This window comes from Azolla caroliniana, unplaced genomic scaffold (assembly GCF_043228905.1).
Source record: "Azolla caroliniana isolate FFs.n. ecotype wild unplaced genomic scaffold, voAzoCaro1.0.p SCAF_7, whole genome shotgun sequence".
NCBI classification, from domain to species: domain Eukaryota; kingdom Viridiplantae; phylum Streptophyta; class Polypodiopsida; order Salviniales; family Salviniaceae; genus Azolla; species Azolla caroliniana.
The window spans coordinates 9,671,912-9,816,090 of NW_028230442.1; the positions used below are offsets into that span (position 1 = coordinate 9,671,912).

At 40.5% G+C, this 144,179-nt stretch overlaps 46 non-coding genes across 46 annotated transcripts; all 46 read left to right on the top strand.

Moving 5' to 3' along the window:
- The first annotated feature begins 15,287 nt into the window (after positions 1-15,287).
- TRNAE-UUC (transfer RNA glutamic acid (anticodon UUC)) lies at positions 15,288-15,360 on the top strand. The gene has a single exon. It is a non-coding gene; the product is annotated as a tRNA-Glu (tRNA).
- Positions 15,361-21,850: 6,490 nt separating this feature from the next.
- On the top strand, positions 21,851-21,923 carry TRNAE-UUC (transfer RNA glutamic acid (anticodon UUC)). The gene has a single exon. It is a non-coding gene; the product is annotated as a tRNA-Glu (tRNA).
- A 1,743-nt stretch (positions 21,924-23,666) lies between these two features.
- On the top strand, positions 23,667-23,739 carry TRNAE-UUC (transfer RNA glutamic acid (anticodon UUC)). Its single transcript has one exon. It is a non-coding gene; the product is annotated as a tRNA-Glu (tRNA).
- Positions 23,740-24,282: 543 nt separating this feature from the next.
- TRNAE-UUC (transfer RNA glutamic acid (anticodon UUC)) lies at positions 24,283-24,355 on the top strand. Its single transcript has one exon. It is a non-coding gene; the product is annotated as a tRNA-Glu (tRNA).
- A 445-nt stretch (positions 24,356-24,800) lies between these two features.
- Positions 24,801-24,873, top strand: TRNAE-UUC (transfer RNA glutamic acid (anticodon UUC)). Its single transcript has one exon. It is a non-coding gene; the product is annotated as a tRNA-Glu (tRNA).
- Positions 24,874-25,416: 543 nt separating this feature from the next.
- Positions 25,417-25,489, top strand: TRNAE-UUC (transfer RNA glutamic acid (anticodon UUC)). Its single transcript has one exon. It is a non-coding gene; the product is annotated as a tRNA-Glu (tRNA).
- A 963-nt stretch (positions 25,490-26,452) lies between these two features.
- TRNAE-UUC (transfer RNA glutamic acid (anticodon UUC)) lies at positions 26,453-26,525 on the top strand. The gene has a single exon. It is a non-coding gene; the product is annotated as a tRNA-Glu (tRNA).
- A 2,437-nt stretch (positions 26,526-28,962) lies between these two features.
- On the top strand, positions 28,963-29,035 carry TRNAE-UUC (transfer RNA glutamic acid (anticodon UUC)). Its single transcript has one exon. It is a non-coding gene; the product is annotated as a tRNA-Glu (tRNA).
- A 542-nt stretch (positions 29,036-29,577) lies between these two features.
- Positions 29,578-29,650, top strand: TRNAE-UUC (transfer RNA glutamic acid (anticodon UUC)). The gene has a single exon. It is a non-coding gene; the product is annotated as a tRNA-Glu (tRNA).
- Positions 29,651-30,423: 773 nt separating this feature from the next.
- TRNAE-UUC (transfer RNA glutamic acid (anticodon UUC)) lies at positions 30,424-30,496 on the top strand. The gene has a single exon. It is a non-coding gene; the product is annotated as a tRNA-Glu (tRNA).
- Positions 30,497-31,321: 825 nt separating this feature from the next.
- TRNAK-UUU (transfer RNA lysine (anticodon UUU)) lies at positions 31,322-31,394 on the top strand. Its single transcript has one exon. It is a non-coding gene; the product is annotated as a tRNA-Lys (tRNA).
- A 1,713-nt stretch (positions 31,395-33,107) lies between these two features.
- Positions 33,108-33,180, top strand: TRNAE-UUC (transfer RNA glutamic acid (anticodon UUC)). The gene has a single exon. It is a non-coding gene; the product is annotated as a tRNA-Glu (tRNA).
- A 445-nt stretch (positions 33,181-33,625) lies between these two features.
- Positions 33,626-33,698, top strand: TRNAE-UUC (transfer RNA glutamic acid (anticodon UUC)). The gene has a single exon. It is a non-coding gene; the product is annotated as a tRNA-Glu (tRNA).
- Positions 33,699-34,674: 976 nt separating this feature from the next.
- On the top strand, positions 34,675-34,747 carry TRNAE-UUC (transfer RNA glutamic acid (anticodon UUC)). The gene has a single exon. It is a non-coding gene; the product is annotated as a tRNA-Glu (tRNA).
- A 445-nt stretch (positions 34,748-35,192) lies between these two features.
- On the top strand, positions 35,193-35,265 carry TRNAE-UUC (transfer RNA glutamic acid (anticodon UUC)). Its single transcript has one exon. It is a non-coding gene; the product is annotated as a tRNA-Glu (tRNA).
- A 360-nt stretch (positions 35,266-35,625) lies between these two features.
- Positions 35,626-35,698, top strand: TRNAE-UUC (transfer RNA glutamic acid (anticodon UUC)). Its single transcript has one exon. It is a non-coding gene; the product is annotated as a tRNA-Glu (tRNA).
- Positions 35,699-36,984: 1,286 nt separating this feature from the next.
- Positions 36,985-37,057, top strand: TRNAE-UUC (transfer RNA glutamic acid (anticodon UUC)). Its single transcript has one exon. It is a non-coding gene; the product is annotated as a tRNA-Glu (tRNA).
- Positions 37,058-37,502: 445 nt separating this feature from the next.
- On the top strand, positions 37,503-37,575 carry TRNAE-UUC (transfer RNA glutamic acid (anticodon UUC)). Its single transcript has one exon. It is a non-coding gene; the product is annotated as a tRNA-Glu (tRNA).
- A 360-nt stretch (positions 37,576-37,935) lies between these two features.
- On the top strand, positions 37,936-38,008 carry TRNAE-UUC (transfer RNA glutamic acid (anticodon UUC)). Its single transcript has one exon. It is a non-coding gene; the product is annotated as a tRNA-Glu (tRNA).
- Positions 38,009-38,217: 209 nt separating this feature from the next.
- Positions 38,218-38,290, top strand: TRNAE-UUC (transfer RNA glutamic acid (anticodon UUC)). The gene has a single exon. It is a non-coding gene; the product is annotated as a tRNA-Glu (tRNA).
- A 1,522-nt stretch (positions 38,291-39,812) lies between these two features.
- Positions 39,813-39,885, top strand: TRNAE-UUC (transfer RNA glutamic acid (anticodon UUC)). The gene has a single exon. It is a non-coding gene; the product is annotated as a tRNA-Glu (tRNA).
- Positions 39,886-44,686: 4,801 nt separating this feature from the next.
- Positions 44,687-44,759, top strand: TRNAE-UUC (transfer RNA glutamic acid (anticodon UUC)). Its single transcript has one exon. It is a non-coding gene; the product is annotated as a tRNA-Glu (tRNA).
- Positions 44,760-49,692: 4,933 nt separating this feature from the next.
- Positions 49,693-49,765, top strand: TRNAE-UUC (transfer RNA glutamic acid (anticodon UUC)). Its single transcript has one exon. It is a non-coding gene; the product is annotated as a tRNA-Glu (tRNA).
- A 1,309-nt stretch (positions 49,766-51,074) lies between these two features.
- On the top strand, positions 51,075-51,147 carry TRNAE-UUC (transfer RNA glutamic acid (anticodon UUC)). The gene has a single exon. It is a non-coding gene; the product is annotated as a tRNA-Glu (tRNA).
- A 1,060-nt stretch (positions 51,148-52,207) lies between these two features.
- On the top strand, positions 52,208-52,280 carry TRNAE-UUC (transfer RNA glutamic acid (anticodon UUC)). Its single transcript has one exon. It is a non-coding gene; the product is annotated as a tRNA-Glu (tRNA).
- A 360-nt stretch (positions 52,281-52,640) lies between these two features.
- On the top strand, positions 52,641-52,713 carry TRNAE-UUC (transfer RNA glutamic acid (anticodon UUC)). Its single transcript has one exon. It is a non-coding gene; the product is annotated as a tRNA-Glu (tRNA).
- A 209-nt stretch (positions 52,714-52,922) lies between these two features.
- Positions 52,923-52,995, top strand: TRNAE-UUC (transfer RNA glutamic acid (anticodon UUC)). The gene has a single exon. It is a non-coding gene; the product is annotated as a tRNA-Glu (tRNA).
- Positions 52,996-53,999: 1,004 nt separating this feature from the next.
- Positions 54,000-54,072, top strand: TRNAE-UUC (transfer RNA glutamic acid (anticodon UUC)). Its single transcript has one exon. It is a non-coding gene; the product is annotated as a tRNA-Glu (tRNA).
- Positions 54,073-54,517: 445 nt separating this feature from the next.
- Positions 54,518-54,590, top strand: TRNAE-UUC (transfer RNA glutamic acid (anticodon UUC)). The gene has a single exon. It is a non-coding gene; the product is annotated as a tRNA-Glu (tRNA).
- A 669-nt stretch (positions 54,591-55,259) lies between these two features.
- Positions 55,260-55,332, top strand: TRNAE-UUC (transfer RNA glutamic acid (anticodon UUC)). The gene has a single exon. It is a non-coding gene; the product is annotated as a tRNA-Glu (tRNA).
- Positions 55,333-55,720: 388 nt separating this feature from the next.
- On the top strand, positions 55,721-55,793 carry TRNAE-UUC (transfer RNA glutamic acid (anticodon UUC)). The gene has a single exon. It is a non-coding gene; the product is annotated as a tRNA-Glu (tRNA).
- A 388-nt stretch (positions 55,794-56,181) lies between these two features.
- On the top strand, positions 56,182-56,254 carry TRNAE-UUC (transfer RNA glutamic acid (anticodon UUC)). The gene has a single exon. It is a non-coding gene; the product is annotated as a tRNA-Glu (tRNA).
- Positions 56,255-56,923: 669 nt separating this feature from the next.
- TRNAE-UUC (transfer RNA glutamic acid (anticodon UUC)) lies at positions 56,924-56,996 on the top strand. Its single transcript has one exon. It is a non-coding gene; the product is annotated as a tRNA-Glu (tRNA).
- Positions 56,997-57,205: 209 nt separating this feature from the next.
- On the top strand, positions 57,206-57,278 carry TRNAE-UUC (transfer RNA glutamic acid (anticodon UUC)). Its single transcript has one exon. It is a non-coding gene; the product is annotated as a tRNA-Glu (tRNA).
- Positions 57,279-58,489: 1,211 nt separating this feature from the next.
- Positions 58,490-58,562, top strand: TRNAE-UUC (transfer RNA glutamic acid (anticodon UUC)). The gene has a single exon. It is a non-coding gene; the product is annotated as a tRNA-Glu (tRNA).
- A 360-nt stretch (positions 58,563-58,922) lies between these two features.
- TRNAE-UUC (transfer RNA glutamic acid (anticodon UUC)) lies at positions 58,923-58,995 on the top strand. Its single transcript has one exon. It is a non-coding gene; the product is annotated as a tRNA-Glu (tRNA).
- Positions 58,996-59,205: 210 nt separating this feature from the next.
- Positions 59,206-59,278, top strand: TRNAE-UUC (transfer RNA glutamic acid (anticodon UUC)). The gene has a single exon. It is a non-coding gene; the product is annotated as a tRNA-Glu (tRNA).
- A 13,724-nt stretch (positions 59,279-73,002) lies between these two features.
- TRNAE-UUC (transfer RNA glutamic acid (anticodon UUC)) lies at positions 73,003-73,075 on the top strand. The gene has a single exon. It is a non-coding gene; the product is annotated as a tRNA-Glu (tRNA).
- A 1,030-nt stretch (positions 73,076-74,105) lies between these two features.
- On the top strand, positions 74,106-74,178 carry TRNAE-UUC (transfer RNA glutamic acid (anticodon UUC)). The gene has a single exon. It is a non-coding gene; the product is annotated as a tRNA-Glu (tRNA).
- Positions 74,179-75,657: 1,479 nt separating this feature from the next.
- TRNAE-UUC (transfer RNA glutamic acid (anticodon UUC)) lies at positions 75,658-75,730 on the top strand. Its single transcript has one exon. It is a non-coding gene; the product is annotated as a tRNA-Glu (tRNA).
- Positions 75,731-76,608: 878 nt separating this feature from the next.
- On the top strand, positions 76,609-76,681 carry TRNAE-UUC (transfer RNA glutamic acid (anticodon UUC)). The gene has a single exon. It is a non-coding gene; the product is annotated as a tRNA-Glu (tRNA).
- Positions 76,682-76,890: 209 nt separating this feature from the next.
- On the top strand, positions 76,891-76,963 carry TRNAE-UUC (transfer RNA glutamic acid (anticodon UUC)). Its single transcript has one exon. It is a non-coding gene; the product is annotated as a tRNA-Glu (tRNA).
- A 2,368-nt stretch (positions 76,964-79,331) lies between these two features.
- TRNAE-UUC (transfer RNA glutamic acid (anticodon UUC)) lies at positions 79,332-79,404 on the top strand. Its single transcript has one exon. It is a non-coding gene; the product is annotated as a tRNA-Glu (tRNA).
- Positions 79,405-79,791: 387 nt separating this feature from the next.
- TRNAE-UUC (transfer RNA glutamic acid (anticodon UUC)) lies at positions 79,792-79,864 on the top strand. The gene has a single exon. It is a non-coding gene; the product is annotated as a tRNA-Glu (tRNA).
- A 317-nt stretch (positions 79,865-80,181) lies between these two features.
- Positions 80,182-80,254, top strand: TRNAE-UUC (transfer RNA glutamic acid (anticodon UUC)). Its single transcript has one exon. It is a non-coding gene; the product is annotated as a tRNA-Glu (tRNA).
- A 35,673-nt stretch (positions 80,255-115,927) lies between these two features.
- Positions 115,928-116,000, top strand: TRNAE-UUC (transfer RNA glutamic acid (anticodon UUC)). Its single transcript has one exon. It is a non-coding gene; the product is annotated as a tRNA-Glu (tRNA).
- Positions 116,001-144,179: the final 28,179 nt, after the last annotated feature.

Consider the following 144,179-nt stretch of genomic DNA (forward strand, 5'->3'; position numbering starts at 1 on the left):
GTGACAACCATAGCACCTTTCGAGCTCTGTCTCGGATTATGTGCATTCCTAGGATTTGCTTTGCCGGTCCAAGGTCTTTCATGGCAAATGATTTGCCAAGAACTTTCTTCTAGCTTCCAATCTTCCTTGTGTCTTGACCGACTATCAACATATCATCAACATATAGCAAGAGAATCAAGAAATCTCCTTCCTCGTACCTTTTGATGAACACACAGTGATCAGCCTGTGTTTTCTGGAACCGATGTTCCATCATGAAGGACTCGAATTTCTTGTACCATTGGCGTGGAGCTTGTTTCAGTCTGTACAAGCTTTTCCTCAGTTGACACACCGGATTCTCTTTCCCTTTCTCCTCAAAGCCTTTGGGTTGCTGCATGTAGATTTCTTCTTCTAGCTCCCCGTGCAGAAATGTGGTTTTGACACCCAACTGTTCGATCTCCAGGTCCATGCTGGCCGCTATGCTCAGAATAGTTCGTATGGATGTCATCTTCATGACTGGTGTGAATATTTCGTCAAAGTCGAAGCCCTTCCTTTGTTGGAAACCCTTCACCACTATGCAGGTTTTATACCTGGGCTCGCTGTCGACTTCTCTAGTCTTCACCTTGTAGACCCACTTATTCCTGAGTGCTCTCTTACCTTTTGACAGCTCTACTAGGTCATAGGTGTAATTCGCGTGCAAGGATTCCATCTCCTCTTGCATCGCGCTCGGCCATTTTTCTTTGCTCTCGTCGGCAATGGCTTCTTCATAGCACTCCGGTTCACCGTCATCAGTCAAGAGGATGTATTGACTGGAATATGTAATCGGTGCCTTCCTTTCTCTGAGTGGTTACCTTCGTCCACTCGTTGTTGGCTCTTTTCTGGATGTCTTTGCCAACTCTTCTCTTTGCTCGGGATTCTGTTCATCAATCGGCATCTCTAGGTTGGACAACTCCAACTCATATTCCTCAATTGATTTTAGCAGGTCTGCCGACTCAGACTCATAGTCTTTCAGTTTTTCTGAGTCGACTGACTCGGATTCGGCTCTGTCGGCCAACTGTCTCCTTACAGCTGTCGGTGACGACTCACTTGGCCTTAAGTCGATGGTAGTCAAGGTTGACTGGGGAGTCGGTTTCAACTTCTGTTGCTTCTAGTCTTCAATTGTCTTGTCTTCTAGAAAGACTACATCCTGACTTCTCACTACCTTCTTGTCGAGTAAGTCCTAGAACCTGTAGCCGAACTCATCTTCCGAGTATCCCATGAATATGCATGCTTTCGACTTGCTGTCGAGCTTTGACCTCTGATCTTTTGGTACATGCATATACGCCAAACATCCAAACACCCTCAGGTGTTGGTAGGAGACATCCTTCCCTGTCCACACCCTTTGTGGGACATCAACCTTTAATTGCACTGAGGGAGACCTGTTGATCAGATAAAAAATTGTGTGCAACGCCTTAGCCCAATAGGATTTCGACAGTTTCGCATGAGAGAGCATGCTCCTGACTCTCTCCATGATCGTTCGATTCATCCTGTCTGCAAGCCCGTTCAACTTTGGGGTCTTTGGTACGGTGTATTCAATTCGAATACCTTGGCTCTTGAAGTATTCTTCGAATTGCCCTCTGTACTCTCCACCGTTGTCGGTTCGAACAACCATCAGTTTCCGACCTGACTCTCTTTCGGTTCTTGCCTGGAACTCCTTGAAAACCAACAATACTTTCTCCTTCGTCTTTAGGACAAAGGCCCATGTCTTTTGACTATGGTCATCAATGAATGTCACGAAGTACTGTCCACCTCGATGCGATGGAGCATCCACATAGCACACATCCGTGTGTACTAATTCCAGTGCAACTTCTCTTCTCCTCGGTGGTCTCAAGTCGAATGCCGTCCTGTTCTGCTTTCCGGCTAAGTAGTCAACACACTTCTCCAGGTGCACTCCCTTCACTTCTGGTAGAAGTTTTTGGTCTGCTAACAGGTGCATTCCCTTCTCAGTCATGTGGCCTAGCCTTCTATGCCATATCTCCCCTGCAGAGTCGGCTGCCATGTTTACTTCCGATTTGCACAGTCGGGCATGCATCATGTACAATGTGCCTTCTTTCTGTGCTCGGGCCACTATAAGATTTCCTCGGCAGAACTTCCACTTGCCATTCCGAAAGCTACCACTGTAGCCTTCGTCATCAAGCCTTCCAGTCAATATCAGATTCAATCTGATATCGGGGACGTGTCGAACATCCTTCAATGTTAGTCGACACCCTGTCGATGTCGTTAAGCACACACTTCCGACTCCGGTTATATTGCACTGTCCACTATCACCCATCTTTACATAGCCATGATATCCGGCTATGTAAGTCGAGAAGTACTCTCTTGACGGAGTAATGTGAAAGGATGCGCCAGAGTCGATCACCCAAGTGCACTCTTTGTTTGCAAGATTTGCAGTTGTCTACTCACAGATGAACATAAGTTCCTCATTGCTCGTAGCAATGGCCAAAGTGTTCTTTTCATCCGGAATTTTCCGGGGTTCGACATTATTTCTGACAGACTTATCTTTCTTCATGTGTCGGCAGTCCTTCTGGAAGTGTCCAAGTTTTCCGCAATAGAAGCACACAGGCTTACCTCTGGACTTCAATCTAGTGTGGGATTTGTCCATTCATTGCGGACTTCTTCTTCGCCGGTCCCTTCCTCTATCCATGTGTTGAGTCAGATTCAACTCCGTTTGGGATAAGACTCCTTTGTCTTTCCTCCTTGCCTCCTCGTTTAGGAGGCTTGTCTTCACCGTTTGTAAAGACAAGTTCTCTTCTTGACAAGAGGTGCTGAGAGTAAACACCAAGTTCTCCCAGCTTTTCGGTAGTGTGCACATCAGCAGGATGGCCTGCATTGCATCATCCAGGGGAAACTTGGTCGCAACAAGTTGATTTACATACCCCATAAACGTGCTGATGTGTTCGATGATACTCTCACCATCCCTATATTTCAGCCGTATGATCTTTCTCATCAACGAGGTTCTATTTAGCACGCTCTTCCTCTCATAAAGACCTGATAGCTTCTGCCACATCTCGTGGGCATTCGTGTCATTCGCTACATGTTGAAGGACACTTACATCGATACATTGTCGGATTGTGGCTACCGCCTTCCTATTCAGAAGCTTCTAGTCCGATTCCAATACTCCCCTGGGTATTTCTGCTCTATCGATTGGCTCGTACAAGTCTTTGACTATGAGAAGGTCCTCCATCTTGATCTTCCAATCTGCATAGTTCTGTGAGTTGAGAACTATCATACCTGGGAAACCGCTCACACCTCCTTTCATGCTTGCACCTCAAGATCTGATACCAGTTTGTTGAGAAATCGATGCGGAATAGATCACAATAAATGAACTACGTGCTGAAATACGAATTAAAGAAATATGCCAAGAAAAAAAAGACAAGATTAACAATGGTGCATAGAGATTTACGTGGAAACCCTAAAACAGGGAAAAACCACGGATGAACATAATCTTCACTATACAAAGTGGATATACAACACCGAGAGGAATACAACACTCTGTCGAGTGTATCAGCCACACAAGACTCTTCAAGTCTGTTGTTACTCACACAGCTATGGCGCGGCTCACACACACACTCTCTCTCTTTTCTCTCTCCTGCACACTACTATGTTCGTCTCATTGACACACAAACCAAAAGTTTGCCGTAGTTTCATATATACTTATGCAACTTTCTGGCTATTTACATCCCTAGCCCACATGGGGCACACATGTACACGATTCCGATTTCAGCATCGGGCCCCATCCGGAGATACCTGTTTCCTAACATCATCATTATTGTTACCATAATAATAATAGTTGAATTCTCAAACAGTCGACTCACTGTTCTCGACTCTTCGATTGTCGGCTTTCCAAATAGTTGGCTCTTCCTTCCACTGGAGGGACATATTCCCAACACTTAGTATGAAGTGTGAGGAAGGTGCTTTATATATAGTCACCCTCTCTCTTCATTAACTAACTACAACAACCACTCTCTCTCTTGGGGAATGTGAAGATTCATAGTCATGGGGAATATGTAACTCATTAGTTATGTGTCATAGAATATGGTTCTATGACACATAGTTAATGTGTAGAGGGTAGTGGTGTGTCTCTTGACCTTTGATTCTCAAAAGGTGTGTGCACACGTTGTGCTATGTTGAGCTTGATTCTCAACACGCCCCCTGAAGCTCAACTCGGGTCGGTTCCTTTTGATTGATGTCCACTTCGGCTGGTATCCGGTTCGGACGATCTCCGGTGTCCGCTTCGGCTCGTACCCGGTTCGGACAATATCCAGTTCTCGCTTGTACTCCCCCTCAAGCTTGGCAAGTCAGGGATCGTCAATCCAAGGTCTGACATGAATTGCCGAAGCTTGTCGGCTCCAAAGGCTTTGGTGAAGATGTCGACCGTTTGAAGATTCGTGTTGATGTGTTGAAGGTCGACATCTCCGGCCTGTAAGCTCTCTCGAATGAAGTGATAGTGCACTTCGATGTGCTTTGTGCGCACGTGGAACACCGGGTTCCAAGCCAGATATATATTGCTCATGTTGTCGCAGTAAATGGGAGTGAGATCCTTGATGGGGACGCCCAGATCCTTCAAAATCCTCTTGAGCCATACGGTTTCACATGCAGCTATGGCTGCACCCCTGTATTCGGCCTCTGTACTCGAAAGTGTGACAGTAGGCTGCTTCGTACTACTCCAAGATATTGCTTCGCTATTGTGAAAATACGACGAGGATACGTGAACTTGAGGCAGGACCTCGGGGCCTCCAACCAGAGGATATCAAATTCGTATGTTTATATTAAAGAATTAATAGAAATGAGAAAGATTGACAAATTTCATTAACAAAGGGGAAGAAAGATTACAATCTATCCCAAGATTGGGATTACAAAAGTTTAAGCTTACGGAGATTAATAGAATAATAGATTAGAAGAAACGAAGATATGGATTCAATAGGAAAATTAGGATTTTCTTCTCTAAGATAATTAGGCTTAGCGTTTTTTTCCCCAAGGAATGGGAGAGAGAAGAAGAGAATGGGCCCCCAAAAAGAAGAAGAAGAAACTAGAGAAAAGAAAGTGGTATATATATCAAGTTCCTTCTTGATCATCGCCTCCCATGTTCCTTTGCATGTGTCCCCTTTTTGTTGCATGGACTCCATTTTTAGTTGTTTGGCCTTTATTTTTAGCTGCATGGCCTCACTGCAGGCATCGTGGTTGCCAAAAACTGTGTTATTCCTTAGGCTGGACAACCCCCAACACAGGGTGTCCCTTGGAACACTTCAGCAAAGGGTGGTACGGGGAGATATGGATAAACCGTGGTATCCAATGGGTCATAAACGGTTACTATACGACACTGGTAATGATTGTAGCACACACATAAGATTAATTATATTAAGCACAGGACGGTGACCAAATAGATACTAAACACTATGTAAAATAGCAACACTTCTATTAATTATCCATCCTTGATTACATTCTTCCCGGGTCCTTTTATAGGTCTCCGATTGAGTTACAAACTAGTGACAACTAGCAACGGGCAACGATCCAACCGGATTTGAATTAGCATACCAATTCTAGGTCCGTTTGTCCGCTTCTCAAAATCACATAATACTCCGCTTCTCAAAATAACATAATTAAATCCTTATTAATTTCAACTCCCTATTCCTAATTAAACACCCCTTTCACATTCTGGACTCTAACTGCCCTTTGTCCTTGTTGGCCAACATCTATAACATAAAGCTTAACATATTAGCCGATTGAACTCAATTTCACTCGTATCAAAAGTACAAGGTATATTGTTTAATTAAAGTAACGACATTTCTCGATACTCGGCTTTCACCCGAGCGACTCAGGTTCAAGTCCCAACAATGGAAACATCAAGTCTAGTTCAGGTTGCATCTTATACAAAAAGAGTCTCATAATTGACAAATACAAGACATAAAACCTTGTGGTGACATAATCTACATGTCGTGGGTTACAATGGTTGCCTCCAATTCAAAATATCTATACGTATCAAATTTGAAAGGATAATACGTGTTGAAAAACCCAAAGCGTCTCATGTGACTTGCGCATTCAAAATTACGTCTTATGTGACTTGCGTCTAATTAAATCTTGTTGGTTAGAATTATTCACTCTATTCCTAATCATTGACGAATCTTTTAATTTGATAAAAAAATCGTCTTCTATAACATAAAGCTGAACATATATTAGCCGATTGAACTCAATTTCACTCGTATCGAATGTCCGAGGTCTATTGTTTAATTAAAGTAACCACATTTCTCGACAATTCATTCCAAGGGATAAAATCACATTTCACTTAAAAGGAAACATACTTGATGCTCTCCTTTAGTAAACGATGAACCATGAAGGAAACACTAGGATACCATGTATCATCTTCTGTTTCCGCAATTGATGGTTAATTGAGATTTTATTTTATTTTAGAGAAACATCCTTCCACTTTGTCAACTCCATACTCCAGTGTATTCTAGTTGGTTAGGATACTCGGCTTTCACCCGAGTGACCTGGGTTCAAGTCTCGACAATGGAAACATCAAGTCTAGTTCAAGTTGCATATTATATGACAAAAGTTTATTAATTAACAAATTCAAGACATTAAACCTTGTGATGACAGAATCTACATGTAGTGGGTTACAATGGTTGCCTCCAATTCAAAATATCCATATGTATTGACTTTGAAGGTATAATACGTGTCGACAAACCTAAAGCGTGTCATGTGACTGGCGCATTAAAAATTATGTCTTACCGGAAATATCTCATTAAGGCTTGTATGTTATAGTGGGTTAGAATTATTCATTCTGTTCGCAATCGGGGAGGAATCATTAAATTTCACTTTGTTCATACTTAAAGTAATGACATTTCTGGACAATTCATTCAGGGGATAAAATCACATTTCACTTAAAAGGAAATTCATTCAAGGGGATAAAATCACATTTCAATTAAAAGGAAACATACTTGATGCTCTCGTTTAATAAACGAAGAACCACGAAGGCAATACTATGATATCATGTGTCACTTGCGTTCCCGCAATTTATGGTTCATTGAGATTTCATTTTATTTTATAGAAACATCCTTCAACTTTATCAACTCCATACTCCATTGTAGTCTAGTTTGTTAGGATACTGGGCTTTCACCCAAGTGACCCGGGTTCAAGGTTTAATAATGGGAACATCCAGTCTAGTTCAAGTTGCATACATCTTATACGAAAAAAGTCTCATAATTGAGACATACAAGACATAAAACTTGTGGTGACATAATCTACATATAGTGGGTGACAATGGTTGCCTCCAATTCAAAATATCCATACGTATCGAATTTGAAAGGATAATACGTGAAAAACCTAAAGCGTCTCATGTGACATGTGCATTGAAAATTAAGTCTTGCCATAAATATCTTAATAAATCTTGGCGGTTAGAATTATTCACTCTATTCCTAATCATTGAGGAATCTTTTAATTTGATAAAAAAATCGTCTTCTCTAACATAAAGCTTAACATATTAGCTGATTGAACTCAATTTCACTCGTATTGAAAGTACGGGGTATATTGTTTCATTAAAGTAAGGACATTTCTTGACTATTCATTCAAGGGGATAAAATTACATTTCACTTAATAGGAAACATACTTGATGCTCTCCTTTAGTAAACGAAGAACCACGAAGGCAACACTAGGATATCATGTGTCATCTTACGTTTCCGCAATTTATGGTTAATTGAGATTTTATTTTATTTTAGAGAAACATCCTTCAACTTTGTCAACTCCATACTCCATTGTAGTCTAGCTAGGTAGGATACTCGGCTTTCATCCGAGCGACCCGGGTTCATGTCCCGGCAATGGAAACATCAAGTGTAGTTCAGGTTGCATGTTCTACGAAAAATGTCTCATAATTGACAAATACAAGACACAAAACCTTGTGGTGATATAATATACATGTAGTCGGTTACAATGGTAGCCACCAATTCCCAATTCTCAATTGTATTCAAGGGGATAAAATCACATTTCATTTAAAAGGAAACATACTTGATGCTCTCCTTTAGTAAACGAAGAACCACGAAGGCAACAGTAGGATATCATGTGTCATCTTGCGTTTCTGCAATTCATGGTTAATTGAGATTTTATTTTATTTTAGAGAAACATCCTTTAACTTTACAACTCTATACTCCATTGTAGTCTAGCTGGTAAGGATACTTGGATTTCACGTGAGCGACCCGTGTTCAAGTCCTGGCAATGGAAATATCAAGTCTAGTTTAAGTTGCATCTTATAAGGAAAAAGTTTCTTAATTGACAAATACAAGACATAAAACCTTGTGGTGACATATTCTGCATGTAGTGGGTTAGAATGGTTGCCTCCAATTGAAAATATCCATACGTATCGAATTTGAAAGCATAATAGGTGTTGGAAAACCTGAATCGTCTCATGTTACTTGCGTATTCAAAATTTGGTCTTACCATAAATATCGAATTAAATCTTGTCGGTTAACATTATTCACTCTATTCCTAATCATTGAGGAATCTTTTAATTTGATAAAAAATTCGTCTTCTATAATATAAAGCTTAACATATTAGTTGATTAAACTCAATTTCACCTGTAACGAAAGTATGAGGTATATTGTTTAAATAAAGTAACAACATTTCTCGACAATTCATTCAAGGGGATAAAATCACATTTTACTAGGATATCATGTGTCATCTTGCGTTTTTCGCAGTTTATGGTTAATTGAGATTTTATTTTATTTTAGAGAAACATCCTTTAACTTTGTCAACTCCATTCTCCATTGTAGTCTAGTTGGTTAGGATACTCGACTTTCACTCGAGCGATCCGGGTTCAAGGCTCAGCAATGGGAACATCAAGTCGAGTTCAGGTTGCATACATCTTATACGAAAAAAGACTCATAATTGAGAGATACAAGACAGAAAACCTTGTGGTGACATAATCTACATGTAGTGGGTGACAATGGTTGCCTCCAATTGAAAATATCCATATGTATCGAATATGAAAGGATAATACGTGTTGAAAAACCTAAAGCGTCTCATGTGACATGCACATTCAAAATTAAGTCTTGCCATAAATATCTAATTAAATCTTGGCGGTTAGAATTATTCACTCTATTCCTAATCATTGAGGAATCTTTTAATTTGATAAAAGAAATCGTCTTCTACAACATAAAGCTTAACATATTAGCTGATTGATCTCAATTTCACTCGTATCGAAAGTACGTGGTATATTGTTTAATTAAAGTAACAACATTTCTTGACAATTCATTCAAGGGGATAAAATCACATACTTGATGCTCTCCTTTAGTAAACGAAGAACCACGAAGGCAACACTAGGATATCATGTGTCAGCATGCGTTTCCGCAGTTTATGCTTAATTGAGATTTTATCCTTCAACTTTGTCAACTCCATACTCCATTGTAGTGTAGTTGGTTTGGATGCTCACCTTTCACCCGAGTGACCCGAGTTCAAGTCCCGGCAATGGAAACATCAAGTCTAGTTCAAGTTGCATACATGTTATACGAAAAAAGTCTCATAATTGACAAATACAAGACATAAAACCTTGTGGTGACATAATCTACATGTAGTGGGTTACAATGGATGCGTCCAATTCAAAATATCCATTCGTATTGTATTGGATCCTACACTTGGTAGCCGAACTCATCATTGCCGTATCCGAGGAATATGCATGGTTGGGTCTTTGGATCCAACTTTCCTCTCCGGTCCTTAGGAACAGGCACGTACGCGAGACACCCGAACACCTTCAACTACCAGTAGGACACTTCCTTACCGGTCCACACCTTTTGCGGTGTGTCTCTATCCAAGGGCATTGAGGGTGATCTGTTTATCACATACGTCGCTGTCGACATCTCCTCAGCCCAAAATGTCTTGGGTAGTTTAGCATGTGCTAGCATATTCCGGACCCTCTCCATTATGGTCCGGTTCATCCTCTCGGCTAGCCCGTTTAGTTCCAGCGTCTTCGGTATGATAAATTCGAGTCGGATTCCCTTCGATCGGTAGTACTCCTCAAACTGCCCCCGGTATTCCCCTCCATTATCTGCTCGAACCGCCTTCAGGTTCCGTCTGGTTTCTCTTTTCACTCTTGTGTGGAGCCCCTTGAAGATGGATAACACCTGATCCTTCATCTTCAACGGTGTGGCCCACAGCCCCATGCTGTGGTCATCTATGAACGTCACGAAGTACTGCGCTCCGGCATGGGACTTCGTGTCCACTTGACACACATCGGTATGCACCAACTCCAATGGTGCATTACATCTCATCGGTGGCCTTGATTGGAAGGAGGTCCGGTTTTGCTTACCGGCTAGGGAGTCGGTGCACCTCTCAAGATGCATGTTCTTCACCAGAATAAGGTTGTCATCGGCAAGCCTCTTCATCCCCTTCACGCTCATGTGACACGGTCTCTTGTGCCACAACTCACCGGCAGTGTTGGAAGCCACGTTCACTTCTTCTGGGCATAACCGAGCATTCATCAGGTACAACGTGTTGACCTTTCGGGCCCGAGCCACTATCAGCCTCCCTTTGCTGAATTTCATGACTCCGTTCCGGATGCTACCAGTGTAGCCTTCATCATCTGGCCAACCGGCTGATATCAGGTTCAATGTCAGACATCCTTCAACAGTAGCTTGCATCCACACATCTCCTATGCCAACAATTCGGCATGTACTTTCATTCCCCATCTGAACACAGCCGTGATCACCGGCTGTGTAGGATGAGAAGCATTTCCGGTTTGGGGTAAGGTGGAACGACTCTCCGGAATCGACAACCCACGTTGTCTCGTCGCCGGAAAGGTTCAACTCACTCTCCTCGGTGATGACCATCAACTCTTTTTCACTTGCCGCGATTGCTGTCGTTCCCTTCCGGTCTGGTCCCCTCTAGTCTTTACCGTTCCGGTCCGGTGTCCACTTTGAATTGGTACCGTGGGTTTCCTTGTCTTTTCGGAAGTGCTGACAGTTCTTCTGGAAGTGTCCCAGCTTGCCGCAATAGAAGCAAGTAGGCCTCCCCCTTGACTTTGACCTTGTCCTCGACTTTTCCCGGTTCTGGGGACTACGGTTCCTTTGTCTTCCGCGTTCCGATTCCGTAAGGAGCGCTTTGGATTCGAAGCTCATATCCTTGTCTCTCCGATGTGCCTCCTCATCTAGCAAGCTCAACTTCACTCTTGCTAGGGATAACCGTTTCCCTTCCGGCCCGGTGTTGCCCAAAGTGACAACCAACGTCTCCCAGCTATCTGGGAGGGAACTGAGCAGGAGTAGTGCTAGTACCTCATCGGCGAGAGGTACTTCCAATGATGTTGCTTGGTGGATCGGCCCTTGGAAAGCATTCATGTGCTCCGCCATGCTAGAGCCATCTTGGTACCGGAGTCTTACTAGCTTTCGAAATACCGAAACTTGATTAAGAACATTTTTGTTCTGAAACATAATGCTGATCTTATCCTAGAGCTAATGAGCCTTTCTCTCTTCATTGAAGTTGTTGTATAGGCTCATGTCGATGAAGCACCATATGTACGCCGTTGTCTTCATGTGCATCACCTCCCATATTGTGGCATCAATCTTGTCCGGTCTCTTGTCCCCGAACTGAACCGGCAACCAAAGATCTTTAACCACGAGCATGTCCCTCATCTTCGACTTCCACACTGAGTAGTTGGAGGCGGCGAGCTTGAACATGCCTCCCAATGAATCGTCCATTTTTCTTTTCTGTGTCGTTTTGCTTTGATACAAATTTGACGAGAAATTTGCGGAATAATCTTCGGCCACAACCGAAGCTTAGATCACTTGATAACAATCAAACACAGAAGAAATGGGAAGTGGAGATAAGTACACAAACAGAAAGAGACTGCATAGGATGTTAACGTGGAAAACCCTGAGAGGGAAAAAACCACGGGAGTCCACAGACTCCAAACTATCACAATATCAAAATACAACAGAGAGCACAGAGGCAATGACCTCTTTCTCTCAATCTTCGCCTGGCGGCGGTTACAGCAGAGACACAATCTTTGTATATTGTTGTCACTCTCTCTCTTACGCACTGTACAGAAGTTACACCAATAACTCTATCATAATACACATTGAGTTTGCCCTAGGTCATATTTATACTAATATGACTTTCGGGCTATTCAAAAATATAGCCCTAGTGGGCTCTCCGGAACATATTTACATATATGTCCCTTTCATCCGATGACAGGTTCTCACCGGGCCTGTAACATCCGCTTCTCACCGGGTCTTCCTTGCCGGGTACTCGTCATCCGGTTCTTGCCAGGTCTTCCGTTGTCGGGTACTCCACATCCAATTCTCACCAGGTCTACAACACCCGGTTCTCACCGGGTCTTCCTTGCCGGGTACTCGTCATCCGGTTCTCACCGGGTTTTCCGTTACCGGGTACTCCACATCCGGTTCTTACCATAAACATCTAATTAAATCTTGTCGTTTAGAATTATTTAATCTATTCCTAATCATTGAGGAATCTTGCGTTTCTTCAATTTATGGTGAATTGAGATTTTATTTTATTTTCGAGAAACGTCCTTCAACTTTATCAGCTTCATACTCCATTGTACTCTAGTTGGTTAGGATACTCGGCTTTCACCCGAGCGACCCGTGTTCAAGTCTCGACAATGGAAATATAAGGTCTAGTTCAGGTTGCTTCTTATACAAGAAAAGTCTCATAATTGACAAATAAAAGACATCAAACCTTGTGGTGACATATTTTGCATATAGTGGGTTACAATGGTTGCCTCCTATTCAAAATATCCATACGTATCAAATTTGAAAACATAATACGTGTTGAAAAACCTCAACCGTCTCATGTTACTTACACATTCAAAAGTTGGTCTTACCATAAATATCTAATTAAATCTTGTCGGTTAGAATTATTCACTCTACTCCTAATCATTGAGGAATCTTCTAATTTGATAAAGAAATCATCTTCTATAACATAAAGCTTAATATATTAGCATATTGAACGCAATTTCACTCGTATCAAAAGTACGAGGTATATTGTTTAATTAAAGTAACAACATTTCTCGACAATTCATTCAAGGGGATAAAATCAAATTTCACAAAGGAAACATACTTGATGCTCTCCTTTAGTAAACGAAGAACCACGAAGGCAAAACTAGGATGTAATGTGTCATCTTCCGTTTCCACAATTTCTAGTTAACTGAGATTTTATTTGATTTTACAGAAAAATCCTTCAACTTTGTCAATTCCATATTCCATTGTAGTCTAGCTAGGTAGGATACTCGGCTTTCAACCGAGCGACCCGGGTTCATGTCCCCGCAATGGAAACATCAAGTGTAGTTCAGGTTGCATGACCTACGAAAAATGTCTCATAATTGACAAATACAAGACATAAAACCTTGTGGTGATATAATATACATGTAGTTGGTTACAATGGTAGCCACCAATTCCCAATTCTCAATTGTATTCAAGGGGATAAAATCACATTTCACTTAAAAGGAAACATACTTGATGTTCTCCTTTCGTAAACGAAGAACCACGAAGGCAACAGTAGGATATCATGTGTCATTTTGTGTTTCCGCAATTTATGGTTAATTGAGATTTTATTTTATTTTAGAGAAATATCCTTCAACTTTGTCAACTCAATACTCCATTGTAGTCTAGCTGGTAAGGATAGTCGGGTTTCACCCGAGCGAGCCGTGTTCAAGTCCCGGCAATGGAAATACCAAGTCTAGTTCAAGTTGGATACATCTTATACAAAAAAAGTCTCATAATTGACAAATACAAGACATAAAACCTTGTATTCACATACACAATCTACATGTAGTGGGTTACAATGGTTGCCTTCAATTCTAAATATCGCTACGTATCGAATTTGAAAGGATAATACGTGTTGAAAAACCTAAAGCGTCGCATGTGACTTGCGCATTCAAAATTAAGTTTTACAATAAATATCTAACTAAATCTTGGCGGTTAGAATTATTCACTCTGTTCCTAATCATTGCGAAGTCTTGCATTTCTACAATTTATGATTAATTGAGATTTTATTTTATTTTAGAGAAACATCCTTCAACTTTGTCAACTCCATACTCCACTGTAGTCTAGTTGGTTAGGAAACTCAACTTTCACCCGAGCAAACCGGGTTCAAGGCCCGGTAATGGAAACATCAAATCTAGTTCAAGGTGCATACATCTTATATGAAAAAAGTCTCATAATCATTCAGGAATCTTTTAGTTTTATAAAAATATCGTCTTCTATAACATAAAGCTTTACATATTAGCCGATTGAACTCAATTTCCCTCGTATCATAAGTAGGAGGTATATTGTTTAATTAAAGTAACGACATTTTCCGATAATTCATTCAAGGGGATAAAATCACATTTCATTTAAAACGAAACATGCTTGATCATCTCCTTTAGTAAACGAAGAACCACGAAGGCAACACTAGGATATCATGTGTCATGTTGCGTTTCCGCAATTTATGGTTAATAAAAATTTTATTTTATTTTAGAGAAACATCCTTCCGTTTATCAACTCCATGCTCCATTGTAGTCTAGTTCGTTAGGATACTCGGCGTTCACCCGAACGAACCGGGTTCATATCCGGGCAATGGAAATATCAAGTGTAGTTCAAGCTGCAATTTATTGTTAATTGACATTTTATTTTATTTTCGAGAAACATCCTTCAACTTTATCAACTCCATACTCCATTGTAGTCTAGTTGGTTAGGATACTAGTCTTTCACCCGAGTGACCCGGGTGCAAGTCCCGACAATGGAAACATCAAGTCTAGTTCAGGTTGCATCCTGTATGAAAAAAGTCGCATAATTGACAAATACAAGACATAAAACCTTGTCGTGACATAATCTACATGTAGTGGGTTACAATGGTTGCCTCCAATTCAAAATACGTGTTGACAAACCTAAAGCGTATCATGTGACTTGCGCATTCAGAATTAAGTCTTACCATAAATATCTACTAAAATCTTGGCGGTTTGAATTATTCACTCTATTCCTAATCATTGAGGAATCTTGCATGTAGTGGGTTACAATGGTTGCCTCCAGTTCAAAATATCCATACGTATCGAATTTGAAAGGATTATACGTGTTGAAAAACCTAAAGCTTCTCATGTGACTAGTGCATTCAAAATTAAGTCTTAGCATAAATATCTAATTAAATCTTGCCAGAAATATCTAATTAAATCTTGCATGTTAGAATTGTTCACTCTATTCCTAATCATTGAGGAATCCTGCGTTTCAACAATTTATGGTTAATTGAGATTTTATTTTATTTTATAGAAAGAGTCTTCCACTCTATCAACTTAGTACTCCATTGTAGTCTAGTTGGTTAGGATACTTGGCTTTCACCCAAGCGACCCGGGTTCAAGTCCCGGCAATGGAAACATCAAGTGTAGTTCAGTTGCATCTTCTACAAAAAAAGTGTCATAATTAACAAATACAAGACATAAAACCTTGTGGTAACATAATCTACATGTAGTGGGTTACAATGGTTTCCTACAATTCAAAATATTCATACGTATCGAATTTGAAAGGATAATACATGTTGAAAAGCCTAAAGTGTCTCATGTGACTAGTGCATTCAAAATTAAGTCTTAGCATCAATATCTAATTAAATCTTGCCATAAATATTTAATTAAATTTTGCCTATTAGAATTATTCACTCTATTCCTAATCATTGTGGAATCTTGCGTTTCAACAATTTATGGTTAGTTGAGATTTTATTTTATTTTAAAGAAAGATGCTTCAACTATATTAACTCTATACTCCATTGTAGTCTAGGTTGGTAGGATACTCGGCTTTCACCCCAGCAACCCGGGTTCAAGTACCGGCCATGGAAACAGCAAGTCTAGTTCAGGTTGCGTCTTGTAAAATAAAATTCTCATAATTAATAATTACAAGACATATAACCTTGTGGTGACATAATTTACATGTTGTGGGTTACAATGGTTGGCTCCAATTAGAAATATCCATACGTATCGAATTTGAAAGGATAATACGTGTTGGAAAACGTAAAACGTCTCATGTGACTTGCGCATTCAAAATTAAGTCTTACCATAAATATTTTATTAAATGTTGATTCTTGGAACTATTAACTATATTCCTAATCATTGAGGAATGTTGCGTTTCTACAATTTATGGTTAATTAAGATTTTATTTTATTTTAGAGAAACATCCTTCAACTCTATCAACTCCGTACTCCATTCTAGTCTAGTTGCTTAGGATAGTTGGCTTTCACCCGATCGACCCGGGTTCAAGTCCCGACAATCGAAACATCAAGTCTAGTTCAAGTTGCATCTTGCACAAAAAAGTCTCATAATTGATAAATACAAGGCATAAAACCTTGTGGTGACTTAATCTACATGTAGTGGGTTACCATGGTTGCCTGCAATTCAAAATATCCATACGTATCGAATTCGAAAGGATAATACGTGTTGAAAAACCTAAAGCGTCTCATATGACTTGACCATTCTAAATTAAGTCTTACAATAAATATCTAATTAAATCTTGGCTGTTAGAATTATTCACTCTATTCCTAATCATTGAGGAATCTTGCGTTTCTGCAATTTATCATTAATTGAGATTTTATTATATTTTAGAGAAATATCCTTTAATATTATTTTAGAGAGACAACAAGTCTAGGTCAAGTTCTATCTTGTACGAAAAAGTCTCATAATTAACAAATACAAGACATAAAACCTTGTGGTGACATCATCTACATGTAGTGGGTTACAATGGTTGCCCCCAATTCGAAATATCCATACGTATCGAATTGGAAAGGATAATACGTGTTGAAAAACCTGAAGTGTCTCATGTGACTTGCGTAGTCAAAATTAAGTCTTAGCATAAATATGTAATTAAATCTTGCATGTTAGAATTATTCACTCTATTCCTAATGATTTAGAAATCTTGCGTTTCTGCAATTTATGGTTAATTGAGATCTTATTTTATTTTAGAGAAAGATACTTCAACTCTATCAACTCTGTAGTCCATTGTAGTCTAGTTGATTAGGATAATCGGCTTTCACTCGAGCGGCGCGGGTTCAAGTCCTGGCAATCGAAACATCAAGTCTAGTGCAAGTTGGATCTTGTACGAAAAAGTCTCATAATTGACAAATACAAGGCATAAAACTTGGTAGTGATATATTCTACATGTAGTGGGTTACAATGGTTGCCTCCAATTCAAAATATCCATTTCGAATTTGGAAGGATAATACTTGTTAAAAAACCTAAAGCGTCTCATGTGACTTGTGCATTTAAAATTAAGTCTTAGCATAAGTATTTAATTAAATCTTGCATGTTAGAATTATTCACTCTATTCCTAATCATTGGGGAATCTTTCGTTTCCGCAATTTATGGTTAATTGAGATTTTATTTTATTTTAGAGAAAGATCCTTCAACTCTATTAACTCCGTACTCCATTGTAGTCTAGTTGGTTAGGATATTCGGCTTTCACCCGAGCGACCCGGGTTCAAGTCCCGACAATGGAAACAATAAGTCTAGTTCGGGTTGCATCTTGTAAAAAAAAAGTCTCATAATCTACAAATACACGACATAAACCCTTGTGGGGACATAATCTACATGTAGTGGGTTATAATGGTTGCCTAGAATTCAAAATATCCATACGTATCGAATTCGAAAGGATAATACGTGTTGAAAAACCTAAAGCCTCTCATGTGACTAGTGCATTCAAAATTAAGTCTTAGCCTAAATATCTAATTAAATCTTGCATGTTAGAATTATTCACTCTATTCCTAATGATTGAGGAATCTTGCGTTTCTGCAATTTATGGTTAATTGAAATTTTATTTTATTTTAGAGAAAGACCCTTTAACTCTATCAAGTCCGTACTCCATTGTAATCTAGTTGGTTTGGATACAGGGCTTTCACCCGAGCGACCCGGGTTCAAATCTTGGGAATGGGAACAACAAGTCTAGTTCAGGTTGTATACATCTTACAAAAAAAAATCTCATAATTAATAAATACAAGACATAAAACCTTTTGGTGACATAATCTACATGTAGTGGGTTACAGTGGTTGGCTCCAATTCGAAATATCCATACGTATCGAATTGGAAAGGATAATACATGTTGAAAAACCTCAAGCATCTCATGTGACTTGCGCATTCAAAATTAAGTCTTCGCATAAATATGTAGTTAAGTCTACTTCAGGTTTGATACATGTTAGACGAAAAAACTCTCATAATTAAAAGAGACAAGACATAAAACCTTGTGGTGACATAATCTACATGTAGTGGGTTGCAACGGTTGCCTCCAACTCAAGATATCCGTACGTATCGAATTTGAAAGGATAATACGTGTTCAAAAATCTAAAGCGTCTGATGTGACTTGCGCATTCAAAACTAAGTCTTAGCATAAATATCTAATTAAATCTTGCCTCTTAGAATGATTCTCTCTATTCCTAATCATTAAGGAATCTTGCGTTTCTGCAATTTAGGGTTAATCGACATTTTATTTTACTTTAGAGAAAGATCCTTCAACTCTATCAACTTTGTACTCCATTGTAGTGTAGTTGGTTAGGATACTCGACTTTCACTTGAGCGACCTGAGTTCAAGTCCTGGCAATGGAAACAACAAGTGTAGTTCAGGCTGCATCTTGTAAAACAAAAGTCTCATAATTAACAAATACAAGACATAAACCCTTTTGGAGACATAATGTACATGTAGTGGGTTACAATGGTTGGCCTAGAATTCGAAATATCCATACATATCGATTTTGAAAGGATATTACGTGTTGGAAAACCTAACGTCTGATGTGACTAGTGCACTAAAAATTAAGTCGTAGCATAAATATCTAATTAAATCTTGCCAGAAATTTCTAATTAAATCTTGCATGTTAGAATTATTCACTATATTCCTAATCATTGAGGAATTTTGCGTTTTAGCAATTTATGGTTAATTGAGATTTTATTTTATTTCAGAGAAAGAGCCTTCAACTCTCTCAACTTTGTACTCGATTGTAGTCTAGTTGGTTAGGATACTCGGCTTTCACCGGAGCAACCCGGGTTCAAGTGCCGGCAATGGAAACGTCAGTCTAGTTCAGGTTGCATCTTCTACGGAAAACGTATCATAATTAGGAAATACAAGACATAAAACGTTGTTGTGATATAATTTACATGAAGTGGCTTACAATGGTTTCCTCCAATTTCAAATATCCATGCGTATCGTATTGGAAAGGATAATACGTGTTGAAAAATCTAAAGCGTTTCATGTGACTAGTGCATCCAAAATTAAGTCTTAGCATAAATATCTAATTAAATCTTGCCATAAATATCTAATTAAATCTTGCATGTTAGAATTATTCACTCTATTCCTAATGATTGAGGAATCTTGCGTTTCTGCAATTTATGGTTAATTGAGATTTTATTGTATTTTAGAGAAAGAGCTTTCAAATCTATCAACTCCGTACTCCATTGTAGTCTAGTTTGTTAGGATACACGGCTTTTAGCCGAGCGACCCCGGTTCAAGTCCTGGGAATGGGAACAGCAAGTCTAGTTCAGGTTGGATACATCTTGTAAAAAAAAAGTCTCATAATTAACAAATACAAGACATAAAACGTTGTGGTGACATAATCTACATGTAGTGGGTTACAATGGTTGCCTCCAATTCGAAATATCCATACGTATCGAATCGGAAAGGATAATACGTGTTAAAAAACCTCAAGCGTCTCATGTGACATGCGCATTAGAAATTACGTCTTAGCATAAATATGTAATTAAATCTTGCCTGTTAGAATGATTCACTATTTTCATAATCATTGAGGAATCTTGCGTTTCTGCAATTTATGGTTAATGGAAATTTATTTCATTTTAGAGAAAGATTCTTCAACTTTATCAACTCCATACTCCATTGTAGTTTAGTTGGTTAGGATACTCGACTTTCATCCAAGCGACCCGAGTTCAAGTCCCAGCAATGCAAACAACAAGTCTAATTTAGGTTGGATACATCTTAGACGAAAAATGTCTCATAATTAACAAAGACAAGACATAAAACCTTGTAGTGACATAATCGACATGTAGTGGGTTAAAATGGTTGCCTCCAATTCAAAATATCCATACGTATCGAATTTGAAAGGATAATACGTGTTGAAAAACCTAAAACGTCTCATGTGACGAGTGTATTCAAAATTATGTCTTACCATAAATATCTAATTAAATCTTGCCTGTTAGACTTATTGAGTCTATTCCTAATCATTGAGGAGTCTTGCATTTTTGAAATTTATGGTTAATTGAGATTTTATTTTATTTTAGAGAAAGATGCTTCAACTATATCAATTCCGTACTCCATTGTAGTCTGGTTGGTTAGGATACTCAGCTTTCACTCGAGCGACCCGGGTTCAAGTCCCGGTAATGGAAACATCAAGTGTAGTTCAGGCTGCTTCTTCTACAAAAAAAGTCTCATAATTAAAATATACAAGACGTAAAACCTTGTGGTGACATAATCTACATGTAGTGGATTACAATGGTTGCCTATAATTCAAACTATCTATTAAATCTCGCGTTTCTGCAATTCATGGTTAATGGAAATTTTATTTTATTTTAGAGTAAGATCCTTCAACTCTATTAACGCCGTACTCCATTATAGTTTAGTTGGTTAGGATACCTGCCTTGTAAAAAAAAAGTCTCATAATTAACAAATACAACACATAGACCCTTGTGGAGACATAATCTACATTTAGTGGGTTACAATGGTTGCCTACAATTCAAAATATTCATACGTATCGAATTTGAAAGGATAACACGTGTTGAAAAACCTAAAGCGTCTCATGTGACGAGTGCATTCAAAATTAAGTCTTAGTATAAATATCTAATTAAATCTTCCCATAAATATTTAAGTAAATCTTGCCTGTTAGAATTATTGAGTCTATTCCAAATCATTGAGGAGTCTTGTGTTTTTGAAATTTATGGGTAATTGAGATTTTCTCTTATTTTAGAAAAATATGCTTCAACTTGATCAACTTCGTATTCCATGGTAGTCTAGTTGGGCAGGATACTCGGCTTTCAACCGAGCAACCCAAGTTCAAGTATCGGCAGTGGAAACAACATGTCTAGTTCAGGTTGCATCTTGTAAAAAATAAGTCTCATAATTAATAAATACAAGACATAAAACCTTCTGTTGACATAATCTACATGTAGTGGGTTACAATGGTTGGCTCCAATTCGAAATATCCATACGCGTATCGAATTTGAAAGGATAATACGTGTTGGAAAAGTAATGCGTCTCATGTGACTTGCGAATTCAAAATTACGTCTTTGCATAAATCTCTAATTAAATCTTGCTTGTTGGAATTATTAACTATATTCCTAATCATTAACGAATATTGCGTTTCTGCAATTTATGGTTAATTGAGATCTTATTTTATTTTAAAGAATCATCCTTCAACTCTATCAACTCCGTACTCCGTTGTAATCTTGTTGGTTAGATACTCGTCTTTCACCTGAGCAACCCGTGTTCAAGTCCCGGTAATGGAAACAACAAGTCTAGTTTAGGCTGCATCTTGTAAAAAAAAAGTCTCATAACTAACAAATACAAGACATAGACCCTTGTAGAGACATAATCTACATTTAGTGGGTTATAATGGTTTCCTACAATTCAAAATATCCATACGTATCGAATTTGAAAGGACAATACGTGTTGAAAAACCTAAAGTGTCTCATGTGACTAGTGCATTCAAAATTAAGTCTTAGCATAAATATCTAATTAAATCTTGCCAGAAATTTCTAATTAATTCTTGCATGTTAAAATTATTCACTCTATTCCTAACCATTGAGGAATCTTTCGTTTCTGCAATTTATGGTTAATTGAGATTTTATTTTATTTTAGAGAAAGAGCTTTCAACTCTATCAACTGTATACTCCATTGTAGTCTAGTTGGTTAGGATACTCGGCTTTCACCCGAGCGACCCGGGTTCAAGTCTCGGCAATGGAAACAACAAGTCTAGTTCAGGTTGGACACAACTTAGACGAAAAAAGTCTCATAATTAACAAATACAATACATAAAACCTTGTGGTGACATAATCTACATGTAGTGGGTTACAACGGTTGCATCGAATTCAAAATATCCATACGTATCAAATTTGAAAGGATAATACGTGTTGAAAAACCTAAAACGTCTGATATCACTTGCGAAACCGAAAGCGTCTCATGTGACTTGCGCATTCAAATTTAAGTCTTAGCATAGATATCTAATTAAATCTTGCCTGTCAAAGTTATTCACTCTATTCCTAATCATTGAGGAATCTTGCGTTTCTGCGATTTATTATTGTAAAGAAGCGATGGTGATGAGAAAGAACCTTTGACTCTATCAACTTTGTACTCCATTGTAGTCTAGTTGGTTAGGATAATCGGCTTTCTCCCGAGCGACCCAGGTTCAAGTCCCGGCAATGGAAACAACAAGTCTAGTACAGGTGGGAGACATCTTAGACGAAAAAAGTCTCATAATTAACAAATACAAGACATAAAACCTTGTGGTGACATAATCTACATGTAGTGGGTTACAATGGTTGCCTCGAATTCAAAATATCCATACGTATCGAATCTGAAAGGATAATACGTGTTGAAAAACCTAAAACGTCTCATATGACTTGCGAAACCGAAAGCGTGACATGAGACTTGCTCATTCAAAATTAAGTCTTAGCATAAATATCTAATTAAATCTTTCCTGTTAGAAATATTCACTGTACTCCTAATAGTTGAGGAATCTTGCGTTTCTGTGTTTTATGGTTGTAAAGAATCAATGGTTATGAGAAAGAGCCTTCAACTCTATCAACTCTGCACTCCATTGTAGTCTAATTGGTTAGGATACTCGGCTTTCACCTAAGGGACCCGGGTTCAAGTCCCGGCAATGGAAACAACAAGTCTAGTACAGGTGGGAGACATCTTAGACGAAAAAAATCTCATAATTAACAAATAAAAGACATAAAACCTTGTGGTGATACAATCTACATGTAGTGGGTTAGAACGGTTGCCTCGAATTCGAAATATCGATACGTATCGAATTTGAAAGGATAATACATGTTGAAAAACATAAAACGTCTTATATGACTTGCTAGACCTAAAGCGTCTTTTGTGGCTTACGCATTCAAAATTATGTCTTAGCATACATATCTAATTAAATGTTGCCTGGTAGAATTATTCACTCTATTCCTAATCAGTGGGGAATCTTGCGTTTCTGCGATTTATGGTTGTAAAGAATCGATGGTAATGAGAAAGAGCCTTCAAGTCTATCAACTTCGTACTCCATTGTAGTCTAGTTGGTTAGGATACTTGGCTTTCACCCGAGCCACCCGGGTTCAAGTCCCCGCAATGAAAATATCAAGTCTAGTTCAGGTTGGAGACATCTTAGACGAGAAAAGTCTCATAATTAACAAATACAAGACATAAAACCTTGTGGTGACATAATCTACATGTAGTGGATTACAACGGATGCCTCGAATTCAAAATATCCATACGTATCGAATTTGAAAGGATAATACGTGTTGAAAAAGCTAAAACATTTCACGTGCCTTGCGCATTCAAAATTATGTCTTAGCATACATATCTAATTAAATGTTGCCTGGTAGAATTATTCACTCTATTCCTAATCAGTGGGGAATCTTGCGTTTCCGCGATTTATGGTTGTAAAGAATCGATGGTAATGAGAAAGAGCCTTCAAGATTATCAACTTCGTACTCCATTGTAGTCTAGTTGGTTAGGATACTCGGCTTTCACCCGAGCGACCCGGGTTCAAGTCCCGGCAATGGAAATATCAAGTCTAGTTTGGGTTGTAGACATCTTAGACGAAAAATCTCTCATAATTAACAAATACAACACATAAAACTTTGTGGTGACATAATCTACATGTGGATAGGATAGTCGGCTTTCACCCGAGCGACTCGGGTTCAAGTCTTCCCAATGGAAACAACAAGTGTAGTTCAGGTTGGAGACATCTTAGACGAAAAAAGTCTCATAATTAACAAATACAAGACATAAAACCTTGTGATGATATAATCTACATGGAGTGGGTTACAACGGATGCCTCGAATTCAAAATATCCATACGTATCGAATTTGAAAGTATAATATGTGTTGGAAAACCTAAAAAGTTTCATATTACTTACGAAACTTAAAGCGTCTCATGTTACTTGGGCACTTAAAATTAAGTCTTACCATAGACATCTAATTAAATATTGCCTGTTATAATTATTCAGTCTATTCCTAGTCATTGTGGAATCTTGCGTTTCTGCGATTTATGGTTGTAAAGAATCGATGGTGATGAGAAAGTGCCTTCAACTCTATCAATTCCGTACTCCATTGTAGTCTAGTTGGTTAGGATACTCGGCTTTCACCCGAGCAACCCGGGTTCAAGTCCCGGCAATGGAAACAACAAGTCTAGTTCAGGTTGGAGACATCTTAGACGAGAAAAGTCTCGTAATTAACAAATACAAGACATAAAACCTTGTGGTGACATAATCTACATGTAGCGGGTTACAACTGTTGCATCGAATTCAAAATATCCATACGGATCGAATTTAAAAGGATAATATGTGTTGAAAAACCGAAAAAGTCTTATATTACTTGCGAAACCTAAATCGTGTCATTTTACTTGTGCACTTAAAATTAAGTCTTTGCATAGACATCTAATTAAATCTTGTCATGTTACTTGCGCACTTAAAATTAAGTCTTAGCATAGACATCTAATTAAATCTTGCCTGTTAGAATTATTCACTCTAGTCCTAATCATTAAGGAATCTTGCGTTTCTGCGATTTATGGTTGTAAAGAATCGATGGTGATGAGAAAGTGCCTTCAACTCTATCAATTCCGTACTCCATTGTAGTCTAGTTGGTTAGGATACTCGGCTTTCACCCGAGCGACCCGGGTTCAAGTCCCGGCAATGGAAATATCAAGTCTAGTTTGGGTTGTAGACATCTTAGACGAAAAATCTCTCATAATTAACAAATACAACACATAAAACCTTGTGGTGACATAATCTACATGTGGATAGGATAGTCGGCTTTCACCCGAGCGACTCGGGTTCAAGTCTTCCCACTGGAAACAACAAGTGTAGTTCAGGTTGGAGACATCTTAGACGAAAAAAGTCTCATAATTAACAAATACAAGACATAAAACCTTGTGATGATATAATCTACATGGAGTGGGTTACAACGGATGCCTCGAATTCAAAATATCCATACGTATCGAATTTGAAAGTATAATATGTGTTGGAAAACCTAAAAAGTTTCATATTACTTACGAAACTTAAAGCGTCTCATGTTACTTGGGCACTTAAAATTAAGTCTTACCATAGACATCTAATTAAATATTGCCTGTTATAATTATTCAGTCTATTCCTAGTCATTGTGGAATCTTGCGTTTCTGCGATTTATGGTTGTAAAGAATCGATGGTGATGAGAAAGTGCCTTCAACTCTATCAATTCCGTACTCCATTGTAGTCTAGTTGGTTAGGATACTCGGCTTTCACCCGAGCGACCCGGGTTCAAGTCCCGGCAATGGAAACAACAAGTCTAGTTCAGGTTGGAGACATCTTAGACGAGAAAAGTCTCCTAATTAACAAATACAAGACATAAAACCTTGTGGTGACATAATCTACATGTAGCGGGTTACAACTGTTGCATCGAATTCAAAATATCCATACGGATCGAATTTAAAAGGATAATATGTGTTGAAAAACCGAAAAAGTCTTATATTACTTGCGAAACCAAAATCGTGTCATTTTACTTGTGCACTTAAAATTAAGTCTTTGCATAGACATCTAATTAAATCTTGTCATGTTACTTGCGCACTTAAAATTAAGTCTTAGCATAGACATCTAATTAAATCTTGCCTGTTAGAATTATTCACTCTAGTCCTAATCATTAAGGAATCTTGCGTTTCTGCGATTTATGGTTGTAAAGAATCGATGGTGATGAGAAAGTGCCTTCAACTCTATCAATTCCGTACTCCATTGTAGTCTAGTTGGTTAGGATACTCGGTTTTCACCCGAGCGACCCAGGTTCAAGTCCCGGCAATGGAAACAACAAGTCTAGTTTAGGTTGGAGACATCTTAGACGAGAAAAGTCTCATAATTAACAAATACAAGACATAAAACCTTGTGGTGACATAATCTACATGTAGCGGGTTACAACTGTTGCATCGAATTCAAAATATCCATACGTATCGAATTTAAAAGGATAATATGTGTTGAAAAACCGAAAAAGTCTTATATTACTTGCGAAACCTAAATCGTGTCATTTTACTTGTGCACTTAAAATTAAGTCTTTGCATAGACATCTAATTAAATCTTGTCATGTTACTTGCGCACTTAAAATTAATTCTTAGCATAGACATCTAATTAAATCTTGCCTGTTAGAATTATTCACTCTAGTCCTAATCATTAAGGAATCTTGCATTTTTGCGTTTTATGATTATAAAGAATCGATGGTGATGAGAAAGAGCTTTCAACTCTATTAATTCCGTACTCCATTGTAGTCTAGTTGGTTAGGATACTCGGCTTTCACCTGAGCGACCCGGGTTCAAGTCCCGGCAATGGAAATATCAAGTCTAGTTCAGGTGGGAGACATCTTAGACGAAAAAAGTCTCATAATTAACAAATACAAGACATAAAACCTTGTGGTGATATAATCTATATGTAGTGGGTTACAACGGTTGCCTCGAATTGGAAATATCGATACGTATCGAATTTGAAAGGATAATACCTGTTGAAAAACATGAAACGTCTTATATGACTTGCTAGACCGAAAGCGTCTCATGTTACTTGCGCACTTAAAATTAAGTCTTACCATAGACATCTAATTAAATATTGCCTGTTAGAATTATTCACTCTATTCCTTATCATTGAGGAATCTTGCGTTTTTGCGATTTATGATTATAAAGAATCCATGGTGATGAGAAACAGCCTTAACCCGACCTTTGAGAATCTATGTTCAGACGTTGTACAATGTTCAGCGTGATTCTCAACATGCCCCCTCAAGCTCAACTCGGGTAGTCTCCTTTCGGTTGATGTCCGCTTCGGCTCGTACCCGGTTCGTACAGTTTCTGATTTTTGATTGTATTCCCCTTAAAATTGACAAGTCACAGATTGTCAATCCAAGGTCAGACATGAATTGCCGAAGCTTGTCGGCTCCTAAGGCTTTCGTGAATATGTCGGCCGTTCGAAGATTGTGTTAATTATCAAATTAAATCTTGCCATAAATATCTAAATAAATATTGCATGTTTGATTTATTCACGCTATTCCTAATCATTGAGGAATCTTGCGTTTCTACAATTTATGGTTAATTAAGATTTTATTTTATTTTAGAGAAAGAGCATTCAACTTTATCAACTCCGTACTTCATTGTAGTCTAGTTGGTTAGGATACTAGGCTTTCACCCGAGCAACCCAGGTTCAAGTCCCGACAATGGAAACAACAAGTCTAGTTCAGGTTGGAGACATCTTTGACAGAAAAAGTCTGATAATTAACAAATACAATACATAAAACCTTGTGGTGACATAATCTACATGTAGTGGGTTACAACGGTTGCCTCGAATTCAAAATATCCATACGTATCGAATTTGAAAGGATAATACGTGTTGAAAAACCTAAAACATCTGATATGACTTGCGAAACCGAAAGCGTCTCATGTGACTTGCGCATTCAAATTTAAGTCTTAGCATAGATAACTAATTAAATCTTGCCTGTTACAGTTATTCATTCTATTCCAAATCATTGAGGAATCTCGCGTTTCTGCGATTTATTATTGTAAAGAAGCGATAGTGATGAGAAAGAACCTTTGACTCTATCAACTTTTTACTCCATTGTAGACTTGTTGGTTACGATACTCGGCTTTCACCCGAGCAACCCGGGTTCAAGTCCCGGCAATGGAAACAACAAGTCTAGTACAGGTGGGAGACATCTTAGACGAAAAAAGTCTCATAATTAACAAATAGAAAACATAAAACCTTGTGGTGATATAATCTACATGTAGTGGGTTACAACGGTTGCCTCGAATTCGAAATATCGATACATATCGAATTTGAAAGGATAATACCTGTTGAAAAACATAAAACGTCTTATATGACTTCCTAGACCTAAAGCGTCTTTTGTGGCTTGCGCATTCAAAATTATGTCTTAGCATACATATCTAATTAAATGTTACCTGGTAGAATTATTCACTCTATTCCTAATCATTAAGGAATCTTGCATTTTTGCGATTTATGATTATAAAGAATCGATGGTGATGAGAAAGAGCTTTCAATTCTATCAATTCCGTACTCGATTGTAGTCTAGTTGGTTAGGATACTCGGCTTTCACCCGAGCGACCCGGGTTCAAGTCCCGACAATGGAAATATCAAGTCTAGTTCAGGTTGCAGACATCTTAGACGAAAAAAGTTTCATAATTAACAAATCCAAGACATAAAACCTTGTGGTGACATAATCTACATGTAGTGGATTACAACGGATGCCTCGAATTCGAAATATCCATACGTATCGAATTTGAAAGGATAATACATGTTTAAAAAACTAAAACATCTCACGTGACTTGCTCATTCAAAATTAAGTCTTAGCATAGATATCTAATTAAATCTTGCCGGTTAGAATTATTCACTCTATTCCTAATCATTGAGGAATATTTCGTTTTTGCAATTTATGATTGTAAAGAATCGATGGTGATGAGAAACAGCCTTCGACTCTATCAATTCCGAACTCCATTGTAGTCTAGTGGGTTAGGATACTCGGCTTTCACCAAAGTGACCCGGGTTCAAGTCCCGACAATGGAAACAACAAGTCTAGTTCAGGTTGCACACATCTTAAACGAAATAAGTCTCATAATTAACAAATACAAGACATAAAAGCTTGATGTGCATAATCTACATGTTACTCGGTTACAACGGTTGCCTAATCATTGAGGAATCTTGCGTTTCTGCGATTTATTATTGTAAAGAATCGATGGTGATGAGAAAGTGCCTTCAACTCTATCAATTCCGTACTCCATTGTAGTCTAGTTGGTTAGGATACTCGGCTTTCACCCGAGCGACCCGGGTTCAAGTCTCGGCAATGGAAATATCAAGTCTACTTTAGGTTTGAGACATCTTAGACGAAAAATCTCTCATAATTAACAAATACAACACATAAAACCTTGTGCTGACATAATCTACATGTGGATAGGATAGTCGGCTTTCACCCGAGCGACCCGGGTTCAAGTGTTCGCAATGGAAACAACAAGTCTAGTTCAGGTTGGAGACATCTTAGACAAAAAAAGTCTCAGAATTAACAAATACAAGACATAAAACCTTGTGGTGACATAATCTACCTGGCGTGGGTTGCAACGGATGCCTCGAATTCAAATATCTATTCGTATCGAATTTGAAAGTATAATATGTGTTGAAAAACCTAAAAAGTCTCATATTACTTACGAAACCTAAAGCGTCTCATGTTACTTGTGCACTTAAAATTAAGTCTTACCATAGACATCTAATTAAATCTTGCCTGTTAGAATTATTCACTCTATTCCTAATCATTGTGGAATCTTGCGTTTCTGCGATTTATGGTTGTAAAGAATCGATGGTGATGAGAAAGAGCCTTCAACTCTATCAACTCTGTACTCCATTGTAGTCTAGTTGGTTAGGATACTCGGCTTTCACCCGGGCGACCCGGGTTCAAGTCCCGGCAATGGAAACAACAAGTCTAGTTCAGGTTGGACACATCTTAAATGAAATAAGTCTCATAATTAACAAATACAAGACATAAAAGCTTGTTCTGCATAATCTACATGTACTCGGTTACAACGGTTGGCTAATCATTGAGGAATCTTGCGTTTCTGCGATTTATTATTGTATAGAAGCGATGGTGATGAGAAAGAACCTTTGACTCTATCAACTTTGTACTCCATTGTAGTCTAATTGGTTAGGATACTCAGCTTTCACCCGAGCGTCCCGGGTTCAAGTCCCGGCAATGGAAACAACAAGTCTAGTACATGTGGGAGACATCTTAGACTGAGAAAAAAGGTCTCATAATTAACAAATACAAGACATAAAACCTTGTGGTGATATAATCTACATGTAGTGGGTTACAACGGTTGCCTCGAATTCGAAATATCGATACGGATCGAATTTGAAAGGATAATACCCGTTGAAAAAATAAAACGTCTTATATGACTTGCTAGACCTAAAGCGTCTTTGTCGATTGCGCATTCAAAATTATGTCTTAGCATACATATCTAATTAAATGTTGCCTGGTAGAATTATTCACTCTATGACTTGCTAGACCTAAAGCGTCTTTGTCGATTGCGCATTCAAAATTATGTCTTAGCATACATATCTAATTAAATGTTGCCTGGTAGAATTATTCACTCTATTCCTAATTAGTGGGGAATCTTGCGTTTCTGCGATTTATGGTTGTAAAGAATCGATGGTAATGAGAAAAAGCCTTCAAGATTATCAACTTCGTACTCCATTGTAGTCTAGTTGGTTAGGATACTCAGCTTTCACCCGAGCGACCCGGGTTCAAGTCCCGGCAATGGAAATATCAAGTCTAGTTCAGGTTGGAGACATCTTAGACGAATAATCTCGCATAATTAACAAATACAACATATAAAACCTTGTGGTGACATAATGTACATGTGGATAGGATAGTCGGCTTTCACCTGAGCGACCCGGGTTCAAGTCTTCGCAATGGACACAACAAGTCTAGTTCAGGTTGGAGACATCTTACACGAAAAAAGTCTCATAATTAACAAATACAAGACATAAAACCTTGTGGTGACATAATCTACATGGAGTGGGTTACAACGGATGCCTCGAATTCAAAATATCCATATGTATCGAATTTGAAAGTATAATATGTGTTGAAAAAATTAAAAAATCTCATATTACTTATGAAACCTAAAGCGTCTCATGTTACTTGTGCACTTAAAATTAAGTCTTACCATAGACATCTAATTAAATATTGCCTGTTAGAATTATTCATTCTATTCCGAATCATTGTGGAATCTTGATTCTCTGCGATTTATGGTTGTAAAGAATCGAGTGTGATGAGGAAGAGCCTTCAACTCTTTCAACTCCGTACTCCATTGTAGTCTAGTTGTTTAGGATACTCGGTTTTCACCCGAGCGACCCGGGTTCAAGCCCCGGCAATGGAAACAACAAGTCTAGTTCAGGTTTGAGACATCTTAAATGAACTAAGTCTCATAATTAACATATACAAGACATAAAAGATTGTTGTGCATAATCTACATTTACTCGGTTACAACGTTTGCCTAATCATTGAGGAATCTTACGTTTCTGCGATTTATTATTGTAAAGAAGCGATGGTGATGAGAAAGAACCTTTGACTCTATCAACTTTGTACTCCATTGTAGTCTAGTTGGTTAGGATACTCGGCTTTTACCCGAGCGACCCAGGTTCAAGTCCCGGCAATGGAAACAACAAGTCTAGTACAGGTGGGAGACATCTTAGACGGAAAAAGTCTCATAATTAACAAATACAAGTTATAAAACCTTGTGGTGATATAATCTACATGTACTGGGTTACAACGGTTGCCTCGAATTCGAAATATCGATACGTATCGAATTTGAAAGGATAATACCTGTTGAAAAACATAAAACGTCTTATATGACTTGCTAGACCTAAAGCGTCTTTTCTGGCTTGCGCATTCAAAATTATGTCCTAGCATACATATCTAATTAAATGTTGCTTGGTAGAATTATTCACTCTATTCCTAATCAGTGGGGAATCTTGCGTTTCTGCGATTTATGGTTGTAAAGAACGACGGTAATGAGAAAGAGCCTTCAAGATTATCAACTTCGTACTGCATTGTAGTCTAGCTGGTTAGGATACTCGGCTTTCACCCGAGCGACCCGGGTTCAAGTCCCGGCAATGGAAATATCATGTCTAGTTTAGTTTGGAGACATCTTAGACGAAAAATCTCTCATAATTAACAAATACAACACATAAAACCTTGTGGTGACATAATCTACATGTGGATAGGATTGTCGGCTTTCACCCGAGCGACTCGGGTTCAAGTCTTCGCAATGGAAACAACAAGTCTAGTTCAGGTTGGAGACAGGTAAGACGAAAAAAGTCTCATAATTAACAAATACAAGACATAAAACCTTGTGGTGACACAATCTACATGGAGTGGGTTACAACGGATGCCTCGAATTCAAAATATCCATACGTATCGAATTTGAAAGTATAATATGTGTTGAAAAACCTAAAAAGTTTCATATTACTTACGAAACCTAAAGCGTCTCATGTTACTTGGGCACTTAAAATTAAGTCTTACCATAGACATCTAATTAAATATTGCCTGTTAGAATTATTCAGTCTATTCCTAGTCATTGTGGAATCTTGCGTTTCTGCGATTTATGGTTGTAAAGAATCGATGGTGATGAGAAAGTGCCTTCAACTCTATCAATTCCGTACTCCTAATTAGTGGGGAATCTTGCGTTTCTGCGGTTTATGGTTGTAAAGAATCGATGGTAATGAGATAGAGCCTTCAAGATTATCAACTTCGTACTCCATTGTAGTCTAGCTGGTTAGGATAGTCGGCTTTCACCCGAGCGTGCCGGGTTCAAGTCCCGGCAATGGAAATATCAAGTCTAGTTTAGGTTGGAGACATCTTAGACAAAAAATCTCTCATAATTAACAAATAGAACACGTAAAACCTTGTGGTGACATAATCTACATGTGGATAGGATAGTCGGCTTTCACCCGAGCGACCTGTGTTCAAGTCTTCGCAATGGAAATATCAAGTCTAGTTCAGGTTGGAGACATCTTAGACGAAAAATCTCTCATAATTAACAAATACAAGACATAAAACCTTGTGGTGACATAATCTACATGGAGTGGGTTACAACGGATGCCTCGAATTCAAAATGTCCATACGTATCGAATTTGAAAGTATAATATGTGTTGAAAAACCTAAAAAGTTTCATATTACTTACGAAACCTAAAGCGTCTCATGTTACTTGGGCACTTAAAATTAAGTCTTACCATACACATCTAATTAAATATTTCCTGTTAGAATTATTCACTCTATTCCTAGTCATTGTGGAATCTTGCGTTTCTGCGATTTATGGTTGTAAAGAATCGATGGTGATGAGAAAGTGCCTTCAACTCTATCAATTCCGTACTCCATTGTAGTCTAGGTGGTTAGGATACTCGGCTTTCACCCGAGCGACCCGGGTTCAAGTCCCGGCAATGGAAACAACAAGTCTAGTTCAGGATGGAGACATCTTAGACGGGAAAAGTCTCATAATTAACAAATACAAGACATAAAACCTTGTGGTGACATAATCTACATGTAGCGGGTTACAACTGTTGCATCGAATTCAAAATATCCATACGTATCGAATTCGAAAGGATAATACGTGTTGAAAAACCGAAAAAGTCTTATATTACTTGCGAAACCTAAATCGTGTCATGTTACTTGCGCACTTAAAATTAAGTCTTAGTATAGACATCTAATTAAATCTTGTCATGTTACTTGCGCACTTACAATTAAGTCTTAGCATAGACATCTAATTAAATCTTGGCTGTTAGAATTATTCACTATTGTCCTAGTCATTAAGGAATCTTGCATTTTTGCGATTTACGATTCTAAAGAATCGATGGTGATGAGAAAGAGCTTTCAATTCTATTAATTCCGTACTCCATTGTAGTCTAGTTGGTTAGGATACTCGGCTTTCACCTGAGCGACCCGGGTTCAAGTCCCGGCAATGGAAATATCAAGTCTAGTTCAGGTTGCAGACATCTTAGACGAAAAAAGTCTCATAATTAACAAATCCAAGACATAAAACCTTGTGGTGACATAATCTACATGTAGTGGATTACAACGGATGCCTCGAATTCAAAATATCCATACGTATCGAATTTGGAAGGATAATACGTGTTGAAAAAGCTAAAACATCTCACGTGCCTTGCGCATTCAAAATTATGTCTTAGCATACAGATCTAATTAAATGTTGCCTGGTAGAATTATTCACTCTATTCCTAATCAGTGGGGAATCTTGCGTTTCCGCGATATATGGTTGTAAAGAATCGATGGTAATGAGAAAGAGCCTTCAAGATTATCAACTTCGTACTCCATTGTAGACTAGTTGGTTAGGATACTCGGCTTTCACCCGAGCGACCCAGGTTCAAGTCCCGGCAATGGAAATATCAAGTCTAGTTTAGGTTGGAGACATCTTAGACGAAAAATCTCTCATAATTAACAAATACAACACATAAAACCTTGTGGTGACATAATCTACATGTGGATAGGATAGTCGGTTTTCACCCGAGCGACTCGGGTTCAAGTCTTCGCAACGGAAACAACAAGTCTAGTTCAGGTTGGAGACATCTTAAACGAAAAAAGTCTCATAATTAACAAATACAAGACATAAAACCTTGTGGTGACATAATCTACATGGAGTGGGTTACAACGGATGCCTCGAATTCAAAATATCCATACGTATCGAATTTGAATGTATAATATGTGTTGAAAAACCTAAAGAGTGTCATATTACTTACAAAACCTAAAGCGTCTCATGCTACTTGTGCACTTAAAATTAAGTCTTACCATAGACATCTAATTAAATATTGCCTGTTAGAATTATTCACTCTATTCCTAGTCATTGTGGAATCTTGCGTTTCTGCGATTTATGGTTGTAAAGAATCGATGGTGATGAGAAAGTGCCTTCAACTCTATCAATTCCGTACTCCATTGTAGTCTAGTTGGTTAGGATACTCGGCTTTCACCCGAGCGACCCGGGTTCAAGTCCCGGCAATGGAAACAACAAGTCAAGTTCAGGTTGGAGACATCTTAGACGAGAAAAGTTTCATAATTAACAAATACAAGACATAAAACCTTGTGGTGACATAATCTACATGTAGCGGGTTACAACTGTTGCATCGAATTCAAAATATCCATACGTATCGAATTTGAAAGGATAATACGTGTTGAAAAACCGAAAAAGTCTTATATTACTTGCGAAACCTAAATCGTGTCATGTTACTTGCACACTTAAAATTAAGTCTTAGCATAGACATCTAATTAAATCTTGTCATGTTACTTGCGCACTTAAAATTAAGTCTTAGCATAGACATCTAATTAAATCTTGGCTGTTAGAATTATTCACTCTAGTCCTAATCATTAAGGAATCTTGCATTTTTGCGATTTATGATTCTAAAGAATCGATGGTGATGAGAAAGAGCTTTCAACTCTATTAATTCCGTACTCCATTGTAGTCTAGTTGGTTAGGATACTCGGCTTTCACCTGAGCGACCCGGGTTCAAGTCCCGGCAATGGAAATATCAAGTCTAGTTCAGGGTGCAGACATCTTAGACGAAAAAAGCCTCATAATTAAAAAATCCAAGACATAAAACCTTGTGGTGACATAATCTACATGTAGTGGATTACAACGGATGCCTCGAATTAAAAATATCCATACGTATCGAATTTGAAAGGATAATACGTGTTGAAAAAGCTAAAACATCTCACGTGCCTTGCGCATTCAAAATTATGTCTTAGCATGCATATCTAATTAAATGTTGCCTGGTAGAATTATTCACTCTATTCCTAATCAGTGGTGAATCTTGCGTTTCCGCGATTTATGGTTGTAAAGAATCGATGGTAATGAGAAAGAGCCTTCAAGATTATCAACTTCGTACTCCATTGTAGTCTAGTTGGTTAGGATACTCGGCTTTCACCCGAGCGACCCGGGTTCAAGTCCCGGCAATGGAAATAACAAGTCTAGTTCAGGTTGGACACATCTTAAACGAAATAAGCCTCATAATTAACAAAGACAAGACATAAAAGCTTGTTGTGCATAATCTACATGTACTCGGTTACAACGGTTGCCTAATCATTGAGGAATCTTGCGTTTCTGCGATTTGTTATAGTAAAGAAGCGATGGTGATGAGAAAGAACCTTTGACTCTATGAACTTTGTACTCCATTGTAGTCTAGTTGGTTAGGATACTCGGCTTTCACACGAGCGACCCGGGTTCAAGTCCCGGCAATGGAAACAACAAGTCTAGTACTGGTGGGAGACATCTTAGACGTAAAAAGTCTCATAATTAACAAATACAAGACATAAAACCTTGTGGTGATATAATCTACATGTAGTGGGTTACAACGGTTGCCTCGAATTCGAAATATCGATACGTATCGAATTTGAAAGGATAATACCCGTTGAAAAACATAAAACGTCTTATATGACTTGCTAGACCTAAAGCGTCTTTTGTGGCTTGCGCATTCAAAATTATGTCTTAGCATACATATCTAATTAAATGTTGCCTGGTAGAATTATTCACTCTATTCCTAATTAGTGGGGAATCTTGCGTTTCTGCGATTTATGGTTGTAAAGAATCGATGGTAATGAGAAAGAGCCTTCAAGATTATCAACTTCGTACTCCATTGTAGTCTAGTTGGTTAGGATAGTCGGCTTTCACCCGAGCGACCCGGGTTCAAGTCCCGGCAATAAAAATATCAAGTCTAGTTTAGGTTGGAGACATCTTAGACGAAAAATCTCTCATAATTAACAAATACAACACATAAAACCTTGTGGTGACATAATCTACATGTGGATAGGATAGTCGGCTTTCACCCGAGCGACTCGGGTTCAAGTCTTCGCAATGGAAACAACAAGTCTAGTTCAGGTTGGAGACATCTTAGACGAAAAAAGTCTCATAATTAACAAATACAAGACATAAAACCTTGTGGTGACATAATCTACATGGAGTGGGTTACAACGGATGCCTTGAATTCAAAATATCCATACGTATCGAATTTGAAAGTATAATATGTGTTGAAAAACCTAAAGAGTTTCATATTACTTACGAAACCTAAAGCGTCTCATGTTACTTGGGCACTTAAAATTAAGTCTTACCATAGACATCTAATTAAATATTGCCTGTTAGAATTATTCACTCTATTCCTAGTCATTGTGGAATCTTGCGTTTCTGCGATTTATGGTTGTAAAGAATCGATGGTGATGAGAAAGTGCCTTCAACTCTATCAATTCCGTACTCCATTGTAGTCTAGTTGGTTAGGATACTCGGCTTTCACCCGAGCGACCCGGGTTCAAGTCCCGGCAATGGAAACAACAAGTCTAGTTCAGGTTGGAGACATCTTAGACGAGAAAAGTCTCATAATTAACAAATACAAGACATAAAACCTTGTGGTGACATAATGTACATGTAGCGGGTTACAACTGTTGCTTCAAATTCAAAATATCCATACGTATCGAATTTGAAAGGATAATACGTGTTGAAAAACCGAAAAAGTCTTATATTACTTGCGAAACCTAAATCGTGTCATGTTACTTGCGCACTTAAAATTAAGTCTTAGCATAGACATCTAATTAAATCTTTTCATGTTACTTGCGCACTTAAAATTAAGTCTTAGCATAGATATCTAAATAAATCTTGCCTGTTAGAATTATTCACTCTAGTCCTAATCATTAAGGAATCTTGCATTTTTGCGATTTATGATTATAAAGAATCGATGGTGATGAGAAAGAGCTTTCAACTCTATTAATTCCGTACTCCATTGTAGTCTAGTTGGTTAGGATACTCGGCTTTCACCTGAGCGACCCGGGTTCAAGTCCCGGCAATGGAAATATCAAGTCTAGTTCAGGGTGCAGACATCTTAGACGAAAAAAGCCTCATAATTAACAAATCCAAGACATAAAACCTTGTGGTGACATAATCTACATGTAGTGGATTACAACGGATGCCTCGAATTCAAAATATCCATACGTATCGAATTTGAAAGGATAATACGTGTTGAAAAAGCTAAAACATCTCACGTGCCTTGCGCATTCAAAATTATGTCTTAGCATACATATCTAATTAAATGTTGCCTGGTAGAATTATTCACTCTATTCCTAATCAGTGGGGAATCTTGCGTTTCCGCGATTTATGGTTGTAAAGAATCGATGGTAATGAGAAAGAGCCTTCAAGATTATCAACTTCGTACTCCATTGTAGTCTAGTTGGTTAGGATACTCGGCTTTCACCCGAGCGACCCGGGTTCAAGTCCCGGCAATGGAAACAACAAGTCTAGTTCAGGTTGGACACATCTTAAACGAAATAAGTCTCATAATTAACAACGACAAGACATAAAAGCTTGTTGTGCATAATCTACATGTACTCGGTTACAACGGTTGCCTAATCATTGAGGAATCTTGCGTTTCTGCGATTTGTTATAGTAAAGAAGCGATGGTGATGAGAAAGAACCTTTGACTCTATGAACTTTGTACTCCATTGTAGTCTAGTTGGTTAGGATACTCGGCTTTCACCCGAGCGACCCGGGTTCAAGTCCCGGCAATGGAAACAACAAGTCTAGTACAGGTGGGAGACATCTTAGACGTAAAAAGTCTCATAATTAACAAATACAAGACATAAAACCTTGTGGTGATATAATCTACATGTAGTGGGTTACAACGGTTGCCTCGAATTCGAAATATCGATACGTATCGAATTTGAAAGGATAATACCCGTTGAAAAACATTAAACGTCTTATATGACTTGCTAGACCTAAAGCGTCTTTTGTGGCTTGCGCATTCAAAATTATTTCTTAGCATACATATCTAATTAAATGTTGCCTGGTAGATTTATTCACTCTATTCCTAATTAGTGGGGAATCTTGCGTTTCTGCGATTTATGGTTGTAAAGAATCGATGGTAATGAGATAGAGCCTTCAAGATTATCAACTTCGTACTCCATTGTAGTCTAGTTGGTTAGGATAGTCGGCTTTCACCCGAGCGTGCCGGGTTCAAGTCCCGGCAATGGAAATATCAAGTCTAGTTTAGGTTGGAGACATCTTAGACGAAAAATCTCTCATAATTAACAAATACAACACATAAAACCTTGTGGTGACATAATCTACATGTGGATAGGATAGTCGGCTTTCACCCGAGCGACCCGGGTTCAAGTCTTCGCAATGGAAATATCAAGTCTAGTTCAGGTTGGAGACATCTTAGATGAAAAATCTCTCATAATTAACAAATACAAGACATAAAACCTTGTGGTGACATAATCTACATGGAGTGGGTTACAACGGATGCCTCGAATTCAAAATGTCCATACGTATCGAATTTGAAAGTATAATATGTGTTGAAAAACCTAAAAAGTCTCATATTACTTACGAAACCTAAAACGTCTCATGTTACTTGGGCACTTAAAATTAAGTCTTTCCATAGACATCTAATTAAATATTCCCTGTTAGAATTATTCACTCTATTCCTAATCATTGTGGAATCTTGCGTTTCTGCGATTTATGGTTGTAAAGAATCGATGGTGATGAGAAAGAGCCTTCAACTCTATCAACTCCGTACTCCATTGTAGTCTAGTTGGTTAGGATACTCGGCTTTCACCCGAGCGACCCGGGTTCAAGTCCCGATAATGGAAACAACAAGTCTAGTACAGGTTGGTGACATCTTAGACGAGAAAAGTCTCAGAATTAACAAATACAAGACATAAAACCTTGTGGTGACATAATCTACATGTAGTGGGTTACAACTGTTGCATCGAATTCAAAATATCCATACATATCGAATTTGAAAGGATAATACGTGTTGAGAAACCGAAAAAGACTCATATTACTTGCGAAACCTAAAGCGTGTCATGTTACTTGCGCACTTAAAATTAAGTCTTAGCATAGACATCTAATTAAATCTTGTCATGTTACTTGCGCACTTAAAATTAAGTCTTAGCATAGACATCTAATTAAATCTTGCCTGGTAGAATTATTCACTCTAGTCCTAATCATTAAGGAATCTTGCATTTTTGCGATTTATGATTATAAAGAATCGATGGTGATGAGAAAGAACTTTCAAATCTATCAATTCCGTACTCCATTGTAGTCTAGTTGGTTAGGATACTCGGCTTTCACTTGAGCGACCCGGGTTCAAGTCCCGGCAATGGAAACAACAAGTCTAGTACAGGTGGGAGACATCTTAGACGAAAAAAGTCTCATAATTAACAAATACAAGACATAAAACCTTGTGGTGATATAATCTACATGTAGTGGGTTACAACGGTTGCCTCGAATTCGAAATATTGATACGTATCGAATTTGAAAGGATAATACCTGTTGAAAAACATTAAACGTCTTATATGACTTGCTAGACCTAAAGCGTCTTTTGTGGCTTGCGCATTCATAATTATGTCTTAGCATACATATCTATGTAAATGTCACTCTCTCTCTTACGCACTGTATAGAAGTTACACCAATAACTCTATCATAATACACATTGAGTTTGCCCTAGCTCATATTTATACTAATATGACTTTCGGGCTATTTAAAAATATAGCCCTAGTGGGCTCTCCGGAACATATTTACATATATGTCCCTTTCATCCGATGACAGGTTCTCACCGGGCCTGTAACATCCGCTTCTCACCGGGTCTTCCTTGCCGGGTACTCGTCATCCGGTTCTTGCCAGGTCTTCCGTTGCCGGGTACTCCACATCCAATTCTCAACAGGTCTACAACACCCGGTTCTCACCGGGTCTTCCTTGCCGGGTACTCGTCATCCAGTTCTCACCGGGTTTTCCGTTACCGGGTACTCCACATCTGGTTCTCACCAGGTTTACCACATCCGGTTCTCACCGGGTCTTCCTTGCCGGGTACTTTGTATCCCATCCGGAGGGACGGAGATCCTAACAAGCGTCTCATACGACTTGCGCATTCAAAATTAGTTCTTAGCATAAATATCTAATTAAATCTTGTCGGCTAGAATTATTCACTTTATTCCTAGTCATTGAGGAATCTTTTAATTTGATAAAAAATTCCTCTTCTATAACATAAAGCTTAACATATTAGCCGATTGAACTCAACTTCACTCGTATCGAAAGTACGAGGTATATAATTTAATTAAAGTAATGACATTTCATGACAATTCATTCAAGGGGATAAAATCACATTTCACTTTAAAGGAAACATAGATCATGCTCTCCTTTAGTAAACGAAGAACCACGAAGGCAACACTAGGATATCATGTGTCATCTTGCATTTCCACAATTTATGGTTAATTGAGATTTTTTTTTTTTAGAGAAACACCCTTAAACTTTGTCAACTCCATACTCCGTAATTGTCTACTTGGTTAGGATACTCGGCTTTCACCCGAGCAACCCGGGTTGAAGACTCGGCAATGGGAACATTAAGTCTAGTTCAAGTTGCATACATTATATATGAAAAAAGTCTCACAATTGATAAATACAAGACATAAAACCTTGTCGTGACATAATCTGCATGTAGTGGGTTACAATGGTTGCCTCATAATCTACATGTAGTGGGTTACAATGGTTGCCTCCAATTCCAAATATCCATACATATCGAATTTGAAAGGATAATACGTGTTTAAAAACCTAAAGTGTCTCATGTGACTTGCGCATTCAAAAATAAGTCTTCCATAAATATCTAATTAAATCTTGTAGGTTAGAATTATTCACTCTATTCCTAATCATTGAGGAATCTTTTAATTTGATAAAAAAATCGTCTTCTATAACATATTAGCCGATTGAACTCAATTTCACTCGTATCGAATGTACGAGGTCTATTGTTTAATTAAAGTAATGACATTTCTGGACAATTCATTCAAGGGGATAAAATCACATTTCACTTAAAAGGAAATATACTTGATGCTCTCCTTTAGTAAACGAAGAATCACGAAGGCAACACTAGGATATCATGTGCCATCTTGCGTTTCCGCAATTTATGGTTGATTGAGATTTTATTTTATTTTAGAAATACATCCTTCAACTTTGTTAACTCCATACTCCATTGTAATCTAGTTGGTTAAAATCTAGTCTCATGTTACTTGCGCATTGAAAATTTGGTCTTACCATAAACATCTAATTAAATCTTGTCGTTTAGAATTATTTAATCTATTCCTAATCATTGAGGAATCTTGCGTTTCTTCAATTTATGGTGAATTGAGATTTTATTTTATTTTCGAGAAACGTCCTTCAACTTTATCAGCTTCATACTCCATTGTACTCTAGTTGGTTAGGATACTCGGCTTTCACCCGAGCGACCCGTGTTCAAGTCTCGACAATGGAAATATAAGGTCTAGTTCAGGTTGCTTCTTATACAAGAAAAGTCTCATAATTGACAAATAAAAGACATAAAACCTTGTGGTGACATATTTTGCATATAGTGGGTTACAATGGTTGCCTCCTATTCAAAATATCCATACGTATCAAATTTGAAAACATAATACGTGTTGAAAAACCTCAACCGTCTCATGTTACTTACACATTCAAAAGTTGGTCTTACCATAAATATCTAATTAAATCTTGTCGGTTAGAATTATTCACTCTACTCCTAATCATTGAGGAATCTTCTAATTTGATAAAGAAATCATCTTCTATAACATAAAGCTTAATATATTAGCATATTGAACGCAATTTCACTCGTATCAAAAGTACGAGGTATATTGTTTAATTAAAGTAACAACATTTCTCGACAATTCATTCAAGGGGATAAAATCAAATTTCACAAAGGAAACATACTTGATGCTCTCCTTTAGTAAACGAAGAACCACGAAGGCAAAACTAGGATGTAATGTGTCATCTTCCGTTTCCACAATTTCTGGTTAACTGAGATTTTATTTGATTTTACAGAAAAATCCTTCAACTTTGTCAATTCCATATTCCATTGTAGTCTAGCTAGGTAGGATACTCGGCTTTCAACCGAGTGACCCGGGTTCATGTCCCCGCCATGGAAACATCAAGTGTAGTTCAGGTTGCATGACCTACGAAAAATGTCTCATAATTGACAAATACAAGACATAAAACCTTGTGGTGATATAATATACATGTAGTTGGTTACAATGGTAGCCACCAATTCCCAATTCTCAATTGTATTCAAGGGGATAAAATCACATTTCACTTAAAAGGAAACATAGTTGATGTTCTCCTTTAGTAAACGAAGAACCACGAAGGCAACAGTAGGATATCATGTGTCATTTTGTGTTTCCGCAATTTATGGTTAATTGAGATTTTATTTTATTTTAGAGAAATATCCTTCAACTTTGTCAACTCAATACTCCATTGTAGTCTAGCTGGTAAGGATAGTCGGGTTTCACCCGAGCGAGCCGTGTTCAAGTCTCGGCAATGGAAATACCAAGTCTAGTTCAAGTTGGATACATCTTATACAAAAAAAGTCTCATAATTGACAAATACAAGACATAAAACCTTGTATTCACATACACAATCTACATGTAGTGGGTTACAATGGTTGCCTTCAATTCTAAATATCGCTACGTATCGAATTTGAAAGGATAATACGTGTTGAAAAACCTAAAGCGTCGCATGTGACTTGGGCATTCAAAATTAAGTTTTACAATAAATATCTAACTAAATCTTGGCAGTTAGAATTATTCACTCTGTTCCTAATCATTGCGAAGTCTTGCATTTCTACAATTTATGATTAATTGAGATTTTATTTTATTTTAGAGAAACATCCTTCAACTTTGTCAACTCCATACTCCACTGTAGTCTAGTTGGTTAGGAAACTCAACTTTCACCCGAGCAAACCGGGTTCAAGGCCCGGTAATGGAAACATCAAATCTAGTTCAAGGTGCATACATCTTATATGAAAAAAGTCTCATAATCATTCAGGAATCTTTTAGTTTTATAAAAATATCGTCTTCTATAACATAAAGCTTTACATATTAGCCGATTGAACTCAATTTCCCTCGTATCATAAGTAGGAGGTATATTGTTTAATTAAAGTAACGACATTTTCCGATAATTCATTCAAGGGGATAAAATCACATTTCATTTAAAACGAAACATGCTTGATCATCTCCTTTAGTAAACGAAGAACCACGAAGGCAACACTAGGATATCATGTGTCATGTTGCGTTTCTGCAATTTATGGTTAATAAAGATTTTATTTTATTTTAGAGAAACATCCTTCCGTTTATCAACTCCATGCTCCATTGTAGTCTAGTTCGTTAGGATACTCGGCGTTCACCCGAGCGAACCGGGTTCATATCCGGGCAATGGAAATATCAAGTGTAGTTCAAGCTGCAATTTATTGTTAATTGACATTTTATTTTATTTTCGAGAAACATCCTTCAACTTTATCAACTCCATACTCCATTGTAGTCTAGTTGGTTAGGATACTAGTGTTTCACCCGAGTGACCCGGGTGCAAGTCCCGACAATGGAAACATCAAGTCTAGTTCAGGTTGCATCCTGTATGAAAAAAGTCGCATAATTGACAAATACAAGACATAAAACCTTGTCGTGACATAATCTACATGTAGTGGGTTACAATGGTTGCCTCCAATTCAAAATACGTGTTGACAAACCTAAAGCGTATCATGTGACTTGCGCATTCAGAATTAAGTCTTACCATAAATATCTACTTAAATCTTGGCGGTTTGAATTATTCACTCTATTCCTAATCATTGAGGAATCTTGCATGTAGTGGGTTACAATGGTTGCCTCCAGTTCAAAATATCCATACGTATCGAATTTGAAAGGATTATACGTGTTGAAAAACCTAAAGCTTCTCATGTGACTAGTGCATTCAAAATTAAGTCTTAGCATAAATATCTAATTAAATCTTGCCAGAAATATCTAATTAAATCTTGCATGTTAGAATTGTTCACTCTATTCCTAATCATTGAGGAATCCTGCGTTTCAACAATTTATGGTTAATTGAGATTTTATTTTATTTTATAGAAAGAGTCTTCCACTCTATCAACTTAGTACTCCATTGTAGTCTAGTTGGTTAGGATACTTGGCTTTCACCCAAGCGACCCGGGTTCAAGTCCCGGTAATGGAAACATCAAGTGTAGTTCAGTTGCATCTTCTACAAAAAAAGTGTCATAATTAACAAATACAAGACATAAAACCTTGTGGTGACATAATCTACATGTAGTGGGTTACAATGGTTTCCTACAATTCAAAATATTCATACGTATCGAATTTGAAAGGATAATACATGTTGAAAAACCTAAAGTGTCTCATGTGACTAGTGCATTCAAAATTAAGTCTTAGCATCAATATCTAATTAAATCTTGCCATAAATATTTAATTAAATTTTGCCTATTAGAATTATTCACTCTATTCCTAATCATTGTGGAATCTTGCGTTTCAACAATTTATGGTTAGTTGAGATTTTATTTTATTTTAAAGAAAGATGCTTCAACTATATTAACTCTATACTCCATTGTAGTCTAGGTTGGTAGGATACTCAGCTTTCACCCCAGCAACCCGGGTTCAAGTACCGGCCATGGAAACAGCAAGTCTAGTTCAGGTTGCGTCTTGTAAAATAAAATTCTCATAATTAATAATTACAAGACATATAACCTTGTGGTGACATAATTTACATGTTGTGGGTTACAATGGTTGGCTCCAATTAGAAATATCCATACGTATCGAATTTGAAAGGATAATACGTGTTGGAAAACGTAAAACGTCTCATGTGACTTGCGCATTCAAAATTAAGTCTTACCATAAATATTTTATTAAATCTTGATTCTTGGAATTATTAACTATATTCCTAATCATTGAGGAATGTTGCGTTTCTACAATTGATGGTTAATTAAGATTTTATTTTATTTTAGAGAAACATCCTTCAACTCTATCAACTCTGTACTCCATTCTAGTCTAGTTGCTTAGGATAGTTGGCTTTCACCCGATCGACCCGGGTTCAAGTCCCGACAATCGAAACATCAAGTCTAGTTCAAGTTGCATCTTGCACAAAAAAGTCTCATAATTGATAAATACAAGGCATAAAACCTTGTGGTGACTTAATCTACATGTAGTGGGTTACCATGTTTGCCTGTAATTCAAAATATCCATACGTATCGAATTCGAAAGGATAATACGTGTTGAAAAACCTAAAGCGTCTCATATGACTTGACCATTCTAAATTAAGTCTTACAATAAATATCTAATTAAATCTTGGCTGTTAGAATTATTCACTCTATTCCTAATCATTGAGGAATCTTGCGTTTCTGCAATTTATCATTAATTGAGATTTTATTATATTTTAGAGAAATATCCTTTAATATTATTTTAGAGAGACAACAAGTCTAGGTCAAGTTCTATCTTGTACGAAAAAGTCTCATAATTAACAAATACAAGACATAAAAGCTTGTGGTGACATCATCTACATGTAGTGGGTTACAATGGTTGCCCCCAATTCGAAATATCCATACGTATCGAATTGGAAAGGATAATACGTGTTGAAAAACCTGAAGTGTCTCATGTGACTTGCGTAGTCAAAATTAAGTCTTAGCATAAATATGTAATTAAATCTTGCATGTTAGAATTATTCACTCTATTCCTAATGATTTAGAAATCTTGCGTTTCTGCAATTTATGGTTAATTGAGATCTTATTTTATTTTAGAGAAAGATACTTCAACTCTATCAACTCTGTAGTCCATTGTAGTCTAGTTGATTAGGATAATCGGCTTTCACTCGAGCGGCGCGGGTTCAAGTCCTGGCAATCGAAACATCAAGTCTAGTGCAAGTTGGATCTTGTACGAAAAAGTCTCATAATTGACAAATACAAGGCATAAAACTTGGTAGTGATATATTCTACATGTAGTGGGTTACAATGGTTGCCTCCAATTCAAAATATCCATTTCGAATTTGAAAGGATAATACTTGTTAAAAAACCTAAAGCGTCTCATGTGACTTGTGCATTTAAAATTAAGTCTTAGCATAAGTATTTAATTAAATCTTGCATGTTAGAATTATTCACTCTATTCCTAATCATTGGGGAATCTTTCGTTTCCGCAATTTATGGTTAATTGAGATTTTATTTTATTTTAGAGAAAGATCCTTCAACTCTATTAACTCCGTACTCCATTGTAGTCTAGTTGGTTAGGATATTCGGCTTTCACCCGAGCGACCCGGGTTCAAGTCCCGACAATGGAAACAATAAGTCTAGTTCGGGTTGCATCTTGTAAAAAAAAAGTCTCATAATTAGGAAATACGAGACATAAAACGTTGTTGTGATATAATCTACATGAAGTGGCTTAACATGGTTTCCTCCAATTTCAAATATCCATGCGTATCGTATTGGAAAGGATAATACGTGTTGAAAAATCTAAAGCGTTTCATGTGACTAGTGCATCCAAAATTAAGTCTTAGCATAAATATCTAATTAAATCTTGCCATAAATATCTAATTAAATCTTGCATGTTAGAATTATTCACTCTATTCCTAATGATTGAGGAATCTTGCGTTTCTGCAATTTATGGTTAATTGAGATTTTATTGTATTTTAGAGAAAGAGCTTTCAAATCTATCAACTCCGTACTCCATTGTAGTCTAGTTTGTTAGGATACACGGCTTTTAGCCGAGCGACCCCGGTTCAAGTCCTGGGAATGGGAACAACAAGTCTAGTTCAGGTTGGATACATCTTGTAAAAAAAAAGTCTCATAATTAACAAATACAAGACATAAAACGTTGTGGTGACATAATCTACATGTAGTGGGTTAAAATGGTTGCCTCCAATTCGAAATATCCATACCTATCGAATCGGAAAGGATAATACGTGTTAAAAAACCTCAAGCGTCTCATGTGACATGCGCATTAGAAATTACGTCTTAGCATAAATATGTAATTAAATCTTGCCTGTTAGAATGATTCACTATTTTCATAATCATTGAGGAATCTTGCGTTTCTGCAATTTATGGTTAATGGAAATTTATTTCATTTTAGAGAAAGATTCTTCAACTTTATCAACTCCATACTCCATTGTAGTTTAGTTGGTTAGGATACTCGACTTTCATCCAAGCGACCCGAGTTCAAGTCCCAGCAATGCAAACAACAAGTCTAATTTAGGTTGGATACATCTTAGACGAAAAATGTCTCATAATTAACAAAGACAAGACATAAAACCTTGTAGTGACATAATCGACATGTAGTGGGTTAAAATGGTTGCCTCCAATTCAAAATATCCATACGTATCGAATTTGAAAGGATAATACGTGTTGAAAAACCTAAAACGTCTCATGTGACGAGTGTATTCAAAATTATGTCTTACCATAAATATCTAATTAAATCTTGCCTGTTAGACTTATTGAGTCTATTCCTAATCATTGAGGAGTCTTGCATTTTTGAAATTTATGGTTAATTGAGATTTTATTTTATTTTAGAGAAAGATGCTTCAACTATATCAATTCCGTACTCCATTGTAGTCTGGTTGGTTAGGATACTCAGCTTTCACTCGAGCGACCCGGGTTCAAGTCCCGGTAATGGAAACATCAAGTCTAGTTCAGGCTGCTTCTTCTACTAAAAAAGTCTCATAATTAAAATATACAAGACGTAAAACCTTGTGGTGACATAATCTACATGTAGTGGATTACAATGGTTGCCTATAATTCAAACTATCTATTAAATCTCGCGTTTCTGCAATTCATGGTTAATGGAAATTTTATTTTATTTTAGAGTAAGATCCTTCAACTCTATTAACGCCGTACTCCATTATAGTTTAGTTGGTTAGGATACCCGCCTTGTAAAAAAAAAGTCTCATAATTAACAAATACAACACATAGACCCTTGTGGAGACATAATCTACATTTAGTGGGTTACAATGGTTGCCTACAATTCAAAATATTCATACGTATCGAATTTGAAAGGATAACACGTGTTGAAAAACCTAAAGCGTCTCATGTGACGAGTGCATTCAAAATTAAGTCTTAGTATAAATATCTAATTAAATCTTCCCATAAATATTTAAGTAAATCTTGCCTGTTAGAATTATTGAGTCTATTCCAAATCATTGAGGAGTCTTGTGTTTTTGAAATTTATGGGTAATTGAGATTTTCTCTTATTTTAGAAAAATATGCTTCAACTAGATCAACTCCGTATTCCATGGTAGTCTAGTTGGGTAGGATACTCGGCTTTCAACCGAGCAACCCAAGTTCAAGTATCGGCAGTGGAAACAACATGTCTAGTTCATGTTGCATCTTGTAAAAAATAAGTCTCATAATTAATAAATACAAGACATAAAACCTTCTGTTGACATAATCTACATGTAGTGGGTTACAATGGTTGGCTCCAATTCGAAATATCCATACGTATCGAATTTGAAAGGATAATACGTGTTGGAAAAGTAATGCGTCTCATGTGACTTGCGAATTCAAAATTACGTCTTTGCATAAATCTCTAATTAAATCTTGCTTGTTGGAATTATTAACTATATTCCTAATCATTAACAAATATTGCGTTTCTCCAATTTATGGTTAATTGAGATCTTATTTTATTTTAAAGAATCATCCTTCAACTCTATCAACTCTGTACTCCGTTGTAATCTTGTTGGTTAGATACTCGTCTTTCACTTGAGCGACCCGTGTTCAAGTCCCGGTAATGGAAACAACAAGTCTAGTTTAGGCTGCATCTTGTAAAAAAAAAGTCTCATAACTAACAAATACAAGACATAGACCCTTGTAGAGACATAATCTACATTTAGTGGGTTACAATGGTTGCCTACAATTCAAAATATTCATACGTATCGAATTTGAAAGGACAATACGTGTTGAAAAACCTAAAGTGTCTCATGTGACTAGTGCATTCAAAATTAAGTCTTAGCATAAATATCTAATTAAATCTTGCCAGAAATTTCTAATTAATTCTTGCATGTTAAAATTATTCACTCTATTCCTAACCATTGAGGAATCTTTCGTTTCTGCAATTTATGGTTAATTGAGATTTTATTTTATTTTAGAGAAAAACTTTCAACTCTATCAACTCTATACTCCATTGTAGTCTAGTTGGTTAGGATACTCGGCTTTCACCCGAGCGACCCGGGTTCAAGTCCCGGCAATGGAAACAACAAGTCTAGTTCAGGTTGGACACAGCTTAGACGAAAAAAGTCTCATAATTAACAAATACAATACATAAAACCTTGTGGTGACATAATCTACATGTAGTGGGTTACAACGGTTGCATCAAATTCAAAATATCCATATGTATCGAATTTGAAAGGATAATACGTGTTGAAAAACCTAAAACGTCTGATATCACTTGCGAAACCGAAAGCGTCTCATGTGACTTGCGCATTCAAATTTAAATCTTAGCATAGATATCTAATTAAATCTTGCCTGTCAAAGTTATTCACTCTATTCCTAATCATTGAGGAATCTTGCGTTTCTGCGATTTATTATTGTAAAGAAGCGATGGTGATGAGAAAGAACCTTTGACTCTATCAACTTTGTACTCCATTGTAGTCTAGTTGGTTAGGATACTCGGCTTTCTCCCGAGCGACCCAGGTTCAAGTCCCGGCAATGGAAACAACAAGTCTAGTACACGTGGGACACATCTTAGACGAAAAAAGTCTCATAATTAACAAATACAAGACATAAAACCTTGTGGTGACATAATCTACATGTAGTGGTTTAGAACAGTTGCATCGAATTCAAAATATCTATACGTATCGAATCTCAAAGGATAATACGTGTTGGAAAACTTAAAACGTCTGATATCACTTGCGAAACCTAAAGCGTGTCATGTGACTTGCGCATTCAAATTTAAGTCTTAGCATAGATATCTAATTAAATCTTGCCTGTTAGAGTTATTCACTCTATTCCTAATCATTGAGGAATCTTGCGTTTCTGCGATTTATTATTGTAAAGAAGCGATGGTGATGAGAAAGAACCTTTAACGCTATCAACTTTGTACTCCATTGTAGTCTAGTTGGTTAGGATACTCGGCTTTCTCCCGAGCGACCCAGGTTCAAGTCCCGGCAATGGAAACAACAAGTCTAGTACAGGTGGGAGACATCTTAGACGAAAAAAGGTCTCATAATTAACAAATACAAGACATAAAACCTTGTGGTGATATAATCTACATGTAGTGGGTTACAACGGTTGCCTCGAATTCGAAATATCGATACGGATCGAATTTGAAAGGATAATACCCGTTGAAAAAATAAAACGTCTTATATGACTTGCTAGACCTAAAGCGTCTTTTGTGGATTGCGCATTCAAAATTATGTCTTAGCAACATATCTAATTAAATGTTGCCTGGTAGAATTATTCACTCTATTCCTAATTAGTGGGGAATCTTGCGTTTCTGCGATTTATGGTTGTAAAGAATCGATGGTAATGAGAAAGAGCCTTCAAGATTATCAACTTCGTACTCCATTGTAGTCTAGTTGGTTAGGATACTCGGCTTTCACCCGAGCGACCCGGGATCAAGTCCCGGCAATGGAAATATCAAGTCTAGTTTAGGTTGGAGACATCTTAGACGAAAAATCTATCATAATTAACAAATACAACACATAAAACCTTGTGGTGACATAATCTACATGTGGATAGAATAGTCGGCTTTCACCCGAGCGACTCGGGTTCAAGTCTTCGCAATGGAAACAACAAGTCTAGTTCAGGTTGAGACATCTTAGACGAAAAATCTCTCATAATTAACAAATACAAGACATAAAACCATGTGGTGACATAATCTACATGAAGTGGGTTACAACGGATGCCTCGAATTCAAAATATCCATACGTATCGAATTTGAAAGTATAATACGTGTTGAAAAACCTAAAGAGTTTCATATTACTTACGAAACCTAAAGCGTCTCATGTTACTTGGGCACTTAAAATTAAGTCTTACCATAGACATCTAATTAAATATTGCCTGTTAGAATTATTCACTCTATTCCTAGTCATTGTGGAATCTTGCGTTTCTGCGATTTATGGTTGTAAAGAATCGATGGTGATGAGAAAGTGCCTTCAACTCTATCAATTCCGTACTCTAGTGTAGTCTAGTTGGTTAGGATACTCGGCTTTCACCCGAGCAACCCGGGTTCAAGTCCCGGCAATGGAAACAACAAGTCTAGTTCAGGGTGGAGACATCTTAGACGAGAAAAGTCTCATAATTAACAAATACAAGACATAAAACCTTGTGGTGACATAATCTACATGTAGCGGGTTACAACTGTTGCATCGAATTCAAAATATCCATACGTATCGAATTTGAAAGGATAATACGTGTTGAAAAACCGAAAAAGTCTTATATTACTTGCGAAACCTAAATCGTGTCATGTTACTTGCGCACTTAAAATTAAGTCTTAGCATAGACATCTAATTAAATCTTGTAATGTTACTTGCGCACTTAAAATTAAGTCTTAGCATAGACATCTAATTAAATCTTGCCCGTTAGAATTATTCACTCTAGTCCTAATCATTAAGGAATCTTGCATTTTTGCGATTTATGATTATAAAGAATCGATGGTGATGAGAAAGAGCTTTCAACTCTATTAATTCCGTACTCCATTGTAGTCTAGTTGGTTAGGATACTCGGCTTTCACCTGAGCGACCCGGGTTCAAGTCCCGGCAATGGAAATATCAAGTTTAGTTCAGGGTGCAGACATCTTAGACGAAAAAAGCCTTATAATTAAGAAATCCAAGACATAAAACCTTGTGGTGACATAATCTACATGTAGTGGATTACAACGGATGCCTCGAATTCAAAATATCCATACGTATCGAATTTGAAAGGATAATACGTGTTGAAAAAGCTAAAACATCTCACGTGCCTTGCGCATTCAAAATTATGTCTTAGCATACATATTTAATTAAATGTTGCCTGGTAGAATTATTCACTCTATTCCTAATCAGTGGGGAATCTTGCGTTTCCGCGATTTATGGTTGTAAAGAATCGATGGTAATGAGAAAGAGCCTTCAAGATTATCAACTTCGTACTCCATTGTAGTCTAGTTAGTTAGGATACTCGGCTTTCACCCGAGCGACCCGGGTTCAAGTCCCGGCAATGGAAACAACAAGTCTAGTTCAGGTTGGACACATCTTAAACGAAATAAGTCTCATAATTAACAAAGACAAGACATAAAGGCTTGTTGTGCATAATCTACATGTACTCGGTTACAACGGTTGCCTAATCATTGAGGAATCTTGCGTTTCTGCGATTTGTTATAGTAAAGAAGCGATGGTGATGAGAAAGAACCTTTGACTCTCTGAACTTTGTACTCCATTGTAGTCTAGTTGGTTAGGATACTCGGCTTTCACCCGAGCGACCCGGGTTCAAGTCCCGTCAATGGAAACAACAAGTCTAGTACAGGTGGGAGACATCTTAGACGTAAAAAGTCTCATAGTTAACAAATACAAGACATAAAACCTTGTGGTGATATAATCTACATGTAGTGGGTTACAACGGTTGCCTCGAATTCGAAATATCGATACGTATCGAATTTGAAAGGATAATACTCGTTGAAAAACATTAAACGTCTTATATGACTTGCTAGACCTAAAGCGTCTTTTGTGGCTTGCGCATTCAAAATTATGTCTTAGCATACATATCTAATTAAATGTTGCCTGGTAGAATTATTCACTCTATTCCTAATTAGTGGGGAATCTTGCGTTTCTGCGATTTATGGTTGTAAAGAATCAATGGTAATGAGAAAGAGCCTTCAAGATTATCAACTTCGTACTCCATTGTAGTCTAGTTGGTTAGGATAGTCGGCTTTCACCCGAGCGACCCGGGTTCAAGTCCCGGCAATGGAAATATCAAGTCTAGTTTAGGTTGGAGACATCTTAGACGAAAAATCTCTCATAATTAACAAATAGAACAAATAAAACCTTATGGTGACATAATCTACATGTGGATAGGATAGTCGGCTTTCACCCGAGCGACCCGGGTTCAAGTCCTTGCAATGGAAATATCAAGTCTAGTTCAGGTTGGAGACATCTTAGACGAAAAATCTCTTATAATTAACAAATACAAGACATAAAACCTTGTGGTGACATAATCTACATGGAGTGGGTTACAACGGATGCCTCGAATTCAAAATGTCCATACGTATCGAATTTGAAAGTATAATATGTGTTGAAAAACCTAAAAAGTCTCATATTACTTACGGAACCTAAAACGTCTCATGTTACTTGGGCACTTAAAATTAAGTCTTACCATAGACATCTAATTAAATATTGCCTGTTAGAATTATTCACTCTATTCCTAATCATTGTGGAATCTTGCGTTTCTGCGATTTATGGTTGTAAAGAATCGATGGTGATGAGAAAGAGCCTTCAACTCTATCAACTCCGTACTCCATTGTAGTCTAGTTGGTTAGGATACTCGGCTTTCACCCGAGCGACCCGGGTTCAAGTCCCGGCAATGGAAACAACAAGTCTAGTTCAGGTTGGAGACATCTTAGACGAGAAAAGTTCCATAATTAACAAATACAAGACATAAAACCTTGTGGTGACATAATCTACATGTAGTGGGTTGCAACTATTGCATCGAATTCAAAATATCCATACATATCGAATTTGAAAGGATAATACGTGTTCAGAAACCGAAAAAGACTCATATTACTTGCGAAACCTAAAGCGTGTCATGTTACTTGCGCACTTAAAATTAAGTCTTAGCATAGACATCTAATTAAATCTTGTCATGTTACTTGCGCAGTTAAAATTAAGTCTTAGCATAGACATCTAATTAAATCTTGCCTGTTAGAATTATTCACTCTAGTCCTAATCATTAAGGAATCTTGCATTTTTGCGATTTATGATTATAAAGAATCGATGGTGATGAGAAAGAACTTTCAAATCTATCAATTCCGTACTCCATTGTAGTCTAGTTGGTTAGGATACTCGGCTTTCACCTGAGCGACCCGGGTTCAAGTCCCGGCAATGGAAACAACAAGTCTAGTACAGGTGGGAGACATCTTAGACGAAAAAAGTCTCATAATTAACAAATACAAGACATAAAACCTTGTGGTGATATAATCTACATGTAGTGGGTTACAACGGTTGCCTCGAATTCGAAATATTGATACGTATCGAATTTGAAAGGATAATACCTGTTGAAAAACATTAAACGTCTTATATGACTTGCTAGACCTAAAGCGTCTTTTGTGGCTTGCGCATTCAAAATTATGTCTTAGCATACATATCTAATTAAATGTTGCCTGGTAGAATTATTCACTCTATTCCTAATTAGTGGGGAATCTTGCGTTTCTGCGATTTATGGTTTTAAAGAATCGATGGTAATGAGAAAGAGCCTTCAAGCTATCAACTTCGTACTCCATTGTAGTCTAGTTGGTTAGGATACTCGGGTTTCAACCGAGCGACCCGGCTTCAAGTCCCGGCAATGGAAACAACAAGTCTAGTTCAGGTTGGACACATCTTCAACGAAATAAGTCTCATAATTAACAAATACAAGACATAAAAGCTTGTTGTGCATAATCTACATGTACTTGGTTACAACGGTTGCCTAATCATTGAGGAATCTTGCGTATCTGCGATTTATTATTGTAAAGAAGTGATGGTGATGAGAAAGAACTTTTGACTCTATCAACCTTGTACTCCATTGTAGTCTAGTTGGTTAGGATACTCGGCTTTCACCCGAGCGACCCGGGTTCAAGTCCCGGCAATGGAAACAACAAGTCTAGTACTGGTGGGAGACATCTTAGACGTAAAAAGTCTCATAATTAACAAATACAAGACATAAAACCTTGTGATGATATAATCTACATGTAGTGGGTTACAACGGTGCCCTCGAATTCGAAATATCGATACGTATCGAATTTGAAAGGATAATACCCGTTTGAAAACATTAAACGTCTTATATGACTTGCTAGACCTAAAGCGTCTTTTGTGGCTTGCGCATTCAAAATTATGTCTTAGTATACATATCTAATTAAATGGTGCCTGGTAGAATTATTCACTCTATTTGTAATCAGTGGGGAATCTTGCGTTTCTGCGATTTATGGTTGTAAAGAATCGATGGTAATGAGAAAGAGCCTTCAAGATTATCAACTTCGTACTCTATTGTAGTCTAGTTGGTTAGGATACTCGGCTTTCACCCGAGCGACCCGGGTTCAAGTCCCGGCAATGGAAACAACAAGTCTAGTTCAGGTTGGAGACATCTTAGACGAGAAAAGTCTCATAATTAACAACTACAAGACATAAAACCTTGTGGCGACATAATCTACATGTAGTGGGTTACAACTGTTACATCGAATTCAAAATATCCATACATGTCGAATTTGAAAGGATAATACGTGTTGAGAAACCGAAAAAGACTCATATTACTTGCGAAACCTAAAGCGTGTCATGTTACTTGCGCACTTAAAATTAAGTCTTAGCATAGACATCTAATTAAATCTTGCCTGTTAGAATTATTCACTCTAGTCCTAATCATATAGGAATCTTGCATTTTTGCGATTTATGATTATAAAGAATCGATGGTGATGAGAAAGAACTTTCAAATCTATCAATTCCGTACTCCATTGTAGTCTAGTTGGTTAGGATACTCGGCTTTCACCTGAGCGACCCGGGTTCAAGTCCCGGCAATGGAAACAATAAGTCTAGTACAAGTGGGAGACATCTTAGACGAAAAAAGTCTCATAACTAACAAATATAAGACATAAAACCTTGTGGTGATATAATTTACATGTAGTGGGTTACAACGGTTGCCTCGAATTCGAAATATCGATACGTATCGAATTTGAAAGGATAATACTTGTTGAAAAACATTAAACGTCTTATATGACTTGCTAGACCTAAAGCGTCTTTTGTGGCTTGCGCATTCATAATTATGTCTTAGCATACATATCTAATTAAATGTTGCCTGGTAGAATTATTCACTCTATTCCTAATCAGTGGGGAATCTTGCATTTCTGCGATTTATTGTTTTAAAGAATCGATGGTAATGTGAAAGAGCCTTCAAGCTATCAACTTCGTACTCCATTGTAGTCTAGTTGGTTAGGATACTCGGGTTTCAACCGAGCGACCCGGGTTCAAGTCCCGACAATGGAAACAACAAGTCTAGTTCAGCTTAGACACATCTTCAACGAAATAAGTCTCATAATTAACAAATACAAGACATAAAAGCTTGTTGTGCATAATCTACATGTACTTGGTTACAACGGTTGCCTAATCATTGAGGAATCTTGCGTATCTGCGATTTTTTATTGTAAGGAAGCGATGGTGATGAGAAAGAACCTTTGACTCTATCAACCTTGTACTCCATTGTAGTCTAGTTGGTTAGGATACTCGGCTTTCACCCGAGCGACCCGGGTTCAAGTCCCGGCAATGGAAACAACAAGTCTAGTTCAGGTTGGACACATCTTAAACGAAATAAGTCTCATAATTAAGAAATACAAGACATAAAAGCTTGTTGTGCATAATCTACATGTACTCGGTTACATTGGTTGCCTAATCATTGAGGAATCTTGCGTTTCTGCGATTTATTATTGTAAAGAAGCGATGGTGATGAGAAAGAACCTTTGACTCTATCAACCTTGTATTCCATTGTAGTCTAGTTGGTTAGGATACTCGGCTTTCACCCGAGCGACCCGGGTTCAAGTCCCGGCAATGGAAACAACAAGTCTAGTACAGGTGGGAGACATCATAGACGTAAAAAGTCTCATAATTAAAAAATACAAGAAATAAAACGTTGTGGTGACATAATCTACATGTAGTGGGTTACAACGGTTGCCTCGAATTCAAAACATCCATACGTATCGAATATGAAAGGATACTACGTGTTGAAAAACCTAAAAGGTGTCATATGACTTGCGAAACCTAAAGCGTGTCATGAGACTTGCTCATTCAAAATTAAATCTTAGCATAAATATCTAATTAAATCTTTCCTGTTAGAATTATTCACTCTATTCCTAATCATTGAGGAATCTTGCATTTCTGCGTTTTATGGTTGTAAAGAATGAATGGTAATGAGAAAGAGCCTTCAACTCTATCAACTCTGTACTCGATTGTAGTCTAGTTGGTTAGGATACTCGTCTTTCACCCGTGCGACCCGGGTTCAAGTCCCGGCAATGGAAAATCAAGTCTAGTTCAGGTTGGAGACATTTTAGATGAAAAAAGTCTCATAATTAACAAATACAAGACATAAAACCTTGTGGTGACATAATCTACATGTAGTGGGTTACAACGGTTGCCTCGAATTCAAAATATCGATACGTATCGCATTTGTAAGGATAATACGTGTTGAAAAACCTAAAACATCTGATATGACTTGCGAAACCGAAAGCGTCTCATGTGACTTGCGATTTATTATTGTAAAGAAGCGATGGTGATGAGAAAGAACCTTTGACTCTATCAACTTTTTACTCCATTGTAGTCTAGTTGGTTACGATACTCGGCTTTCACCCGAGCAGCCCGGGTTCAAGTCCCGGCAATGGAAACAACAAGTCTAGTACAGGTGGGAGACATCTTAGACGAAAAAAGTCTGATAATTAACAAATAGAAAACATAAAACCTTGTGGTGATATAATCTACATGTAGTGGGTTACAACGGTTGCCTCGAATTCGAAATATCGATACGTATCGAATTTGAAAGGATAATACCTGTTGAAAAACATAAAACGTCTTATATGACTTGCTAGACCTAAAGCGTCTTTTGTGGCTTGCGCATTCAAAATTATGTCTTAGCATACATATCTAATTAAATGTTACCTGGTAGAATTATTCACTCTATTCCTAATTATTAAGGAATCTTGCATTTTTGCGATTTATGATTATAAAGAATCGATGGTGATGAGAAAGAGCTTTCAATTCTATCAATTCCGTACTCGATTGTAGTCTAGTTGGTTAGGATACTCGGCTTTCACCCGAGCGACCCGGGTTCAAGTCCCGGCAATGGAAATATCAAGTCTAGTTCAGGTTGCAGACATCTTAGACGAAAAAAGTCTCATAATTAACAAATCCAAGACATAAAACCTTGTGGTGACATAATCTACATGTAGTGGATTACAACGGATGCCTCGAATTCAAAATATCCATACGTATCGAATTTGAAAGGATAATACATGTTTAAAAAACTAAAACATCTCACGTGACTTGCTCATTCAAAATTAAGTCTTAGCATAGATATCTTATTAAATCTTGCCTGTTAGAATTATTCACTCTATTCCTAATCATTGAGGAATATTTCGTTTTTGCAATTTATGATTGTAAAGAATCCATGGTGATGAGAAACAGCCTTCGACTCTATCAATTCCGAACTCCATTGTAGTCTAGTTGGTTAGGATACTCGGCTTTCACCCAAGCGACCCGGGTTCAAGTCCCGGCTATGGAAACAACAAGTCTAGTTCAGGTTGGACACATCTTAAACGAAATAAGTCTCATAATTAACAAATACGAGACATAAAAGCTTGTTGTGCATAATCCACATGTTACTCGGTTACAACGGTTGCCTAATCATTGAGGAATCTTTCGTTTCTGCGATTTATTATTGTAAAGAAGCGATGGTGATGAAAAAGAACCTTTGACTGTATCAACTTTGTACTCCATTGTAGTCTAGTTGGTTAGGATACTCGGCTTTCACCCGAGCGACCCGGGTTCAAGTCTCGGCAATGGAAATATCAAGTCTAGTTTAGGTTGGAGACATCTTAGACGAAAAATCTCTCATAACGGTCCCTCCGGATGGGATGGTCAGATGTCCGGGAAGCCGGATGATGAAGACCCCGGCTACGGAGCCGGATGATGAATGTACCCGGAGCGAGGTCCGGATGCGGGGACATATTTGTGAATATGTTTGCCAAGGGCCCTTGAGGCTATATTTGTAAATAGCCGGAAAGTCATATATGTATAAATATGACTTAGGGCAAACAGTTGTAGTTGTTGCTCATTTTCTGTTTTCACTTAGAGGGAGCGAAGTGAGAGCAGCCGAGAGAGAGAGAGAGAAAGGAAGAGGTCGACGCCTCTGTGTAATACCGCCGCCTGTGGCGAGGACAGCGAGGTCAAGGTCGTCGCCTTGCAGCTCGCCATTGTACACTCCCTGCGTATAGTGATAGTTGGAGTCTTGCACTCCCGTGGTTTTTTTTCCCGTTTAGGGTTTTCCACGCTAAATCCTGTGCATTCGAGTCTCTCTCTGTGTTTTGGATTTACTGCTGCACTGACTCGTGTTTCCTCGGTTGTGGCCGAGAGGTGAAGGTTTTGAAACCGTCGATTACCTAACAAGTGGTATCAGAGCGACGGTAACACAGAAAATGGAAGGCGGCGGTAGTGGGCCTCCGGGCATGATGGTGTTGAACTCACAGAATTACGCCGACTGGAAGATAAAGATGGAAGACCTTCTCATCGTCCGAGACTTGTACGAACCGATCGACAATGCCGAGATACCCAAGGGGGTAATAGAGTCGGAGTGGAAGCTCCTGAACCGGAAAGCCGTAGCGACGATCCGGCAATATGTCGATGTAAGTGTTCTGCAACATGTGGCGAACGATATGAACGCCTATGAGATGTGGCGGAAGCTGTCGGGCCTCTACGAGAGGAAGAATGCGTTGAACCGGACCTCCCTGATGAGGAAGATAGTGAACCTCAAGTACCGGGACGGCGAGAGTATGGTGGAACACGTAAGCACGTTCATGGGATTCGTGAACCAGCTTGCGGCGATCAAGTTCCCGTTGGAGGATGCAATGCAAGCCATCATCCTGATGTGTACATTGCCGGAAAGCTGGGAGAACTTGGTGGTGACTCTCAGCACCTCCTGCACCGAAGATAACTTGTCCCTACAAACGGTAAAGACAAGTATTTTGAACGAAGAAGCGCGTCGGAGAGATAAAGAACCGGCCTCCGATCCAAAGATGCTGCTTACCGAATCGGATCGGGGAAGACAACGTGTTGCAAAACAGTGCTCGGCCACAACCGAGGAATGGGATCAACTCACAGAAAACAGGAAATAGAAAATGCACAAAACAATAGAGAGAAAGGTACACTGGATGTTTTACGTGGAAAACCCTAAATGGGAAAAACCACGGGAGTCCTCAACCTCCAACTATCACTATGAACAGGGATGTACAATGGTGAAGCTACAAGGCAACAACCTTGAGCTCACTGTCTTCGCCACAGGCGGCGGTAATACACAGAGGCAACGACCTCTTCGTCTCTCTCTCTCTCTCTCGGCTGCTCTCACTTCTCATGAAAAATAAGCAACAACATAAAACTGTTTGCCCTAAGTCATATTTATACATATATGACTTTCGGGATATTTACAAATATAGCCTCAAGGGCTCTTAGCAAACATATTCACAAATATGTCCCTGCATCCAGATCTCTCTCCGGGTACATTCGTCATCCGGCTCCGTAGCCGGGGTCTTCATCATCCGGATCCGCATCCGGGTACTCTTCATCCGGCTTCATGCCGGGTACTCTTCATCATCCGGATCTGCATCCGGGTACTCTTCATCCGGCTTCATGCCGGGTACTCTTCATCATCCGGATCCGCATCCGGGTACTCTTCATCCGGCTTCATGCCGGGTACTCTTCATCATCCGGATCCGCATCCGGGTACTCTTCATCCGGCTTCATGCCGGGTACTCTTCATCCGGCTTCATGCCGGGTACTCTTCATCATCCGGTTCCGTAACCGCAACCGGGCTTGCCGTCATTCATCTCCAGACATCCCATCCGGAGGGACCGTAATCCCAACACAACGGAACCGGAGTCCGCAAAGACGGGAGAAGTCGGGGACCCGGTCGCAGTCAAGAGGAAGGCCCACATGCTTCCACTGTGGGAAGCCGGGGCACTTCCGGAAGAATTGTCGGCATTACCGAAAAGACAACGGAGCCGACGACACCGATTCGAAGAAGTCACCGGAGCGAAACGGCGCATACCGGGGAGCCACGGACCGGAGAGGTCCGGATCGGCGAGGGCAGGACCGGAAAGGAACGACGGCACTCGCGGCAAGTGAAGAAGAGATAATGCTCATTATCGAAGAGAGGGAGCTGAACCTTGCCGGTGAAGAGATGACCTGGGTGGTCGATTCCGGAGCGTCGTTCCACCTGACCCCGGAGAAGAAATACTTCTCATCCTACACAGCCGGTGAGCACGGTTGTGTCCGGATGGGAAATGAAGGTAAATGCCGGATTGCCGGCATAGGAGACGTGTGGCTGATGACATCAACCGGATGCAAGATGCTGCTGAAGGATGTCCGACACGTTCCGGAGGTTCGATTGAACCTGATTTCGGCCGGGAGGCTAGACGATGAAGGCTACACGGGTAGCATCCGGAACGGTGTCACGAAGTTCAGCAAAGGGAGCCTGATAGTGGCTCGGGCCCGGAAGGTCAACACACTGTACCTGATGAATTCCCGGCTATGTCCTGAGGAGCTGAACGTGGCAGCTGACACTGCCGGTGAGCTATGGCACAAGAGACTGTGCCACATGAGCGAGAAGGGGATGAAGAGGCTTGCCGAAGACAACCTGATACCGGTAAAGCATTTACACTTGGGGAAGTGTACCGACTGTCTGGCCGGTAAGCAAAACCGGACCTCCTTCCACTCAAGGCCACCGACGAGACGTAGCGCACCATTGGAGTTGGTGCACACTGACGTGTGTCAAGTAGAAACGAAGTCACATGGCGGAGCCCAGTACTTCGTGACATTCATTGATGACCACAGCCGGAAGCTGTGGACGACAACGTTGAAGACAAAGGACCAAGTGTTGTGCGTCTTCAAAGAACTCCACGCGAGAGTGGAAAGAGAATCCGGCAAGAAGCTGAAAGCGATACGAGCGGATAACGGAGGGGAATACCGGGGGCAGTTCGCGGAGTACTGTCGCTCGAAGGGAATCCGGCTTGAGTTTACTGTGCCGAAGACGCCGGAACTGAACGGGCTGGCCGAGAGGATGAACCGGACCATAATGGAGAGGGTCCGGAGTATGCTAGCACATGCGAAATTACCCAAGGGATTTTGGGCTGAGGCAATGTCGACGGCGACATATGTGATAAATAGATCACCCTCAGTACCCCTGGATGGAGACACGCCACAGAGAGTGTGGACCGGTAGGGAAGTATCCTACCGGCATCTGAAGGTGTTCGGATGTCTCGCATATGTGCATGTGGCAAAGGACCGGAGAGGAAAGCTAGATCCAAAGACCCGGCCATGCATATTCCTCGGTTACGGCGACGACGAGTTCGGCTACCGAGTATGGGACCCGGTCGACAAGAAGATATTCAGGAGTCGTGATATCATCTTCATGGAGGACAAGACACTCGCCGACTGGGAGTCGGAGAAGAAGATGAAGAGCTCCAAGTCGACCGGTGAGAATCAACTCTACGAAGAGCAGTCCCGACCGGCAAGGGACCGGTTAGCACTCGAGGATCCGGCCGAAGACGGTGAAGAAACAGAACCGGCCGAGGAAGATGAAACTGATACTGGAACCGGCCCCGATCCCGAAATGGATTCGGATGAAGAGGAAACGGAGGAGCCGGTTACCGAAGCTCCGGAACGGAGATATCCTCTAAGAGAGAGAAGGGCCCCCCGGAGATTTCTGGAACCAGAGCACGTGCTGCTAACCGACAAGGGGGAGCCGGAGAGTTTTGAAGAAGCAAAGCTTGACACCCATAGCCGCAGGTGGTTAAGTGCCATGCAGGAGGAGATGGATTCCCTGCATGAGAACCACACATATGAACTTGTGGAGTTGCCGAAAGGAAAGCGGGCGCTTTGAAACAAGTGGGTGTTCAAGCTGAAACCGGGAGATGCCGGAAACCCCCCGAGATACAAAGCCAGGATCGTGGTGAAGGGGTTCCAGCAGAAGAAGGGCGTCGACTTCGACGAGATATTTGCCCCGGTAGTGAAGATGACCTCCATCCGGATGGTGCTGAGCATAGCGGCAAGCATGGACCTCGAGGTAGAACAGATGGACGTGAAGACGGCATTCCTTCACGGTGACCTCGAAGAAGAGATCTACATGCAGCAACCGGAAGGATTCGAGAAGAAAGGGAAGGAGCACCTGGTATGCCGGTTGAAGAAGAGCCTTTACGGACTGAAGCAGGCTCCCCGGCAATGGTACCGGAAGTTCGACTCTTTCATGACCGACGAAGGGTATCACAAAACGCAGTCCGATCACTGCGTGTTTGTGAAGAAGTTCGAAGGAGGAGACTTCCTAATACTCCTCCTGTACGTGGACGACATGTTGATCGTCGGACGAGACCAGGTCAAGATACGGATGCTGAAGAAAGCGCTTCACCGAACCTTCTCAATGAAGGACCTGGGTCCGGCGAGGCAAATACTCGGGATGCACATCATCCGGAACCGGAAGAAGAAGCAGTTGTGGCTGTCACAGGAGAAGTAAGTGACAAAGGTGCTTCACCGGTTCAACATGTCGGAAGCAAGACCGGTCGGGTCAACCCTCCCGGCAAACTGCAAGTTGCCCAGCAAGCAAAGCCCCAAGACAAAGGCTGCAAAGGAGGACATGATGAAAGTACCATACGCCTCTGCCGTCGGAAGCTTGATGTACGCAATGGTGTGTACAAGACCGGACATAGGATATGCAGTCGGAGTGGTTAGCCGGTACATGAGCAATCCCGACAAAGAACACTGGAACGCGGCCAAGTGGATACTCCGATACCTGAAGGGCACGGCAAACGTGTGCCTCCGATTCGGCTCCGGTAAGCCCGAACTCGACGGCTTTACCGATTCGGATATGTCGGCTGATGCAGATACCAGCCGGTCCACATCAGGGTATGTGATGACGTATGCAGGGGGCGCTGTTTCGTGGCAGTCGAGGCTGCAGAAGACGGTTGCATTGTCAACCACGGAGGCGGAGTACATGGCGGCTGTTGAAGCCGGCAAGGAAATGATATGGATGAAGGACTTCATTAGAGAGCTCGGTATCCGGCAGGAGGAGTACCGACTCTACTGCGACAGTCAGAGTGCCATCCACCTTGCGAAGAACGCGGCCTATCACTCCCGGACGAAGCACATCCAGCGAAGATATCACTGGATCCGGGAAAGGATAGAAGACCAGGAGTTCGTGCTGACGAAGATCCACACGGACGAGAACGGGTCAGATATGCTGACCAAAGTGCTCACACCCGACAAACTGGAAGCGTGCCGGAAGAGGGTCGGACTGGAAAGACATCCCATGCCGAAGTGAAGGGGGAGTTTGTTGGGATTACGGTCCCTCCGTGTTACGGGCATGACCATATAATATCCCGTGGTAAGAATTTACCGTAGTATTCTATACACGTGGATAAGTGTGAGGGTTAAATGAGAGTGTAAAGAAGGGGAGGATTACTTTTAATCCTCGGGATTGAGACAACCCATTAGGTCAAGTGTGAACTTGCCTGGGGGCCTTGGGTATCGCTATAAATAAGAGGCCTAGCTACCCTCATTTGATCATCTTTTGACTACATCGAGACTCTGCTCGTGTGGTGGGTCAACTCTTGTAGCGAGCGCGCCAGCACCAGGTACGACTCGACGCCACGGCGGTGGTATGGGACGCCGATCGAGGCTCGAGTCCGTCTCGATCCCTTCGCTCGGGGGTGGTCGGGTGGATCGGCACCCTTCTTTCTCTTTCTCCTTTCTATCTTCAATTCTTTATCCTTATCTTAAGCTTACATTAGTGCTATGATCTATAATATTTGGTCTCGAGTTCAAATATGACCAAGACCATACAACATCCTTGATACATATGACTATAACACATGTTTAGACTTAAGGTCTAAGTGCACCTCGGGGTCCTCGTAATAGGACTTAAAGAGCCGAAACCACTTATGTGGGCACCGAAACATAGTTTATTGTTAACATTTTTTTCGTGTATAAACTATTCATGACGCGAACATACATGGTTGAGCCTCGGGGAGCCACCATGAAAAAATCGATATAGAGATCAGGGAAAGACATTTATTTGTCACCCCCATGGTTTTTAAAACACCTTTGTGTTACCATAGTAACCTGATCTTGAACCTCATCTCATACGTCTAGAGGGGTATTGACGTGAGATAATGATATCGATTAATGCTCGCCCATGATATGTTTACATCACGACATGATGTTATGACTATATCTCTGACCTTATCCTATTTCTTTTCCAGAAATAATCTTTAATGGCTCAAATTAACGACCCGATGTCATCCGCTCAAGCGGAAGGAACTCAAGGGAATCCTCCTGGACAAATGTCCACTGAGATGTATTTGGCACAAATAACCCAATTCCTTAGTTTCACCGCTCAACAGATGACCGAACTTCGGCAATCTCAGAGTGCTCTTGAGGCACGTGTCATTAGTCTACAACGTGAGACTAATAGACCTGATGAGCGACAAGGTGAACCATCATTTGTCGTTAAGCCATTTACGGGAGACAAAAAGGAAAGAACCGAAGAAGCAATCTGCACATGGCTGGGACGATGGGAGTCTCATTTTGAGCTCTATCCCACGCCAGATAGTACGAAGATTGCATATGTCGGTCGAGAACTCGGGGGTAAGGCCGCCGCCTGGTGGCGTGGCCTCCGTACTATGGGGAAATTGCCCGATACCTGGACAGATTTTGTCACGGTTTTTAAGGGCCAATTTCTGCAACCTCCCTCTCGAACCGAGGCAGCACAAGCTTTAATGAACCTCTCTAGCAGGAAATTTTCCTCGCTAGAAGACTATGTTCACCATGCTAGAACCCAAATCCAAAAATCGGGTCTAGAAGGGGACAATTGGTTGATAGCTTGTTTTGTCAATGGCATCCCCAATTCGGACTATCACTGGATAGTGCATGATAAGGATCCAAAATCCTTCGAAGAGGCCGTTGAAATAGTTCTTCGCTACCAACGCACTTCGAAGAAGGACCATAACAAACCCAACGAAGCGCCCGGGACTAAGCAGTTGCAATTTGTTGGGAAACGCAAGACACCCAACGAATTCCTGGATCGCGATTGTAAGCGACAACATCCTTTTTGTGTATTCTGCAAAAAGAAGGGTCATACAAAAGATCAATGTCGAAAGCTCCAACGAAAAGAGCACGACGCCAAAGCTAAAGCTGCAGACCATAAAGGTCAGATTCCTAATGTCCTTCAGGTCTATACACACCATTTAAGTAATTGTCAATGTTCTTTCCCTCACTATGTATTGGGTCCCAATGATTTACTACGTGCAAACGGGTATATCAATGGATCTCGCGTACAATTTTTATTTGATTCGGGAAGCTCACACAATTTTGTGAATGATCGTTTGGTTTAGATATGGGGAATCCAACCCACCGTAAGTGATCACACCTACACGGTGCACTTGGCTGATGGAAGAGTACAATACATCAACGGGGCGATTCATTCATTAGGAATTTCTATTGATACTTATATAGAGGAAGTAGACTTCCATGTAATGAATCTTTGTACCACCGATGTAATACTGGGTTATCCCTGGTTTTATAATAAAAACTCTTCTTTATTGATTGATTGGGTTCGTCATTCCATTTCTTTTGTACTGAACGATTGTACGCATTTTATTCAGTGTGTAAAAAAACAATCCCTCTCGATTGTTTCCTCGTGTCCATCAATATCCGAGTTGTCTTGTTCTACGTTATTTTATTGTGTACTTGATCCGGACATTCACGTTTACAATATCGATAATGTCCCGATTCAATTAACATATTTTGAACAACAACAACTTGATGAAATCTTAAATGATTTTCATGATGTTTTTCCAAGTGAACTACCTGATGGGTTACCTCCTAAACGTAATATAGACCATCGTATAGATATTGTACCTGGTGTTGCACCAATAAGTATACCTCCGTATCGCTTAAGTCGATCCGAAGAAGATGAGGTATCTAAGCAACTCAAGGACTATTTACGAATGGGTTATATACGTTATAGTAAATCTCCATGGGGTGCACCTGTTCTCTTGGTTAAAAAGAAAGAGGGCACATGGCGTATGTGTATTAATTACCGACGCTTGAATAAAGTGACGATCAAGAATTCGTACCCATTGCCCCGGGCTGACGATCTAATTGACCGTCTCCAGGGAGCTCGGTATTTTACGAAACTTGATCTCCGTACTGGCTACCATCAAATACGAATAAGTGAGGACGATGTTCCTAAAACGACATTTCGTACGCGCTATGGCCATTACGAGTTTTTGGTTATGCCTTTTGGTTTGACCAATGCTCCGGCTACTTTTCAACAAGAAATGAATGACATTTTCCGAGAACAACTTGGAAAATTTGTCGTTATTTTCTTGGATGATATTTTAGTTTATAGCCGTACATTACAAGAACATGCTAGACATGTCCGCTTTGTTTTACAAACATTGCGTGACAAACAGTTTTATGCGAAGATCTCAAAATGTGAGTTCTTCAAGAAATCAATTACTTATCTAGGACATCTCATAACCGAACGAGGAGTTGAAATTGATCCTTCTCGCATTGAGAAAATCAAGCTTTGGCCCACTCTTCGGAATATTCGAGAAGTTCGATCATTCCTTGGTTTTGTGGGGTTTTTGCGAAAGTCTCTTCGTAATTACTCCCAATTGACGACGCCGTTTACTGATCTTTTAAAAGGTCAAACGCGTAAGTCTACAAAACCTATTGTGTGGAATGCTACACTAGACCTTGCCTTTAAGGAACTCAAGGACCTGGTTTGCAAGGCTCCTTCACTTCTTTTACCCGATCCTTCAAAACCTTTTGAGGTTGAAACCGATGCAAGCGATTATGCTATAGGTGTTGTCTTGTATCAAGATGGTAAACCAATAGCATTCGAGAGTAAGAAACTTGATTCTGCTCAATGTCGGTATACCGTTCAAGAAAAGGAATTATTTGCAGTTATACATGCGCTCAAAACATGGCGCCATTATCTTTATGGAAATCACTTTGTGGTAACTACGGACCACGAGTCCTTGAAATATTTTTGTGACCAACAAGACCTGAAAGGTCGTAAGGCACGATGGGCTGATCTCATCCAGGACTTTGATTTTTCCATACGATATCGTAAAGGTTCCATGAACATTGTCGCTGATGCACTAAGTCGCATCCGTGAAGTTAACACGCTTAGCTTCACTGAAATATCATCAGATCTTTATGATCACCTTCGAGGAAAGTATCCTGATGACAGTTATTTTGCAAAATACTGGGCAAGAGTTGAGTCTGGAACAGACACCACCACATCCTCGAAGGAATACTTCCACATTGCTAACGGTTTGCTCTACCGTAATGGGAAGGTTTGTGTTCCAGATTTACCCGAGGTCAAAAAGAGGATTCTTTTTGAATGCCATGATGCACCCTCAGCAGGGCACCCTGGAATACATCGTACACTCGTTCTCATCTCCACTCAATTTTATTGGCCTAAGATGCGTCCTGACATACATAGTTATGTGACTAAATGTCACCAGTGTCAGGTTAACAAAGCCGAGCGACTTAAAGCCGCAGGACTTTTACATCCCTTGGACATTCCCAATAATAAGTGGGAAAGTATATCCATGGATTTTATTGTTAGCCTTCCTCGCACCCAAAAAGGTCATGATGCCATCTGGGTTGTCGTTGATCGACTAACTAAAATGGCCAGATTTATTGCTACTAAAACCACGGTAACAGCTCCTGAATTGGCTTACCAATTCGTTGACGAATTGTTTCATTTTTATGGGTTACCGATGGATATCGTGAGTGATCGAGATCCAAAGTTTACTAGTGACTTCTGGACACAAGTCTTTAAGAAGTTAGAAACTACGTTGAGCATGAGCTCCACGGATCATCCTCAATCCGATGGACAGACAGAACGAGTAAATCAAATTATTGAGGACATGCTTCGAGCATACGTTGGTGCAAAACCAACAAAATGGGAACGTTATCTCCCAATTTTGGAGTTTGCTTATAACAGCTCCAAGCATACGTCGACGGGATATAGTCCTTTTATGTTGATGTATGGTTTTCAGCCACGAGCCCCGATTGATGTTACTATACATCATGATGAGTTGCGAAGTACGCAAAACTTTCTTCGGGATATGCAAGATATGTTGCATATTGCACGAGATAATATAAAAACAGCTCAAGATAGAGCGCGTTTTTATGCCGATCATCATAGGCAACCTCGTGTATTCAACCCTGGACAGAAGGTATTTTTACGTGTACCTCACAATTCTAAGACATTGTCTACGGGTAAGTGCGCTAAGTTAGCCCCATGGTTTTGTGGACCTTTTACAGTCCTCAAACGCATTGGGTCATCAGCCTATCGTCTCGCTCTTCCCGATGGTGTCGGAATTCATCCAGTCTTTCATGTGAGTCGTCTAAAAGAACTTCTAGGTTCTGGCGACAATACAGTTACGACTGAAACTCTGGTTACTTCTGAAGAATTATCTTCTAAACCACATGTACCAGAAAGAATTCTCGATGTTAAAACAAAAAAATTACGTACTAAAGAAATCCGAGAATTCAAAATAAAATGGATGGATAAATCAATAAAAGATGCCACATGGGAACGCGAAAATACTCTTACAACTAACTTCCCTAACTTTCCATTGCAAGAGTGCAATGTTTTAAAGAGGGGGAGTATGTTACGGGCATGACCATATAATATCCCGTGGTAAGAATTTACCGTAGTATTCTATACACGTGGATAAGTGTGAGGGTTAAATGAGAGTGTAAAGAAGGGGAGGATTACTTTTAATCCTCGGGATTGAGACAACCCATTAGGTCAAGTGTGAACTTGCCTGGGGGCCTTGGGTATCGCTATAAATAAGAGGCCTAGCTACCCTCATTTGATCATCTTTTGACTACATCGAGACTCTGCTCGTGTGGTGGGTCAACTCTTGTAGCGAGCGCGCCAGCACCAGGTACGACTCGACGCCACGGCGGTGGTATGGGACGCCGATCGAGGCTCGAGTCCGTCTCGATCCCTTCGCTCGGGGGTGGTCGGGTGGATCGGCACCCTTCTTTCTCTTTCTCCTTTCTATCTTCAATTCTTTATCCTTATCTTAAGCTTACATTAGTGCTATGATCTATAATACTCCGGATGGGATGGTCAGATGTCCGGGAAGCCGGATGATGAAGACCCCGGCTACGGAGCCGGATGACGAAGACCCCGGCTACGGAGCCGGATGATGAATGTACCCGGAGCGAGGTCCGGATGCGGGGACATATTTGTGAATATGTTTGCCAAGGGCCCTTGAGGCTATATTTGTAAATAGCCGGAAAGTCATATGTGTATAAATATGACTTAGGGCAAACAGTTGTAGTTGTTGCTCATTTTCTGTTTTCACTTAGAGGGAGCGAAGTGAGAGCAGCCGAGAGAGAGAGAGAGAGAGAGAAAGGAAGAGGTCGACGCCTCTGTGTAATACCGCCGCCTGTGGCGAGGACAGCGAGCTCAAGGTCGTCGCCTTGCAGCTCGCCATTGTACATTCCCTGTGTATAGTGATAGTTGGAGTCTTGCACTCCCGTGGTTTTTTTTCCCGTTTAGGGTTTTCCACGCTAAATCCTGTGCATTCGAGTCTCTCTCTGTGTTTTGGATTTACTGCTGCACTGACTCGTGTTTCCTCGGTTGTGGCCGAGAGGTGAAGGTTTTGAAACCGTCGATTACCTAACAGATAGGACAGTCGGCTTTCACCCGAGCGCCCCGGGTTCAAGTCTTCGCAATGGAAACAACAAGTCTAGTTCAGGTTGGACACATCATAAATGAAATAAGTCTCATAATTAACAAATACAAGACACAAAAGCTTGTTGTGCATAATCTACATGTACTCGGTTACAACGGTTGCCTAATCATTGAGGAATCTTGCGTTTCTGCGATTTATTATTGTAAAGAAGCGATGGTGATGAGAAAGAACCTTTGACTCTATCAACTTTGTACTCCATTGTAGTCTAGTTGGTTACGATACTCGGCTTTCACCCTAGCGACCCGGGTTCAAGTCCCGGCAATGGAAACAACAAATCTAGTACATGTGGGAGACATCTTAGACGAAAAAAGGTCTCATAATTAACAAATACAAGACATAAAACCTTGTGGTGATATAATCTACATGTAGTGGGTTACAACGGTTGCCTCGAATTCGAAATATCGATACGGATCGAATTTGAAAGGATAATACCCGTTGAAAAACATAAAACGTCTTATATGACTTGCTAGACCTAAAGCGTCTTTTGTGGATTGCGAATTCAAAATTATGTCTTAGCATACATATCTAATTAAATGTTGCCTGGTAGAATTATTCACTCTATTCCTAATCAGTGGGGAATCTTGCCTTTCTGTGATTTATGGTTGTAAAGAATCGATGGTAATGAGAAAGAGCCTTCAAGATTATCAACTTCGTACTCCATTGTAGTCTAGTTGGTTAGGATACTCGGCTTTCACCCGAGCGACCCGAGTTCAAGTCCCTGCAATGGAAATATCAAGTCTAGTTTAGGTTGGAGACATCTTAAACGAAAAATCTCTCATAATTAACAAATACAACACATAAAACCTTGTGGTGACATAATCTACATGTGGATAGGATAGTCGTCTTTCACCCGAGCGACCCGGGTTCAAGTCTTCCCAATGGACACAACAAGTCTAGTTCAGGTTGGAGACATCTTAGACGAAAAAAGTCTCATAATTAACAAATACAAGACATAAAACCTTGTGGTGACATAATCTACATGGAGTGGGTTACAACGGATGCCTCGAATTCAAAATGTCCATACGTATCGAATTTGAAAGTATAATATGTGTTGAAAAACCTAAAAAGTCTCATATTACTTACGAAACCTAAAGCGTCTCAGGTTACTTGGGCACTTAAAATTAAGTCTTACCATAGACATCTAATTAAATATTGCCTGTTAGAATTATTCACTCTATTCCTAATCATTGTGGAATCTTGCGTTTCTGCGATTTATGGTTGTAAAGAATCGATGGTGATGAGAAAGAGCCTTCAACTCTATCAACTCTGTACTCCATTGTAGTCTGGTTGGTTTGGATACTCGGCTTTCACCCGAGCGACCCGGGTTCAAGTCCCGACAATGGAAACAACAAGTCTAGTTCAGGTTGGAGACATCTTAGACGAGAAAAGTCTCATAATTAACAAATACAAGACATAAAACCTTGTGGTGACATAATCTACATGTAGTGGGTTACAACTGTTGCATCGAATTCAAAATATCCATACATATCGAATTTGAAAGGATAATACGTGTTGAGAAACCGAAAAAGACTCATATTACTTGCGAAACCTAAAGCGTGTCATGTTACTTGCGCACTTAAATTTAAGTCTTAGCATAGACATCTAATTAAATCTTGCATGTTAGAATTATTCACTCTAGTCCTAATCATTAAGGAATCTTGCATTTTTGCGATTTATGATTATAAAGAATCGATGGTGATGAGAAAGAACTTTCAAATCTATCAATTCCGTACTCCATTGTAGTCTAGTTGGTTAGGATACTCGGCTTTCACCTGAGTGACCCGGGTTCAAGTCCCGGCAATGGAAACAACAAGTCTAGTACAGGTGGGAGACATCTTAGACGAAAAAAGTCTCATAATTAACAAATACAAGACATAAAACCTTGTGGTGATATAATCTACATGTAGTGGGTTACAACGGTTTCCTCGAATTCGAAATATCGATACGTATCGAATTTGAAAGGATAATACCCATTGAAAAACATTAAACGTCTTATATGACTTGCTAGACCTAAAGCGTCTTTTGTCGCTTGCGCATTCAAAATTATGTCTTAGCATACGTATCTAATTAAATGTTGCCTGGTAGTATTATTCACTCTATTCCTAATCAGTGGGGAATCTTGCGTTTCTGCGATTTATGGTTGTAAAGAATCGATGGTAATGAGAAAGAGCCTTCAAGATTATCAACTTTGTCCTCCATTGTAGTCTAGTTTAGGGTTTAGGGTTTAGGGTTTAGTTGGTTAGGATACTCGGCTTTCACCCGAGCGACCCGGGTTCAAGTCCCGGCAATGGAAATATCAAGTCTAGTTTAGGTTGGAGACATCTTAGACGAAAAATCTCTCATAATTAACAAATACAACACATAAAACCTTGTGGTGACATAATCTACATGTGGATAGGATAGTCGGCTTTCACGCGAGCGACCCGGGTTCAAGTCTTCGCAATGGAAATATCAAGTCTAGTTCAGGCTGGAGACATCTTAGATGAAAAATCTCTCATAATTAACAAATACAGCACATAAAACCTTGTGGTGACATAATCTACATGGAGTGGGTTACAACGGATGCCTCGAATTCAAAATGTCCATATGTATCGAATTTGAAAGTATAATATGTGTTGAAAAACCTAAAAAGTCTCATATTACTTACGAAACCTAAAGCGTCTCATGTTACTTGGGCACTTAAAATTATGTCTTACCATAGACATCTAATTAAATATTGCCTGTTAGAATTATTCACTCTATTCCTAATCATTGTGGAATCTTGCGTTTCTGCGATTTATGGTTGTAAAGAATCGATGGTGATGAGAAAGAGCCTTCAACTCTATCAACTCCGTACTCCATTGTAGTCTAGTTGGTTAGGATACTCGGCTTTCACCCGAGTGACCCGGGTTCAAGTCCCGGCAATGGAAACAACAAGTCTAGTTCAGGTTGGAGACATCTTAGACGAGAAAAGTCTCATAATTAACAAATACAAGACATAAAACCTTGTGGTGACATAATCTACATGTAGTGGGTTACAACTGTTGCATCGAATTCAAAATATCCATACATGTCGAATTTGAAAGGATAATACGTGTTGAGAAACGGAAAAACACTCATATTAGTTGCGAAACCTAAAGCGTGTCATGTTACTTGCGCACTTAAAATTAAGTCTTAGCATAGACATCTAATTAAATCTTGTCATGTTACTTGTGCACTTAAAATTAAGTCTTAGCATAGACATCTAATTAAATCTTGCCTGTTAGAATTATTCACTCTAGTGCTAATCATATAGGAATCTTGCATTTTTGCGATTTATGATTATAAAGAATCGATGGTGATGAGAAAGAACTTTCAAATCTATCAATTCCGTACTCCATTGTAGTCTAGTTGGTTAGGATACTCGGCTTTCACCTGAGCCACCCGGGTTCAAGTCCCGGCAATGGAAACAACCAGTCTAGTACAAGTGGGAGACATCTTAGACGAAAAAAGTCTCATAATTAACAAATATAAGACATAAAACCTTGTGGTGATATAATCTACATGTAGTGGGTTACAACGGTTGCCTCGAATTCGAAATATCGATACGTATCGAATTTGAAAGGATAATACCCGTTGAAAAACATTAAACGTCCATTCAAAATTATGTCTTAGCATACATATCTAATTAAATGTTGCCTGGTAGAATTATTCACTCTATTCCTAATTAGTGGGGAATCTTGCGTTTCTGCGATTTATGTTTGTAAAGAATCGATGGTAATGAGAAAGAGCCTTCAAGATTATCAACTTCGTACTCCATTGTAGTCTAGTTGGTTAGGATACTCGGCTTTCACCCGAGCGACCCGGGTTCAAGTCCGGCAATGCAAATATCAAGTCTAGCTCAGGTTGGAGACATCTTAGACGAAAAATCTCTCATAAATAACAAATACAACACATAAAACCTTGTGGTGACATAATCTACATGTGGTTAGGATAGTCGGCTTTCACCCGAGCGACCCGGGTTCAAGTCTTCGCAATGGAAACAACATGTCTAGTTCAGGTTGGAGACATGTAAGACGAAAAAAGTCTCATAATTAACAAATACAAGACATAAAACCTGGTGGTGACATAATCTACATGGAGTGGGTTACAACGGATGCCTCGAATTCAAAATATCCATACGTATCGAATTTGAAAGTATAATATGTGTTGAAAAACCTAAAAAGTCTCATATTACTTACGAAACCTAAAGCGTCTCATGTTACTTGGGCACTTAAAATTAAGTCTTACCATAGACATCTAATTAAATATTGCTTGTTAGAATTATTCACTCTATTCCTAATCATTGTGGAATCTTGCGTTTCTGCGATTTATGGTTGTAAAGAATCGATGTTGATGAGAAAGAGCCTTCAACTCTATCAACAACGTATTCCATTGTTGTCTAGTTGGTTAGGATACTCGGCTTTCACCCGAGTGACCCGGGTTCAAGTCCCGGCAATGGAAACAACAAGTCTAGTTCAGGTTGGAGACATCTTAGACGAGAAAAGTCTCATAATTAACAAATACAAGACATAAAACCTTGTGGTGAAATAATCTACATGTAGTGGGTTACAACTATTGCATCGAATTCAAAATATCCATACGTATCGAATTTGAAAGGATAATACGTGTTGAGAAACCGAAAAAGTCTCATATTACTTGCGAAACCTAAAGCGTGTCATGTTACTTGCGCACTTAAAATTAAGTCTTAGAATAGATATCTAATTAAATCTTGTCATGTTACTTGCGCACTTAAAATTAACTCTCGGCATAGACATCTAATTAAATCTTGCCTGTTGGAATTATTCACTCTAGTCCTAATCATTAAAGAATCTTGCATTTTTGCGATTTATGATTCTAAAGAATCGATGGTGATGAGAAAGAGCTTTCAATTCTATCAATTCCGTACTCCATTGTAGTCTAGTTGGTTAGGATACTCGGCTTTCACCTGAGCGACCCGGGTTCAAGTCCCGCCGATGGAAATATCAAGTCTAGTTCAGGTTGCAGACATCTTAGACGAAAAAAGTCTCATAATTAACAAATCTAAGACATAAAACCTTGTGGTGACATAATCTACATGTAGTGGATTACAACGGATGCCTCGAATTCAAAATATCCATACGTATCGAATTTGAAAGGATAATACGTGTTGAAAAACCTAAAACATCTCACGTGCTTTGCTCATTCAAAATGAAATCTTAGCATATATATCTAATTAAATCTTGCTTGTTAGAATTATTCACTCTATTCCTAATCATTGAGGAATATTTCGTTTTTGCAATTTATGATTGTAAATAATCCATGGTGATGAGAATTAGCCTTCGACTCTATCAATTCCGAAGTCCATTGTAGTCTAGTTGGTTAGGATACTCGGCTTTCACCCGAGCGACCCGGGTTCAAGTCCCGGCAAAGGAAACAAGAAGTCTACTTCAGGTTGGACAAATCTTAAACGAAATAAGTCTCATAATTAACAAATACAAGACATAAAAGCTTGTTGTGCATAATCTACATGTACTCGGTTACAACGGTTGCCTAATCATTGAGGAATCTTGTGTTTCTGCGATTTATTATCTTAAAGAAGCGATGGTGATGAGAAAGAACCTTTGACTCTATCAACAATGTACTCCATTGTAGTCTAGTTGGTTAGGATACTCGGCTTTCACCTGAGCGACCCGGGTTCAAGTCCCGGCAATGGAAACAACAAGTCTAGTACATGTGGGAGACATCTTAGACGAAAAAAGTCTCATAATTAACAAATACAAGACATAAAACCTTGTGGTGATATAATCTACATGTAGTGGGTTACAACAGTTGCCTCGAATTCGAAATATCGATACGTATCGAATTTGAAAGGATAATACCTGTTGAAAATAATAAAACGTCTTATATGACTTGCTATACCTAAACCTTCTTTTGTGGCTTGCTCATTCAAAATTACGTCTTAGCATACATATCTAATTAAATGTTGCCTCGTAGAATTATTCACTCTATTTCTAATAAGTCGGGAATCTTGCGTTTCTGCTATATATGGTTGTAAAGAATCGATGGTAATGAGAAAGAGCCTTCAAGTCTATCCACTTCGTACTCCATTGTAGTCTAGTTGGTTCGGATACTCGGCTTTCACCCGAGCGACCCGGGTTCAAGTCCCGGCAATGCAAATATCAAGTCTAGTTCAGGTTGGAGACATCTTAGACGAAAAATCTCTCATAATTAACAAATACAACGCATAAAACCTTGTGGTGACATAATCTACATGTGGTTAGGATAGTCGGCTTTCACCCGAGCGACCCGGGTCCAAGTCTTCGCAATGGAAACAACAAGTCTAGTTCAGGTTGGAGACATCTTAGACAAAAAAAGTCTCATAATTAACAAATACAAGACATAAAACCTTGTGGTGACATAACCTACATGGAGTGGGTTAGAACGGATACCTCGAATTCAGAATATCCATACATATCGAATTTGAAAGTATAATACGTGTTGAAAAACCTAAAACGTCTCATATTACTTGCGAAACCTAAAGCGTCTCATGTTACTTGCGCATTAAAAATTAAGTCTTAGCATAGATATCTAATTAAATCTTGGCTATTAGAATTATTCACTCTATTCCTAATAATTGAGGAATCTTGCGTTTTTGCGATTTATGATTGGAAAGAATCGATGATGATGAGAAAGAGCCTTCCGATCTATCAACTCCGTACTCCATTGTAGTCTAGTTGGTTAGGATACTCGGCTTTCACCCGAGCAACCCGGGTTCAAGTCCCGGCAATGGGAAAAACAAGTCTAGTTTAGCTTCCAGATATCTTTGACGAAAAAAGTCTCATAATTAACAAATACAAGACATAAAACCTTGTTGTGACATAATCTACATGTAGTGGGTTACAACTGCCTCGAATTCAAAATATCGATACGTATCGAATTTGAAAATATAGTACGTGTTGAAAAATTTAAAACGTCTGATATGACTTGCGAAACCGAAAGCGTCTGATGTGACTTGCGCACTCAAAATTTAGTCTTAGCATAGATATCTAATTAAACCTTGCTTGTTAGAGTTATTCAATCTATTCCTATTCATTGAGGAATCTTGCGTTCCTGTGATTTATTATTGTAAAGAATCGATCGTGATGAGAAAGAACCTTTGACTCTATTGTAGTCTCGTTGGTTAGGATAGTCGGCTTTCACCCGAGCGACCCGGGTTCAACTCCCAGCAATGGAAACAACAAGTCTAGTTCAGGTTGGACACATCTTAGACGAGAAAAGTCTCATAATTAACAAATACAAGACATAAAACCTTGTGGTGACATAATCTACATGTAGTGGGTTACAACGGTTGCATCGAATTGAAAATATTCATACGTATCGAATTTGAAAGGATAATACGTGTTGAAAAACCTAAAACGTCTGATATGACTTGCGAAACCGAAAGCGTCTCATGTGACTTGCGCATTCAAATTTAAGTCTTAGCATAGATATCTAATTAAATCTTGCCTGTTAGAGTTATTCACTCTATTCCTAATCATTGAGGAATCTTGCGTTTCTGCGATTTATTATTGTAAAGAAGCGATGGTGATGAGAAAGAACCTTTAACTCTATCAACTTTGTACTCCATTGTAGTCTCGTTGGTTAGGATACTCGGCTTTCTCCCGAGCAACCCGGGTTCAAGTCCCGGCAATGGAAACAACAAGTCTAGTACAGGTGGGAGACATCTTAGACGAAAAAAGTCTCATAATTAACAAATACAAGACATAAAACCTTGTGGTGACATAATCTACATGTAGTGGGTTACAACAGTTGCCTCGAATTCAAAATATCCATACCTATCGAATCTGAAAGGCTAATACGTGTTCAAAAACCTAAAAGGTGACATATGACTTGCGAAACCTAAAGCGTGTCATGAGACTTGCTCATTCAAAATTAATTCTTAGCATAAATATCTAATTACCTCTTTCCTGTTAGAATTATTCACTCTATTCCTAATCATTGAGGAATCTTGCGTTTCTGCGTTTTATGGTTGTAAAGAATGAATGGTGATGAGAAAGAGCCTTCAACTCTATCAACTTTGTACTCCATTGTAGTCGAGTTGGTTATGATACTCGGCTTTCACCCGAGCGACCCGGGTTCAAGTCCCGGCAATGGAAAATCAAGTCTAGTTTAGGTTGGAGACATCTTAGACGAAAAAAGTCTCATAATTAACAAATACAAGACATAAAACCTTGTGGTGACATAATCTACATTTAGTGGGTTACAACGGTTATCTCGAATTCTAAATATCGATACGTATCGCATTTGAAAGGATAATACGTGTTGAAAAACCTAAAACATCTGATATGACTTGCGAAACCGAAAGCGTCTCATGTGACTTGCGCATTCAAATTTAAGTCTTAGCATAGATATCTAATTAAATCTTGCCTGTTAGAGTTATTCATTCTATTCCTAATCATTGAGTAATCTTGCGTTTCTGCGATTTATTATTGTAAAGAAGCGATGGTGATGAGGAGGAACCTTTGACTCTATTAACTTTGTACTCCATTGTAGTCTAGTTGGTTAGGATACTCGGCTTTCACCCAAGCGACCCGGGTTCAAGTCCCGGCAATGGAAATATAAAGTCTAGTCCAGGTTGGAGACATCTTAGACGAAAAAACTTTCAAGTATCGAATTTGAAAGGATAATACGAATTTGAAAGGATAATACGTGTTGAAAAACCTTAAACGTCTCATATGACTTGCGAAACCGAAAGCGTCACATGTTACTTGCACACTTAAAATTAAGTCTCAGCATAGACATCTAATTAAATTTTACCTGTTAGAATTATTCACTCTATTCCTAATCATTGAGGAATCTTGCGTTTTTGCGATTTATGATTGTAAAGAATCCATGGTGATGAGAAACAGCCTTCAACTCTATCAATTCTGTACTCCATTGTAGTCTAGTTGGTTAGGATACTCGGCTTTCACCCGAGCGACCCGGGTTCAAATCCCGACAATGGAAACAATAAGTCTAGTTTAGGTTGAAGACATCTTAGAAGAAAAAAGTTTCATAATTAACAAATACAAGACATAAAACCTTGTGGTGACATAATCTACATGTAGTGGGTTACAACGGTTGGCTCGAATTCTAAATATCCATACGTATCGAATTTGAAAGGATAATACGTGTTGAAAAACCTAAAACGTCTCATATGACTTGCGAAACCTAAAGCGTCTCATGTGACTTGCTCATTCAAAATTAAGTCTTAGCATAGATATCTAATTAAATCTTGCCTGGTAGAATTATTCGCTCTATTCCTAATCATTCAGGAATCTTGGGTTTTTGCGATATATGGTTAATCGGGATTTTATTTTAAGTTAGAGAAAGAGCCTTCCACTCTATCAACTCTGTACAACATTGTAGTCTAGTTGGTTAGGATATTCGGCTTTCACCCGAGCGACCCGAGTCAAGTCCCGGCAATGGAAACAACAAGTCTAGTTCAGGGTGAAGACATCTTATACGAAAAAAGTCTCATAATTAACAAATACAAGACATAAAACCTTGTGGTGACATCATTTACATGTAGTGGGTTACAACGGTTGCCTCGAATTCAAAATATCCATACGTATCGCATTTGAAAGGATAATATGTGTTGAAAAACCTAAAATGTCTCATATGACTTGCGAAACCGAAAGGGTCTCATTTGACACTGGGCATTCAAAATTAATTCTTAGCATGAATATCTATTTAAATCTTGCCTGTTAGAATTATTCACTCTATTCCTAATCATTAAGGAATCTGGCGTTTGTGCAATGTATGGTTAATTGAGATTTAATTTCATTTTAGAGAAAGAGCCTTCAACTCTATCAACTCTTCACTCCTTTGTAGTCTAGTTGGTTAGGATACTCGGCTTTCACCCAAGTGCCCCAGTTCAAGTCCCGTCAATGGAAACATCAGTCTAGTTCAGGTTGCATCTTCTTCAAAAAAAGTCTCATAATTAACAAATACAAGACATAAAACCTTGTGGTGACCTAATCTACTTGTAGTGGGTTACAATGGTTTCCTCCAATTCAAAAAATCCATTCATATCGTATGGGACTGATGAGACCTTCGGGGTGAAACTAGTTTGCCTGGTACGTAAGACCATGCACCCCCCGACCCACCAAAAACCCAATGTAATTTTCCCTAATGATAATTACATGTTTCATCTCTCTCTCTCTCTCTCCCTCTCTCTATTCCTTTTCTAGTTATGTTTTTACTTATGTTATATCTCTCCCTCCCCCTTTTAATTATGTTGTAATCTCATTTGTTAGTTGTAAATGGTATTTCTTCTTTCATTTTAAGTAGTATGTTAATCTCGTCCCCTCCCCTTACCCTACTTTTTAAACTTTAATTAGGCTTTTAATCTCGTTTTTTATCTTTAATCTTAAGTTTTTTATGTTTTAATCTCGTTTTTAATCCTTAATCTTAGTGTTATTATGTTTTAATCTCTCTCCCTCTCTCTCTCTCTTTCAATTTAATTTTAACTAATAGGTTAATCCGTCCTACCCCTCCCATTACCTTGTGTTACACTTAGGGTTATATATTATTATTATTATTATTTACGGTTTAATCATTTTATTAGTTTTTATATTAATCCCTTCCCTTCCCCTTACGCCACTTTTTAAACTTTAATTTGGTTTTTAATCTCTGTTACCGGCCGGCAAAGGAGTCCAGAGTGGGAAACGGAGAGTTATTTAAGTAGTAGGAATGTGGTTGTAATTAAGCTATGAGTGTGGACGGACGGACCGGAATCGGTATGCCGTTCCGGATCTGGACCGATCCCGAACAGGTGCGGATGGCACCGTTTTGTAATACAGACCGGAAACCTATTTAAAGGCCCGGATACAATGTAATAGATAGTGGTTAATTAATGAAAGCTTAAGCGTTGTTATCTCTCTGTGTTAATTGCCGAATTTTCTTAATTGTTATATCTTACGCGTGTGTTATGAAAGACGATCATAATAAGTAACTTAATCAAGTAGGATTAAGCGTTGAGGCAGATCCGGTTGCCGTAACACCCTTTGGGGAAGTGTCTTCCGTAGACACCCTGTGTTAGGCCATTGTCCGGCCCTAAGAGTTAACACAGTTTTTGGTGGATTAAGCGTTGAGGCAGATCCAGTTGCCGTAATACCCTTTGGGGAAGTGTGTTCCGTAGACACCTTGTGTTAGGCCATTGTCCGGCCCTAAGAGTTAACACAGTTTTTGGCGACCACGATGGGATGTTTTTGTAGTGAACGACGGCACAGATGGATGTCTAGATCAACGCACGACCTGGTTACAGATCGAACTCGACGCCTTGCCGAAAGGCAAAGGAGACGCGAGGCTTTCCAGCAAGCGGCGCAGGAAATTAGAGCGGATCGCTCGTTTTCCAACGTAATCCGGAGAGTAGCGGAGGACTCCCTCTGGTTACAGCAAACATCGCACCCGAACGACGACAGCAGCCTAAGCAACCTCTGGGAAACCGAATCCCTTCTCCACGCGTTGGCAAACGGAGAAGGCGAAGCAGAAGCCTTTTCAGCATATGAATCGGACTCCGAAGGGGAATACAACGTGCACAAGAACTACCGTAGCAGCAACGAAACCCCGGGCGGACCGGAGGACGAAGGATCGGATACCTTACCGACACCAGAACCGGAAGTGTTGACGTTGGAACCCTCGGAACCAGCAGGGGAAGAGCGACCTCCGACACCGGAAGTCGAAGAGGAGAGGCCTCCGTCACCAAAGGAAGAGGAAATACCACTGACGCCGGAGAAAATTCCGGAACGAGAACCAACAGTACCAGCCCGCGCACCGATACCGGACGACGACATGCTGTTCCAGTACTCCAAGTATAGAGATGATCCGGACGCGGAAGTTGATGTGCACGCCTTTGAACAGACATGGCAAGCCAACCATGTGTCCCAGCGATTGACCCCAGAGGAAGAAGAACGCTCTAAGATAGCGGAATTTGGCGTCACATTGGAGGGACCGGCAACAAGATGGCGCCAAACGCAGGACCCGTCTACCATCAACACCTTTGCAGATTTAAAAGCTAAATTCTTGCATTTTTTTCAAAAGGAGGTGGACCAGACCGTAATGGTAGGCTTATTTTATACCATCCGGCAAGAGGCAGGGGAGAGCATTCCCCAATTTGTCATCCGGTTTCAACGGATGCATAGTCAGCTTGGCCGCGCACCCCTGGAGGAGGAATTATGGACTATATTCCTAAACGCGCTCCGGGAACCTCTACGCACGGTTTGCACGGTAATTGACTTCCGCACAAGTACCATCGACCAGGTCATTGACCGGGTGAGAGAGATGGAAAAGACAAGCTCCTGGCTCACACTGGGAGCACTTCAACGGGCGTTACCGTCCGATGAAGACCTCCGGTTTCGGCAAGCAATACATTGCACAACCTACTTGAATTCCGGACACTCGGCTCTAGAATGCACTATGAGGACGCAATGTGTAATCTGTCAATCCAAGAGCCATACGACGGATAGGTGCGAGTATAATATGTTGAACCGGCAAGCACCGCCCGTCCGACAAATTGAGCCACGCAGCAGCCGGGATGAAGAAGACGAACGTTGGCAGTGAATGGACCGCGACCAACCGGCACGGCGATCGACGGGAAAATGATGTCCGGTACGGTGATCAGCAGGATAACTATGACCGGCATGATCGGTACCAGGGTTACAATAGACGATGTGAACATTACGACCGGGAGCACTTCCCCGGGTATCGTCAGCAACGGGAGGAATACGGCAGATATAACGGGCAACCCCGTCAAGAGTACCGTAATAAGAAGAGCTATAACAAAAAACATCATTTTAAAAAAGGCTGCTACCCCCGGGATCCGGAACAAGGAGCTCCAAGCAGCCAACCGGTACAAAACCCCACGCGTACCGCAGGACCTGCCCCGGGTACAACAGACAATGCCGAATCTAGCAATACCCGGAAAGCCTACTGCTACTACTGTCGACAGGAAGGCCATTATAGTAACCAATGCCCGGTGAAGAGCTATGAAAAACGACCGACGGTAAATATGGTAGTCCCTGAGGTGGCAGATCTGCAGTAGGTGACCACAAGGTCGAAGGGCATGGCCAAGGAATGGGAGACGCAGGAGACCATCTAGAAACAAGCAACGGAATGGGTAAAGAAAGCAAACGAACAGAATGTCAAAAGGAGAACACCACAGGGCTTGCCGACGGTAGTCACTCCGAGAACGAGACATGGCAGGCGTTGCAAGAGTGCCAGATTACGTTGCCACTAGGAAGACTCCTACAACTCGTGCCAAGATTCACGGAAGGACTGAAGACGGCCATGAAGGCAGGAGAACCATCACCGGCACCGGTACTCTTCTCGAATCCGGAGGAGGGACCAACGGTGGTGGACACCAGCAGTCCGGTAATCACTGCCATTGTAAAAGGGAAAGAACTCCCCGGCACAGTTATAGACGGAGGCTCTGGGGTGAATGTAATAAGCCTCCGGACGTGTGATGCCCTAGGAATTCGCGAGTGGGAACCGTGTCCATTCTGGTTGCGGATGGCCGATACAAGCTCAGTGCGGCCGATAGGATTAAAACGGAAATTAGAAGTCACCGTCGGCGGTCATACATTTTACATCTCGGCCGTAGTGCTACAATTACAGGCACAAGGCGCATACCCGCTATTGCTGGGGCGGCCATGGTTGAAAACGGCACATATCAAACAGAATTGGTGGAAAAATATAATTACCTTCCGGCGAGGAAAAGCCAAGGTACGAGTACCAACACAGCCAAGGACGAGCACTGGCAAGGAATGTACACCGTTGTATGCGGAATGCGTCAACATGCTAGAAGGGTTAGTGGACGAAGAAGAAGCTCAGTACCTGCAGGAAAACCTGAAGATCATACCCCTCTTCGAAATTGACATTGCCGAAGCAGTAGCACCATACTTACCGCAACCGGAAGAGGCTAAAGCAGAACCGGATAAAGATGCAATCCGGGAGTTACGGCAAGTGCAGGAAGCGTTGGAACGGGAAATGGCCGTTTCACAGCGCGTGAAAGCGTCGCAACTGGAAGAGCTTAACCTAGGCACCAGGGACGAAGCAAAACCGGTGCACATCGCCAAGGAGATGAAGTCCGAAGACAAAACGGCGATGATCACACTTATCACGGAATTCTGCGATGTGTTCGCCTGGTCATACGAAGATATGCGAGGACTCAACCCTCAGTTATACCAACATCAGGTGCACTTGAGCAAGGACGCAAAACCAGTGGCACAAAGACGGTACCGGATGAATCCCAATTATGCCGCCAAAGTCAAGGAGGAAATCGACAAACTGCTAAGAGTTGGCTTTATCCGTCTGGTAAAGAAAGCGACATGGCTGAGCCCGATCATAGTCGTACCGAAGAAGAACGGAAAAATCCGAGTTTGCATGGACTACCGGAAACTCAATGCGGCTACGGTAACAGATGCGTTTCCACTTCCGTTCACAGATGGAGTGTTGGATGCCGTCGCCGGCCATGAGGTCTATAGCTTCCTAGATGGATTCAGCGGGTATAATCAGATCCGGATGCACCCCGATGACCAAGAGAAAACAACATTCGTCACCGAATGGGGGGTCTTTGTGGCCGTGGTGATGATGTTCGGACTCAAAACGGCACCGGCAACATTTCAACGAATCATCATGGAAATCTTTGGTGAATATATACCGGCTTTTATGCAGGTTTTTCTTGACGATTTCGCCGTCTATAGCCGGGAGGAGGACCATTTTCAGCACCTCCGTCTTTGTCTAGAAAAGTGTAGAGCGTACCGGCTAAGCTTGAATCCGGCAAAGTGTGTATTTGGCGTGTCCAGTGGAACTTTATTAGGACATATTGTGAGCCAGGAAGGTATTGCAGTCGACCCGGACAAAGTGAAAGCCATATTAGAAGCACCGGCGCCGGCAACGGCAAAGGCATTAAGCCGGTTCTTAGGCCAGATTCGGTGGCACAGCCAGATGCTCTGATACTTAGCAGACCTGGCTACACCGTTGCATGCCACCGTACATCGGACACCATTCCAATGGACTCACACCGAGGATAGAGCGTATAGGGCCCTCAAGGTACTACTGTCACAGGCACCGGTAGTACAACCTCTGGATTGGAGTAAAGAATTTCACGTGTTCGTAGACGCCTCCGACATCGCAATCGGAAGCGTACTTATGCAGCTTACGGAGCCAAAATGGTACCGGCCAGTGTACTATGCCAGCCGAAAGCTATCCCAAGCAGAACGAAACTACTCTACCACGGAATGGGAAGCTCTAGGGATGATCTACAGTGTGACAAAGTTTCGACATTATTTATTGGGAAGGAAGTTTTCCTTCCATGTAGATCATTCGGCACTCCTTTACCTGGTGTCCAAATCGTCACTCACCAGCAAATTGGCCCGGTGGACCTTACTGTTACAGGAGTTCGAGTTTGAAATATTCCACCGACCCAGTATACAGCATGCCCTGGCGGATTACTTAAGCCGATTAGAGTCCGGAGAGACGGGTGACGGAGTAGCGGATGAGTTTCCGGATGTAGAGCTAGTTCGAGTCACTACGGAGACGGCAGCAGATGAGACGGTGGCACAGGAAGACAAATGGCTCACAAATATGCACCAGTTTCTGAGCACAGGACTGCCTCTGGAAGAGATGAACCGGGACGAACAGGAACGCCTGGCGGTGCAAAGCCGACATTTCTGCTTACTGCAAGACACACTGTACCACAAGGGCGCGGACGGCATATGGAGACGGGCGGTGCGCAGCGATGAAAAGGAACTGATACTGAGGGAAGCCCACTGCGGAGTTGCCGAAGGTCACTATGCTGGAGATGCGACGTCCAAAAAAATATGGCAAAGTGGCCTATGGTGGCCAATGACATTAAGAGATGCGGTACGATACGCAAAAGAATGTGACCTATGCAAGAGAATGGGCCAGCCAACGGAGCAGGCTCGTATGCCACACCAGCCGGTACTACCACTTGAGCCATTCCAGAAGTGGGGGCTGGACTTTGTAGGACCCTTCAAGCCACCAGCAATGAGAACGGGTAATCGGTATGTCATCGTTGCTACGGATTATTGCACGAAATGGGTGGAGGCCAAAGCATTAAGGGATAACACCACTGCGTCAACGCCGAAGTTTCTATATGAGTACATCTGGTGCCGTTACAGATGCCCAATTGAATTAATAAGCGACCAAGGGGGGCACTTTCTTGGCCAAGTAGTGGAAAGCCTGACGACATTCTAGGCCGTTGTACACAAACGGATCACACCTTACTATCCACAAGCGAACGGTTTAGCGGAATCAACGAACAAGACGCTCCAGAATATCCTCCGGAAGATCGTCAACGAAAACCGGACGGATTGGGACACAAAGCTACATACCGCGCTTTGGGCATACCGGACGGCATACAAAACGAGCATCCGAACAACACCGTTCCGGTTAGCGTTCGGACTAGAGGTGGTCATTCCGGTAGAATTCCAAGTACCCAGCTTACGGATCCAGCTACGGGAACGGCTGAACGAGGAGTCGGAGGCAATACAGTTGACAGCGCTGTGTGAGCTCGAGGAACAACGACTGGCCAGCATCCTGCATTTAGAATTGGAGCAATGGCGACGGAAAGCATTTGTCGACCGGCACAGGAAAGGTAACGAAAACATGTTCGCAATCGGCAAACCGGTGTTAGTCTTCCAAACCCGGATGGGCAAGATGCCGGGTAAACTACGGTTTAGATGGAACGGACCGTATTGGCTAACACGGGAGTATAATGGGTCCTACCAGTTAGGGACACTTGCCAGCGAAGTGCTAAGCAAATGGGTCAACGGATTCTGGTTGAAGCCATATAGAGGACCGATGCCTAAGAACCCATTTGAGCAAAGGACCGACACCAGTAATGGAAACGGCAACCACCAAGACGGCAGAGAAGGCGAGCCGGTAACTGGGGAGAATGAGGCCGGTAAGGGTCTGAGAGGACCAACGGACAAGTGATGTCACACTAAATTAAATTTAAATAAATAAAAAATAATAAAATAATAAAATAATAAAAATAATAAACAATCATGCAAAAGCAAGGAATGAATGGATGAAAGAGCGAGGAGCGAAAAGGCACGTTGTGGGCATTTAAAGTGCCACCATAGGACATAATGCTATTTTAGTACACGACATGCACACACTCGAAAAAGGCGCCAGAATGCACAGACAAAAACCACTGCGCGTAGAGACCCTTTACTTTCGTGAACCCAGGAGCACAAAAGCACCAAGACGCTGCAAGATCATCAGACGAGAACCTGCGCACAGATAACCCCCGCCTTCTGAACTCTCTCTCTCTCAACCTCCCTCTCATCACCATCCAACCTCGCCACCGCAATCCGACCTCGACACAGAAATGGACCCGCAAACGCTGTCGGAAGCCGCCAAGACATGGCTAAAGCAACACGGGCTCGAGGGCTTCTTGATGATGATGGAAGTACCGCCACACAAAGAAGCCGACAAAGTGATCAAAGAAATCGACACAGAGGTCATAACGGCAGAGGCGATTCGAGCGTTAACAGGCCTTCCGGAGGGAGGCATACTCACGATCGACAATCCAACCCCGGAGCAACTCATCAGGTATTTTGGTGAGTACTCTCTAGCCAGCAAGGGCTACCGGACACAGGGCAGCGGAGATATGTTGTTCCGCGAAATTGCTCGTGTGCTCCACGAATACGGCCACGTGTACCCTAGACCCCCTGTCATGCCGCAGAACCGGGCAGGGATGATCATCGCCATAGATGAAGGGATCAAGGTGGATTGGCCGGTATTGATCGCCGACGGGTTGTGTGCGGCGATCGAGATCGTCAGAGGCAAAGACGGCAAAGGCCGAGACGGACGGAGGATATGGCACGCCGTAACACAGTGGCTCACCTTGCTTGTGCCACCCGTCCAGCCCGTCCAGCCCAAGAAGCGAGGAAGAGTGGCGGACGGCACCCCAAGGACGGCTTCCAAACGGCAATAGCTGTTGGCCTCTAAGGCCACTAAGGGAAAGGCGGCGGATGCAGAACAGGCGGCACCAGGAAGCGGCAGTCGGAAGCGCCCAATGGAGGCGCAGGAGGAACCACCGGCACGGCCCGTAAAGGTCACACTCTGCCGACCGGTGTCGTGCCTTTCGGCTCCGGATCTTTGCGTGAGTCGGGTGGGAACCGCCGAGGTTTTGGACTAGGAGAAAGAAGAATATGAGATGAGGCTAGTAATAAATAGATTATTAGAAAGAGAGATAGAAATTTCGTGAATCCCACGAGTGTATTGTATTCGATTAATCAATATTTAGATAAGAATATGTATTTAGATTGAAAGAAAGATATAAGAAACTTGTGAATCCCACAAGTATAGATTATATTATTTTCGTGAATCCCACGATTATATTAATCGGTTGGTGTTTTCGGAAATATATCCAATTTCCAAATATTTCACACGCCTATTGCATTGTGCTCCTCATCCTTATATAGAGATGAGAGAGACTAAGCATAGCTACATGCTTTTTTTTCTAATATGCTCATGCACACTAAATATGCATGTGATGCTTTTCTAATCCTTGCTTTTATTTGCTAAATATAGTGCTCATGCACGCTAGATGTGCACGAGTCCCTTTTTAGTTGCTTGCGTTTTTTCTATAAAAATATTCACACACTCTAAAAATGCACGATTTACCTTTTAATAAAGGTAGGCGCAAATAAAGCACTTATAGTTATTAAATCTATTTATAGAACACTAAAGATAAGGTAGCATAATGGTAAAGTTGAGGTTTGGCTACGTGGAGGTACAGGGTTCGAATCCTGCCCTATGCACGTGATAAATATCTTGATATATTATTTTATTTATTTATATGTAATTAAATCGGTTATATTATTTTTACTTTTTCACGTAGTGTACGAAATACACTACGACTCTCGCCCCCTCCGAACCCGCACATCCTCCGGTATGTGCCGAAGTTGCCGATGCTCGTTGTCTCCCCTTCATCCTCCGTTTGTCCCGCTATGTCAACTTTGTCTCTCCATTTTGAGTAGACCCATTCTTTCCACCCGAACCATTGTCGCTATCCGATCCAGCATATTCTTTGTTCATTCGTGGTAGTGTCTTTTACTGGGCTCTTTCTTGTCTTCATCAACCTTGACTTTTTTCCGGATCGCTCTCGTCCGATCGACTTTCGGTTTGATCGGCTTCCGATCGGATTCGTATTCGGCCGAATCGGAATCGGTTGTTCGGTTTCGATTGAGTCGGTCTCCTTCCGACCCGGTTTCGATCTATCGGTTTCGGTTTCAGTTGGCTTTCTTTTCCTCGTTTTCACCAGCCTTGACCGGTCCAACCTCCGATTGAGTCGGATTAGCTTCTGTCCGATAGGCTTTCGGCTAGGTCGGCTTCCATCCATATTCGCGTTCAGCCAAGTCAGACTCAGTCGATCGGTTTTGACCGAGTCGACCCCTTTTCGGGTCGGCTTTCTTTCGGGTCGTCTTTCGGCCGAATCCTCATTCGCCCGGTTCGGCTTTCGTTTGTGTCGTCTTTCGGCTGAATTCTCTTCCTTTCGGTTCGGCTTTCTTTCGGGTCGACTTTTGGTTGAATCCTCTTTTACCCGGTTCGGCTTTCTTTCGGATCGGAATCTCGTCCGGATCACCTTCCATCCAAACCGGCTTCCGACTTTACCTTTCTTGCTGCCACCTCCCGTCTCTCCGGTCTCACGTTGGTTCTCGGACACAACTGCCGAAGTCTCTAGAATTAGTGGGTAGGAATCCTTGGTATTATCATCCTCCATTGTTTCACCCATAGCCATATTCTCGGCTATCTCTCTGTTGTATGCATCGACTTCGACCTTTGTTTTCTCTCCGCCACCTTCCGTCTCTTCGGTCTCACGTTGCCTTTCGAACGCAACCGCCGGAGTCTTTAGAATTAGTGGTGGGGAAGTCTCGATATGGCCATCCGTCATTGATTCGTCCATAGCCACCTTCGATTCGATGTCATCTTTCGTGGCAACCTCCTCAATCAAGTCCTCTTTGCTCTCTTTCACTGCATCAATTATGCAAACATCAATTATGCTTACCCCTTTTTCACCCGATGTTTCGGACACTTGTATTCTGAAATCTTCTTCTACACTTGGGTTATCGGCCTTATCCTTTGTCGTTGTTCTTTCGCAAGACAAGAGGGTAGCTTGTTTTACACCCTCTTCCGTCGGACCATCATGTTGTATTTCGGCCTTCATATCGGCTCCATCGTTTGTCTTCAATCGACCATCCTTCATCGGCCATGTCGTTGACAAGATTCTCATCTTCCTCTCATCATGTCCCCGGCATACCCTTTGGACTTCGGCCCAATCTTCGGTAAGACCATTCGTACCTTCATCGTCTTCGAGTTCGATCCCGATGTCCATCCTTTCTTTTCGATCGATCGATTTTACGAACATTAGGACTTTATCCTCTCCCACCAATCGTTGTTCCCGCTCCGAGAGTCGAGCAAAACGATGCTCGAACTCTAGGAATGCTTGTGTTGCACTTCGGTGGGTCTTCTCCGATGCCACCCATTCGTCAAACTCGCGTCGATCTCGTCCCTTCGATCTCTCGTAGTCATATGCCTCTCGTAAAGCTTCTTCAAAGGACCCCCATGTTGGATTTTGTTGCCGTATCTTGTAGATTCTTTCTTGTAACTCATCCGTGGCTACCCGATTGAAGGATGTCACTTGCAATCCTTCTGGTATCCCACATCGTATCATCTCCGCCTTGTAGTCACGTAGATAGCGTGACACATCGTTTCCGTTGAATTGTCCGTTTCGTTGTACGAGCCGCTTTACTGCCCCCGTGATCTCCGACATCACTCGTTGTTCTTGTAGCATCCGCGCGAACATCATCATCATTGTTATACTCATTGCCTTTTGTTGATTCTCCATCTCCTTGCCACCCGTCTTCACGTCGGGTTCACCAACTGTGTCGTGCCTTTCGGCTCCGGATCGTTGCGTGAGTCGGGTGGGAACCGTCGAGGTTTTGGACTAGGAGAAAGAAGAATATGAGATGAGGCTAGTAATAAATAGATTATTAGAAAGAGAGATAGAAATTTTGTGAATCCCACGAGTGTATTGTATTCGATTAATCAATATTTAGATAAGAATATGTATTTAGATTGAAAGAAAGATATAAGAAACTTGTGAATCCCACAAGTATAGATTATATTATTTTCGTGAATCCCACGATTATATTAATCGGTTGGTGTTTTCGGAAATATATCCAATTTCCAAATATTTCACACGCCTATTACATTGTGCTCCTCATCCTTATATAGAGATGAGAGAGACTAAGCATAACTACATGCTTTTTTTTCTAATATGTTCATGCACACTAAATATGCATGTGATGCTTTTCTAATCCTTGCTTTTATTTGCTAAATATAGTGCTCATGCACGCTAGATGTGCACGAGTCACTTTTTAGTTGCTTGCGTTTTTTCTATAAAAATATTCACACACTCTAAAAATGCACGATTTACCTTTTAATAAAGGTAGGCGCAAATAAAGCACTTATAGTTATTAAATCTATTTATAGAACACTAAAGATAAGGTAGCATAATGGTAAAGTTGAGGTTTGGCTACGTGGAGGTACAAGGTTCGAATCCTGCCCTATGCACGTGATAAATATCTTGATATATTATTTTATTTATTTATATGTAATTAAATCGGTTATATTATTTTTACTTTTTCACGTAGTGTACGAAATACACTACGACACCGGTGAATAGAGAAGCAGACCCCTTGGCGGCAAAACTCAATGTCGGAGCTCAGGAGGAGGAAATAGAGGAGGAGCCCACAGAGCACCTCCAGCGACGGTCGTTGGCAAGGACCGTTGAGACAGCCGGGAAACGTTCGGACCCTCAGACGGAGGGAACACCGGCTCCCCTTAGTGAGACTCCCACGCCAAGGAAGGAACCGGAACCGGTGCATATGGCACCGGAAACAGAAGCCCCAACACCACTGGCAACACCAGCAAGTCCCATCCCGCCAGAGCCGGAAAGGTCAATGCAGCCTCCCTCGGTCAGCCAAGAAGAAGCGCAAGGGGAACCAGGACAACAGGGTGGTCCAGGGGCAGAAACGGAACTGCAACTCGGCGCAACCAGGCGGGACCACCCCTCTACAAGTGAGCCCATCTGTCAAACCTCCGTGCAAGCACAACAAGGCACCGGTAGCCTGTGGCTCCGGTGGATAGGCGAACAGATAGCCAGAGCAGTGGGGTATATTGAGGCGGAAGAAAGAGCGCAAAGCGAACGGTTGCTTGTCACAACCGAACAACTAGAGACGGCCCGGTCCAGAATCCGGTTTCTTGAAAAAGACTTGGATCAGGTCACGACAGAGATGGCCAAAATGGCCTTAACGGCAACATAGATCCAATCACCGGTGACTCCGGTAAGTGTACAGAATAAAGAAACGGAACGACCTGTACATAGCAATAAGACCCCGGCAACGGAAACCGTTCTAGTGAGAGATGCGGCACAAGCCCAGGAGCTTGCGGAATTGAGAGATGAACTTGCCGCACAAGAAGCGCTAAGGAGCCGTGAACGAGAATTGAAGACGGCGGCCGAAGCCGAATTAAAGAAGACTGCTGAGAACCTCCACCGGGCAGAGGAGAGCCTCTGGAAAGGCCATCAAGCGTACGACCGGCTAAAGGAGGAGAAAGACAAAGTGCTGCAGGAAAAGGACAAGCTGCGGAAAACGGCGGAAACAGAGATTGAACGGCTAAAGGAAGGGCTCCGCCAGTAGAAGGACCACGAGGACCGGGCCCGTCGTCAGATCAATGCACGGCTCAAGCAAAAGACGGATGATTTGGGGCACCTACACCGGGACTACAAACGGCTGGACACGGAGCATAAAGAATGGATGGCTGAGCTCCAGCAGGCAGTTGATCGGGCCGCGACGGCGATCGCCGACGAACGGGCGGAAAATACAAGACGCTTGGACGAGGCGGAGAAGGTCCGGATGGAGCTCCAGAGGTAGCAACAGGAAGACAAAGAGAGAGCGTCAACAATATTGCAGAAATTACAAAGCACATATCAAAGGCAATTGACGCATTACAAGGCGCAGGCGGAGAACAACGTCAAAATCATCAAACAACTGAAGGAGGAACGGCAAGTGGCGGAAACCAAATCGCAATTGGGAACGAGCCGGATTCAGTCAATCCTCCGGGCATGGCTGAATCAGACAAAACACTTGATTGATGAAAGCTCCGTATAATGGTGGACAAAGTGGGCACAAAACGCGACGGAACTCCAGTTGCTACGGGCGGATGCGGCAAACCGGCGGAAGGAAGGAGATGATTGTTATACGTTGACTTCCGAGGACTTCACCGCCATACGGGACGAGCTGGCCGACGACTTCCAAGTCCTGGCAGATGAACAGCTGGCGCAGGTCAGGAAGCTCGTAGCTCAGCTAGACGATGATAGGCTGGACGCTCAAATCCAGTTTGAAAGCTACGAGCGGTCCCGGGTGCGGGAAGAAAAAGCACGAGAAGCGGCAACGGTTAACCTTAGTGATGAGGAACCGTCGACGGCTGAGGGCCAGCTGGGAACCAGTCAACCGGAGACCACTATGACGCAGGGAGCAATGACGAAGACGCCGGTGTTAGAGCAACAAATGGAGGAGCAGCCGCAGCAGCCACCAACGAACCCGCCGCAGCAGACAGCAGACAGCAGCAGAGCAGCAACAACAACAACAACAACAACCACTTCCAGATGAACCATTGGAGCCTCTCGAACAAAGCATTCTGGACATTTTGGACGAAGAATAGCAAGGGTCGGTTGTGGATTCGACGTACAAGGTACTGTCCCACGGGCGTGCCATGTGTTACCGGCCGGCAAAGGAGTCCAGAGTGGGAAACGGAGAGTTATTTAAGTAGTAGGAATGTGGTTGTAAATAAGCGATGAGTGTGGACGGACGGACCGGAATCGGTATGCCGTTCCGGATCCGGACCGATCCCGAACAGGTGCGGATGGCACCGTTTTGTAATACAAACCGGAAACCTATTTAAAGGCCCGGATACAATGTAATAGATAGCAGTTAATTAAGGAAAGCTTAAGCGTTGTTATCTCTCTGTGTTAATTGCCGAATTGTCTTAATTGTTATATCTTACGCGTGTGTTATGAAAGACGATCATAATAAGTAACTTAATCAAGTAGGATTAAGCGTTGAGGTAGATCCGGTTGCCGTAACACCCTTTGGGGAAGTGTCTTCCGTAGACACCCTGTGTTAGGCCATTGTCCGGCCCTAAGAGTTAACAATCTCGTTTTTTATCTTTAATCTTAGGTTTATTATGTTTTAATCTTGTTTTTAATCTTTAATCTTAGGTTTATTATGTTTTTATTAGTTTTTGTGTTTAGTAGCCACCCCCCTTCCCCTTTCTCCCTCTATTTCATTTTTCAATTAGTATGTAAATCCCCTACCCTTGCCCCTCTTCTTAATACCTACTCCTATCTCTTCGTCTACACCAAGCACTCTATCGATTCGGGTGCGCTCAATCGACCTTGGTGTTCCTCTTCTCCGATATCTCCTCTGCTTGTCGATGATTCACCATTTCCGCACTTCTCGTCTACGACCTCGTCGTCAACATAAAATCATAGCATTGATATTCCATGGAGGCCCACGGTTTGGAGATAGGCAACCACGACAAAAGAAAATCGGCTAACACCGAGCTTTTGTCCGTGTCGAGTGCCCTCTCAAGACAACTCATGGCATTTTGCAAATGGTAACATCGGCATCCCTCATTCCCCTACATCCCCCTCACACACCTCTCGTTGTAAAACACGGGACTACATTATGTAGCCGTGCATTTTTATTTCTTTTTCATGTTTAGTTTAAGTCCCCTCTCAATTTTTGAAGCATGCACGGGACTACCCACTTGGTAGCCAACATTGTAATCAATTCCACCCCTCTTTTTAATTTTTACCATCCTACCCTCCCTTCAAATCATGCATGTTAGAATTATTCACTCTATTCCTAATCATTAAACAATCTTGCATTTCTGCAATTTACGGTTAATTGAGATTTTATTTTATTTTAGAGAAATATCCTTCAACTTTATTTTAGACAAACACCAAGTCTAGTTCTGGTTGCATCTTGTAAAAAAAATCTCTCATAATTAACAAATACAAGAGATAAAACCTTGTGGTGACATAATCTACATGTAGTGGGTTATAATGGTTGCCTCCAATTTGAAATATCCATACGTATCGAGTTCGAAAGGATAATACATGTTGAAAAACCTCAACCGTCTCATGTGACTTGCGCATTCAAAATTAAGTTTTAGCATAAATATGTAATTAAATCTTGCCTGTTAGAATTATTCACTATATTCCTAATCATTGAGGAATCTTGCGTTTCTGCAATTTATGGTTAATTGAGATTTTATTTTATTTTAGAGAAATATCCTTCAATTTTATGAACTCCATACTCCATTATTGTCTAGTTGTTTAGGATACTCGGCTCTCACCCAAGCGACCCGCATTCAAGTTCCGGCAATAGAAACATCAAGTCTGGATTAGGTTCCATCTTGTATGAAAAAGTCTCATAATTGACAAATAAAAGGCATAAAACCTTCTGGTGAAATCTTCTACATATAATGGGTTACAATGGTTGCCACAAATTCAACATATGCATACGTATCAAATTTGAAAGAATAATGCATGTTGAAAAACCCAAAGCGTCTCATGTGAGTTGCACATTCAAAATTAAGTCTTAGCATCAATATCGAATTAAATCTTGCCTTTCAGAATTATTCACTCTATTCCTAATCATTGAGGAATCTTGCCTTTCTGAAATTTATGGTTAATTCAGATTTTATTTTATTTTGGAGAAAGATCCTTCGACTCTATCAAGTCCGTACTCCATTGTAGTCTAGTTGGTTAGGATACTCAGCTTTCACCCGAGCGACTCGGGTTCAAGTCCCGGGAATGGGAAGAACAAGTCCAGTTCAGGTTTCATCTTGTAAAAAAAAAGTTTCATAATTAAGAAATACAAGACATAAAACCTTGTGGTGAGATAATGTACATGGAGTGGGTTACAATGGTAGCTTCGAATTCGAAATATCCATACGTATCAAATTTGAATGGATAATACGTGTTGAAAAACCTAAAGCCTGCCATATATAAGTTGCGCATTCAAAATTATGTCTGACCATAAATATCTAATTACATCTTGCCTGTTAGAATTATTCACTTTATTCCTAATCATGGAGGAATGTTAGAATTATTCACTTTATTCCTAATTATTCAGGAATCTTAGATTTCCGCATTTGATGCTAAATTGAGATTTTATTTTATTTTGGAGAAATATTCTCCAATTTTATAAACTTCATACTCCATTGTAGTCTACTTGGTTAGCATACTCGGCTTTCACCCGAGCGACCTGGGTTCAAGTCCCGCCCATGGAAACATCATGTCTAGTTCAAGTTGTATACATTTTATACGAAAAAATTCAATTAAGTAACAAATACAAGACATATAACCTTGTCGTGATATAATCAACATATAGTGGGTTATAATGGTTGCCTCCACTTCGAAATATCCATGCGTATCGAATTTGAAAGGATAATACACGTTGAAAAACCTAACGCGTCTCATATGACTTGCGCATTCAAAATTAAGTCTTGCAATAAATATCTAACTAAATCTTGCATGTTGAATTATTCACTCTATTCCTAATCATTGAAGAATCTTAGACGAAAAAGGTCTCATAATTAACAAATAGAAGACATAAAACCTTGTGGTCACATAATCTACATGTAGTGGGTTACAACGGTTGCCTCCAATTCAAAATATCCATACGTATCGAATTTGAAATGATTATACGCGTTGAAAAATCTAAAGCGTCTCATGTGACTTGCGAAACCTAAAGCGTTTCATGTGACTTGCGCATTCAAAATTAAGTCTTAACATAAATATCTAATTAAATCTTGCCAGTTAGAATTATTCACTCTATTTTCCTAATCATTGAGGAATCTTGTGTTTCTGCAATTTATCGTAGTCTAGAGAAAGATACTTCAACTCTATCTACTCCATCCTCCATTGTAGTCTAGTTGGTTAGGATACTCGGCTCTCACCCGAGCCAGCCAGGTTCAAATCCCAGCAATGGAAACAACAAGTCTAGTTCAGGTTGTGTCTTGTAATAAAAAAGTCTCATAATTAGCAGATACAAGACATAAAACTTGTGGTGATATAATCAAAGTGTAGTGGGTTACAATGGTTGCCTCCAAATCAAAATATCCATATGTATCGAATTTGAAAGGATAATACGTGTTGAAAAACCTAAAACGTCTCATGTGACTTGCCCATTCATTGAGGAATCATTGGAAACAACAAGTCAGGTTGTGTCCTGCAATAGAAAAGTCTCATAATTAACAAATAGAAGACATAAAACCTTGTGGTGATATAATCTACATGTAGTGGGTTACAACGGTTGCCTGCAATTCAGAAGATCCATACGTATCGAATTTGAAATGATAATATGTGTTGCAAAAGATAAAGCGTCTCATGTGACTTGCGAAACCTAAAGCATCCCATGTGACTTGCGCATTCAAAATTAAGTCTTAGTATAAATATCTAATTAAATCTTGCCTGTTAGAATTATTCACTCTATTCCTAATGATTGAGGAATTTTGCGTTTCTGTAATTTATGGTTAATTGAGATTTTATTTTATTTTACAGAAACATCCTTCACCTCTATCAACTCCGTACTCCATTATACTCTAGTTGCTTAGGATACTCGGCTTTCTCCCGATCGACCCGGGTTCAAGTCCCGGCAATGCAAACAACAAGTCTAGTTCGGGTTGCGTCTCATGTGACTTGCACATTCAAAATTAAGTCCTAGCATAAATATCTAATTAAATTTTGCTTGTTAGAATTATTCACTCTATTTTCCTAATCATTGAGGAATGTTGCGTTTCTGCAATTTATGGTAGTCAAAATCTAAAGCGTCTCATGTGACTTGCGAAACCTAAAGCGTGTCATGTGACTTGCACATTCAAAATTAAGTCCTAGCATAAATATCTAATTAAATTTTGCATGTTAGAATTATTCACTCTATTTTCCTAATCATTGAGGAATCTTGCGTTTCTGCAATTTATGGTAGTCTAGAGAAAAATACTTCAACTCTATCTACTCCGTCCTCCATTGTAGTCTAGTTCGTTAGGATACTCGGCTCTCACCCAAGCGACCCAGGTTCAAATCCCAACAATGGAAACAACAAGTCTAGTTCAGGTTGTGTCTTGTAATAAAAAAGTCTCATAATTAGCAAATACAAGACATAAAACCTTGTGGTGATATAATCTAAATGTAGTGGGTTACAATGGTTGCCTCCAAATCAAAATATCCATACGTATCGAATTTGAAAGGATAATACGTGTTGAAAAACCTAAAGCGTCTCATGTGGTTAATTGAGATTTTATTTTATTTTAGAGAAAAATCCTTCAACTTTATCAACTCCGTAGTCCATTGTAGTTTAGTTGGTTAGGATACTCGGCCTTGACCAGAGTGACGAGGGTTCAAATATCGGCAATGGAAACATCAAGTCTAGTTGAGGTTGCGTGTTGTAATAAAAAAGTATCATAATTAACAAATACAAGACATAAAACCTTATGGTGACATAATCTAAATGTAGTGGGTTACAATGGTTGCCTCCAAATCAAAATATCCATACGTATCGAATTTGAAAGGATAATACGTGTTGAAAAACCTAATGCGTCTCATGTGACTTGCCCATTCAAAATTAAGTCTTACAATAAATATCTAAGTCTTACGCCATTTTGTTGCGGAGTGTGTCGTCAAGTGAATTCTCGCCGAATTCCTTCCTTTCGGAGATACGCCGTGAAATCGTCTGAGAAGTACTCCTTGCCGCCATCTGATCAAAGGCATCGTACATGTCGGGCCGTGGCTTTCTCGACTTCATTCTTGAAATTTTGGAAGTGTCCGAACACTTCGCTCCTTTGCCGCATCGGGTATATCCAAGTGTGCCTAGAGAAGTCGTCGATTAAGAGCACGTAATATAGGCATCCGCCGAATGTAGTCGTCTGCGCCGGTTCCCATACGTCGGAATGAACTACGTCGAGTAGACCTTTGCTAACGTTCCGTTCTTTCGAGAAAGGGTGTCGGTGTTGCTTTCCGAATTGGCACGCTTCGCATACACCTTCAATCTCCTTCTCTTTGAATGTCAGGAGTCCGATGACGACTCCTTTCGATTTCATTGCTTTGAGTTTGTTGACATTGATGTGGCCGATTCGCTTGTGCCATAGCTCTATGTCGGAATCGACTTTTGTGTTTTTCGCGAACATGGCGGATTTCATCTCGCGTGAATCGAGAATGAACATCCGGCCCTCTCTTCGTCCACGTGCGATGAGTCAGCCCTCTTTTTTGATGAAGTAACCGCCTTGATTAAATCGAACGTGCATCCCTTGCTCTACAATTTGGCCGACGGAGACCAAATTCTTCGTAATGGTCGGTACATGAAAGACATTTTTAATGTAATTTTGCTTACCTTCTTTTCTGAACAGAACATTGCCAATGTGCCGAATCGGATGCGTAGTGTCTGCTCCGGTTTCGACATAGCCGGGTCAGTCCGGCTCTCGAAGTTCTCGGAACCATTCTTGATGCGATGTCATATGGTTCGAGGCACCGGAATCGATGAACCATACGTCTTCCGGACTGGAGGCTCTAGTTGAGGTAGCGGCCGACATAGAGTTTGCTCTATGTTTCATCATGAACATTCTGCCACGGTCGGAGTTGTGCGCATACATTCCGCCACGATCTTCGTAGTCGGAGTTGTGTGCGTAATTCGTGACTTGTCAGCTTGTGGAAGCCGATTCACGCATCTTCTGTCGGCACTCTTCTTCGTGGTGGCCGAGCTTTCCGGAATATCCGCATTCGGTTGCATTTTGACGGTTCGGGCCGGAGTGGAAGCTCCCCCTTCTTGCGAAGGTTCCTCGTTGGCCTCCGTTTTGCGGCCGAAATTGGGAGTTGTTGTCGTAGGTCGGACCTCGTCCGCCTTGTCCTTGGCCGAATCGGCGTCTCGCTTGTCCGCGTCCTCTTCCTCCATTAGAGTGCGTGTAGAGCATGTGGCCTTCCGACTCATTGCTCCTTGTACGCACTTGGTTTTCTTCGACCAATAGCATTGATTGGAGCTCGAAGAAGGAGGGAGATTTCTCCCGTGCAAGAATGGCGGTTCGCATTGTGCCGAACCGTGGTGCGAGGCCGCCGAGGCATATTTGCACCATCTCATCATCATCTATACTTACGCTTATTGAGCCGAGCGAGTCACAAAGCTCCTTGATCTTCAAGGTGTATGTTGTGATCGACATGTCCCTTTGTTGAATGTTGTTCAACTCTTGGCGGAGTTGAGGCTTCTTTCGTAGATTTTCTCACGCTTCCTTCGGCGTCTTGGCTTCTCGAATGTAACCGAGCATGTGGTCGTGAACACATGTCGCCAAACAATACATCACGCAGCTTGTAGCTTGCTCCCATGTCGCGTATCCAGGAGCCGCTTCGACGGGTCGGTCTTCATGCGCTCCTTCGATGTAGCTCCAATAGCCTTGTCCGACAAGGTATTGGTGCATCTTGTACTCCCAAGATGCGAAGTTGTTTCGATCCAACTTCTCGGTAGGGAGAGCGCTCCCCATTTGAGTATTCATTATGTCGATTCTTCTTCTTCTTCTTCACTCTTCGAATGCGAGCTATGTAGCGAAGCTACAATAGCTATGAGCCGTTTCTTGGTCGTCGGTGTAGAGCACAACACACGATCACAATGACGCGAATGGGCTAGATCGAGCTAGTTGGTTAGGATACTCGGCTTCCACTCGAGCGACCCAGGTTAAAGTCCCGGTAATGCAAACAACAAGTCTAGTACAGGTTGGATACATCTTACACGAAAAAAGTCTCATAATTAACAAGCGCATTCAAAATTAAATACTAGCATAAATATCTAACTAAATCTTGCCTATTAGAATTATTCACTATTTTCCTAATCATTGAGGAATCTTGGATTTCTCCAATTTATGGTTAATTGAGATTTTATTTTATTTTAGAGAAAGATTCTTCAATTCTATCACCTCCATACTCCATTATATTCTAGTTGGTTAGAATACTCGGCTTTCACCCGAGCGACCCGGGTTCAAGTCCTAGCAATGCAAACAACAAATCTAGTTCAGGTTGGATACATCTTAGACGAAAAAAGTCTCATAATTAAAAAGTACAATACATAAAACCTTGTGGTCACATAATATACATGTAGTGGTTACAACGGTTGCCTCCAATTCAAAATATCCATACCTATCATATTTGAAAGGATAAAACGTGTTGAAAAACCTAAAGCGTCTCATATGACTTGCGAAACCTAAAGCGTCTCATCTAACTTGCAGATTCAAAATTATCTCTTAGAATAAATATCTAATTAAATCTTGCTTATTAGAATTATTCACTCTATTTGTAATCATTGTGGAATCTTGTGTTTCTGCAATTTATGGTTTACAATGGTAGCTTCGAATTCGAAATATCCATACGTATCAAATTTGAAAGGATAATACGTGTTGAAAAACCTCAAGCGTCTCATGTGGCTTGCACATACAAAATTCCGTCTTAGCATAAATATGTAATTAAATCTTGCCTGTTAGAAGTATTCACTATTTTCCTAATCATTGAGATATCTTGCATTTCGGCAAATTATGGTTCATTGAGATTTTATTTTATTTTAGAGAAAGATCCTTCAATTCTATCAACTCCGAACTCCATTATATTCTAGTTGGTTAGGTTACTCGGCTTCCACCCGAGCGACCCAAGTTCAAGTCCCAGCAATGCAAACAACAGGTCTAGTACAGGTTGGATACATCTTACACGAAAAAAGTCTCATAATTAACAAGCGCATTCAAAATTAAATCTTAGCATAAATATCTAATTAAATCTTGCCTATTAGAATTATTCACTATTTTCCTAGTCATTGAGGAATCTTGCGTTTCTCCAATTTCTGGTTAATTGAGATTTTATTTTATTTTAGAGAAAGATTCTTCAATTCTATCAACTCCATACTCCATTATATTCTAGTTGGTTAGAATACTCGGCTTTCACCCGAGCGACCCGGGTTCAAGTACTAGCAATGCAAACAACAAGTCTACTTTAGGTTGGATACATCTTAGACAAAAAAAGTCTCATAATTAACAAGTACAAGACATAAAACCTTGTAGTCACATAATCTACATGTAGTGCGTTACAACGGTTGCCTCCAATTCAAAATATACATACGTATCGAATTTGAAAGGATAATACGTGTTGAAAAACCTCAAGCGTCTCATGTGGCTTGCGCATACAAAATTCCGTCTTAGCATAAATATGTAATTAAATCTTGCCTGTTAGAAGTATTCACTATTTTCCTAATCATTGAGATATCTTGCATTTCGGCAAATTATGGTTCATTGAGATTTTATTTTATTTTAGAGAAAGATCCTTCAATTCAATCAACTCCAAACTCCATTATAGTCTAGTTGGTTAGGATACTCGGCATCCACCCGAGCGACCCAGGTTCAAGTCCCAGCAATGCAAACAACAAGTCTAGTACAGGTTGGATACATCTTACACGAAAAAAGTCTCATAATTAACAAGCGCATTCAAAATTAAATCTTAGCATAAATATCTAATTAAACCTTGCCTATTAGAATTATTCACTATTTTCCTAATCATTGAGGAATCTTGCGTTTCTCCAATTTATGGTTAATTGAGATATTATTTTATCTTAGAGAAAGATTCTTCAATTCTATCAACTCCATACTCCATTATATTCTAGTTGGTTAGAATACTCGGCTTTCACCCGAGCAACCCAGGTTCAAGTACTAGCAATGCAAACAACAAGTCTACTTTAGGTTGGATACATTTTAGACGAAAAAAGTCTCATAATTAACAAGTACAAGACATAAAACCTTGTGGTCACATAATCTACATGTAGTGGGTTACAACGGTTGCCTCCAATTCAAAATATCCATACGTATCGAATTTGAAAGGATAATACGTGTTGAAAAACCTCAAGCATCTCATGTGGCTTGCGCATACAAAATTCATTCTTAGCATAAATATGTAATTAAATCTTGCCTGTTAGAACTATTCACTCCATTCCTAATCATGGAGGAATCTTGAGTTTGTGCAATTTATGGTTGATTGAGTTTTTATTATATTTTCGAGAAAAATCCTTCAACTCTATCGACTCCAAACTCCATTGTAGTCAAGTTGCTTAGCGTACTAGGCTTTCACCAGATCGACCCGGGTTCAAGTCCCGGCAATCGAAACATCAAATCTAGTTCAAGTTGCATCTTGTATGAAAAAGTCTCATAATTGACAAATACAAGGCATAAAACCTTGTGGTAACATAATTTACATGTAGTGGGTTATTATGGTCGCCTCCAATTCAAAATATCCATACGTATCGAATTTGAAAGGATAATATGTCTTGGAAAACCTCAAGCGTCTCATCTAACCTGCGCATTCAAAATTAAGTCTTAGCATAAATATGTAATTAAATCTTGCCTATTCGAATTATTCACTATTTTCCTAATCATTAAGGAATCTTGCGTTTCGGCAATTTATGGTTAATTGAGATTTTATTTTATTCTAGAGAAAGATCCTTCAACTCTATCAATTCTGTACTCCATTGTAGTCTAGTTGGTTAGGATACTCAGCTTTCACACCAACGACCTGGGTTCAAGTCCCGTCAATGCAAAAAACAAGTGTAGTTCAGGTGGGATACATCTTAAACGAAAAAGGTCTCATTATTAACAAATACAAGACATAAAACCTTGTGGTGACATAATGTACATGTAGTGGGTTACAACGGTTGCCTCCAATTCAAAATATCCATATGTATCGAATTTGAAAGGATAAAACGTGTTGAAAAATCTAAAGCGTCTCATGTGACTTGCGAAACCTAAAGCATTCAAAATTAAGTCTTAGCATAAATATCAAATGAAACCTTTCATGTTAGAATTCTTCACTCTATTCCTAATCATTGAGGAATCTTGCGTTTCTGCAATTTATGGTGAATTGAGATTTTGTTTTCTTTTAGAGACAGGTCCTTCAACCCTATCAACTCCGTACTCCATTGTAGTCTAGTTGGTTAGGATACTCGACTTTCACCCGAGCAACCCGGGTTCAAGTCTCGGCAATGGAAAAAACAAGTCTAGTTCAAGTTCCATCTTGTAAAAAAACCTTGTGGTGACATACATTACATGTAGTGGGTTACAACAGTTGCCTTCAAATCAAAATATCGATACGTATCGAGTTTGAAAGGATAATATGTGTTGAAAAACCTAAACCACCTCATATGACCTGCGCATTCAAAATTAAGTATTAGAATAAATATCTAATTAAATCTTGCTTTTTAGAATTATTCACTATATTCCTAATCATTGAGGAATCTTGCATTTCTACAATTTATGGTTAATTCAGATTTTATTTTATTTTAGAAAACGAGCCTTCAACTCTATCAAATCCGTATTCCATTGTAGTCGAGTTGGTTAGGATACTCAGCTTTCACCCGAGCGACCCGGGTTCAAGTTTCAACAATGGGAACATCAAGTCTAGTTCAGGTTGCATCTTCTACAAAAAAAGTCTGATAATTAACAAATAGAAGACATCATGTCTAGTTTGAAATATCCAGACGTATCGAATTTGAAAGGATAATACATGTTGAGAAACCTAAAGCATCTCATATGACGTGCGCATTCAAAATTAAGTCTTACAATAAATATCTAATTAAATATTGGCAGTTAGAATTATTCACTCTATTCCTAATCATTGAAGAATCTTAGATTTCAACAATTTATGGTTAATTGAGATTTGATTTGATTTTACAGAAACATGCTTCAACGTTATTAACTTTATACTCCATTGTATTCTAGTTGGTTAGGATACTCGGCTTTCACCCGAGCGACCCGGGTTCAAGTCCCGTCCTTGGAAACATCAAGTCTAGTTCAAGTTGCATAAATTCTATACGAAAAAAGTTTCATAATTGACAAATACAAGGCATAAAACCTTGTGGTGACATAATCTACATGTAGTGGGTTACAATGGTTGCCTTCAAATAAAAATTTCCATACATATCGAATTTGAAATGATAATCCGTGTTGAAAAACCTAAAGCATCTCTAGTGACTTGCGCATTCAAAATTAAGTCTTACAATAAATATCTAATTAAATCTTGGCGGTTAGAATTATTCACTCTATTCCTAATCATTCAGGAATCTTTTAATTTGATAAAGAAACTCGTCTTCTATTACATAAAGATTAACATATTAGCCAATTAAATTCAATTTCACATGTATTGAAAGTACGAGGTATACTGTTTAATTAAAGTAAAGCCATTTCTTGAGAATGCGTTCGAGGGGATGAAATCACATTTCACTTAAAAGGAAACATACTTGATGCTCTCCTTTAGTAAACGAAAAACCACGAAGGCAACACTAGGATATCATGTGTCATCTTGCGTTTCCACAATTTATGGTTAATTGAGATTTTATTTTATTTGAGGTAAACATCCTTCCACTTTATCAATTCCATACTCCATTATAGTCTAGTTGGTTAGGATACTCAAGGTTCGCCCGAGCAACCCGAGTTCATGTTCCGACAATGGAAATATCAAGTGTAGTTCAGGTTGCAATTTCTACGAGAAAAGTCTCATAACTCACAAATACAAGACATCAAACCTTGTGGTGACCTAATATACATGTATTTGGTTCCAATGGTTGCCATCAATTCCCAATATCCATGTGTATCGAATTTAAATTATAATATGTGTTGAGAAGCCTAAACCGTATCATGGGACTTGGGCATTCAAAATTAGGTTTTACCATAAATCTCTGATTAAATCTTGTGTTTTATAGTGGGGTTAGAATTATTCACTCTATTCCCAATCATAGAGGAGTCTTTTAATTTGATAAAAAAGTCGTTTTCTGTAACATAAAGCTCAACATATTAGCGGATTGAACTCAATTTCACTCGTATCAAAAGTACGAGGTATATTGTTTAATTAAAGTAACGACATTTCTTGATACTTCATTCAAGGCGATAAAATCACATTTCACTTAAAAGGAAACATACTTCATGCTTTCCTTTAGTGAACGAAGAACCACGAAGGCAACACTAGGATATTATGTGTCATCTTGCGTTTCCGCAATTTATGGTGAATTGAGATTTTGTTTTATTTAGAGAAACATCCGTCCACTTTATCAACTCCATACTCCATTGTAGTCTAGTTGGTTAGGATACTCGGCTTTCGCCTGAGTGACCCGTGTTGATGTTCCAGCAATGGAAACATCAAGTGTAGTTCAGGTTGCAATTTATACGAAAAAAGTGTCATAATTGACAAATATAAGACATAAAATCTTGTGGTAACATAATATACATGTAGTCGGTTCCAATAGTGGCCACCAATTCCCAATATCCATGCGTATCGAATTTGAAAGTATAATACGTGCTGAAAAACGTAAACCGTATCATATCAATTGGGCATTCAAAAATGAAATATCCCATAAATATCTGATTAAATCTTGTATGTTATAATGTCTATTCCCAGTCATTGAGGAATCTTTTAATTTGATAACAAAGTCGTCTTTTATAAAATAAACCTTAACATATTAGTTGATTGAAATCAATATCACTCGTATGAAAAGTACGAGGTATCTTGTTTAATTAAACTAACGACATTTCTCGATAATTTAGTCAAGGATATAAAATCACATTTCACTTAAAAGAAAACATACTTGATGCTCTCCTTTACTAAACGGAGAACCTCGATGGCAACACTAGGATATCATGTGTCATCTTGCGTTTCCGCAATTTATGGTTAATTGAGATTTTATATTATTTTTGAGAAACATCCTTCAACATTGTCAACTCCATTCTCCGTTGTAGTGTAGTTGGTTAGGAGACTCGGCTTTCACCCGAGCGACTTAGGTTCAAGTCCCGGCAATGGAATTGACAAATACAAGACATGAAATCTTGTGGTGACATAATCTACATGTAGTGGGTTACAATGGTTGCCTCCAATTCAAAATATCCATACTAATCGAATTTTAAAGGATAATACCTGTTGAGAAACCTAAAGCGTCTCATCTGACTTGCGCATTCAGCGCGTGCATGTGCTACTCGAGCAACCACTGGAGTCTTGGACTGGGGAGGATGTTTGCAGAATTATCAAAGAGATGACGATCAATGTAAGATTAGATGAAATTGGTTTACTTGAGAAGAAGAACGATTGTACACTTGAGAAGTAGAAAATATGAAGAAGATAAAGACAAATATAATTATATTGATGATAATGGTGTTGTTGATATCACATATTGAGCCCCCCTTACAGAAGCCCAACTAGAGGCTTTTATAGGTCTTTCCATGCTTGTGACATGCACAAAACCATGGTCTAAAACCATGGTTTTGTGCACACGGTTTTGCTTATGTCATGCACAAACCATGGGTTTAGAACCATGGTTTTGTGCACATGGTTTTCTATGGTTGTTTCGTCTATAATTCGTATATGAAAAGAAAATACATAAAATCTACACTATATGATAGTTGTCCTAGTGGTAAGGCAAATATCTTGTATCTTAGAGGTGCAAGGTTCAAACCTTGCTTTCATCCCTTTGTATGAACTCAAGTGCTACTAGGCCTTAGGCTTATTTGCTAACTGTATGTGCAATGTTGCACATCCTTGGTTTGTTCACCTCACTCAGTTTCACACTGTAGCTAAAAATCGTCACGACATCCACCCCCACCAAACCCGCACATCCTCCTATATGTGCCGAGAAAGGTGAAGAGGTGAGATCTTTGGCAACGATGATCAACCGAGTTCCTCTGCACGCTCGTCGACCTCGTCTGACTTCGTCTTCCACTTCGAGTATGCGCAATCTTTCCAACCGAACCACCGTAGCCACCCGATCTACCATATCCGGCGCTCACATCTTCTTCCCCAATCGGTTGTAGTAGATCTACCAAACGATGTCGTCGATCCGACTGCTCTTCTTTCTTCCACCGCGCGTGTCCTTCGATTGGACTCCTGGCCACTCCTCGCACTCACCGTCTTCAACTAGGTGTTGTGGATCGTTCGTGTCGATCTCGGATTATGCCAGGTTTGCCCTTGTCTGGATCGGTCTCCGCCGATTGCTTGTTGGCTCGGTTGGCCTTCCTCTGCATTCGCATTTCGCCGAGTTGGGCTCGACCGATTGATTTTGGCCAGGTCGGCCCGCTTTTGGATCAGGATCATCCGATCGATTTCCTCCGAATCAAGTTTCGGTCGGGTCGGCCCCGGTCGATCATCTCCCATGTGGATCTTCCTTCGTTCGACTGGTTCACGACTCTTCCTTCCTTCCTGCATGCTGCCTCTCCATCGAACTCAACCGCGGCTTCATCTTTGGCCTCCTCGTCGGCCACATCCTTCCCTCCGTGTATGCTCGCCTCGAGCCATATTGTCTCCTCTCCGCCACCTCCTTTATCTTCGGTCTTATGTCGACACACGGTCTCGACTGCCGAATTCTTCGAAACCAGTGTGAAGGAATCCCTTCGTTCATGTACATTTACCTTGTCTTCCTCATCGCCCTTCCGGTCGTCCGCTTTTCCGTCCACACATTCCGTCTCTCCGGTCTCATGTTGGCGCACGTGCACAACCGCCGAAGTCTCTAGACTAAGCGTGGAGAAAGTGTCGACATGGCTATACGTCGTCGACTCGTCCATAGCCACCTCCGATCGATGTCGTTTGTCATGGCTACCTCCTCAATCACGTCGGACTCAAACACTTTATCTCCCTCGATCATGCAATTTTTTCTCATGCTTGCACCTTCATCACCCGATGTTTCATACACAATGTGTGTTGCGAAACACTTATCCTCCCTCGAAGTGGCGTTCGCCGTCCTCGAGTCATCGGCCTTCTCCTTGGCCGTCATTTTTTCGTAAGACAAGTAGGTGACTTGTTTCGCACCTTCTCTCTCGGTACCATCATACCGAACCTGAGCCTTTGTATCGGCCACTTCATTAACCCGCATTTGTTGGGAGGTCTCTTCTTCCTCGATCACCATTCGCCTCGGTTTTGTCTCCCTTTTAAGCTTTATTTCTTTTGTTGGTGGCGCGTTCCTGCATCTCGCCCCTCTTCGATCGTCCCTCATGGGCCGTCTTGTTGTTGTCGATATTCTCACTCGTCCCTTATCGTGCAGTCGGCATACACTTTTCACTTTGCTCCAATCCTCGATGAGGCCATTTTCACCATCATCTTCTTCGAGTTTGAGGCTGATGGCCATCCTTTCCATTCGATCGATTGACTTCACGAACATAAGGACCTTATCGACCCCCACCATTCTTTGTTCCCGCTCCGATTGTTGAGAAAAATGATGCTCGAAGTCTACGAATGCTTGTGTCGCGCCTTGCTGGGTCTTCGCTGATGTCACCCATTGGTCGAAGTTGCGTCGATCTCATCCCTTCAGTCTCTCATAGCCATATTCCTCCATTAGAGCCTTCTCGAAAGTCTCCCACGAATCATGAGCTTCTAGAAGCTCTTTTACATCTTTGAAGATCAGTTGAGACACCACCCAACAAAAGTACTCCAGCCTCATAGCTTCATCCACACCTCTTGAATCCATCTCCGCATTGTAGACTTTTAGAAAACTTTGGACTTCAGTGCCATTGAAATAGCTCACTCGCTCGACTACCCTATTGATGGCTTGTTGGGCTTCATTTCGTCTTTTCCCTTCTCTCAGAAACTCCATCATCCTTTTTGACATTGCCTCCATGAGATATTCGCCATCCATCTTCGTCCTCCCTTGCTACTCTTCACGTCGGGTTCACCAAATGATGTCCCGAAGATTCGCACGTGCGTGTGCTATTCGAGAGACCATCGGAGTCTTGGACTGGGGAGGATGTTTGCAGAATTATCAAAGAGATGACGATCAATGTAAGATTAGATGAAATTGGTTTACTTGAGAAGAAGAACGATTGTACACTTGAGAAGTAGAAAATATGAAGAAGATAAAGACAAATATAATTATATTGATGATAATGGTGTTGTTGATATCACATATTAAGCCCCCCTTACACAAACCCAACTTGAAGCTTTTATAGGTCTTCCCATGCTTGTGACATGCACAAAACCATGGTCTAAAACCATGGTTTTGTGCACACGGTTTTGCTTATGTCATGCACAAACCATGGGTTTAGAACCATGGTTTTGTGCACATGGTTTTCTATGGTTGTTTCGTCTATAATTCGTATATGAAAAGGAAATACATAAAATCTACACTATATGATAGTTGTCCTAGTGGTAAGGCAAATATCTTGTATCTTAGAGGTGCAAGGTTCAAACCTTGCTTGCACTCCTCTGTATGAACTCAAGTGCCACTAGGCCTTAGGCTTATTTGCTAAGTGTATGTGCACTGTTGCACATCCTTGGTTTATTCATCTCACTCGGTTTCACACCGTAGCTAAAAATCGTCATGACAACGTCGACCTCAGTTGGCCAGCGATACCACTTCAAATTTCTTGGAGAGCTCTTCGATTATAGAGTCCTCCATCACTTTCTTGTTGATATTGTTGATCGGCTTGTTAGGCTCGACCGTCACAAGTCCCTTGGAATTTGAAACTGATACCGGTTCCGAGAGCACACCTACCGAAGCTGATCGAGCTCTTAAAGGAGAAGGTGAATATGGGAATTTTGGAACCATCGAATGCTCCCTATTCTAATAGGTCGTTCACGATGCCGAAAAAGAATGGATCATTGTGATTCTTCCAAGATCTCTAACCCGTCAACAAGGTGACGATCGGAAATGTCGGAATCAGTTCAAGCATGGATGAATTTGCCGAAGCCTTCGTGGGAAGATCGATCTGTTCCATTGGTGATCTCTACTCGGGCTATGACCAGTATTAGTTGGCTATCGATAGTAGAGACATAACGACAATGTGGATGCTGATCGGGCTGGGGCGGATGTGTACCTTACCTCAAGGTGCAACGAATTCGGTGGCTCATATGGTGAATGCCATGAACAAGGTCTTGAAGGATTGCATCCCAGGCATCACGATGCCATTCTTGGATGACATTCCGATAAAAGGATGTTCGGATGAGGAGAAGAATGAATCGAAAGATAAGGATGGATGCAGAAAGTTCATCGTGGATCATATGGAAGATTGCGAGAAGGTGCTCCAAAGGCTTGAAGATGCGAATTTGACATTTTTGGGAGAAAAATCCGCATTCGGGAAATCGGAGATCTTGGTGGTAGGCCACTTGTGTGGAGCATATGGTCGGAAGCCTTCGCCATCCAAGGTGAATGCGATCCAGGACATGAAAGAAGAATGTGTAAGCCAAATGGAGGTTCAAAGGTTCCTTGGAGCATGCGCGTTTTATCATATTTGGATTCCACACTATGCCCACATTGCTGAGCCATTATACAGTCTACTAAAGAAGAAGCAGTGGTTCGAATGGACGAGCGAGCATACTGTCTCCATCCAAAGGCTAAAGAAATTATTGATGGAGGCACCTACATTATAGAAGGCGAACTATTCAGAAGGGAAGCCCATTTTCGTGACCGTGGATACTAGTCCAACCGGAATCGGATGGGTTATCAACCAAGAAGACGAAGATTGCAACCGATATGCAATTCGGTTTGGCACAGAAGTGTTAAGTGATAGGCAAAGAAGGTATGCCCAAGTGAAGAGGGAGCTATGGGGAATCGTTTCGGCGATCAAGTCTGATAGTGACTACCGTATTGGAGCAGAAGTCATAATTGAGGCAGATTGCCTACCAATTTTAGGTATGATATCTGGTTGTAATACACCAGATAGTGTCATGTTGCGTTGGATTGCATATATCAAATTATTGAACCCGGAGATTCGTCATGTAGCTGGGAGTCGTAATGTCATTGCAGAATTGCTATCACGAGCGAGATACGACAGAGAGGAAGATCGACATTCTGATGAAGAGGATGTTGGCTTGGATTTCTTTACAAGTTCCTACATTTGGGTGTTGGCTACTTTCATAGAAGAGGACTACGAAGGTGAATTCGTGGAGATCGGAAAATACTTGAGTTCTCTCCAAAAAGATGAATCATGGTCAATGGAAGACTTCCACTGAATTCAGAAGGCATACAAGTATTTCCTTAAGGATGGAGATCTTTGGAGGCATGCAAAAAAAGAAGAATGGGACTCCGATGAGAGTTGTCTGCAAGCTAGAGGACCGACAAAAACTAATGTCTGAATTTCATGATAGTGTTTTTGCAGGCCACCGAGGAATATGGGCCACGTTCACGAAGCTTAAGGATGTAGCAGCTTATGTGGAAGCATGTAAGGAATGTCAGATGTTTTCGAATATTCGCCATCGAGATGAACTTCATCCGACTTACCCGTTGACTATGCATTACAAGCGGATGGTGGACATCGTAATGATGCCAATGGGGCGATGGCAGATGAAGTATCTTGTGCTCGCGAGAGAGGATCTTACCAATGAAGTTAAAGGGCCAACATTGAGAACTAAAGAGACATCATCAGTATGTAGATTCCTTCTTGAAGATGGATGCGTCGGCAAGATAGTGGCTGATAGACGCGAGCTAGACACCAATGAAGCAAGAGAATTCTTCTCTAGGATGGGAATCAAATTATCTCTTACCACGGCGTATAATCCGGAAGCAAATGGGAAAGTGGAATGTGGCCATGGACCGATTATGAAGGCTCTAGTGAAAGCTTGCCATGGGATAATAGGAGAATGGCCGCGACTATTACCATTTGCACTATGCGTTGATAAGACTACTCACAACACGGTGACGGGATACATGGCCGTAGAGCTCATATTCGGACAGTTATTTCATGGTTAATTGAGAAATCTTAGATTTCCGTAATTTATGGTTAATTGAGATTTTATTTTATTTTAGAGAAATATGCCTCAACTTTATCAACTTTATACTCAATTGTAGTCTAGTTGGTTAGGATACTCGGCTTTCACCCGAGCAACCCGAGTTCAAGTCTCGACCATGGAAACATCAGGTCTAGTTCATATTGCGTACATTTTATACGAAAAAAGTCACTTAATTAACAAATACAAGACATATAACCTTGTGGTGACATAATCTACATGTAGTGGGTTACAATGGTTGCCTCCAATTCGAAGTTTCCATGTGTATCGAATTCGAAAGGATAGTACGTGTTGAAAAACCTAAAGCGTCGCATGTGACTTGCACATTCAAAATTAAGTTTTACAATAAATATCTAATTAAATTTTGGCGGTTAGAATTATTCACTCTATTCTTAATCATTGAGAAATCTAGCATTTCTGCAATTTATTGAGATTTTATTTTATTCTAGAGAAACATCCATCAACTTTATTAAATTCATAATCCATTGTAGTCTAGTTGGTTAGGATAATCGGCTTTCACCCGAGCGACCTAGGTTCAAGTACCAGCAATGAAAACATCAAGTCTAGTTACGGTTGCATCTTGTAAAAAAAAGGTCTGATAATTAACAAATACAAGACAAAACACCTGGTGGTCACATAATCTACATGTAGTGGGTTACAATGGTTTCCACATATTCAAAATATCCATCCGTATCGAATTTGAAAGGATAATACGTGTTGGAAAACCTAAAGCGTCTCATATGACTTGCGCATTCAAAATTAAGTCTTATAATAAATATCTAATTAAATCTTGCCTGTTAGAATTATTCAATCTATTCCTAATCTTTGAGGAATCTTGCGTTTCTGCAATTTATGGTTAATCGAGATTTTATTTTATTTTAGAGAAAGATTCTTCAACTCTATCAACTCCGTACTCCATTGTAGTCTACTTGGTTACGATACTCGGCTTTCACCCGAGCGACCCGGGTTCAAGTCCCGGCAATGGAGACAGCTAGTCTAGTTCAGGTTCCATCTTGTAAAAAGAGGTCTCATAATTAACAAATACAAGACATAAAACCTTGTGGTGACATAATCTACATGTACTGGGTTACAATGGTTGCCTACAACTGAAAATATCCATACGTATCGAATTTGATAGGATAATACGTATTATAAAACCTAAACCGTCTCATATGATTCAGGAATCTTGCGTTTCTGCAATTTCTAGTGTAGTCTAGAGAAAGATCCTTCAACTCTATCACCTCCGTACTCTATTGTAGTCTAGTTGGTTAGGATAGTCGGCATTCACTCAAGCAAACCGGGTTCAAATCCCGGTAATGGAAACAACAAGTCTAGTCCGGGTTGTGTCTTGTAATAATAAAGTCTCATAATTAACAAATACGAGACATAAAACCTTGTGGTGACATAATCTACATGTAGTGGGTTACAATAGTTCTATCTTGGACGAAAAAGTCTCATAATTAACAAATACAAGACATAAGACCTTGTGGTGACATAATCTACAAGTAGTGGGTTACAATGGTTGCCTCCAATTCGAAATATCCATACGTATCGAATTTGAAAGGATAATACGTGTTGAAAAACCTAATGCGTCTCATGTGACTTGCGCATTAAAAATTAACTTTTAGCATAAATATCTAATTAAATGTTGCCTGTTAGAATTATTCACTCTATTCTTAATCATTGAGGAATCTTGCGTTTCTGCAATTTATGGTTAATTCAGATTTTATTTTATTTTAGAGAATGATCCTTCAACTCTGTCAACTCCGTACTCCATTGTAGTCTAGTTGGTTAGGATACTCGGCTTTCACCCGAGTGACCCGGGTTCAAATACCGGCAATGGAAACAACAAGTCTAGTTCAGGTTGCGTCTTGAAATAAAAAAGTCTCATAATTAACAAATACAAAACATAAAACCTGGTGGTGACATAATCTACATGTAGTGGGTTACAACGGTTGCCTCCAAATCAAAATATCCATACGTATCGAAATTGAAAGGATAATATGTTTTGAAAAACCTAAAGCGTGTCATGTGACTTGCGCATTCAAAATTAAGTCTTAGAATAAATATCTAATTAAATCTTGGTTTTTAGAATTATTCAATATATTCCTAATCATTGAGGAATCTTGCGTTTCTACAATTGATGCTTAATTGAGATTTTATTTTATTTTAGAGAAACATCCTTTAACTCTATCAACTCCATACTCCATTCTAGTCTAGTTGCATCTTGTAAAAAATAAGTCTCATAATTATCAAATACAAGACATAAAACCTTGTGGTGACATAATCTACATGTAGTGGGTTACAATGGTTGCCACCAATTCAAAATATCCTTACGTATGGAATTTGAAAGGATAATACGTGTTGAATAACCTCAAGCATGTCATGTGAGTTGCACATTGAAAATTAAGTCTTAGCATAAATATCTAATTAAATCTTGCCTGTTAGAATTATTCAGTCTATTCCGAATCATTGAGAATCTTGTGTTTCTGCAATTTATGGTTAATTGAGATTTTATTTTATTTTAGAGAAAGATCCTAGAACTCTATCAACTCCGTACTCCATTGTAGTCTAGTTGGTTAGGATACTCGGCTTTCACCCGAGCGACCTAGGTTCAAGTCCCGATAATGAAAACATCAAGTTTAGTTCAGGTTGTATCTTCTACAAAAAAAGTCTCATAATTAACAAATACAAGACATCAAGTCTAGTTCGAAATATCCATACGTATCGAATTTGAAAGGATAATACATGTTGAGAAACCTAAAGCATCTCATGTGATATGCACATTCAAAATTAAGGTTTACAATAAATATTGGCGGTTAGAATTATTCACTCTGTTCCTAATCATTGAGGAATCTTAGATTTCCGCAATTTATAGTTTATTGAGATTTTATTTTATTTTAGAGAAACATACTTCAACTTTATCAAACTTCATACTCCATTGTAGTCTAGTTGGTTACGATACTCGGCTTTCACCCGAGCGTCCCGGGTTCAAGTCCCGGCCATGGAAACATCAAGTCTAGTTGAAGTCGCATACAATTTATACGAAAAAAGTATCATAATTGACAAATACAAGGCAAAAAACCTTGTGGTGACATAATCTACATGTAGTGGGTTACAATGGTTGCCTCCAATTCTAAATATCCATACATATCGAATTTGAAGGATAATACGTGTTGAAAATACCAAAGCATCTCTAGTGACTTGCGCATTCAAAATTAAGTCTTACAAACATATCTAATTAAATCTTGGCGGTTAGAATTATTCACTCTATTCCTAATCATTCAGGAATCTTTTAATTTGACAAAGAAAATAGTCTTCTATAACATAAAGCTTAACATATTAGGCAATTGAACTCAATTTCACATGTATCGAAACTTCGAGGTATACTGTTGAATTAAAGTCAAGACATTTCTTGAGAATGCATTTGAGGGGAGAAAATCACATTTCACTTAAAAGGAAACATACTTGATGCTCTCCTTTAGTAAACGAAGAACCACGAAGGCATTACTAGGATATCATGTGTCATCTTGCGTTTCCGCAATTTATGGTTAATTGAGATTTTATTTTATTTTAGAGAAACATCCTTCCACTTTATCAATTCCATACTCCATTGTAGTTTAGTTGGTTAGGATACTCAGGGTTCACCCGAACGACCCGAGTTCATGTCCCGGCAATGGAAATATCAAGTGTAGTTCAGGTTGCTATTTCTACGAAAAAAGTCTCATAATTCACAAATACAAGACATCAAACCTTGTGGTGACATAATATAGATGTAGTTGGTTCCAATGGTTGTGAGCAATTCGCAATATCCATTCGTATCAAATTTAAATTATAATAGTTGGTTCCAATGGTTGCCCGAGCGACCCGAGTTCATGTCCCGGCAATGGAAATATCTAGTATAGTTCAAGTTGCAATTTCTACGAAAAAAGTCTCATAATTCACAAATACAAGACATCAAACCTTGTGCTGACATAATATACATGTAGTTGGTTCCAATGGTTGCCAACAATTCCCAATAGTTTTATCTTGGACGAAAAAGTCTCATAATTAACAAATACAAGACATAAGACCTTGTGGTGACATAATCTACATGTAGTGGATACAATGGTTGGCACCAATTCAAAAAATCCATACGTATCGAATTAAGTCTTGTGACTTGAGCATTCAAAATTAAGTCTTAGCATAAATATCTAATTAAATCTTGCTTGTTAGAATTATTCACTCTATTCCTAATCATTGAGGAATCTTGTGTTTCTGCAATTTATGGTTAATTAAGATTTTATTTTATTTTAGAGAAAGTCCTTCAACTCTATCAACTTTGTAATCCATTGTACTCTAGTTGGTTAGGATACTCGGCTTTCACCCGAACGACCCGGGTTCAAGTCTCGGCAATGGAAACAACAAGTCTAGTTGAGGTTCCATCTTGTAAAAAAAGGGTTTCATAATTAAGAAATACAAGACATAAAATCTTGTGGTGACATAGCCTACTTGTAGTGGGTTACAATGTTATTCGCTTAGCCGGACAAGGCCTAACACAAGGTGTCACGGAGACACTTCACCAAAGGGTGATTACGGCATAGGATTAAGATTCAACGATTACACCAACTTACGTAGGTTACACAATTAGAATGCTTTGGTTAATTGCACGCGTAAGATCTAACAGTAATTACAGAACGGAAATCAAGACAGAAGTATAAACATCATAAGCTCTATTAATTATCTGCTGTGATTACAATGGGGTCCGGGCCTTTAAATAGGTTCCCGGCCCGTAGTACAAAACGGTGCCTCTCGCACCTATTCGGGATCCGTCCGGATCTGGAACGGCATACCGTTTCCAGTCTGTCTGTCCACACTATGCTCATTTACAACTATATTTAATTAATTCCTTCACTCCGTATTTTGGACTCCTTGCCGGCCGGTAACACATGGCACGCCCGTGGGATAGTACCTTGTACGTCGAATCCTTCTCGGCCCCTTCATTGTTCACCCAAATTGTCCAAAATACTTTGTTCAAGAATTTCCACTTGTTCCTCCGGTTGTGGTTGTTGCGGCTGTGCTTGCTGCTGTTGTTGCGGTTGGGACTGCGGCTGTTCCGGCTGCTCTATAGGCGGCTGCTCCGTTTGTTTCTCTGACTCCGGCTGTTCCGTTTGACTGCTTCCGGTCCGGTCTCCTTCCAGTAACGGTTCCTCATCACTGAGGTTGACCGTAACCGGTTCTCGTTCTTTCTCTCCCCGGATCCGGGACCTCTCGTAGCTTTCAAACTGGATCTGCGCCTCCAGCCTGTCGTCGTCCAGCTGAGCTACAAGTTGCCGGACTTGCCCTAGTTGGTCGTCTGCCAAGGCTTGAAAGTCTTCGGCAAGCTCATCCCTTATGCCGGTGAAGTCTTCGGAAGTCAGCATATAGCAATCATCTCCCTCCTTCCGCCGGTTCTCTACGTCGGCCCGGAGCAGTTGGAGTTCCGCCGCGTTCGTGGCCCACTGGGTCCACCATTTGACGGAGCCGTTGTCAATCAAGCTCTTGGTCTGGTTCAACCAGGCCCGCATGATATCCTGGATGCGACTTGCTCCCATTTGCGCTCTACTTTCCACCACTTGTCACTCCTCCTTCAACTGCTTGATGAGATTCGCCGTATCCTCCGCCTGCTCTCTGTAGCGCGTCAGCTGCCCTTGATATGTCGTTTGCAGCCTCTGCAGTACCTCCGCCGCTCTTTCTTTTTCCGCCTGCTGTTGCCTGAGGAGCTCTGTCCGAACCTTCTCCGCCTCTTCCAACCGTCTTCTGGTTTCCGCTTGTTCCTTGGCGAATGCGGTTGCGGTCCGATCCATTGCTTGCCGGAGCTCATCCGTCCGTTCCTTGTGCTCCGTTTGCAACCGTTTATACTCCCGGTGCAAGTGCTCAAATTCCTCCGTTTTTTGTTTGAGCTTGCCGTTGATCTGGCGCTGGTTCCGGTCCTCCCGATCCTTTACCTGCCGGAGTTCCTCTTTCAGGCGCTCTACTTCTGTTTCGGCGTTCCTCCGGAGCCTGTCCTTCTCTTGCAGCATTTTCTCCTTCTCCTCCTTGAGCCGGTCGTACGCTTGGTGGCCTTTCCGTAAGCTCTCCTCCGCCCGGCGTAGATTCTCAGCAGTCTTTTTGAGTTCTGCCTCCGCTGCCGTCTTCAATTCTCTTTCGCGGCTCCTCAGCGCTTCTTGGGCAGCTAGCTCATCCTTTAAATCCGCAAGCTCTTGGGCTTGTGCCGCATTTCTCTCCGGAACGGTTTCCGTTGCCGGGGTCTGATTGCTATGTACAGGTTGATCTGACGCCTTATTCTGTACATTGCCCGGAGTCGCCGGTGCTTGGACTTGTGTTGTCAAAGCGAATTGAGCCATTTCCCTGGTGACCCTGTCCAAGTCTTGTTCAAGGCTCCGGATTCTGGACCGGGCCGTCTCTAGATCTACGGTTGTGACGAGCAACCGTTCGTTGTGCGCTCTCTCCTCCGCCTCTATGTACTCGACCGCTCCGGCGATCTGCTCACCTACCCACCGTAGCCACATGCTACTGGTGCCTTGCTGCTGTACTGGTCCTACTCCTTGGCTACCGTGTGTGCTGGCTGGGCTCGCCGGCTGTTGAGTTCCGGTTCTCGCCGTCTCCGGAGCCGTTGGAATGACCTCTGGTATCGAAGTCGACAAGGCCGGTTCTACCCGCACCGGTTCCGGTTCCTCCCTTGTGTTTTGCTCAGGTTGAGTTCGGGGCGTTTCTTTCTTTTGCGGGTCCGAACGCTCCCCCGCTGCCCCGGCGGTCCCACTTCTTGACCGTCGTTGGAGGTGCTCTTCTGGCTCCTCCGTTTCCTCTTCCTGGGTAACGGCATGTTTCTGTGCCGTCAAGGGTTCTGGTTCCTTCTGACCCGGTCGTCGTATGGTTATCTTAACGGGTCCCACCGGTGACACCTCCTCCGGTTCTTGGAGCCGTTTCTTCCCTTTCGTCGCCTTCGACGCCAGTAGCTGTTGTCGTTTGGACGCCGGCTTCGAGGTGCTTCCTTCCGATACTCTTGGCCGCTTCTTTGGCTGAACGGTCTCGACCGGCGGCACGAGCAATGTTATCCACTGAGCTACGGCGTGCCACAGCTTCCGGCCCTCCTTGCCGTCCTTTCCTCGTACCATGTCGATTGCCACACACAACCCGTCTGCAATCAACACCGGCCAATCCACCTTGGTCCCTTCATAGGTGGCTATGATCATCCCTGCCCGATTTTTTGGCATGACAGGGGGTCGGGGGTACACGTGGCCGTACTCGTGGAGCACTCGAGCTATCTCCCTGAATAGCGGATCTTCGCCGCCCTGCGTTCGATAGCCTTTGCCGGCAACAGAGTACTCACCGAAATATCGGATGAGTTGCTCCGAGGTTGGGTTATCGATCTGAAAGATACCTCCCTCCGGAAGGCCTGTTAGCGCACGGATCGCTTCCTCGGTGATAACTTCTGTGTCGAGCTCCTTGATGACCCGGTCGGCTTCTCTGTGCGGTGGTGCCTCCATGATGGCCAAGAACCCCTCCAGTCCGTGTTGCCTGAACCATTTCCTGGCCGCTTCCGACAGCGTTTGTGGTTCCATGTCTGCTTCGAGGTCGAGGAAAGATGGCGAGGTAGAGTGGTGATGAGAGTGAGAGCGAGAGAGAGAGCGTTCTGAACGCGGGGGTTCTCTGAGTGCAGGTTCGCGTCTGCTAAGCTTCCACTGCCTTGGTGCTTCTGTGCTTCTTGGCTCGCGAAAAAAGAAGGTCTCCATGCGCTCTTCTTTTTCTCTGTGCGTCTTGGCGCCTTTTTCGAGCATGCGCACGTCGTGTACCGATTTAGTATTAAGTAACGTGGCGGCTCTTAAATGCCCACTACGTACCTTTTCGCTCCTTGCTTTCACACCCGTTCATACCTCGATTTTTAATGATTTTTATTTTTTATTTATTTTTATTTATTTATTTATTTATTTATTTATTTAATGACGGTATGTGATCTTACACATCCGTAGGTCTCTTCGGACCCTTACCGTTTTCCTTACGGATTGCCGTGTCTTCCTTCGACTCTGCTATTGGTTCCCCGTCGTCTTTTTCTTCCATCTGTACCGTTCCCGGTATAGTGCCGGTGAGCTGCATAAACGGGTTCTTTGGCATCGGTCCTTTATAGGGCTTTAGTCTAAATCCGTTCACCCACTTGTCTAGTACTTCACCGGCAAGTGTCCCTATCTGATAGGACCCGTTGTATTCCCGTGTCAGCCAATACGGGCCTGTCCATCTAAACCGGAGTTTACCCGGCATCTTGCCCATCCTTGTTTGGAATACTAGAACCGGTTTCCCAATTTCGAACATCTTTTCGTTACCTTTCCGGTGACGGTCAACGAACGCTTTCCGTCGTCGTTGCTCCAGTTCCATGTGTAGGATGCTGGCCAGCCGTTGCTCCTCCAGTTCGCATAGTGCTGCTAACCGCATTTCCTCCGACTTCTTTTCATTCAGCCGTTCCCGTAGTTGGATCTGTAAGCTTGGTACCTGAAATTCCACCGGCATGACCGCTTCTAAGCCGAATGCTAACCGGAATGGCGTTGTCTGGATACTTGTCTTGTATGCCGTTCGGTACGCCCATAGCGCGCTATGGAGCTTTGTATCCCAGTCCGTCCGGTTTTCATTGACGATTTTGCGGAGAATGTTCTGCAGCGTTTTGTTGGTGGACTCTGCTAACCCGTTCGCTTGTGGGTAGTACGGTGTGCTCCGTTTATGAACCACGACATAGAACGTTGTTAAGCTTTCCACTACCTGGCCGAGGAAGTGCCCTCCTTGGTCGCTGATTAATTCAATCGGACATCCATATCGGCACCAAATGTTTTCGTACAGGAATTTTGTTGTGGATGACACGGTATTGTCTCTCAAGGCCTTAGCCTCCACCCATTTAGTGCAATAAACCGTTGCCACGATGACATAACGATTACCCGTTCTCATTGCCGGTGGCTTGAACGGTCCGACAAAATCCAACCCCCACTTCTGGAATGGCTCTAGTGGAAGTACCGGTTGGTGTGGCATCCGTGCTTGCTCCGTAGGCTGGCCCATTCGTTGGCATAGGTCACATTCCTTAGCGTACTTGACGGCGTCTTTTAACGTCGTGGGCCACCACAAGCCGCTCTGCCATACTTTTCTTGCCGTCGCTTCCCCGGCATAATGTCCTCCGGCAACCCCACAGTGTGCTTCCCGTAAGATTACTTCTTTCTCGTCACTACGGACTGCCCGTCTTCATATTCCATCTGCTCCCTTGTGGTAGAGAGTGTCCCGTAACAGACAGAAATTGCGGCTCTGCACCGCCAGTCGTTTCCTCTCATCCCGGTTCATTTCCTCCGGTGGCAGGCCCGTGCTTAGGAACTGGTGCATGTTTGTCAGCCACCTATCTTCTGATGCCACCGTGTCGTCCGCTGCCGTTTCCGGGGTGATACGGAATAACTCTGCGTCCGGGAATTCATCCGCTACTCCGTCGTCTGATTCTCCGGACTCTAACCGACTCAGATAGTCTGCTACGTCATGCTGGATACCGGGCCGGTGGAAGATCTCGAATTCGAACTCTTGCAACAGCAAGGTCCAACGGGCCAACTTACCGGTCAGGGACGCCTTGGACACTAAGTACAGGAGCGCCGAGTGATCCACATGAAATGAAAACTTCCTCCCCAATAGGTAATGACGAAACTTTGTTACACTTTAGATCATGCCCAGGGCCTCCCGTTCTGTCGTTGAATAGTTCTTCTCCGCTTGGGACAGCTTCCGGCTGGCGTAATATACCGGCCGGTACCATTTGGGCTCCGTAAGTTGCATTAAGGCGCTGCCGATAGCGATGTCGGAAGCGTCAACGAACACATGAAATTCCTTGCTCCAATCCGGAGGCTGGAGGACGGGTGCTTGCGACAAAAGTACCTTCAGGGCGTTGTATGCCTTGTCCTCCGTATCCGTCCATTGGAACGGTGTCCGGTGTACCGCGGTGTGTAATGGTGTAGCCAAGTCAGCCAAGTGATGGAGCATCCGGCTGTGCCACCGGATCTGTCCTAAGAATCGGCTTAGTGCTTTGGCCGTTTTCGGTGCCGGTGCCCCTAGTATCGCGTTTACTTTGTCGGGGTCGACCGCAATGCCCTCCTTACTTACAATGTGTCCCAGCAATATTCCACTTGAAACTCCAAAGATGCATTTTGCTGGGTTTAAGCTTAGCCGGTATAACCTACACTTTTCAAGGCATAACCGTAGGTGCTGCAAATGGTCTTTTCCCCGGCTATAGACTGCAAAATCATCCAGGAAAACCTGCATGAAGGAAGGAATGTATTCGCCGAAGATCTCCATGATGATTCGCTGGAAAGTTGCTGGTGCCGTTTTTAGGCCAAACATCATTACTTCGGCCACAAACACCCCCCATTCGGTGACGAACGTTGTCTTCTCCTGGTCGTTGGGGTGCATCCGGATTTGATTGTATCCGCTGAAGCCGTCTAAAAAGCTATAAACTTCATGGCCGGCGACGGCATCCAGTACTCCATCCGTGAACGGAAGAGGGAATGCATCCGTAATTGTGGCGGCATTTAGTTTCCTGTAATCTACACACACGCGGATTTTACCGTTCTTCTTGGGTACGACGACGATGGGGCTCAGCCACGTTGCTTTCTTTACCGGCCGGATGAAGCCCACTCTTAGGAGTTTGTCGATTTCCTCCTTCACTTTGGCGGCGTAGTTGGGGTTCATTCGGTAACGTCTTTGCGCCACTGGTTTCGCGTCCTTGCCTAAGTGGATCTGATGCTGATATAGTTGAGGGTCCAGCCCTCGCATGTCTTCGTATGACCAGGCGAATACGTCGCGAAACTCCGTGAGAAGTTTGATCATCGCCGCTTTATCTTCCGGCTTTCATTTCTTTGGCGATGTGTACCGGCTTTGATTCGTCCTTGCTTCCTAGGTTCACTTCGTCGAGCTGGGATGCTTTTACCCGTTGGGAAACGGCCAATTTCCCGTTCCAACGCTTCCTGTGCTTGCCGTAATTCCCGAATCGCATCTTTGTCCGGTTCGGCTTCGGTTTCGTCCCGCTGCGGCAAGTATGGCGCTACGGCTTCAACCACGTCTATCTCAAAGAGTGGTACGATCTTCGGGTGTTCCTCCAAGTACTGGGCTTCTTCGTCGTCTGCCAACCCTTCCAGCATGTTCACGCATTCCGCATATAGCGGTGTGCATTCCTTACCGTTGCTCGTCCGTGGTTGTGTCGGAACCCGGACCTTGGCTTTTCCGCGCCGGAAGGTAATCATATTTTTCCGCCAATTTTGCTTGATGTGTGCTGTTTTCAACCATGGTCTGCCCAGCAACAGTGGGTACGCGCCTTGCGTCTGTAGCTGCAGCACTACAGCCGAGATGTGAAATGTGTGACCTCCTATGGTGACTTCCAATTTCCGTATTAAGCCCGTCAGCCGTACAGAGCTCGTATCCGCCATCCGTAGCCAGAACGGACATGGCTCCCATTCATGTATACCCAAGGCATTACACTTGTGGAGGCTTATTACGTTCACCCCGGAACCTCCATCGATTACTGTGCCGGGAAGTTCGTGCCCTTTGACAATAGCTGTAATCACCGGACTACTAGTGTCCACCACCGTCGGTCCCTCCTCCGGATTCGAGAAAAGGACTGGTGCCGGTGGGGCTATACCGTCTGTCAGGCCCGTTTTTAGTCCTTCCGTAAATCGCGGCACGAGCTGCAAGAGTCGTCCTAATGGCAACGTGATCTGACATTCTTGCAGTGCTTGCCATGTCTCGTTTTCGGGGTGGCTACCGCCGGCACTCCCTATGGTATTCGCCTTTTGCCGTTCCGCGTCCGCGACGTTCCTTTCATTGGCTTCCTTAACCCATTCCGTCGCCTGTTTTCGTATGGCCTCTTGTGTTTCCCATTCTTTGGCCATGCCTTTCGACCGTGTGGTTACTTGCTGTATATCCGCCACTTCCGGAACCACCATATTAACTGCTGGTCGTTTCTCGTAGCTCTTTACCGGGCACTGGTTACTGTAGTGGCCTTCCTGCCTACAGTAGTAGCAGTACTCTTTACGGGTATTGCTGGATTCAGCATTGCTGGTAGCCGGAGTCGTTCCCGTAGTGAGTGGTGCGTTCTGTGCTGGTTGGCTCCTTGGGGTTCCATGTTCCGGTTCCCTAGGGTGACCTCCTTTCTTGAAATTACGTTTCTTATTATTCTTATTTTTATTTCGGTAGTCCTGTCGTGGTGGATCGTAAAATCGGCCGTAGTCCTCCTGGTGCCTTCGGTAACCAGGGGAATGGTCTCTGTCGTATTGCTCGTGTCGCCTGTTGGGCTCCCGATAACGGTCTGATCGCTCATACCGGTCGTAGTTATCCTGCCGATTCCCGTACCGGCCATCACTCTCTTGTCTGTCTCCGTACCGGACATCCTGTGCCGGTCGGTACCGGTTCATTTTTTGCCAACGATCTTCATCTTCGTCTCGGCTGCTTCTTGGCTCGATCCGTCGGACGGGTGGTGCTTGTCGGTTTAACAGGTTATACTCGCACCGGTCCGTTGTATGACTCTTGGATTGACAAATCACACACTGGATTCGCATGGTGCACTCCACTGCCGAGTGTCCGGCATTCAAGCAGATTGTGCATTGAATTGCCTGCCGGAACCGGAGATCTTCATCTGTGGGTAATGCCCGTTGCAGTGCTCCCAGTGTAAGCCATGAGCTTGACTTTTCCATTTCTCTGACCCGGTCAATGACCTGGTCGATGGTGCATCCTCGAAAGTCGATCACCGTACACACCGTGCGTAACGGTTCCCGGAGTGCGTTTAAAAATATCGTCCGTAGTTCCTCCTCCGGGGGTGCACGGGCAAGCTGGCTATGCATTCGTTGGAAACGGATGACGAATTGGGGAATGCTTTCCCCTGCCTCCTGTCGGATCGTATAAAATAGGCCCACCATTGTCGTCTGGTCGACCTCCTTGTGGAAAAAATGCAAGAATTTTGCTTTTAATTTTGCAAAGGTTGTGATGGTCGCCGGGTCCTGCGTCCACCGCCATCGTGTCGCTGGTCCCTCCAACGTGACTCCGAATTCCGCTATCTTCGAGCGTTCTTCTTCCTCCGGTGTCATTCGCTGGGACGTGTGATTTGCTTCCCATGTCTGCTCGAAGTCATGAACATGCGCTTCCGCGTCCGGATCATCGCGATATTTTGAGTATTGGAACGGCATGTCGTCGTCCAGTATTAGGCTGCGGTTTAGTGGCGTTTGTTGATATCTTTCCGGTTTTCTCTCCGGTTCCGCTTCCGGTGCTTTTTCCGGTTCCTTCACCGGCTCTTCTTCCGGTACCTTTGCCGGCTCTTTCGTTGGTGTCGGTGGCTTTGCTTCTGCCACTTCCGGTGTTGGTGGGTTGACGGCTTCCGTTTGCGGTTCCGGATAGCCCTGGTCGAGCGGTTCCGGTTCTGGAGTCGGCACGGTATCCGACCCGTCGTCCTCCGGACCGCCGGGAGTATCGTTGCTGCTCCTGTAATTCGTGTGCACGCTGTATCCCCCTTCGGAATCCGATTCGTAGGCTGAAAAGGCTTCTGCCTCGTTTTCTCCGCCTGCCAGCGCCTCGAGGAGGCGTTCGGTTTCCCGGAGACTACTTAGACTGCTTCCGTCGTCCTGGTCGCGAGTTTGCCGTAACCGAAGAGATTCCTCCGCGACTCTCCGGATCTCGTTGGAGAACGAACGATCCGAGCGAATTTCCTGCGCTGCTTGCTGGAAAGTCTCACGCCGTCTTTGCCGTTCGGCGAGGCGTCGAGCTCGGTCTGTAACCAAGTCGTGCATTGGTCTAGTCATCCATTACCGTCGTTCGCTGCGAGAAAGCAGGAGTCGTGGTCGCCAAAACTGTGTTATTCGCTTAGCCGGACAAGGCCTAACACAAGGTGTCACGGAGACACTTCACCAAAGGGTGATTACGGCATAGGATTAAGATTCAACGATTACACCAACTTACGTAGGTTACACGATTAGAATGCTTTGGTTAATTGCACGCGTAAGATCTAACAGTAATTACAGAACGGAAATCAAGACAGAAGTATAAACATCATAAGCTCTATTAATTATCTGCTGTGATTACAATGGGGTCCGGGCCTTTAAATAGGTTCCCGGCCCGTAGTACAAAACGGTGCCTCTCGCACCTATTCGGGATCCGTCCGGATCTGGAACGGCATACCGTTTCCAGTCCGTCCGTCCACACTATGCTCATTTACAACTATATTTAATTAATTCCTTCACTCCGTATTTTGGACTCCTTGCCGGCCGGTAACATACAATGGTTCCCTCCAATTCGAAATATGCATTCGTATCGATTTTGAAAGGATAATACGTGTTGAAAAACCTAACGAATCTCATAGAACTTGCGCATTCAAAATTCTCTCTTCCAATAAATATCTAATTCAATCTTGCCTGTTAGAATTATTCACTCTATTCCTAATCATTCAGGAATCTTATAATTTGATAAATAAAATCGCCTTCTATAACAGAAAGCTTAACATATTAGGCAATTGAACTCAATTTCATATGTATTGAAAGTACGAGGTATACTGTTTAATTAAAGTAAAGACATTTCTTGAGAATGCATTCGAGGGGAGAAAATCACATTTCACTTAAAAGGAAACATACTTGATGCTCTCCATTAGTAATTGAAGAACCACGAAGGCAACACTAGGATATCATGTGTCATCTTGCGTTTCCGCAATTTATGGTTAATTGAGATTTTATTTCATTTTAGAGAAACATCCTTCCACTTTATCAATTCTAGACTCCATTGTAGTTTAGTTGGTTAGGATACTCAAGGTTCGCCCAAGCGACCCGAGTTCATGTCCCAGCAATGGAAATATCAAGTGTAGTTCAGGTTGCAATTTCTGCGGAAAAAGTCTCATAATTCACAAATATAAGACATCAAACCTTGTGGTGACATAATATACATGTAGTTGGTTCCAATGGTTGCCAACAATTCCCAATATCCATGCGTATCGAATTTAAATTATAATACGTGTTGAAAAGCCTAAACCGTATCATGGGACTTGGGTATTCGAAATTAGGTTTTCCCATAAATCTCTGATTAAATCTTGTGTTTTATAGTGGGGTTAGAATTATTCACTCTATTCCCAATCATAGAGGAATCTTTTCATTTGATAAAAAAGTCGTTTTCTGTCACATAAAGCTCAACATATTAGCGGATTGAACTCAATTTCACTCGTATCAAAAGTACGAGGTATATTTTTTAATTAAAGTAACGACATTTCTTGATACTTTATTCAAGGCGATAAAATCATATTTCACTTAAAAGGAAACATACTTGATACTCTTCTTTAGTAAACAAAGAACCACGAAGGCAATAGTAGGATATCATGTGTCATCTTGCGTTTCCACAATTTATGGTGAATTGAGATTTTCTTTTATTTAGAGAAACATCCTTCCACTTTATCAAGTTTCAACTCCATACTCCATTGTAGTCTAGTTGGTTAGGATACTCAGCTTTTGCTCGAGCGACCCGGGTTGATGTCCGGGCAATGGAAACATCAAGTGTAGTTCAGGTTGGAATTTATACGAAAAAAGTCTCAGAATTGACAAATATAAGACATAAAACCTTGTGGTAACATAATATGCATGTACTCGGTTCCAATGGTGGCCACCAGTTCCCAATATCCATGCGTATCGAATTTGAAAGTATAATACGTGTTAAAAAACGTAAACCGTATCATATGAGTTGGGCATTTACCATAAATATCTGATTAAATCTTCGATGTTATAGTGGCTTAGAAATATTCAGTCTATTCCCAGTCATTGAGGAATCTTTTAATTTGATAACAAAGTCATTTTCTATAACATAAACCTTAACATATTAGCCAATTGAACTCAATTTCACTCGTATGAAAAGTACAAGGTATATTGTTTAATTAAAGTAACGACATTTCTCGATAATTTAGTCAAGGATATAAAATCACATTTCACTTAAAAGGAAACATACTTGATGCTCTCCTTTAGTAAACGGAGAACCTCGAAGGCAACACTAGAATATCATGTGTCATCTTTCGTTTCCGCAATTTATGGTTAATTGAGATTTTATTTTATTTTAGAGAAACATCCTTCAACGTTGTTATCTCCATTCTCTGTTGTAGTCTAGTTGGTTAGGAGACTCGGCGTTCACCTGAGCGACTCACGTTCAAGTCCTGGCAATGGAAACATCAAGTCTAGTTTAGGTTGCGTCTTATACAAAGAAAGTCTCATAGTTGACAAAAACAAGACATGAAATCTTGTGGTGACATAATCTACATGTAGTGGTTTACAATGGTTACCTCTAATACGAAATAACCATACGTATCGAATTTTAAAGGATAATACCTGTTGAGAAACCTAAAGCGTCTCATCTGACTTGCGCATTCAAAATTAGGTCTTACCATAAATATCTAATGAAATCTTGTCTGTTACAATTCTTCACTCTATTCTCAATCATTGACGAATCTTTTCATTTGATAAAAATTTCTTCTTCTATAGCATTAAGCATAACATATTAGCCCATTGAACTCAATTTCACTCGTACCAAAAGTACGAGGTATATTGTTTAATTAAAGTAACGACATTTCTCGATAATTTATTAAAGGGAATAAAATCACATTTCAGTTAAAAGGAAACATACTTGATGCTCTGCTTTAGTAAACAAAGAACCACGAACGGAACACTAGGATATCATGTGTCATATTGCGTATCCGCAATTTATGGTTAATGGAGATTTTATTTTATTTTAGAGAAACATCCTTCAAATTTGTCAACTCCATACTTCATTATAGTCTAGTTGGTTAGGATACTTGGCTTTCACCCGAGCGACCCGGGTTCATGTCCCGGCAAGGGAAACATCAAGTCTTGTTCAGGTTGCATCTTATACGGAAAAAGTCTCATAATTGACAAATACAAGACATCAAACCTTGTGGTGATAGAATCTACATGTACTCGGTTACAATGGTGGCCACCAATTCCCAATATCCATACGTATCGAATTGCAAAGTATAATACATGATCAAAAACGTAAACCGTATTATGTGACTTGGACATTCAAAGTTTGGTTTTACCATAAATATCTGATTAAATCTTCTATGTGATAGTTGATTAGAATTATTCAATCTATTCAAAATCATTAAGGAATCTTTAAATGAGATAAAAAAGTTGGTTTCTATAACATAAAACTTAAGATATTAGCCGATTGAAATCTATTTCACTCGTATAAAAAGTACGAGGTATATTGTTTAATTAAAGTAATGATATTTCTCATAAATTTATTCAAGAGGATAAAATCACATTTCACTTAAAAGGAAACACCCTTCATGCTCTCCTTTAGTAAATGAAGAACCAAGAAGGCAACACTAGGATATCATGTCTAATCTTGGGTTTGCGCAATTTATGGTTAATTAAGAGTTTATTTTATTTTAGAGAAAAAGCCTTCAACTTTGTTAGCTCCATACTCCATTGTAGTCTAGTTGGTTAGGATACTCGGCTTTCACCTCGGCTTTCACCAGAGCGACCCGAGTTCAAGTCCCGGCAATGAAAACATCAAGTGTAGTTCATGTTGCATCTTATATTGAAAAAGTGTCATCATGGACAAATACAAAACAAAAAACCTTGTGGTGACATAATCTAGAGGTAGTGGGTTACAATGGTTGCCTTCAATTCAAAATATCCAAGTGTATCGAATTTGAAAGGATAATACGTGTTGAAAAACCTAAAGCATCTCATATGACTTGCCCATTCAAAATTAAGTCTTACAATAAACATGTAATTAAATTTTGCACTGTTAGAATTATTCACTCTATTCCTTATCATTGAGGAATCTTACGTTTCTGCAATTTATCGTTAATTGAGATTTTATTTTATTTTAGAGAAATATCCTTCAATTTTATTTTAGAGAAACCGCATGTCTAGTTCAAGTTGTATCTTGGACGAAAAAGTCTCATAATTAACAAATACAAGACATAAGACCTTGTGGTGACATAATCTACAAGTAGTGGGTTAAAATGGTTGCCTCCAATTCGAAATATCCATACATATCGAATTTGAAAGGATAATACGTGTGGAAAAACCTAAAGCATCTCATGTGACTTGCACATTCAAAATTAAGTCTTAGCATAGATATCTAATTAAATCTTGCCTCTTAGAATTATTCACTATTTTCCTAATCATTGAGGAATCTTGCGTTTCTGCAATTTATGGTTAATTGAAATTTTATTTTATTCTAGAAAAAGATCCTTCAACTCTATCAACTCCGTACTCCATTGTAGTCTAGTTTGTTATGATACTCGGCTTTCACACGAGCGAGCTAGGTTCAAGTCTAGGCAATGCAAAAAACAAGTCTAGTTCAGGTTGGATACATCTTAAACGGAAAAAGTTTCATAATTAACAAATACAAAACATAAAACCTTGTGGTGACATAATCTACATGTAGTGGGTTACAACGGTTGTCTCCAATTCAAAATATCCATACGTATCATATTTGAAAGGATAAAACGTGTTGAAAAACCTAAAGCGTCTTATATGACTTGCGAAACCTAAAGCGTCTCATCTAACTTGCACATTCAAAATTATGTCTTAGCATAAATATCTAATTAAATCTTGGTTATTAGAATTATTCACTCTATTTGTAATCATTGTGGAATCTTGTGTTTCTGCAATTTATGGTTAACTGAGATTTTATTTTATTTTATAGAAAGGTCCTTCAACTCTATCAACTCCGTAATCCATTGTAGTCTAGTTGGTTAGGATACTTGGCTTTCACCCGAGCGACCCGGGTTCAAGTCTCGGCACTGGAAACAACAAGTCTAGTTGAGGTTCCATCTTGTAAAAAAAAGGTTTCATAATTAACAAATACAAGACATATTATCTTGTAGTGACATAATCTATATATAGTGGGTTGCCTCCAATTCAAAATATCCATACGTATCGATTTGGAAAGGATAATACGTGTTGAAAAACCTAAAGCGTCTCATGTGACTTGCGCATTCAAAATTAAGTCTTAGCATAAATACCTAATTAAATCTTGCCTGTTAGAATTATTCACTCTATTCCTAGTCATTGAGGAATCTTGCGTTCAAAGTCTGGTTTTACCATAAATATCTGATTAAATCTTCTATGTTATAGTTGTTTAGAATTATGCAGTCTATTCGGAATCATTGAGGAATCTTTAAATGTGATAAAAAAGTCTTCTTCTATAACATAAAACTTAAGATATTAGCCGATTGAACTCTATTTCACTCGTATAAAAAGTACGAGGTATATTGTTTAATTAAAGTAATGATATTTCTCGATAATTCATTCAAGAGGATAAAATCACATTTCATTTAAAAGGAAACACGGTTCATGCTCTCCTTTAGTAAACGAAGAACCAAGATGGCAACACTAGGATATCATGTCTAATCTTGGGTTTGCGCAATTTATGGTTAATTGAGAGTTTATTTTATTTTAGAGAAAAAGCCTTCAACTTTGTTAGTTCCATGCTCCATTGTAGTCTAGTTGGTTAGGATACTCGACTTTCACCAGAGCGACCCGAGTTCAAGTCCCGGCAATGAAAACATCAAGTCTAGTTCATGTTGCATCTTATATTGAAAAAGTGTCATAATGGACAAATACAAGACAAATTACCTTGTGGTGACATAATCTAGAGGTAGTGGGTTACAATGGTTGCCTCCAAATCAAAATATCCATGCGTATCGAATTTGAATGTATAATACGTGTTGAAAAACCTAAAGCGTATCATGTGACTTGCGTTGTCTTGTGATTCTTCACACACTATGTAGAAAAACAATGAAATAAGTATTTTAGATTAGATTAGTGGCTTCATATGGAAAGATAGATATCTTTAAGTACTTTATAACGCATTTTACTACACATGAAACGGATAAATGAGTATTAAGTTTTGTTAATACGAGGTTTCAGAAGATAGGCAAAATAGAATTGTGAAATATCCCACATGCATAGGAAACTTTAGGATCCATCTAGATAAGCAAAATTGACAACTATTAGTTTTCACCTTTATGTGTTGAGAGCACAAAAGGAATGGTTGGACTTGGACCAATTTTTCTACATGGATAAATGTGGCTAAGGAATCCGCAACAAAACCGGGAATCGGAAACCGGAAACCGGATGGAGCCGGTAACTGGAAATCGGCAACCAGCAACAAAGCCGGGAACTGGAAACTGGAATCCGAACGAAACCGGTGACGAAGTTGGGAACTAGAACCCGATGATGATAAAACTGGCAACCTATGGCGAATCGGACAAAACCGGCAACCGGCAATCAGCAACCAGACATAACCGACGATTAGGATACTCGGCGATTTTATTTTATTTTAGAAAAACATCCTTCAACTTTGTCAACTCCATACTCAATTGTAGTCTGGTTGATTAGGATACTCGGCTTTCACCTGAGCGACCCAAGTTCAAGTCCTGACTATGGAAACATTAAGTCTGGTTGAGGTTGCATCTTATACGAAAGAAGTCTCACATTTCACAAATACAAGACCTAAAACCTTGTGGTGACATAATCTACATGTAGTGGGTTACAATGGTGGCCGACAATTCCAAATATTTATGCGCATCAAATTTGAAAGTATAATATGTGTTGAAAAACCTAAAGCGTAGCATGTCAAAAGTACGAGGTATATTGTTTAATTAAAGTAACGACATTTCTTGACAATTCATTCAAGGGGATAAAATCACATTTCACTTAAAAGGAAACATACTTGATGCTCTCCTTTAGTAAAGGAAGAACCACGAAGGCAACACTAGGATATCATGTGTCATCTTGTGTTTCAACATTTTATGGTTAATTGAGATTTTATTTTATTTTAGAGAAACATCCTTCAACTTTGTCAACTCCATACTCCATTGTATGAGATTCAACTTGAACTAGACTTGATGTTTCCATTGGTGGAACTTAAAACTAGGTTGCTCGATTGAAAGCTCAGTGTCCTAAACAAGTAGACTATAATGTAGACAAACTTGGAGGATTTTTCTCTAAAATAAAAGAAAATGTAGAGTAACCATAAATTGCAGAAATGCAAGATGACACATGCTATCCTAGTGTTGCCTTCGTGGTTCTTCGTTTACTAAAGGATAGCTACAAGTATGTTTCCTTTTAAGTGGAATGTGATTTTATCCCCTTCACCGAATTATGGAGAAATGTCGTTACTTTAATTAAACTATATACCTCGTACCTTCGATACGAGTGAAAACGAGTTCAATCAACAATTGTATTAAGCATTATGTTTAGAGGACGAATTTTTTATCAAATTAAAGGACCCGTCGATGATTAGGAATAGATTGAATAATTCTAAACCATTACAATATTCAAGATTTAATAAGATATTTATGGTAACAGCTAATTTGGATATACTTTACATTTTTTAACACGTATTATACTTTTAATTTCAATACATATGGATATTTGGAACCCAATACATGTAGATTATGTAACCACAAGGTTTTATATCTTGCATTTTTGAATTCTAAGACTTTTTTCGTATAAGATTCAACATGAACTAGACTTGATGTTTCCATTGCTGAGACTTGAACCTATGTCGCTCAACTGAAAGCCGAGCGAGTATTTGAACCAACTAGACTACAATGGAGTTGACAAACTTCAAGGATTTTCCTCTAAAATAAAAGAAAATGACAATTAACCATAACTTGCGGAAATGCAAGATGACACATGCTATCATAGTGTTGCCTTCGTGGTTCTTGGTTTACTAAAGGACAACTACAAGTATGATTCCTTTCAAGTGAAATGTGATTTTAACCCCTTGAACGAATTATCGAGAAATGTCGTTACTTTAATTAAACAATATACCTCATACCTTTGATACAAGTGAAAATGAGTTCAATCGGCAATTGTGTTAAGCTTTATGTTTAGATGATGAATTTTCTATCAAATTAAAGGACTCCTTGATAATTAGGAATAGACTGACTAATTCTAAACCATTATAATATACAAGATTTCATATTATACTTTTAAATTCAATACATGTAGATGATGTCACCACAAGGTTTTATGTCTTGTTTATGTCAATTATGAAACTCTTTTTGTATAAGATGCAACCTGAACTAGACTTAATAATTCCATCACCGGGCCATGAACCCGGGTCGCTCATGTGAAAGCCTAGGATCGTAACCAACTAGACTACAATGGAGTTGACAATGTTGAAGGATGTTTCTCTAAAATAAAAGAAAATGTCAATTACCCATAAATTACGGAAACGCAAGAGGACACATGATATCCTAGTATTGCGTTTGTGGTCCTTGGTTTACTAAAGGAGGGCATCAAGTATGTTTCCTTTTAAGTGAAATGTGATTTTATCCCCTTGAATGAATTATCGAGGAATGCCTATACTTTAAGTAACCAAAATACCTCGTACCTTTCATACAATTGAAAATGAGTTCAATTGGCTAATATGTTAAGGTTTATGTTATAGAAGACGAATTTTTTATCAAATTCAAAGAGTTATCGATGATTGGGAATAGAGTGAATAATTCAAACCACTCTAACATACAAGATTTAATAAGATATTTACGATTGGGAATAGACCTAGTTTTGAATGCGCAAGACACATGATACACTTTAGTTTTTCAACAAGTAACGTATTATAATTTTAGATTCAATAGTTATGGATATTTGGAAATTAGAGCCCACAATAGTAACCCAATACATGTAGATTATGTAACCTGAAAGCTGCGAGGTATGTCTTGTATTTGACAATTATGAGAGTTTGTATGTATGAGATGGAACCTGAACTTCACTTGATGTTTCCATTGTCGGGACTTGAACGTAGGTCACTCGGGTGAAAACCGAGTATCCTAACGAACTAGACTATAACGCAGTTAACAAAATTGAAGAATGTTTCTCTAAAATAAAAGAAAATGTTAATTAACCATAAATTGCGGAAACACAAGATAACACATGATATCCTAGTGTTGCCTTTGTGGTTTTTGGTTTACTAAAAGAGAGCATCAAGTATGTTTCCTTTTAAGTGAAATTTGATTTTATCCCCTTGAAGGAATTATAGAGAAATATTGTTACTTTAATTAAACAATATATCATGTACCTTTGATACGAGTTAAAATGAGTTCAATCGTCTAATATGTTAAGCTTTATTGTATAGAAGACAACTTTTTTATCAAATTCAAAGAGTCAGGGCTGATTGGGTATAGAGTGAATAATTCTAACCGATTATAACAGACAAGATTTAATAAGACATTTATGGTAAGACCTTATTTTGGAATGTGCAAGACACATGATACGCTTTCGGTTTTTCGAAACGTATTATAGTTTCAAATTTGATACATGTAGATTATATCACCACAAGGTTTTATGTCTTGTATTTGTCAATTATAAGACTTTATTTGTATAAGATGCAACGGAAACTAGACTTGATTAATCCTTTGCTAGGACTTGAACCCGGGTCACTCGGATAAAAGCCGTGTATCCTAACCTTAACAAGACTTTATGTTTACTTTACTTGGACTTGAACCCCGATCACTAGAGTGAAAGCTGAGTACCCAAAGTAACTAGACTACAATGGAGTTAACAATGTTGAAGGATTTTTTTCTAAAACAAAAGAAAATGTAAAAATTAACCATAAATTGCGGAAACCCAAGATTTAATATACCAGATTTTATAAGCTATTAATGCTAAGACACATGATACATTTTAGGTTTTTCTACAAGTAATGTATTATACTTTTAAATTCAATACTTATGGATATTTGGAATTAGAGGACACAATTGTAACCCAATACATTGAGATTATGTAAGCACAAGGTTTTATGTCTTGTATTTCTCAATTATGAGACTTTTTATGTATTAGATGCAATCTGAACTTGACTTGATGTTTCCATTGCCGGGACTTGAAAGTAGGTCGCTCGGGTGAAAGCCGGCTATCCTTACCAACGACAGTACAATGGAGTTAACAAAGTTGAAGGATGTTTCTATAAAATAAAAGAAAATGTCAACTAAACTATGGAAACAACTAACGTATAATATACTTTTAAATTCAATACTTATGGATATTTGTAACTAGAGGCCACCATTGTAACCCACTACATATAGATTATGTCACCACAAGGTTTTATGTCTTGTATTTGTCAATTATGAGAATTTTTTCGTATATGATGCAACTTGAAGTAGACTTGATGTTTCCATTGTCGGGACTTGAACCCAAGTCTCTCGGGTGAAAGCCAAGTATCCTAACCAACTAGACTACAATGGAGTATGGAGTTGACAAACTCAAGGATGTTTCTCTAAAACAAAATAAAATCTCAATTAACCATAAATTGCGGAAACGCAACATAACACATGATATCCTAGTGTTGTCTTCGTGGTTCTTGGTTTACTAAAGGAGAGCATGAAGTATGTTTCCTTTTAAGTGAAATTTGATTTTCTGCCCTTGAATGAATTATTGACAAATGTCGTTACTTTAATTAAACAATATACATCTTACCTTTCATACGAGTTAAAATGACTTCAACCAGCTAATATTGTAAGCTTTATTGTATAGAAGACAAATTTTTTATCAAATTCAAAGAGTCATCGATGATTGGGTATAGAGTGAATAATTCTAACCCACTATAACATACAAGTTTTAATAGGATATTTATGGTAATACCTTGTTTTGGAATGCGCAAGACACATGATACGCTTTATGGTTTTCAACACGTATTATAGTTAGTTTCGAATTTCATTCATATGGATATTGTAACCCAATACATGTAGATTATGTGACCACAAGGTTTTATATCTTGAATTTCTCAATTATGAGACATTTTACCTATAAGATGCAACCTAAACCAGACTTGATGTTTCCATTACCGGTACTTGAACCTAGTTCGCTCGGATGAAAGCCCAATATCCTAACCAACTAGACTAGGATGGAGTTGACAAAGTTGAAGGATTTTTCTTTAAAATTAAATAAAATGTTAATTAACCATAAATTGTGGAAACACAAGATGAGACATGACATCCTAGTGTTGCCTTCGTTGTTCTTGGTTTACTAACTGAAATGTGATTTTTATCCCCTTGTATGAATTATCAAGAAATTTCGTTACTTTAATTAAACTCCTCGATGATTGGGAATAGAGTGAAAGACTCCTCAATGATTGGGAATAGAGTGAAAGACTCCTCAATGATTGGGAATAGAGTGAATAATTCTAACGCACTATAACATACAAGATCTAATATGATAGGTATGGTAAGACCTAATTTTGAATGCAAACGACACATAATACGCTTTAGGTTTTTCAACAAGTAATGTATTATAGTTTTAAATTCAATAGTTATGGATATTTGGACGTAGACGCCACAATTGTAACCTAATACATGTAGATTATGTAGCCACAAGGTTTTATGTCTTGTATTTGTTAATTATGAGACATTTTACGTATGAGATGCAACCTCAACTAGACTTGATGTTTCAATTGCCAGACTTGAACTGCTCAGGTGAAAGCTGAGTATCCTAACCAACTAGAGTATAATGGAGTTGACAAAGTTGAAGGTTTTTTCTCTAAAATAAAAGAAAATGTCAATTAAGCATAGATTGCGGAAACGCAAGATGACACATGATATCCTAATGTTGCTTTTGTGGTTCTTGGTTTACTAAAGTAGAGCTTGAAGTATGTTTCCTTTTAAGTGAAATGTTGTTTTATCCCTTTGTATGAATTATCGAGAAATTTCGTTACTTTAATTAAACAATATACCCCGTACCTTTCATACAAGTGAAAATGAGTTCTCAAATTCGGGTAATATGTTAAGCTTTATGTTATAGAAGATGAATATTTTATCATATTAAAAGATTTCTCAATGATTGGGAATAGCGTGAATTATTCTAAACCATTATAACATACAAGATTTAATAAGATATTTATGGTAAGACCTAATTTTGAATGCGCAAGACATATGATACGCTTTAGGTTTTTCCAGACGTATTATACTTTTAAACTCCATACTCATGGATATTTGAAATTAGAGGCCACAATTGTAACCCAATACATGTAGATTATGTCACCACAAGGTTTTATGTAGTGTACTTGTCAATTATGACACTATTTCCATATAAGACGCAACCTCAACTAGACTTGATATTTCCTTTGTCGAGACTTGAACTAGGGTCACTCGGGTGAAAGCCCAGTATCCTAACCAACTAGACTACAATGGACTTGACAAAGTTGAACGCTTTTCCACTAAAATAAAAGAAAACCTCAATTAACCATAAATTGCGGAAACACAAGATGACACATGATATCCTAGTGTTTCGTTTGTGGGTCTTGGTTTACTAAAGGGGAACATCAAGTATGTTTCCTTTTAAGTGAAATGTGATTTTATCCCCTTGAATGAATTATCGAGAAATTTTGTTACTTTAATTAAACAATATACCTCGTACCTTTCATACGAGTGAAAATGAGTTTAATCGGCAATTATGTTAAGGTTTATGTTATAGACGACGAATTTTTTTTCGAATTAAAAGACTCCTCAATGATTGGGCGTATAGTGAATAATTCTAACCCACTATAACATAGAAGATTTAATAAGATATTGATGGTAAGACCTAATATTGAATGCGAAAGATGTATTATACTTTTAAACTCGATACTTATGCATATTTGGAATTAGTGGGCACAAATGTAACCCAATACATGTAGATTATGTCACCACAAGGTTTTATGTCTTGGACTTTTTCGTATAAGATGCACCATTAACTAGACTTGCTCTTTCCTTTGTCAGGACTTGAACCCGGGTCACTTGGTTAAAAGCCGAGTATCCAAACCAACTAGACTACAATGGAGTATGGAGTTGACAAAGTTGAAGGATATTTCCCTAAAATCAAAGAAAATCTCAATTAACCATAAATTGCGGAAACGCAAGATGATACATGATATCCTAGTGCTACCTTTGTGGGTCTTGGTTTACTAAAGGGCAGCTTTAAGTATGTTTGCTTTTAAGCGAAATGTAATTTTATCCTCTTGAATGAATTATGGAGAAATGTCAGTACTTTAATTAAACAATATACCTCGTACCTTTCATACGAGTAAAAATGAGTTCAACCGGCAATTATGTTAAGCTTTATGTTATAGAGGATCAATTGTTTATTAAATTAAAAAATTCTCAATGATTAGGAATAGAGTGAATAATTCTAACCCACCATAACATACAAGATTCAATCATATATTTATGGTAAGACCTAATTTTGAATGCGCAAGTCACATGATACGCTTTAGGTTTTTCAACACGTATTATACTTTCATTTTCGATACGCAAGGATATTTGGAAATAGAGGCCACTATTGTAACCCACTACATGTAGATTATGTCATGGCAAGGTTTTATGTCTTGTATTTGTCAATTATGAAACTTTTTTCGCATAAGATGGAAGCTAAACTAGACTTGATGTTTCCATTGCCGGTACTTGAACCCGGGTCGCTCGGGTGAAAGACGAGTATCGTGACCAACTAGACTATAATGGAGTATGGAGTTGACAAAGTTGAAGGATATTTCTCTAAAATAAAATAAAATGTCAATTAACCGTCAATTGCGGAAATGCAAGATGACACATGATATCCTAGTGTTGCCTTCGTGGTTCTTCGTTTACTAAAGGAGAGCATCAAGTACGTTTCCTTTTAAGTGAAATGTGATTTTATCCCCTTCAATAAATTATGGAGAAATGTAGGTACTTTAACTAAACAATATACCTCGTACTTTTGATATGAGTGAAATTTAGTTCAATCAAGTAAAATGTTTTAGAAGATGAATTGTTTATCAAATTAAAAGATTCCTCCATGATTGGGAATAGAGTAAATAATTCTAACCCACTATAACATACAAGATTTAATCAGATATTTATGGTAAGACCTAATTTTGAATGCGCAAGTTACATCAGATGGTTTAGGTTTATCAACACGTATTATACTTTCACATTCGATACACATGGATATTTGGATTTGGAAGCCACCATTGTAACCCATTGCATCTAGATTATGTCACGACCAGGTTTTATGTCTTGTCTTTGTCAATTATAAGCCTTTTTTCATATAAGATGCAACCTGAACTAGACTTGATGTTTTCATTGCCTGGACTTGAACCCGAGTCGCTCAGGTGAAAGCCGAGTACCCTAACCAACTAGACTACAATGGAGTATAGAGTTGACAATGTTGAAGGATGTTTCTCTAAAATAAAATAAAATCTCCATTAACTATAAATTGCGGAAACGCAAGATGACACAGGATATCCTAGTGTTACCTTCGTGGTTCTTCGTTTACTAAAGAGAGCATCAACTATGTTTCCTTTTCAATGAAATGTGATTTTATCCCCTTGAATGAATAATCGAGAAATGTCGTTACTTTAATTTAACAATATACATGGTACTTTTGACATGATACGCACACGTATTATACTTTCAAATTCGATACATATGGATATTTGGAATTGGAGGCCACCATTGTAATGCGAGAGACGCTCGGTTACGTATGAGCAAAGGAACACAGGGACATGGCCCTGTCAACGCAGAAGACATGAATGGACACAGAGACAAAGAGACACGAATGTTTGTATATTAATGAATGACAAATAAACAACTGAGCACGCGAGCGGTTACAACCGAACAGGTTGGCGAACAGATGCCGATGCCTGCTCATCTGCGCACGAAAGGGAATAGGATGGAGGTGTTGCCGGAAGCACACGGGCATTCCTCGAAGCAGCGCGAGCCTCCCGAAAACCTCCAGAGAAGAGCGATGGAGAACGAACAGAGGAGAAGCGTTCGGTTTCGGTCCGACAGCACTTCGTCCTCCTCAATCCAATAATCCCCTTCTCCCCGCGTCTCTCTCTCTTTTATAGCTTCAAGAAGGGAGCCGTTTCCCTCATTAACTTCCTACCTACCGAATCTAACTACCTAGGATATACCTTTGTACCTAATTCTCTATTATATACATTAAAGGGCGCGCACACGTGAAGAGCCGGTTCACGCGCTCTATGCACCGATTACGCTAAGGAACGGTTTTCTTCACGACATCCACCCCCACCTAACCGCGCATCCACCGGTATGCGCCAAAATTGGGTTCTGGTTGGAGAAAACCGATCCGGGTTCCGGTTCCTCGTCCATCGGTTCGTCCTCCGTTTCGGACTGTTCATCATCGCTGTCCAGGCCTCTTAAATCCGGTTCGCCGTCGTGGCCCTTCTTGAACGCTTTGATCCGCTTCCTTGCTACCGGTATCGCCATCCCCGTACCGTCGAGTTCCGCCAGGTGATACGTCCCGCTGTCGTTGGCGCTCGTTACTACGTAAGGCCCGAACCACCGCTTTGCAAACTTCCGTGTTGCCTGGTGCTGGTTGTCGAGGCTGCTGTCGTAGACTAGCACCCAGTCGCCTTCCTCGATTTTCTTTGGTCAGAGCCGGTGTGTTCGGTCGAACCGGGCTTTGTTCCTCATCCTAGCCGTCCGAAGTCTCTCCGCCGCTCGTTCCACGTCCTCTGGCCTCTGCTCGAGCTGCCGTATACGCGCCGTTAGCAGTTCTTCCCGGCTCATCTCGTCTCTCCAGTCCACTGTCGCCCAAGAGGAGATCGTCCGTTCCATCGACATGATCGGCTTCTGTCCGAACATGAGCTCTGACGGCATGAACCCGGTTACCGAACTGTGCGTTGTCCGGTCCGCCCACAAGGCATAAGGTAACAGTCGTGGCCAGTTCCCGACCTGGCCTCCGCACGCCCGGACTAGCGCTTTGACGATCAGTCCGTGTCCACGCTCCGCCTTCCCGTTCGCCTCCGGATTGTACATTGTGGTGAGCGAGAGCTTGACCCCTAACCGGTCGAACAACTCCTCCGCCTCTTCGGCGTCCAACTCCCCGCGATCAGCCACGATCTTCCCGACGCACCCGTACCGGCATATCACGTCCTCAATCAGGAACCGACACACGGCCGTGGTCGTTTTGTTCTGCAGGGCTCGGCCTTCCACCTGGTTCGTCAGGTCCTCTCGGGCCAGCACCA